The 144,179-nt window shown below is 40.5% G+C and overlaps 4 protein-coding genes across 4 annotated transcripts; 2 read left to right on the top strand and 2 right to left on the bottom strand.

Annotated features, from left to right (window-relative positions):
- Positions 1–19,482: 19,482 nt before the first annotated feature.
- Positions 19,483–22,448, bottom strand: LOC309717686 (uncharacterized protein). The gene is made up of 3 exons (XM_082552430.1): positions 22,259–22,448; positions 22,012–22,134; positions 19,483–20,019 (listed from the first exon to the last, which is right to left on the bottom strand). Exons 1-3 carry the CDS (start codon positions 22,307–22,309, stop codon positions 19,795–19,797), a joined length of 399 nt encoding a protein of 132 aa, XP_082408556.1. The 5' UTR covers positions 22,310–22,448; the 3' UTR covers positions 19,483–19,794.
- Positions 22,449–52,222: 29,774 nt separating this feature from the next.
- On the top strand, positions 52,223–55,736 carry pou3f1 (POU class 3 homeobox 1). Its single transcript, XM_082552823.1, has one exon. It carries the CDS (start codon positions 52,388–52,390, stop codon positions 53,510–53,512), a length of 1,125 nt encoding a protein of 374 aa, XP_082408949.1. The 5' UTR covers positions 52,223–52,387; the 3' UTR covers positions 53,513–55,736.
- A 27,419-nt stretch (positions 55,737–83,155) lies between these two features.
- On the bottom strand, positions 83,156–86,728 carry utp11 (UTP11 small subunit processome component). The gene is made up of 8 exons (XM_082551125.1): positions 86,492–86,728; positions 86,273–86,334; positions 86,078–86,180; positions 85,850–85,969; positions 84,015–84,108; positions 83,745–83,875; positions 83,500–83,610; positions 83,156–83,405 (listed from the first exon to the last, which is right to left on the bottom strand). The coding sequence occupies exons 1-8, from the start codon at positions 86,549–86,551 to the stop codon at positions 83,322–83,324; spliced, it is 765 nt and encodes a 254-aa protein (XP_082407251.1). The 5' UTR covers positions 86,552–86,728; the 3' UTR covers positions 83,156–83,321.
- A 6,481-nt stretch (positions 86,729–93,209) lies between these two features.
- Positions 93,210–128,137, top strand: fhl3a (four and a half LIM domains 3a). The gene is made up of 6 exons (XM_082551379.1): positions 93,210–93,438; positions 120,957–121,121; positions 122,100–122,274; positions 125,271–125,440; positions 125,592–125,778; positions 126,400–128,137. Exons 2-6 carry the CDS (start codon positions 120,966–120,968, stop codon positions 126,549–126,551), a joined length of 840 nt encoding a protein of 279 aa, XP_082407505.1. The 5' UTR covers positions 93,210–93,438; positions 120,957–120,965; the 3' UTR covers positions 126,552–128,137.
- Positions 128,138–144,179: the final 16,042 nt, after the last annotated feature.

Below are 144,179 nucleotides of genomic sequence, written 5' to 3'. Positions count from 1 at the left end.
TTTTATTTAATGTAAAATTATATTTTGTTTTAATTTACTTTCAAATTCTTCAGTTGCTGAATGGGCTGCATAGTTTTCATATTGCATAGTTCAGAATAGCTATAATTGTACCAGATGGTTGCATTCAGTTCAGTTGGACTAGACTGTAATACAAACCGTTCAGTTTGTTAACAATAAAACTGACTGAAATGAGAGAAAGACTGAGTGCGAGACTTTGATATTAGATAAAATGAATATTGATAAAGTTTACCTTTATGTACAGAATCTGAATATCGCAAAATATTTTAAAAAATTGCAATAATATCGTATCGTGAGTTAAATATTGTGATAATATCGTATCGTGGGATGTATGGTGATTCCCACCTCTAGTAGTTATATAAATGTACACTATATTAGCTACATTCAGTGCAGTCTCCATTCATCTTCTATCTTTTTATGTTCCATTTGGTTTTTCACATAAAGTAAATTGTGAAAATCAGGTTCCAGGATTGATCAAGCACTGTCACTTTACTTCTGAACATTATTCTGCACCTCTCTATATCATCCTGTAGTTCTCATTGCAAGACTGTCTGCCAGATAGTATTCAGTCCTATGCAGACACACATATAATCATACACTTTAAACAAAATCATAATTTTCTGAGGTTTCTTTGTGCCTTTATTAGATTACACAGTGAAGACAGTCAGGATGCAAGGAGAGAAAGAATGCAGAAGACACGCGCAGCAAAGGGCATCGAGTCAGAGTCAGGCCACTGCATCCATCCTTGTGTTTTTTTGGCCACCTGCTCAACTTGCGAGCTGAAGTGGTGCGCAGTTTTTAAAGAAAACTAAGTGAGTGTAAAGAGAAAAGCAGTAAACCAGGTGTGGATGATGTTATTATTTCACTTAAGGTCGTTATATTCTGACATTTTCATTTTTTTTCAGTCTGAAGTTGATTGCATTACTTTTGTGACTAGTTCAGGAGAACAGTGACGTTCCCTAAGAGGTGCAGTCTTGATTCAGGTATATTGCAGGAGGGTGTCTTCATTGTAGCTAAGGTAGAGAATATGTGAAACTACTTTTTCTCAGAAGGTAATAACAAGGCGACTTAACCACCTGGTGAAATAACTGGATGTATTATTGTAGGGCAGGGGTAGGCAACTCCAGGCCTCGAGTGCTGGTGTCCTGCAGGTTTTAGATGTGTCCTTGATCAAACACAGCTGATTCAAATGGCTAAATTACCTCCTCAACATGTCTTGAAGTTCTCCAGAGGCCTGGTAATGAACTAATCATTTGATTCAGGTGTGTTGACACAGGGTGAGATCTAAAACCTGCAGGACACCGGCACTCGAGGCCTGGCGTTGCCTACCCTTGTTGTAGGGTCTTTACCTTACAGTATAAAGCACCCGGAGGCAACTGTCGTTGTGATTTGGTGCTGTATAAATACACTTGAATTTAATTGATAAAAGTCATTAACCCAACCTATTTCTGAATGTTTTCAAGTGAGATTTGTGGAAGCGAGCGACGAGCCAGATGAACCATACTACTGACTTGCTACACATTGGTTTACAACATAAGCATTATTATGCTCATTTGGTGCTCATTTTTTAAATAAAAAAAGATGAGCACCAAAACTAGAAAAGGCACGTGCATTAATCTTCTACATTAGCACACAGTCTATGTCAGTGACAAAACTAATATCATTTTATCACTGAAGTGAGAAAATGATTTAAAATGCATGCCAGTGTAGAACTAACAAGGAGAATAATACTGTGCATTGCTCATTCAAACTCTTATTTTTCTTATTTTAACTCCAAATTATTCTGAACTTATAGTTTGTAGCAGTTTAAATAACCTTAGTCTGTAGAGTCTTGAAATGATGAATGACCAGTGGCTTGACCTTTTAAGCAACTTCAAACATAAAAGCTTTTGAACACTGAAAATACATACCCTGAGTAAAAGTGAGTACATTAAGCGTGTCCTTCAGCCTTCAATGGCACACATGTCGATGGAGCAGAGGGGCCACAGGAAAAATCACGCAGCTTTGTGCTCGCAGATAGTAGTGCCTTAACTATCTTTATGAAGGAATTACAGGACCGGTGTGAATATTGTCGTTGGGGGTGCTGTGACACGTTGCTTTTCTCAGTGAACAAACGTTGATATAAGAAAAGAGTTAAGGACTAAAATCTGTTATTGGAATTCATTTCTGGTGTTAGAGGGCAAGTCTAGAGAGTCTAGTTTAGAACCTGTTCTTACATTACAGCCCTAAAACAAACAACCTCTGTGTACCCGTGTAGAATAATTGATTTTTCCATCAAGATCTTCAAAATGTGTTCCTCTTTTTCACCAACATGCTCCAACATCATGACTCGTTCTGAACTAAGCTCTGATGGCAAGTGTTTACAGGAGACAAAAAAAAGAAGATTATTTTTAATCATTGCAGTAGAGTGTAAAAGTCTTGTGAAACAATCTCCAAAATCATGTTGGCTTTTGCACAAAACTACCTAATAACTGTAATGGCTTTAAATGGTCATGTGGAGCTAGAGATTTGTATTCCTTCGGAATAATTTAAAACTTTCCAGCAGGGTATGGGAAAAGGATCAAAACACAAGATCTTAAAAAGTGTTATTTCTTCTTCTTTCCTCTAAATCGCAGTTTTATTGTATACCATCAAAAAAACAGAACAAAACAATAATAGCACAATCACGAATTGGTAGCATATGAAAATTGGTCAGCTGAGCCAGCAGCTACTCCCTTATAGTGGGGACAGAATTATATATGTTTGTGTGCTGCACCTGCAGGGCAAAGAAGAGTAAGCTATTGGGCTATAAGAAATTTAGTTCAGAGTTTTGGAACAAGTTGCATTTTTGAAATTTGATTACAGTGATAGATGGCAAGCTTGGGATCTGACAGTAATGATGCATTTTGAATTATGGCTTTTTCCATTATATTGCTTGCACTTTCAGATAAAAAAAACTATTTTCAAACTAGGTTTGCTTCTATGCAACAGGGAAAATTTGAAGGCCCGGTGGTGGGGCCATTTAAACTCCTATCAATCGGCTCTCTGACCTAAGTTGTGAACCAGATAGAAACAGAGATAACAATAACTCGCAGGAGCACAGTGCGCCTCTAGCAGTTGCACAGAGGAAGAATGCCTGGAAGAGTACATGTTGCTGTTGTCTAAAGCCTTCTGGAAAGAACACTCTTAGGATTGATGCCAGTTTTACACTCCAGACTCTTGAGGACTTGCAATACAACAGGGAAAGTGTTTGACATTCTTTCTGCCAGATGCCAGGCCAGTCAGCTGAAACCTGAGAAGACTGGCTCTCTGGGTATTGCTTCCTGCAACTTCCATAACTGTCTGACAACAAACATTGTGGAACCCCCCCCCCCCCAAAAAAAAAAAAAAGCCAATCACTTTTATGTGAGAGTGTAAAAATATTGTGGCTTCATGAGCAACTATGCTGGTATTGGCCATGCTGTGTAACTGTTGAGTCTTTGCTTATTTCCAAGGCTTCATGCTAAGCTAGTCAGTAAGTAACTACCTTTCTTTAACCCTTTAAACCTGGTCGGAGCGGGCACGCTCCGTTTTGTGTTACGGCCCTAGCAGGGCCTCCTCCTGAAGGTGCCTGTGTGGGCGTGTCCTACCACCTCTTCTGCCTGAGGTGCCACCTTTCCCTGTTACACAGCTGACTCACATCAGTAATTAAAAGTATTTAAGCCCAGGGAAAGGTGAGCTCTGGGCCAGAGTGCCATTAGTGTGTTTACAGCTTGTGAGCTGAGTGTTTGTTCTGTTTGCAGCTAGTGAGCTGTGTTTTTGGTGGTTTTCAGCTAGTGAGCTGCATGTCCGTGTTTGCAGCTAGTGAGCTGCTCTTTTTTTTGGCTTACTTTTTACTTTATTGACCAACGCCTGAGTTTTGTTTGTTTTCTTAAATGGTGATAGTGGCTTGTCCGTCTCTTTTAGTTGAGCTACTTTAATAAAACTATTTAAGTTAACCCTTTTGCCTCCTTGACTCCTTTTTCTGACCCGGACACTTTTTGTTACTTCCCCCTCACCACCTGGACCCTTTTAGGGGAACGTAACATTTGCGTAACTATTTTTAAATCCTTGTAGAACTGCAACCACATAAGCTAGCGCAATAATTTTTTTTTGCATATGAAACCGGAGGAGTTGTACTTACATCTTATCCTATTAGCTTGTCCTAGGTCACGGTATCCTTCCACATATAGCTTTGCAAAGATTGCATTAAAAACCACTTGCAGCAACAAAAACACAATATTCCAGAAACACGGTTTGCCGATCTGATCAGCTGTTCAAAACACTTCCTAGGTTGGAATAGACGGCAGCGCGAACTATTGCATGTCCGCAATTACCTGCCCGAAACCAGAAGTGGTCATTTTCGCGGAAAAAAATGAAATTTTCTTTAGCTTCAGGGCCTTATAAGCCTAGACTGGTGTTTTTAAAAGTTATGTTTGACTTTATGACTTCTGTATAGTTTCTGGGATGCTTAGAGCTCAAGTTGCACTGCTGGAAATAGTTTATTTTGATGCATATGGTGTTTTTTTTTTTTTGCAAATTTGCATTACAATATTTGTTTTCATTTTATAAATATATAAAAAATTATATAGTATATAAAAATTGGTGTATTTCAAAAATAAAACTATGAAGACACTCAAAATAAATTTCCTGCGGTGGGGAAATATTTTGTGCAACTTTTTTGTATTTACAGTTTTGAGCGCTAAACCTCTTAAATTTCTCTAACTAGAAATATAGGTTAAAAAAAATTCAAATAGAAATTCAATTATTTTGTAGTTTATTGCACTTTTTGCAATTTATGTAGTTACTATGCACTTAATACATACATATGATTAAAAATTGTTACAATGTAGTTATCTCCTCAGTCAAAATTGCTCAAGGTCTAAAAAAAAGTGCACTTAAATGGATATTTTATAGAGGTTCATGCTCCACAATACGTACTGTGTCTCCCAAACACAAAAAAGAAAACAGCGGTCTCACCTGTGTGTGTGTGTGTGTGTGTGTGTGTGTGTGTGTGTGTGTGTGTGTGTGTGTGTGTGTGTGTGTGTGAAAGAGAGAGAGTGATATAAACACACTTTACTTGTTTCTTACTTCCAGTATGATGAGAAAAAAAACCATACACTTTGGGTAAGGATAAGTTGTCCTGTCGTAATTAATGATTGTAAGTGAATAGATATTAGATGAACAGCTCATAATCTCTATTTGCCTTTCTTTTCTTTCTTTTAACTTTTTACCCTAATTCTCATTCAGTTAGTGTGGAAATGTCTTTTCATCCACTCTTCAGCAGTGAATCAAAAATTTAAGGAGATAAACTCTAACTGTGACTTAAAAAAAAAACACAAACACAACTTGTTATGTATTTTTTCATGGCACTTCACTTCTCGTACTTGCTGTCAGTGAACGTTTGTAAGTTTTGTATTTGTTTTAGACCTCATTCTTGTTTCTCCAATCCATGAATCATGGCATCGACGTCAACGTTGTATTTTTCCTGGCTTTGTTTGCACTGAAAATGAGATGTGGGTTCATAAACACACTTGTCTGATGTATGTGTTTGTTTTTATCTGTAGTACAGTCAGACAAATCCTGAAGGCATCTAACTGTGTTCTCTATTAGAGCAGCACAGCTCCTAGGATGATCAAATGCCTCAGTGGCTGTATCCTAGTCAAAGCTCACATGCAACATGTGGATAGAGAAAAAAATGAACCAAGGTGCACTCCAGTGCTGTATGTCCTCGGTCAAGTTCTTCATTCTCTTGGCTGAATCACCGTGCTTTTATATTAGTGTGATTGGCAGCCACAAGAGCTTTATGAACACCCGGCTCTGTCAAAGGGATGTACAATTCACAAGCTAGTCTTTGTAAGGCTTTGCCAGGAAACGAGGCTGAGAAAAAATCATATAGAGGGAAAGGTCTCAGTCCTCTCAATCCTTCACCTCTTTGCTGATCCTCGGAGAGAGCGACAGCAGCTATGTGCATATCTAAAGGTATATTTTTGTGTATCATTGTGTCTGGGTTTCTACAGTTTGTAATGGGGAATTGGTGTGTGTTACAATTATGCGTGTCTGTTCTTCAGCATGCGCAGACCTGTAAGAACTATGAAAAGATAGAGGTGTGGATGACAGACACACGTGACGATGAGGAGCGCAACAGTGGAATTGGGAGTTGGTAGGGGTTTATAATGGGGCACTGTAGACGCTGGGCCCTGGCCCTAATTGATCTCTGGGTAGTGCAGAGGGCCCAGCCTCGGGTGCCACTGGAGGGGTCATTAGGATGCAAATATAACAGTTTTTGCAGCACACACCAGACAGACGCACTGACATGACTGTCACCTTGCAGTCTTTTTTGGACGCTTTCTCTGTCTGTTTCCTGCTGTATAATAAAAAACCAGGGATGCTTTTCCATTTGTTTAAATATGTTACATTTTGGCACGATCTAAGTTACCTACAACAACCCAAAAAGATATCCATCCATCTTCAACTACTTATCCTATTCAGGGTTAGAGGAAGGCCTGGAGCCAACCCCATGGTTGATGGTGTTTTTATGCTTGCCGTGTTTAACATTACATCATCTGGTGCATGCTACCGTACGATTTGTATTCACCTGAAAGAAGCGCAACACCTATCTTTCAGTGAGTACTGCAGTGGTTTCTTGTGCGTTAACAGCAGGCATAAAGAGAAGTGACTGCGTGATGACGTTGCGGTGGTGAGGGTATACTGGCGTCTTAAGAGGCACGACACACCCTGGACATGTCACCAGTCCATTGCAGGGCTAGAATATGCATTGTATTAAATTAAAATCAACTTAGAAACTTGGTCAGTGGTGTTTTTCAAAGACTATGAAATGTCGTTTTGGCATTACAAGTGAATTTTCCACTGCATATACTGTGTTGAATTTGAAAAAGTTAATCCATTTATTCTTCCAGACATAGATAAAAATGGTGATGAAGTTGCATATTGTGACCACATTTCTCTGGGGACCAAACCAGCATCACTTTGTCATTTATGTTTATTGTGTTTGCACTGAAAAACCAATCATGTTCTTCCACTGAAACAAACCTGGACCTCTGCCCATGAACACTCCTTTCATTATTCGTCTTTTTCATGTCTCCATTTTTTAAGACAAAAGCAGAGGATATCCGTGGCAGAGGTTGGGGGGCTGGGGCCAGCTAGAATGGGGATCGTTTTTTTTCCATTCTCCCCTAATTGACGTGAACAGTTCTTTTGACCCTAATTAGCGCTCTGTAATCTCTCATTTGCATATCACAAAGGCAACAGCATTTGCATATTTGTAAACGAGATGGGTCCTGCATCTGCATGCGTTCCCTTGTTTCCTTGTCTTTCTTCTTTGCCCCTCTCCTTTCTCTCTGTCTCTTTCTGGCGCTCTTTCTTTCATCGCGTCCCCCTCTCTCGCGCTCTCTCCCTCACATGGGTACAGTGCCAGAAAGTGGCAGCGACAACAGGGTGACACGCAGACAGGGACAAGAGGCAGGCGCTGGTCGCTTGGCACGTGCCCTGGCACAGGCACTGACAAGGATAAAATGAGGCAAAGGGGAAAGGAAAAGAAGTTTAAAAGAGTTTGCAGGTGGAAGGAAGCGGAAGAAGTTAAAGAGAAAACAATGAAATGAGGTCATTAAGGATGAGCTGGTGAGAGACATTACAGAGCTGTAGGCAGACCGATGATGGAGAGTAATAGGATGAGATAAAGGGACAAATTATGGTGATAAAGGGATGAAAAATGGTGGTAAGATGCAGGACAGTGAGAGGGGATCAAGAGAAAGATGGGGACTTGTATACAACATGCAAATCACTGGTTCTATGTCCAGCAGTATCTTTGCCTAAACAATAATGTAGCTAGTCTGCTTGCCCTCTCTCTTGCAACCAACCACTCAAGCAAGTAAAGCATTATGAAGTGTTGACAGGTGTTCACACTGTGTCAGTGTCATCATCTTCAGTTCTCTTCTTTCTTCTCGCTCCTCTGTAATACACAATACCACTCAGAGCTAAAATTTGTATTCCTTATTGACACTGTGGAAAATGGCCACGTAAGACCAGCGAATTTTCTTTAGCTTAATTAATTAATTAATTAATTGGTTTTTCAAATAACTAGATGCTGTAGAAAAATGGATGCAACCCAAGGTGAGGTCAAGGAGTTCAACTAGAGACTACTCATGTTTGAGATACCCGTTTTATCTATCTGTGTGATTTTTATCTTCCATATTCACACATCAGTGGCTACAGAGTCATATTTTAGGTCATAGACACTAACATTCATCTGCCTTCAGTTACACAGGCATCTCTTTTTCTGTGTCCCTGTTAGTCCCTCTGACTCCTCTCCTCCTCCCCTTGTCAGTCCTGACCCCAGTGAATCAGCTCTCTATTACTATGGTAATGGGGGCTAATTGAATGGCCGAGGTGTAATGGAGAAGACAACACAGCCTACATTATGATAAGGAGCCTAGACAACAGCCCTCCGTCAAGGGTCACCCACCAAAAAGGTGGGCTTAAAGCCCCTTTTGCACATCGACCTTCCCATACCAGTTCCATTTTTTATTTCTGACTCCCGAGGATGCGAGCATCCTGTGTGCAAGGCTTTGAATCTCTAAGGAATCTCTGAGTTTTTCCATTCAGAATTGACATGTAGTTACTCTGCATTGGCATACAGTGTTGGGTGTCTGTAAATGTACTGTAAGTTGGAGATGTGTTTCAGCATTCCCTTATGGGAAGGAGAGATGTGGACATCCTCTCATGCAGGTATGATGAAAAATTTAATGGGGATGAATTGTTGTTCTCCGCTGTGATGCCAGAGCGCTGGGGAAGTGAGCGGGCATTCATTTCCTCTCATTCTACGGGTCCTCTAATGTATTCAACAGGGAAAGGTACTCTGTCAAATGTGAAAGCGAGAGGTCTCCTCGTATTGCCTTTTTTGCATATGTGAGATCAACGGCTGATTGCAGAGTTTGGGACAATGCCATTTTGACACTTTCAAAATCTGCATGGAGTAAAAACACCAAACATCTCATCAATGAAAACACTGAAATTAGCCACAACACGTTAGGGAGGAATAAAAGTAAAAGAAATGTTGTCGTAAACTTTTACTTTTTAAATGGATATGATTTAGAAAGCAATTAAATCCCAATCCAAATTGAAACTTTTAGGTTTGGTGCTGTTCTGCTTCCCTTGAAGTGTTTAGAATCCAGTTTAGAAAAGAAGATGGGAAGCGATAATGTGCTGGGGTTTTTTTTTAACTGCTTCCATTATGGCCTTCCCTGGCAAAGGAGAACAATGTAGTCTTTTACAACAAGGAGAGGTGTTTCTGTGAGGTGGACCCAAATTCACTTACTGAATATCATTAAAGAGGGCACACGGAAGGGAGAAAGTGCTGCTCCCTTTGATTTTGTTTATGTTCTGGAAATTGCATCGCCTTTGCAATTAGCCTGGTTGAGTGTGTGAGTCTGTGCTTTAAACAGATAAAAGAAGGAGGTGAGAGATCAGAGAAGATGCTGTTTAGGAGTACTGCTAAACCCAGCTGTTACCCAGCTGGCACTTAATGTTCTCCTTTTTTGTTCCCCTGCGTTTGTCAAATAATAAACCTTCACCCCTGCCCTGCTCTCTTGTTACACTTACTGAACTACCACACACACTTCATTACTGCAGATATTTAAGAGAATGTTGAACTTAGAAAATGATATTATGTTATGTATTGTTAGTCTTCTTAGTTTTTGTGCTCAAGTTATCAGATGTCATCATCCATCCATCCATTTTATATGCTGGAGCCTGTTGTAGCTGTCTTCAGGCAATAGGTGGGGTACATCCTGGACATGTCCCCAGTCTGTCACAGGGGAACATACAAATGAAAAACTCATGATAGATCTACCAATTTTTTTGCTCTCTGTTTAGTTATTCATGATGATTTTCTAGTGTAATTCAGATGGGGATATTTACCAGGTCAATCACTGAAGGGTTTTGAGGTATTTTACCAATGCTGGAACATCACCAGAAATTGAAAGGCACCATCCGCGTTCACTTTCTAGAATCTGTGTTCACAGGCAGTTGTTTTAGCTTTTGTTGCATGTATTTTCTATACAAATCTCCTGAAGTTCATCATTAACAACTGTCAGCATATATTTGATATAAGAACTGAATTGTACATCTTTTCTTTAGCTCTCCACATTCAGTTCCAAATAAATAAAGGGATTCGATTTAAAGTATCAACCCTTTCAGTGATGGTTGGAGAATAAAGTGATCTTAACTGTTACTAATAAATAATAGATTTTTTTTTCTAACATTAATCTCACTGTTGTGAGGTAAACTATGGGAATTTCACAGTAAAGTAATGTAAAATATGAAGTTCAGTGCTGACTCTCTAAGTTTTGTCTATATTTGTGTACTGGCAACAAGTGCTTTCTAACAGTTAAATGCTATTTTTCCTAAAAATAAAAAAATGTGTTCCCCCACACTGACTAAATTATTCCTTGAAACTACAACTGAATCCTCAGCCTACTCATCTCATCTTCTGCCTTCCTCCCTCCTCCCACCCCCTACGCCCTCTGCCAGTATGCCTCTCACCTTTAGCCGCGCTCCGCTCTTTGTTGATGTGTAACTCCCCGACCTGAGAGACCCAGCGGCTATGCATAAAACATGTCATATTGTGCTTGTGCTTCTACTCAGGGCTAACCATGTTTTTCTTCATCATTTATACAAAGTGGTATCTTTTTTGACTTTTCAAACCCACGGAAACAACTTTAAGAAGTTGGACTCTGCTCTAGCTTTTAGACTTCTTGGTGTGCAAGAGAGGTGTGAAGAGTTAGGGTGAAATAATAACAGAGAGGTGGACAGACACATGCGCACACCTTTACAGTCATGGAAACAAACACACACACACTGGTTCCAACCCCTGCTGGGTCGCAGCATCAGGGTCAAGCGGGCTGCACTTTGCAATCTCAGCACTACCCGAATGAGCAGGGCATCAGTGAGGAAAAACAGAGAAAAAAGGGACACAAAGAGTGAAGCCAGAGACAGAGAGACATGAAGAGAGGGTAAGGAATGGAAGAAAGAGAGGGAGCAGGAAAGCCATTTGAAGCCATCTCCTTTTGGAGGTCTGGGCATCAACCACCTCTATCCTTCACTCTCCACCTCCTCCTTGTGTTCATCGTGTTGTTGCTGTGTATTCCACCCCTGCTGAGGGCCCACTCACGCCCCCCTGCCTCAGCCCCATATTGGATCTCAGTAGGTATTTTGTGCTTTTAAATGAATAGGCAAATGAGAAACAGGGTCCAATTGAAGGAGGGTGAGCAGTGGTAGAGGAGGGGGAAATAAGTAGCAGGGGAGCGGAGGCAATCGGGTCTTTGGGCGGAAACACAAGCCCCCACCCTTCACCCTGAACACTACGCACAATCACACACACATACACCCAAAATGTCAGGAGTGGCTAAGAGCCTGGGGGAAGGCATCTCATTTCAATATGGCCTCCTGCCGGGTGCCCCGATGCAGCAAACTGGGAGACCCCCGCTCAGAGACCCACTGATCTGTGATAAAAGCAGCCCTGCATCCTCATCATCCTCTTCCAACTTCAAAATCCAATTCAAACTCCTCCAAATTGCTTATTGGTGTTTTTTTTCTCTTTCGGTACACTGCACTCGTGTGCTAGGATATTTGCTTCATGTCACATTTTACCTGATATTTAGTTTTTAAGTACATCTACTGTGGAAAATTCCAGTTTATTAAAATTCTGATCTTGTGTTTATAGTTTTGGTAATTCTGCTTTTTGTGGGAATATTTTATTATAATCACCAGGTTAGTGCTGGAAATGCTGGAACATTGTTTAAAAGAGATATGATGAGGAAGTAAGGTAGCTTATAAATGCACTACTCCAGAATTATCAGCAAGTCTTATAATATAGATGACTGAGATGCTTGTATGTGTTGCAACACATATGGCTACATATGGACATTAAATATTGGGCCATGAAGGGTTGCAATGCAATCACTATTTTTTCTCCCCTTATGCTTATTTTAAGTCTTGCCCTCCCGAACATGCTGGTTCACAAAGTGTCTTTTTCTTTGCTGTGGGAATACTTTTTTCTTTGGGACATTGAACTCCAGCGTAACAACTTCATGGCACTTGTATCGTTTACTTCAGAGATCAGCTGATTGGCCTGCAGCTTTGTTTGTCAGCTAGAGCAACAGAGATTCCAGTTAAAATCTGGAGAAAATCATGGAGGATGCAGAGCTGGACAGAAGAAGAGGGAAACGAGGGGATGGGGCGAGACAGCGGAGAGTTTTGGAGAAACCGAATTATAAGCCACGTCTCCCCACTCTGATCATGTGGACTGCAGGGTCGCTGGAGAATAAAATAGAAGAGCTGACGGCGCTGGCCCAAAGTCAGAGGGAGTACCGGGAGTGTAGTTCAACATGCTTCATAGAGACATGGCTGCACCAGGATATTCCCGACAGCAACATGTCCATGGAGGGCTTTTATACAATTTGGCCTGACAGACTGCACAACTAGTTGTAAGATGAATGTGGATGAGTCTTGCTATTCTAGTTAATAATTGCTGGTTTTACCCTGCTCATTTTAACATAAAAAGTATATTTGTTGCCCAGATATTGAACTGTGTACTCGTGAACTTCTAACATATCATCATAGTGGCTGTATAAATTTCTCCAGCCCCACTTGTGCATCTACCACCATCACCTCTGCTGTAGCCTGGTTACACTCACAACACCTGAGTGAGTACTTTCTTTGCTGTCTCAGACTACCACATCACCTTTGAAATCAAAGTTTGTGAGCTGTACCATCAGAGAGGAGAGAAGAACAGATCAGCTTTATACAAATGTTAAGGATACGTACAGCTCCTTTTACCTCGCCCCACTTGATAGGTCAGGTTCACCTCACTCCCCTTACAGGTTACTAGAGGTATCCTGTGGCCTGTGAAGGCAGTGACGAGATGGTGAAAGGAGGTTTTTGTGCTCCTGCAGAGCTTTTTTGAAGTGACTATTTGGCAAACACTCTGGGAGTCACAGGGAGAGGACACTGATGTGCTGCTCACATGATTAATCACAGCCTACATACGTTTCTGTGCAGGCATCATTCCAATAGAAACTGTGTAGTGTTATCCAAACAGCAAGCTGTGGGTAACAAAGGACATCAAATTCCACAAAAGGAGGATGAGCTAGAGCTAGGAATAGGGATGAGGTATTGTATGTTATATCTTTGTCCTTCTCCGTGGCTGACTGATGGATCCACAACAGTGCAGAGTAGCAGAACACTACCACATATCTTTGACACTGCACCCATCTGACAACAGGTGCTCTCCGCAGATAGATGGACAGTCCGAAATGTCCCATGGACTCTGTACCCAGGTACCTCCTTTCCTCCTACTCCAGTCACCTTCACTGCTGAACAAATCAGGAGACAGTGATGAGACTCCTCTCAGGCAAGTCTGTGTCCCCCGATGATGTGAGGCCCAGGGTTCTCAAAGACCGTGAGTGTGGAGCATTTCATTACATCTTCAGGATAAGCCCGAATCCGCAAAAGGTCGAGAGGTCATACCTTGTGTCCATTTCAAAGACGTTACATCCCAGTGGCACATCCAATCATACCACAATATTTGCCAAACATGGTGGAGGCAGTGTTATGGCGTGGGATTGTTTGGCTGCCAGTGGAAACGAGTCACTAATGTTTGTCGATATATATATAAGTAAGCATGAATTCTGAAGTGTACATAGCTATAATCTCTACTCAGATTGAGCCAAATGTTGCAAAACTGATTGGACAGCACTTCTGAGTGGGAAAAGGGATAATGACCCAAAGCATACTGCATAAGCAACCCTGTCCTGCTGAATGATGAAACACTGAGCAAGTTTTGAGACATTTGGCTGCATGTAAGTACACAAAATGTTCCTCTATGCAGTATCTTTGCAGTCATCCTCTTGCTTCTGTCAGCAGTGGAATCATCAATTAATACCAGTGTGACAGGTACACATACATGTTTGGCAGATAATGTGGTCTGGGTGAGGAATACATTTTTTTGTTTAGTTCTTTTTTTTTTGTACCATTATTCACAGTCTGTTAAATTTTGCTTCACAACTCAACCGTTTGTTTTAGTTTTCTTTCAACCGTATCCTTGCTATTATCTAGCCAAATATCCAGTTGATTTTGAACCCATGCAAATTTTATGGTTTGCTAGAGGCTCTAAGTTTCACTCTGTTCTTTAGAAATTGATCTAAACTTGTGCAAATTAGCAGAGGCTTGACGCTTTAATTTAGTTTCCATTATTTTATTACAAATAGAAATAGACTTAACTGCAAAGCCTGAAGAATTATAAGTGAGTAACTATCCATCCAGATATTTATATGGATTGTAACTAAAATGAAATCGGGGGAATAAAATAAAATGCAGGAGTAGATGCAAAGGCACAAAGGTTGGATGGAGTAGCTAGGTGAGCTGGTATATTGCCATGCACCCATGCCATGATGTTTTGGTGGAACTGGTACAGGGGTCTCCAGTAAGGTCCGCTGAAATATTAATCCTTTCCCCTCCTGCAGTTGAAATATAACACACACACACACACACACACACACACACACACACACACACACACACACACACACAATTGCATCAAGACACTCAGTAGCTCCCACTGCCTCCTGCACCAAGCCTGCAGAGGGCCCTGAAATATTAATGTACAAAGTAAATTAAAGCTGCAACAAAAAGAGATAGGGTTTTGTCTTTCTCTTCCTGTATATCTGACTGACTGGTCTTTATGACTGAGAGAGGGGGTGGCATTCAGTGTAAGGCAGGGAAAAGAGAGACAGTGGGTGGTTGAATTGGAGAGGAGAGTAGGTGAGGAAGATGAGTGGCAGATAAAGGGACTACACCATGTCTAATGACACAGGGCATAGAGAAGATTGTGCTGTCACAACGTTGGTGGATTTGATTAGCTGGATGGCTTCAGAGCGCAAAGTTAGATGAGACGAGAAAAATCTTGGAAAGGACGAGAGAGAGAAAACTTGAGGAGGAAGTCTGATACAAGTTTGAGCAGGGTTATTTTAAAAGGTTCTGGGGTCATGCTTGCTAGAACTGAGCAAGAGAATGAATTGGCACAGGCTTGTTAGCATGTATATGCATACCCCTGCAGCTTGTTTGTGAATGCTGAGTCTTTTTCGCCCTCCTGCCTGTAATAAAGCTATGTATTGAAGCGAATGAAATGCAGCAAGCGACCTTACACCCTCACTCTGGCCCCTGACCCTTTTGACTGGCAACTCATCAGACAGCTATAATAACTTTGAGGGGAAATGATCACAAATCCTTGCACAGAAGTAAGTCTGCAATGAGTATAATCCACTCTCAAAAAATCTACAAAGCTGATCTTGACATTCTCACTTACTTCATATCTCTCAGAAATACACTGACACTTAGCATGGTCTCATTTCCATATCTGCTTGCTTGTACAGTATCAGCTAATCAGACCTTGCCAAACGTACCCGTCTTTAAACGTGTTCACACAGCACAAAGACTCCTCCTAAAAGCCCCAGATTGCCACCTGATCAAACACTTCCATATGGACATTGATACAATGCATAAATCTTTCTCTGCCTCATTCTCTTTCTTTGCTACACAATCATAGACACACATACACACGCACACGCAGGCACACAGTGAGCAGCAGCAGCACAGACTTTATCTCCACCATCAATTTCCGCTTTCTGCATATGGGTAGAGCTGCTTATGCATGTGCCGCAGAGCTGCACTTTATCAAAGGGCCCGTCCTGGGCTTGGGGCCATGCATTATTAAACACAACCACCACACATGTGCACACGTGCACATGCACTAACTAAGAAAGGACCTGATCGGACAGGTACACGCACACACACTGCAGTATTTGCAGTGGACAGACACTACTCATGCTTTTTTGGAACTTTAGGTAAAAACACAAAATTAAGCACACGTAACTGTACATGCAGCACATTCAAAGGAGGCACATGGTGGTATTTGTGAGTTACACAGATATAATGTTGGTAAAGTAAATTGTCATTAAGCCTACTGTGTAATACTTTTCATTCATAAAAAAGAAGTACATTCACTTCATCAAAGTACTTAAGTACTAAGACAAACCCAGTGAAATTAAAAAAAGCTTTTTCAACCACCGTAGACCCTTTAAAACGGGTCTTTTATTAAGTTAAATTTTGAACATTACCATTGTAATATATTAATTGTTGCATTTTTGTATTGCATTCTCTTTTTTGGAGTTCTTTAGCATTTGTATTTTGTTTTTACTTAAAGAAAAACAGGTAAATACAAGTGAGTTTTCCTAACATCACATGTTGGTGAAAGTATTACTGCAATGCCATACAATTAGGAAACCCACACTTGTTCGTTATGATTCTCAGTGATCAAAGCTTGTGACACAACATGACATAAATATCTGTGTATACAAAGGGAGATAGCTGCTTTCTGCTACAAAACACTGTATAGATCTTTACATACACATACAAAACACCCATAAGTAGACAAACACAAAGAAACTTTCAGCCTCTGTGCTGAGGCCGGCTACTCACTGGGGTAATATGCTGTCACTCTGTAGAAAATGAATTTGACAAATTGAGTCTCAAGTGTCTGCTGCATTGAACTTTAAATCTGAACTACTTAAAAAAAACCCTTCCATTGTCTGCAGTGAGGTAAAACTGGAGAATGCTTTGTTCCACAACCTGGCAAGGATTTATCAGATGGTATGATTTTTGACATGTATGGTACACAAGTGGGTCTTAGTGGATGAAATGCTGCTTGCATTGCAGAAATTCTTATGCCACAGACATGCTCATTTCTTGTCTACCTTTGGATTAAATGGTTGATGAATTTTCCACTAATGGCAGAATAAGTACACGGGAAACCAAGGCTCCGCTGGCCATTGCTGCATGCTTGCATCAGCCATTTATTCAAGCTTGTTAATACTATAATATAGGGTGATATGTGCCTCTTTCCTTAACAGGTGTGAGAGTCAGGCGAGGTAAGCAGCTGCTGGGTCGCCCTCTCTTTCACCTCCCTTACCCTCTCTGTCTGAAAGAAACTGGAACACTTACAGCGTTAGTGGCAGGAAGTACCACAGCTGTATGTGTGTTATGATAACCACCTCACCCAAACACTGACATGCCTAGCAGGTGTGTGAATCGACTCTTCTGATCTTGGAGACCTTTCAAAGTTTCGATAGACTGCGATTGGAATTTGATTTATTGTTAGATTGGTAGGTTTTATATCAGCTGGGAGGCTGACTGCTCTGAACCCATCCTAGCAGAAGAAATAATTCCAATAAAGGAGAGCGCTCGCTTATGAAATAGAAATGAAAGGAAAATTCCCCTGTTTTTTTTTTTTTATCCAACAAGTAGCATGAGCACTTAAGCAAATTTCATATTAAACTAGAAAAAAAAGAAACATTAAAAATTATATCCCAATTTTTCAACTGTATTCATCTTACATTGTATTCTAACAGGCTTATCCAATCATAGCTGAGCGTGAAAACTTTAATTATTTCAATATATTGTGATTGCATTACTGTGATTTTAAATAACTGCCTTACATGACAGTGCTAAAATAAAGCCCAGTGTTGGCGCTACTCTCACATCTTCTGTTTCACTGTGGGATTACGTTCTGTGCTAAACAGTTTCTGACTGCGGGATTAGCTAAATAGAAACATCTAGTGCAGATCTGGGCATTTAAGGCCCGTGGGCCATATCCGACCTCTTGAGCCTTCTGCTCTGGCCCGCGTGTGGTCACTTGCAAACAAGAAAAGTAAACGGAAATTAGTTCATGCGATGTGTCCTGTGCCGCTTTTATTTTGAAAGTGTGACTTTTATTTGTGTAAGGCTGCATGTGCAGGTAAATCCTTACTGACTGTCATGTCAGACATGTCAGCTCATGCAAAAAAAAGAATGACTGATAGCGAATGCCGCATTGCTAACAAGGCATGTTCTGTAACATATTTATGTACATAAGTCAAAGAAAAAGCTGTGAGCTTAGTTTGCGGTGAACAGGTTGCTCTGTTCAAGGACTACAATTTAAATCACTATGTGACCAAACATGCAGAAAAATACAAGTACTTGTCTGATGAATAGCGAGTCAGGAGTCAGATGCTTTGCTAGCTTAACTGCAAAACCAACAAGGAATTTGTTTTTACAAAACTACACACATCCAGGGATGCAGCTCACAAAGCAAGTTATGTCATATCCCACAAAATCTTAAAAGAGGTAGTAAACCATTTTCTGATGGAGAGTTTATTAAACAGTGCCAGGTGGACTCTGCAGGGCTAAGTCCAGATAAATCAGTGCACTTGTTAAAGCCCAAAACAAACTTTAGTTTTCCGCTCCTAATCTGCTGCTTTTTACAGTTGGAGAAAGTTAATATTGAACACGGTTAAATTCAGGTTATTGTTGGTTCGACCGTATAACACAGCTCAGGTTTCTCATGTGGCCCTTTGGAAAAAATAATTGCCCATACCCTGATCTAGTGTTATCCATTAGTTTGTGCCATATGGCTATTAGAGCCCAGTGTTTCTCGTAACTTCTATTCTGATCATGAAAATCTAATTTGCTGTCACAATTTTTGGTAATGTTTACTTTACTAAGATCTAACTTCCACGCATGTGTTCATTAAAGGGGAAATTCCCTGTTGTTGCTCAGTATCAGTTCCCTCAGAGAGCAAAGGCGTTTCCATCAGATGTAACTTTGAAAATATTTGCTATCATTAGTCAGTTCTTTGGCGTGTCTGTGACTGAACTGGGAGTTTGTTTACAACCTTAGTGATTATCTCACTGTTTATGTTCTTGTTTGGCTCTAATGTAGTTATGAAGCTGCATCCCCAGAGCTAAACACTAACACTGCAAAATATATCGACTGTTCCTAAAGTTGAAATGAAAATGTTTATATGGGAATTTCAGACTTTTGTACAGATGCTACAGATGCTACATGCAGGTTTTCCTGGTAAGTTTAACCTGCATCACTTAAAATGAATTTTATAGCCTGTGCGTCAATTCAAGCAAAATGGGAATCTCAAAACTATGCCACTCATATCTCTGTATGTTTCTTATGGAGCAGTAGAGACAGAGCACAAAGAGGACCTTGACACTGTTAGTGCATTTGATTTTTATTGAGACAGGCACATATTGCTCTTTGAAGTATAATGAGTGAAACCTAACAGACTGAAAGACAATGCATTTACAAATATTGGTACTTGTTCATTCTGCAAAGCTCCAGGCTTGCTGGACTTCCACTGACTTACAGGCAATCTGCTGCAGCCAAGGAGCCACTGTTTACCTATATTACATCCCTTAACCTGGAATTATGCATTTACAAGGAGTTAACTGTATGAGTAAAAAAACACATATATAACATTGACTCTATCTTCAGAAACATAACTATGAAATATCCAAACATAAAACTGTATTTTTTTATGTAAGAATGCAAGAAATGCAGTATATTATTGAAATATTCTCATGAATTTTGTGTTGACTTGTGTATCACATTGTGCGTACCACCTAGATAGATGAGAATAACAGAAGAGAAATCTTTTCCATATTTGTGACTGTTTTTGTGGTACTTTTGCTGATATTTCTCTTTGGCCTGCAGAAATGACAGACTCTCAACTTCTGTCACAGACAATCTTCTCTGCAACCAATGTTTTGTTCTATGACATTAAAAAAGTGATGTTTTTATTCATATTTAGGACTTTGCTTGTACCTGTACTAACAGGAAGTGTTAGGTATACTGATGAGCTCATATTGTGAGCATTCAACTCTGGCCCTCACAGCACAGACATGAGACAGGTGGTGCAGAGTAGTTGGGTAGAGAGCTGTACACCGGTGTGTATCGGTCATCGAGGTGAATGGAGCGAAGAGAGGGCAGTGGATGACCGCTGTGTTCTTCACCCTGCATGTCTGTCACGCTTTCGGACCACCGTCGTGACTGTAGCCTTTGCAAATGAGGAGCAAACAGGCGATGTAGAAAATGCATGAGCTGTGATGGGATGGAGTGTGAGAGTTAGAGGAATGCGGAGATGCAGACAACACCCCCCAAACATATCATTTTTATTCAGAAAGTGAAGTGACTGCAAGGGCTTCTAAACCCTGCCATGTTCAAGAATGAGCTTGAGACATTTTGTTGTGTCCCACTGGAGCAAGAACATTTACACGGATATGTTGTAGGTTATGACCCACTCGGAGATCAGTCTCCTCTACTGCAAAGGCAAAGAGAGGCACTATATTGAGGAGTTGACAGGAATCCCATACATTCTTTATCAAGCTGTATTTCCTCTGCAGTGATGAACAACTTCAGATGGTTGGAGTTAAACACATTAAGGAAGGTTAAAAGAGGTGATTAGTTTGGCATTTATTCATTGTTTATAGCTGTTGGGCAAAGGCTGGACTGCTGGGATGCGTCTGACCTGTGGCATCATAGAACATGTTTTATTAGCATTTCCACCCTGCGAGGCACTACGTTGATTGTGATTGCCAGCCCTGGCTAGCTCTATCTCATCCCTATCGGGGCTGATGCTGGCTGTGTTTCCTTTCTGGATATCTAGCCAAAATTTTCCTCAGTAGCTCTCTCTTCTTTGAAGATTACATTTCAATGGGTGGTTGCCCTGACATTTCTGAACATTTTGACTTGAAAACATATGTATCTGTACGTGTGTGTGTGTCTGTGTGTGCAAGGTGTCTTTCAGCAGTCACAGCTCACGAGCAACAAGCTTGAAAAGCAGTCTAGCACATTCTGTCTGCCTCATTGCATCCGCGCCCAGCCGCAACATGCTTGCTTACCCCAACAAAATGAAAAATCAATACATGTCTCCCATCGCCCCCATCTTTTGCAGGACAATTGACCCTGACACCATGATCTCTCAGTGTGAGTGATATTATTTCCACTAGGTTGGGCAAGAGGTAAGAGACACATTTTTCAATAGGCAAGCAGGCACCTCTGAAGGCACCTCTCTGCCAACGGCCAATAAAGTCAAGTGCAGGCCATTGAACAAATAAATAGTTGTGGCAGGTTTAGGGTCTTTAAGGGCTTTGTTCAAAAAAAGGGAGAAATTTCAGGCACTTTTACTGCTGGTTATAAAAATCATGCCAAAGTTGGAATTTTAAAACCACCAGAAGTTTAAAACAAATTTTCTTCCCTTCTGCATATGTGAAAATGAATTCTCTTGTATATTAAAGATTAACCCAAACTGTCAAAAGATGGTCTTCAGTTAATTTCTACTTTCCTATTAAACGATCACATCATATCTCACAAAATGCAGCAACATAATATGAAAGAAAACAAGTTGTTTTTCTTCTGAATTCTTCCTATTACCCCAGTATGCCATAACTCAAAGCCAGAGACAGAGACTTCCTGCTGAGGTGTGGCGCTTTGAGCTTTCTCAAACACAGCCATGTTTTAATGTATCAAAATACACTCTGTCAGCACATTTCAGAAATTATGGGCTAGATTAAACGGCAACTTTGACCCACCTGTCAGAGGATACAAGCTTTTTTGCTGAGAGAGATTAATGCTTTGCTCTAACATTTTCTCCTGAACCCCCCAGAATGTTAATCAGAGCCCAGGAGCAGCAGTAGGGAGATTGGTCATTAGGTGAGGTGGAACACATTGATTTTTAATTTTGACATGCAAATTTGTTTGCCACCTTATTTGTACAGTAAGCTGACCCGCTTGCATTCTTCTCAGCACTTCTCAGCATCATGGGATACTTTGTTTCAAAGTGAGTGATTAGTTTACTTTCCTGGCAAGTTGCGCCAAGGTGGTGTACGTGTACAGATGTTTTCCTTTCCCGTGAAAGATTTCAAACCTGATGTGTCTTGAAACGTGTTTACATTAGGTGTAAATGTAATAACTGCTTAAGGACTTAAAACAACAAGACTTTTGAGTTTTGACAGATATATCTGACAAAAAAAGACAACAGTGGAAGTCATTAGGCCGCAAACCTAGCCTTACACCTAACAAGTCGTTACTTGCCTGGAGTACTTTGTGAAACAGCGATCGATGCGGGCAGAGGACGTGGCGGTGTTCCTGACCTCTAATCCCCACCTCCTTAACGGGGGTGAGAAACAGGCCTGGAGGCGAGAAGGGATCGGGCCCCTGAGGAGAAATGTACCAGTGAGAGGAATAAACAAGAGCACAGAGGGAAGAAAACACATAACATTAGCACAGGGCAGGGAGAGGCAGTATAAAGGGATGTTATATGGATGAGAATGGGTTGTACCTGAGGCTCAGCACCAATTGATCCGTCCGCCTTCCCTCGCACCTCTGGCATTACTCCTACTGTCTCTGCAAAACACCTGCTCTGTGCAAGTTTGGCTCGACTTCCTTCCACACTGACCTCCTCATCTACATCTGTCTGACTGACCTGTGTCACTCCGCCTGCTTGGGCATTATCAGTAAGAACTTGAGGTCACTAATCTGTAAAGGTAAGGAGGTAAAGACACATTACGTTACTTCTGAAACCTTTTCACTTCTTTCCGTGTTCAGTAAGTCTCCGTTTGCTTGCTCCGTTGCACAGCCATATGAGTCGTGGCGGCAGTGCAGAAGCACGTTAGCCATATCAGGGGAGCAGATAACTCACAAAACCTGCACTCTGTCAAGGCGCATCACAAATTTAACTCAGCACGCAAGAGTGCCTGTGGCACTGTCAGGCAGAATTAGAAAAAAATTAAGACATCCATCCCAGCGACATCCAGTAGAAAGATAGAAACAGAGACAGGCACCAGTAGATTGACATATTTGCCACATTCATTTGAGCGTGTTCATGGGAGCACAAGCGGTGTCAGTGACAGCACTTTCTCACCTCAGTGACAGTGAAAAAGGCGCTGTGATCAGTGCAGTGGAAGGCGCAGCATGGCGGAGCTGGATTAGCTATGATAATATGATGACAGTAATTGAGCTTGTCATAATTGCTCAATCACGGAGCCTTTCCCCGGGGTCTGAGAGGCAACTGTTAGCGCTGTACAAGCCTTCATTACAGGGTTGTGATATCGGGATAATTCACTTAGAGTGGGACGACTGGCACTGTGATCATTTTGTGTGCATTACCAGATTAGGCCACTAAAGATTAAATAATCTTAACTGTGCCATCTGATTGTGACATTGAATTAGCTAACAAAGACATATATTCATCTCAGTTCTGACAGATATTGAGGGTAGGTGGTAATCTAAAGGACTCTGATCAGCAGTGAAATCTGCTTACATATTGGAAGCTGTGAAAGTAGTTTTCAGTGTGTTGATTGACTCGGTATAAAGCAGAGGCCATAAACAACCCCATCACAATGCCTTCAGTTCTTACTGTCCCTCAAAGGGCAGAATAGGAGGATGAGATGGAGGGTAGGAGGGGTGGGAAGACAGATAAAGGGGGGAAATATTGGAATAAGGAGGTGGCGACGACAGGACCACCTCACGGCGGAATTTACTGTCAGATTTTCTCCACGAGACTCTGGACCAAAATCCCCCTCGCCACGAACGAGCGGACGAAGAGGGGAAAAAAAGAGAGAAATTGGAAAAAACAGCTGAGGGTGTAAATAATTCATGCAGACAATATGACTTTTTTATGTAAATTCAGTGCATTAACCCTCTATTATAATGATGGACGACAGATACGGGTGATGTTTCCTTGGTAAGAGCTAATGGATGACCATCATAAATTCACTGCACATTTTATTGTGTTGCCAGGAAAATTGTGCCTGCAGGCAACGTTGTTTACTTTTATGTCAGGGAGGAGGAGAAAAATCCCGCCGTCTTCAAAAGGAGAGAGGGGAAAAAGAGAATGGGGAGTAAAAATAATGGGGCCCACACAGTGCGCCTTGTTCCATACCTTCTGCTATGTTTGGAGCAAGCGATCCCCCAACAGCCTCTGTGTGTGTTCTTCTTCCTGCTCATCCCTCTGCCTCTCCTTCTCCTCGTCTTCTTCCTCCCCTCCAGCAGTCTTCCTCGGAGAACAGCAGGGTCTAGTCGCATTAGCTGCACTGCACTCCTCCACATCGCTCCGATTACAGATTACTCACTTTTGCCACCACTGTTACTCTAGAAAATTTGGGGAGGTAAAGGGACATCATTTTTCATTACTGTCTTCTGTGAGCAGCATCATACTTGCTGGGCAGTGTGCGCACACGCATCCTGTATATGACATCCGTTTTAACAACAGACATTTTTTGTCATCAAACGCCGAAAGTTTCAGCCATTTCTAGATCAAAACGCAGAATTGATTAGACTCAAGTCAAGTGACACTTGGTGGTTTTTAAGGCTGACTTTGAAGCAAATAAGTATGCAGCTAACAGGATTTCTCTTGCCACTTTTTTTGTTCACTATTGATGAAAAGAAGAGCGCTACATAGGCCTGATCAACATCTGGTTAGCCAGTCTATCATTCCCTTCTTTACCCTGTAGGCTGCCCCCAGGCCTTGCTCAAATCAACACCCTGCCCTCCCTCTCTCTCTGTTTCTCAATCTCTCTTTTCCCCACTTCCCTTTCCTCCACTTCTGTGCCTCCTCCCTCGTCTCACTCTCCTTCACACCTTCCCTCCATCTCTGATTTATCCTGTAATATTGGCTCCCTAATTAACAGTAGAACCGAATGTCTCTTGTGTCTTGTTTTGGGTGGATTTTAGCATACTAACCCCCCCTAACCTCCCAATCCTTCTCTTTTTTCCCTGAGTCTGTTAGATAGAGTAGACTTGCTTGGAGCAAATGATTAACAACCAAAGGGAAAAGCTAAAATACACTAGATAGTGTAGCTTTTAAAGAAAAGTACATTCACTGTTTTACTTACTCCAATAATCAAAGTCTGGTTTCTCTGTTTGAAAGGAGCCACACTGCATACATGGCATGTTTTTTTGTTTTGTTTTGTTTTGTTTTGATTTGTGTGTACACAGTATAACCTCTCAAAGTTGTTTGATATTACATTTATGCATGATGTTTTTAATTGTTCGAAATGTTGAAGGAATAATACTGAAAAAGAAGGGATCAACACATGGGACGCACACACACACATCCAGTCTATACACATTCTGGAGCTGCTCATGAAGAGGAGTAGCAGATGGTGGGAGCCAGCTGTTTCATACAAAGCTGGCACTGGGCAGACATGTATGCACTAAAAGGCTCACAATCACATGTAAACACACTCTTGCAAACACACACAGACACATCTGGGCCACATGCTCACCAGGCACCCAGCTGGAGCTTCATGGGGTCACTCTTTCACCTTCCCCAAGGACACCAAGTTACCCTCATTCAACGCGAGGCCAAGTTAGCCACAGTGGGTCACACACCTGGATCGGCCCAAGGTGCCAACTATGCCTGAGTTGGCATACTGACACTTAATGCTAAAGTAGCATACTAATGGAAATCCCCTCCTCATCCACTTCTCACACATGCATCCAACACCAAACGGGCCAACTAAGTGATTAAAACAGAATTCCTATATGTTGCCCTGGTTAAGGGCGCTGTGCTAAACACATGATGATAATTACCACACAGCTGCCTAGTGCCATGAGCTCTAATAGGTCTCGCCTCTGTACTGGGCCCTCGGAGACTTTCCCCACTCGCACGTTGTTAATTCCTCAATTTGTCCGCCACGTTTCTTTTCTCATTTTACCACGCTTAACCTTATCGTTTGCCGCTATATGCACTTTCTCAGCTTCTTTGTCAAATCTGGGCCAAAGTGATACTTCCTAATGATTCTCTTACCAGCAGAGTCATTCTGTAGATTCAAAAGAACAAACAGCTTCAATCTCACTGGGGGATTAATAATACCATGTACATAAAGAATTGATAAGTGAATGAATAATACGCTTTGTTCAAACGAACAAGCCTTGCTAGGTATTTAGTTGATTTTGTTTGTGCTTAAAAGTTCCATCCTGTGCCTCTGGCAAAGCAGACACTTTGTGAAATGCAGGGCCACTTTGCAGAGCCCAGCAAGTGTCTGGGGAGCCCATCTCCATTGCAATTGCTGGAGGAAAACCAAAGCTTGGCGTCTTTTCCCCCTTTTGTTTGCGGGCACTTGGAGGGTGTTTATCTAGAAAAGAATAACTTGTTTTATTCATGTTGTAGATGGAAGACAGCATGCCCTCTTGAGAGAGAGGGTTGATGGGTATTAGTAGAAGAGGGAAAGTCCTTTTTTTACCGTGGCATACATGAGTATGTACATTTGCACGCAGGTTTGCTTGGGGTTTGTTTTTGTAGTTCAGTAGGCAAAAAAAGTAATATCTCAAACTTTGATTGTTAAAATTTATGCCACAATTTTCTGCTTTTAAAAAACACTAGAGAACCCACATCCAAAAAATAGTTGCACTGATTTTCATTTTTCATAGTTTGGGATAAAAGCTGATAAAGTAATTTGTATATTTTACAAAAAGCATTTGTGTTAAAGTGTTATTTTTTTTTGTTAATACCTTTAATTAGACACTGTCTTGGATATGATTACACCAGCTGTGATGCTAATTAAATCTCAGATCACATTCATATTCAAAAACTTTAAAACACAGATACAAAATACTTCCTGTGGCGAGTTCCAAATAGATAACAAAATAAAAAGACTGGGACAGGTGTGTGAAGTGGTTATACCAAAGGCCCCCGCTGCCTCGCTATCACAGATGTGCTTTACTTATTGTCCTTGAATGAGACTACAGATATCGTTGGGTTATTTTGATCTTGACTGCGCACCTGTAAACCTTCATAACTGCATCTTACACAGTTGTGACATGGAGTCAGAAGACAGACACATATATAAGCATTATCCAGAGTACAGGACAACAAAGTAAAGGACCACATTTAACAAACATGGTCAGACTTTGAAAAAAACAAAAATAATGTCAGAGACTCACATCATCCTATAAAGGCAAGCTAACAATTTTTTCAAGTATAGGAAAGTGCAAAAATTTAGTCTAAACATCCAAATTGATTTGTGATGATGATATTAATAGTATAGTGTAACCATCAGGAGACACCTTAGATGTGGGCAGCCTTGTACCAACCCCTTTTTTGTGGCATCCCAGTATATAAAATCTCGTGTAACTGGTTTAGGCATTTCAGTTCCTAAAAATTCCAACACATTTTGTGATACTTATTTAAGTTACTTTTACTCCTACCTGCCTCATCTTTTTGTGATTGGCTAGGGCAAGTACGATGTTCAAGCCTGTGTGAAAAAGATGAAAAGCATGACATGTTTTTAAGCGGCGGGCACAGGATGTCAACTTCTGCTCCTGTTAAGCTTCACTCTCGGCACGAGTGGTATTTAATCCCGGGCAATTAAAATATTAATCATCTTACTATTAATTAAGTGGTTAAGTGCTAGTTGTGGTTTTATTACTACCGCCATTTGGTAGTATAAGTGACAACCCTAATGGGGCCACTCTGAGGAAAAGACAGTAATTGGGTTTGGCAATTCCATTTCCACCACCGACCATCCTCTCACCCACCCGCTAGCCCATCAATAATTTATCTAATTACTGATATTGTGGCATGAGTCACTCTCAATTTAGGAGACAAACATGATTATTTAATAATAATAATGCTTCCAAACATATGCAATGTCTCCTTGCCCGCCTCACGTCCCTCAATTTTTAATGAGTTGTTAACACAATGGGCGAAAGAGACCTCAAACAGCACAACAAAAGAAGTCCATCAGTGACCTTTACTGGCTAAATACCAAGAGGAGAATTACAATAATACAAGCTGCAAAATACAAACACACCTCTTTGAATATGTGAATGTCTGTGTGTGTGTGTGTTTGTGTGTGACTGTACGCTTTATTGATTAATAGAAGCTCAAATCGGAAAGCTTTAGTAACCTTTCATGAGAGGTCTCTAAGATTCAGAACTGCAACAAAATGGGTGGGATTGGAGAGGGGAACGGGGGCAGTAGGTGGGGGAATCTGAATCCACATCCCATAATGATCTCAATAATAACCCTGACAACATTCATGGACATAAAAATAGTGTGTGATATGGTGATGTGAGTGCAAGTATATGTGCTTGTGCATGTGTGTGGTTGGCTTGGATTATGAGGAGCAGTAAAACACAGAGAAACTCAGTGAATATGCTGGAGGTAAATGAAGTCCCACGGGGGTAATATTCACCTCGCCATAATAACTCTGCTACTGTCAAAAGCCAGCTAGCTTTGCTGTAAGTGTGTAAATGTGTGTTTGTGTGCCTGCATGAAGTGTCTACCGATCCCTCCAGCCCACACCCCTTCCACACTCAAGCCAAACCCAACTTCCCTTGTTCTTTATTCTCTCTGTTGCGAGCTCGACAACTCGGAACTGCACCTCAGTAGTCGACTGAGGCGAGCAGGAGGACGTAGTCATTCATCCAGTGTGTGTCAACCAGAAGTTGACTAGGAGAATGAGCAGGGAAGCAAAGCGATGTCTATTTCGGTCGCGGATGAGTGAGAATGGTCAGGGAGGAAAGCAAAGGCTTCCCACTCAGGGAGACACTGGGTTTCATTGTGAGCTCCAGGGCTATAGGGAGCAGTGATCGGAAGGATGGATCTGTTGAATATGTGTGTATGAGTGTGCTTGCATGTCTCCGCTCCACCCAGATGCAATGAATGTCCCTCATTAGCCCCATGTTAGCCTTGCTTGCTGCAATGCCCTGCAGCAATGAGGTCTCATACAAGGTCATGACTTGATTACATGGTAACACACTTGGTGACTTTGGTGTATAAGTAACATACATACACCCGACATGAATTTTCCATATACTTTCAATACTCCAACAGAGCAGAAGGCAGCATCGTGATTTTATGAGGGGTTTTTTTTATTATTCATTTGTTATTTTCTAATAAACACAAGTCCTGTTGTATGTATGTATATATATATATATGTATATATATATATATATATATATATATATATATATATATATATATATATATATATATATATATATATATATATATATATATATATTTACTGTGAAATATATAATTATGTCTATCTCATCTTGTGTCCCTTTCAAGGTGTTGGTATGTTTTATTATTCTTATTATAATCTCTAACTTTATCTTCTGTGAACTCTTTATTTATCTAAGTTTGTCAAGTTTTTATTTATCCAGTGTTTACACATCCTACTACATTGAGCCGGTCATCTTATGGTGATTTGTAGGACTAGTAGTGCGAGCATGTATTTGTCTTTTCAGGCTTAAGTATGTTGATGAAATTCAGTCAGTCGATCCGGTCGAGCGAGATATCTGCTGGCAGGGATCCCAATAAATTCACTGCTGATATTTATGACACACAGCAGATTATTTCTAGTGTGTTTGTTGACCTTTGACATTTCTTTGAATGCAACGATCAGGCCACCTATGCATTACATTTGGAATATGTATAATATTGAAAGAGCATATAGATACCCCCTATTGGACAATCTCTTTCCATTCACTCCATGAGCTTTTATCAAACAGCACAAAATCAGGGCTTTATGGACCAGTACTTTTAAGGGTTTTAGCAGATCAACACTGTCAATGTGTTTTTTTAATTCTAAAAACTCAAGAACTGGAAAGTTGATAAATAACTAACAATAAAATCTTATACATTTTTAACTACTATCTTTCTATTTTTATGCTGTAATTTTGCAATATACATGTCAGTGTGTTCATCTTCTAATTTGTGGCACTGCTCATGCAACATTTTTGGCATGAATTTCTTTGTGTGTGTGATTTAATATGTGCATTTGGGCTTGAGGTCCTCTTAGACTGTTGGTGGAGCAGGGGAGAGGCTCTATCTGAAATTAGTCTCTGTGGGAAGACAGGAGGCATTGCTGAGGCCTTCTCTTTTAGCCAGTTGGCCCAGCCCACAGCTGGCCAGCCACTGTCACACTGAGAAGCACATGTCATTGAAAGAAGACATTAATTGCCTTGGTGCTATGGCAGGACACTCACTAGCTGAGCTCAGGTGCACCTTTGCTGCTGCCTTGCAAATGAGATGCAGAGTGTTGGCTACAGTACCTCCTTCGCAGGGATAATTGACCCTGGGGATCCGCCTTGCAGTCCATCCACCCTCATACTTTCCCTGCTTACCTCCTCCTCTTCTTCACCTTCTCCTCCTCTTTCCCCCCTCTGTTTCCTCCAAGACAGCACAGGACACCTCCATATTGGTTGGTAGTCAGCAAGATAGGTTTGGTCCTTTGACCTGTAGCCTCTCTTCCCTCCTTCCGTACCTCTCCCTTTCTCTTCCTGTCTCAACCTCCTTCACAAGGGTATTCACGTGGCGACGTGGCCAGTGGAGACAACAGAAAAAGGAGATGCGTGACTTGGCTATGTCCAAGGGCATTACTGGCACTTCTGTGAGACGTGTATGGACCCCCCCCCTCTTCTCTTTTTCTGTTCTTAAAGTGCACCCACCCTACACAACTGCTTCCTAGTCATGCTGTTTTTGTTGTCGCAGCTCTAGGTTTTAATGAGCTAAGACTCCTTGTATACCACTGTGTTACTAGCTGAGCTACAGCAGGCAGTGCTTTTTATTTACAGTGAAAAGTCTGTGGCGCTAGACTTTAATCGCCTTTTGCGTTGCTCAATCACAGGCTGAAGTATGGAAAACAGCCTACCTGTGCACCTGTGCACAGTGCTGCAGATTACCTTTCCAGCCCCCCTGCACACACACACACACGCACATTTTGTTTTCTTCTTTTTACTTACTTGTTGTTTGTTCTCTCTTTTCACTGCTTTCCTGCTTGTTTCCCTCCTCTAACTGTCCCCCTTGATTGTTTGCCCCGTCCTCCTTTCAGTTTAGTCTCTCTCTTGCGTGTTTGGCTTGTCAGTGCAAAGCAGTTAGTAGACGCCTGGTAAGCCATTTGCAAGAAGCCTGCGGCTGAGATCGCTGCTCCCTGAGCATAATATACAAGGTGTGGCAGAGAATGACACTGTTAATCTTGAAGGATTACTTTCTCATAGAGCAATTTGTCACACAAAAAGTCTATACCGTTTACTTATGTGCTCTGTGAATATCCTCTGTGGTTTTTTTTGCTCCCGCTGATGTGTGTATGTGCACTTGCTGATGTGTGGGTGTTAAAATGTCAAATTACCGATCAAATGTAATTGAATGGTCGGCCATGTGCTAGGATGCATATTTCCTTTTTTACTGTTTAGATCTATTCATGGTTGTATGTCTGCACGTGTCTGATGTTTATCTTAATATGGTCGTATGTGTGTTTTATCTGCAGCCTTTAACTCGCTGTGAGCGCCCGTTTTTTTGGTGGTGAGGCCAGCCATGGCAGAAGAGGGCTGTGCTTAGTGCATTTCATGCTTAATTCTGTGTCAATTAGTTGACTGCTACCTTCCCTCCAGCAAAAAAGCGTGGAGAGAAACACAAGCCCACAGAAATCCTCTGGCTTTGACAGGCGCAGTGTTCAATCATTTATCCCAAGGCCCCGGGCCACGGAGCACTGTCAACAAACATTCCATTGAAATCATATCAAGCCTCTTCTGTTCCCTCATTTTTGTACTCTCCCTGCTCTGCCTCTCACTCTTTCCATCTCCCTCTGCCTCTTTATCTTGCTTGTTCTTTACCCTCTGCTTCCTCTCTCTTTTTCCCACCTTCGCTTTTCTTTCTCTCTTCCTCATCACCCTTCACCCTCTGGGGTTTCTCTGTGTCTGTAGCAGGGGTTTTTAGCTCCCTCTTTAAGCCTCTGTGCCTCTACCTCCCTCCCAGGACTTGGCAGCAGAGTATTAATTTGTTAAGCTGTTCCCTGTTTGCACTAGTTTCACCCCCCGACTTGGCATGCAGTCAAGTTGTGGTCAGATTGCAAGATGAGCACTAGATATACCAAGATCGCAGAAATAATATATTTCAGATTGAATTTGGATCAGAGGAGATATTAACAAGGCAGGAGTGGATAAATCATAAAGCACAAACATCAATAACCACACATCAAGTTTTACTGTTTACGCACTTGTATACACAACACCTTTGACCCATATCTATTGCACGATGAGCACACAGACTAAAACCTATCCATATGTCTTTGCAAATGCTGTGCTTTTCAATATAGGCTGATGTTGAAAGGAGTCTTTGATCACAGCATGCGGCTGGATTGAAGATCTAACAAATATTGAAACTAAGCAAGGGTATCAGGCACTCTTCAGCCTAAGCCTAACTTGCTCGACTCACACTAATGAAATTAGTTTCATGTTTATTTTCTATTTAAAAGAAAATAGAAATTAGGCTATTTAGAATGCATCAGACAAGTAGCTTCATTGCCTCCATCTTTTTTCCTCCCCTCGTTCTTTGCTTTTGGCCCTTTGGAGCTCTGCAGAATATGCTGATGCTGGATATTTCACAGGTAAGGTGGACACAGGCCAAATCTGAGGTTTTTTTCTTCGCTTCCTCTGCTCTGGGCTACAAACACTAATGCAATGCAAGATAGTGAAGAGAAAAAAGAGAGGAATCTTCCACTCCCTCATCACCTCTCCTGAGCATTCATCCCGAGAGAAACTCAACTCACCTGGGTATCTCAGTGGAGAAGAGTAATAAATAAATGTACTAGCTTAATTATTAAAAACAGCCTAAACGAAGATAGATACTATCCTCTGTAGACTTGGTGGTTCCACAAGCTTGATCTTAACTCAGATGTTGTGATTCCTGTTTGTTTGCCCCACTGATGGTCAGGAGACACATGGCCTAGTGTAAGTCTTCGTGTTGTTATTTTTTGTCATTTTCGACAAGTTTCTCTGAATTTCTTTTGGCCTCGTTTTCTTCTTCACTTCCCATAAATTACACTTACTTAGACGCAGACAAATCCCAAACAGCTCTGGATCAAATGTGTATTTGAAATGAACCTTGAATACATGACAACTCTAATAAAAATGGATCAAAGGGCATGACTGAATTGTGTCTTACTCAGTTCAAATTTGAGGGGCTTTAAACTGTATTTGGTGGGTGCAATCTCTTACTCAGCACAAAATGAGCCACCCACAGTAAAAAAAAAAAAACAACAACAAAAAACCACAGAACCTTTCTGTAACAGTAACCATAAATCCAACTTTTGTCCTTTTCTTTGTGAAACTGAGAAATGTCAAGATGAAATGTTGGAGAAGTGATATAGAAAGAATACTTCTTTATTTGCACATGTTAGCCAAACAGCCTAAGACCTCCTCTGGCTCTTCAGGTTTACCTCACACAGTAGAGCGTCTCTGACTTGACAACTAAAAATCCAGAAGACAACAACAAGGCCCTCGCATCAGTCCCTGGACAAAGATAAATTAATATTTAAAGATCATTACTAATGCCCTGAAGGAAAACGCACAGTCTAGGTAATTAATTGATTGAGCTGGGTGGTCCGCAGAGAGATTAGACCGGATGAGTGTTGTTTATCGCTGTTGTTATTGAAGTATGGAATTGCTTTGAGCAAATGATTTCCTATTGAATGTAAAGAAGGGGGACACACTGCTGTATGTCTGACCTGTAAGGCATATGAGTGAGTTCATATTCTTGGATTGATATAATCAGTTGAGGATTAATTGTCCCTCATGGTTTTTCACGGTATGTATGTTGTGTAAATTTGCAGTGCCAGCGATATATTATACAACACCATTTGTTCAGGCAGGACCTGTAGACTTGTTTTCACAAGCTTATACAACAAGTGGATGGATTTCCACTGCTGATAATAGCAGATGCACTTGGCAAGACAATGAGTTGTGTTCGACATCATTTGGCCGACTTCGTGTATTAACTGTTGGATGTGAATAGAGTGTCAACTGAGTGCTAATTGTTGTTTGGCATTTTGATTTATCACAGGCACAAGCCAAGGGAGAACAGAGGATGATTTTGCATTTGGCAGAGTGTCCTCGTTCCCCAGGAACATGTCGAAGATTCTGTTTTCTGGTAAAATGCCGAAATTCAGTGAGTCAGTACTCTGGGTACAGCTGAAAGAACGACTGTGCGTGCTGCAGCTCTGTCCTAAATACATACTGCAAATATGCAATACTCTGTGGCTTTTATATCATATACACTATGTACTGTTAGGTGTTGTGGTATTTTCTTTTTACATCTGCTGCACTATATTTCAGAGGGAGACATATCGTGCATTTTAATTTATTTTTATTTATATGTGAGTTTTAGTTTGAGTGGAAATTTTACATGTTTAGAGCACGTGTTGCCATAATATCAAAAAGTTCATGTATAATAACTTATTAAGTTATTGCTTGAAATTTGATACTTTTCAAGCATATTTTTTCTCTTTAAAAATACCACCACTGACAAACAACAGCATTTTTTTTAAACCAAAAAGATGCAAGCAGGCACTGTCAATAACTTTTACTTAATGGCTTTTCTTGTCAAGGCTGTTTCCACATTAAAAAAAAAAACAAGCTGTGAGCGGCTTTATCAACTCCATTGTTTTTTGTTATTCAGAAGCATGAACATCCATCAACATCGCACTCAATAAATGAACCATTTCATGCTGGCATTTTAAAATATTTCTTAATTTTATCATTTTCTATTTAATACATACAAGAAACTCCAGGTAGGGACACAATTAGCATATACAGTAGCATATGACAGGGACAGTGGGTATGAGGCTTTTTGGTCTTTTTTTTTTCTATGGCAGTGTAAATGTGAGACGCGTCATAGAAAGACACATAAATAATCCTTTGGGCAGCATATTGAATAATCTTTTCTAAGTCACCCCAAATGTCCTTGGCTTAAAAGGCATAAAAGGTGTTCTTCCTGCCTTTCTTTTTTGATTTTCTTTCCTTTTTGCACATTTTGAAAGCATCTTGCAAAAGGAGCATTCAAGAATCACCAGGTTTTTCACAAGTTTTTGGAGATGCCTGTCATGAATGAACATGGCGGTGTGTTTCAGTGCCAGCTGGCAATAGAAGCCTAACACGTCCCAGAGATGAGCAAAGGGCCAGCTGGATGCCCGCCGAGAGCTTTAACACACTCCTCACCATTGCTGTAAACTCCATCATCCCATCCTGTTAACTGACAAAACACAACACTAATTGTGCATTAATCAGTGGGTTTAGTTACCCGATCCCATGAGCCTCTGGTGCATTTTAGTGGTTGTGAAACAGAAGTCTGATATTTGTGTTTCACAGTTTGAAGACTCCCTGGAGTCCTGCTATTGGCATGTTGTTAGTTACTTAGATAAAGTTGTATCTAACATATTTAAGAATAGATTTTATTTGAATTCTCGGTAAGTTAAAACTAAATATATTAATTGAAGTTAGTCTTTACCATACAACTACTTTACTCCCCATTTTATCAAAGTTATCTTTTCCTGCTTTTCAGCATCAGGCTAGAAGCTACGGCGTGCAGGAGTGGATATAATCCCACTGAAAACACTGAGCCTTTATCTGATGACTTATAAAACCTACCTGAAATGCACCAGCAACCCAGTCATCACTGTGTGATATAAAGAAGCTACTGTGAGAAAATGTTCACGACACAAACACTGACTAGTTTTGTGCTTTGCTCATTTTTCTGCTTTAGGCAGTAATCAATCATCAAGTCATTTATCTCACCCTGGTGCTGAGTTTCTTTTATCAACTGCCAGACTCCCTCAGCTGCACAGTATTACTGACTGCAGGTTCGTTGGCCCACTTTGTCAAAATTACCAGTAGATAAAAAGCCGAGTTCCCATGCCTATCTACCCCATGTTGCTATTATGTGAATGTTGAGCCTGCTGAAAGGAACATAGGCTTATGTTGGGGCAGTGGCTTGGGGCAATGGCTAACTTCCTGATCAGGGTCCTTTTGGCTTATTCTAATTGCTAGAAATAAATATACAAGGGAAATAAAACCCAAATTTAACCTTTGCTAGCAGGGGTTTTGCCACAACTTTGCAATTTTGCTCTGTTGGGATGTTAGCTGCAGTATGAATGGCCTCTCACCTCTGTGGGTCAAAGCTAACTGTGTCTAGGATGCGTCTCGGCACTACGAAGTGTGTCTGTCTGTGTGTGTGGGTGTGTGTTGGAGTGGGGGTGCATGCAGATGGTTCACAAGCCAACCTTTCAATTAGGCCCGGAGTATAAATATCCGTGGCTGATTGGAATGTGGCGGCTGCTGGCACAAAAGGCTTCGCTTGGCCAGGCTCCAAGACCCGTCGCTCACTCACTCTCTCAGTCATGCTGGAAGCCGCCCAAGGTTACTCCGTGATTGGACGCAATGATTTCTAACTCACTGTGTTCCTTGTGACCACCCTCCTTTTTCCATCCCTGCTTCTGTCCTTTTTTGTTCCATCTCTTGCCAGCTCCATGGCTAACTTTACATTTGAAAGAGGCCTTCAGTTGAACCCATGTGGAGGTTTGATGTCTCTACGTCCCTCCTTCCTATGTTTTGTGCATCAACTGGATTTTGAAATCCCATTCCAAAATGTATTAACTGTGTTTTCAGCTTCACATTTTCAAACACATTTCCCTTATGTGATTTTGTATATACTCGTATATATTTTTTGGCCCACAGCGAGTGTTTGGGTTCCAGTCCAGCTTCTAATCTTATTTAGCTAATGCTGCAGGTGAACAGTCCCTGTTTTCTGCCTGGGGAGGCCCTGTATATCCTTCACAGATTATAGGGATGAGCTCCCAGACAACTTATCCCTTCGTCCCAAAAGCCTGTCACCCTAAGCTGTCTGAGAAATTATCCACACACCCAGACACATGGTGGTGAGGGTATGAAATGACAAAGCAGAAATGTTTTGGGAGAAGGATATGTTATCACTGTCACATGGCGATTTTGAATGTTGTGTAGTGCACAGATTGCAAATAGAATTGGAATCACTCCTGTTACAAGGAAGCCATAAGCTGCTATCTCTTTACTTTGATTTCACTTCCGATATTTCGAGTTTGGCAACTTTTCTAGCACTTTATTGCATTTTGTGATTTGTGACTTGACAATGACTAAAAAATACCCACTGTTGCTGCATTGAAAGATTTCTGTTTGTTGTTCTCACACTTCCTTAAAGCAATACTACCACATTCCCTTTGTTAAGAAACCTTCCCACTTATCCTCTCAGCCCTCCTTCACCCCCTCCACTCTATAACCCACCTACCCAAGCTGTGTCAGGGAAGCCGCCTAGTCTCTTATGCATCCCTCTGGAATCAAGAGAGATTAAAAATTAGGGGATTAGGTTCCCCTCCTAACCCTGTAATCCAACAAAACAATGCTTTCTAACGTCTAGTGAGAGCTCTCAAGGCGTGGGTCAGTCCTCCACGTCAGTTATTCCTTATGGAAGGATTCCCCTGGAAAAGACGCACGCTCCCTTTCTGTTTCCAACAACTTCCTCCATTCCGACCCCCTTTTTTATGATCCAGGGCTATAATAAGGCAACATGGGAGACGGGCCTAATATCTGCTAATAGGGTCAATGGAATAAACTGTTTTATAGGGGTCACTGATGGCACAAGGATGAAGGGGGCTGCTAAATGTTTGTCTCTTCTGTTGCCAGCTGTAACTATGCTTTTTGTTTTTTTTAACAGTATTGTGTAAAGGAGTAATAATGATTCTGATAACACAGAGGAGCCTTGGTGATGTAAGACACACACAGGCTACTGAATTAGGGCCCTCTTTTAAATATGTCAGTGCCACGCTCAGGCTGGAGCTATAGCTGGCCATGGGATGCACTCCTTTAATTTCATTGCTCTGTCAGCTTTTATTAAAACCCATTTTTCACAAAGAGAAAGGGAGAAAACAAGAAGAAGAGAGAAAAAAGTACCGGGAAGGGGGGTGTGGAGGGGAGAGACACACAGATGGAGAGTGAGAGGGGAATGGACCAAAGGGGGGATATATAGAGACATAAACAGAAAGGAAGAGATCTCGAGACAAAGAAGGGTGTCTTTCCCCAAAATGCTAGATCAGAGAAATTGTTGTTTTAAGGCGGGGCAAGTGTTGTGGGTGGTGCTGTTTTTTCTTCTTCTCTTTTTTTGTTGGGTTTTTTTTTGGTCTGTTTGTTTTGTTTTTGTGTTTTTGTATGTGTCGAGGGCGGGGGTTGCCATCACCTTGGGGACTGGGTCTTGTGGGCGGAAGGCAGGGGTGGCAAGGAGAAGTAGGAGGGTGTGAGGGGCTCAGCAGGAGTGATTAATGATGAATCTGGGATGTAGTGGACCAATGGGACTCCCCATCCACGTCTCCATCCCCATCCTGCTCATCCACCCCCCACCTACCCAATCCCCCAGTCCTCGCCACCCCACCTTCGTGCCCATTTGTAACTGTCGTGGGAGGGGCCCATCAAGGACCCAGTGATGTGCCCCCTCATTTTCTTGAAGACAAGAATGAGAAATATGTCCAGAAATGTGTCACACCACAATCCAGCTCTTTAGATTAATTTTGGATGGATACTGTTTATTAATGTCATTGACTCAAATCTAATTATTCCTCCATGCTTCTTACAAGAAATTCCTTTAGATCTCAACAATGCTTTCGACACATATGCGCGTGGTGACTCACATTATTTTTTTAGTGGTAAAATAATATTTTGATGTTTCCCTCATTGTAATCCAAACAGGATTACATCCGGACTCCTGTCCTTCATTTTGAAGGCTTGAGGAAGCCATGAGCTGTAAGAAACTCACGAACATTTATTTGTTTTTGTCGGGGTTCCAGCCAAAGATATTATGTGCCTGTCTGAAAATGTGTGTGTATTAGTGTGTGGCAGCCACATTTTCCTCACTCTGTCAAATAGCTTTGACTTGGCGCAGAGTTCTGAAATCACATCAAAGTGGCCCGCCGCCACATCTCCACCCCGTCCTGTGGTCCCCTACTCCCTGTCTTCTACCTCTAAACCCACGCGCCCCAGCACCTACAATCAAAAGGAAATTGAATGATTCATTATATCTTCCCGCCTTCTTCAGAAAGTAAAAACATAAAAAATAAAAGACAAGAAAGGTCTTTCAGAAACACTTGTACAATGCTTTTTACGTTTTCTGTTTTCCTCGTTTCTCTCTTTCTGCTGAATAGTACATGATGGCACTTGACGGAGAAGAGGAGTAGGAAGAAGAAGAAAAGGAAAAAAGCTGAAAGAAAAAGAGTGAGAGAGAGTTAGAGGCAGTGAGTGAGTGAGTGAGTGAGTGAGAGAGAGAGTAAGGGGGAATAAAATCAAGTGTGACAACATATGAATTTCAAATTTCTGAGGAGACATCAAAGTGCACCATCCGGGGTGTCTCTTCGACAAGGACACTTTCTGATTTTTAATTCCATCCCCTGATTGTATCGCTGAGGCCCTAACGAAGAACGGAGGAGCAACGCCAGAGAGTAGCATCAGGCAGCAAGAGATAGAGCAGGCAGGGAGGGAACGTGTTAGGAGGCGGGGGGGGGGGGGGGGGGGCATAGAGGAAGGAGAGAGTAAGTGAGATCAGAGGGGGTTAGAAGAAATAGATAGAGAAGGAGGAGGAAGGAGAGAAGAAAGGAGAGTCTCATCCAAACACAAGCGGCTGGCCCCTTTGTTGTCGAAACGATCATAGCTCCTCTTTCATCAGACAGAGAGATGGAAAGAAGAGAAAGGAAAAGAGACACTGAGACTGAGAGTGATCCACTCCTTTTTCCGCTGGGTGACAGGGACATGGATAGAAGGAGGGCAACTTTTTTCACCCTTTGCACATATCACATCAAGGCACTTCTTCCAAGGACTTATTATGTGGCGCACACTTTGAGAACAAAATGCTTACAAGTAGGGCTGGGGGGCTGCATGTTAACAGTATGCTCACTTTAACCAGAAACAATATGTTTGTTTACACTCAGTCGATTGGCTGTGTCAACACAGTGTCAACACAAACTGGTGTACATTGCTAATCGCCGGTCTTCTCTTCCTCTGCTTTACAGTTTAGACGGCAGCTCACTGCTGCAGCAGTCTAATTGCCTGGGAGGTTCTCAGCAGGAGTGTGGCAGGCTTCTGGCATTGCCTTTCCTGGCAAAGCTCTGTGCCAGTACTGCCGCAGTGCCAGCCCGCCCTGCCCAGCACACACGCCAGGGGTCTCATAACCCAGAAGGATCCCATGTTGGGAACTCCCCACAAGGCCTCTTTGGAAGCGGATGGAAAACCCCAGGGAAGAAGGAGAAAGGTTGGAAAGGTCAAAATACTGGCACATATTTGCATGTAGTGAAATCCCATCACCTCTCTCAGGTTTCCTCTCATATATGGAAGCATATACACGCACAAAGGTGCTTCCATCACTTACATTTATTTCCAAAAGCACTACTTGTTCTAATTCGCTCTGTAAATTTTCACACTCAGAATTAATGGTTTAGATTTTGGGGGTTTGGCTTAAGTCAGCATAATAGGACATTATAATAATTTTATCATCATCTATCATTTATTATATACCTATTATAAAAAAGAAAAGAAAAAATCATGTAGAAGAGATGTTGAAAGACATTGTATCAGCAGTCTTAAAACACAATTTTATGTTTTTTAAACGGGAGCAATGCTAATGACAGTGATGATTATACCAAAAACTAGTATTTCGCACATATGGGAAAGCGTTTCCAAAAATGAGAAGAATGCTCTTAGAGAGCTCCTATTGCCAAAGAGATTGCAGCATAGGAGTGCTTCAGGAAAACTCACAGAGCACAGTGGCACACTGATGGAGCTGAAACTGAGGATGTGGAGGTGTGATGAGCTCTTTGCTGCATCTGACACATGAGAAAAATCTAAATTCATTCTTAGTGAGTCTCATCATACAATTTAGTCTCCATTAAAGCTATTTTATTTTAATTTGAATGCTGTTTTATTTTATGCAATGACCTACCTGCACAGTGGTCTATTCACACGCTCGTGCTTGTTATATTTCTTTGCTTATGTTTATTGACCATGCTGGTAATTTTAGCATTTAATCTATTTGATATTAACGACGTGGGAAATGGGGAGGAAAAAGCCTCAGCTTTTACCAATTTCTGTGGTGAAATGAACTATGTCACAGTGTGAAACTGTGAAAGCGCTGTAATTGTTTGTGTGATTACTCTACTGATGGAAGGTTGCGACAGATCCGAGTCATCATTGCTGCATTGTTGCACTTTTTCCAGCTTCCAAATATCTGAGTGTTGAGTGGAAGATGTGTGTGCATTTCAAATGAGATAGACCACAAACATTATCTCTGCACAATTGTGTAACGTCTCATTACCTCACTGTCCTTCAGCAGTTGGAGAATATTTTTCATACCTCTTTTTCTGCTTTGGTTAAGACTGTTGAATTAAAGGTCCCATCAACAATTTTTCAAACTATGACCTATCTTATAAAATGCTTCGCAAATAACTTACCTCTACCAACATCTAATCAGGACTGTGAGGGGAATTTCTTAGAAAGTATGACAATGCAAGCAATTTTTTAAACATTTTGTCACTTGGATCAGCTCTTTGCTCATTGTGGTTTTATGAATACGATCCCTGGGTTCAAGGGTCCTCCAGTATTCACCGGAGCAGAGGCAGAGCTGCAGGCCACTACAGCAACACACTTGGCATTTACTGTATATGTGGCTTACGTCAGCATGGAGACTAGTTGAGAGAAGTTAGGATGTATTTTTAAGTCAGGTTCAAACAATCAGACATGTGGCTTTAATGCAATACTTCCACAAATAAAACAATACAGACAATTCATTCGAATGGTAACATACTGCTGTTTTAACAACTCACACAGCGAGCCCGTGCCATGCAAACCTCATCACCCTAATACCCAGCCTCGCTCACAAGAGCCCCTCCTTAGTTTTGGAGAGGGGTGCATGCTGAAGCAGCTGGGAGACGTGGAGCCACAATGGCCCTTTAGGGCGAGACGGCCCTAATCCATCCCAGCGTCCAACAGCGCCAGTGAAAGGAGACCTGTCAATCATAGAATGGCACCCTCGGGTCTCAGAGATGGGCGTGCTCTGATGTAGGATTTACTGTACCCCCCTCTCTTCTGTCTTATTAAAATCTCTATGCAGACCGAGATATATGTATGCACACAGTTACATGTTGGCATATACAGACACAGTTTGCAGGCTCTTGTCTGTCACCGCTGAATAAGATATATCTTTGTGTATTTATGTGACTAGCGAAAAAAAAGGGGGCAACAATAAAAATAAAAATATACAGCATGATTTTAAAAAAAGTATCTTGTATCTTAAGCTCTCACAACGCCTCTAAAAACTCCACATCAGACAAAATTTCATTCACATTTCTTTTTTATTTAGATTGTTTCACTTAATCAGCAAACAGTTCAGTTGTACTTCGCTGGCATATACATATGATGTAGACATTTTTAATCCAAATGAGCAGTTGAACATGGAATTACATGCCGCGTATGTTAATGACGGAGACAGTTGTGTAGAAGCAGACGATGGATGATGATCATTTTGGATACATTTCATAGGGCTGTTGTCTGGCGTGTGTGCGTGCACACATACACAAACAGTTATGGATGGAGGAACACCCATACGAGCAAACAAAATGCAAATAGACACACACGCTCCAATATACACACACATACACACAAGGAGTAAACACTTATTTAGAGGTGTCAGACACTGCATGTAATATCCTCTGGCACAGTGGCTCTATGTGTACGTGTTTCAATGAGCTGAGCTGTGCACTGTCCGTTGCAGTTGGGTGATGGTGATCAAATCTAACAGACAGTGAGGACCAGAGCACGCTTTCTGCCTCAGAGACACGAAGAGAGAGAGAGAGAGAGGGGGGGGGGGGGGGGGGGCACTCAGACCGCCTCTGGCCACCATTATCTCTTCAGTGCATGACTGTGTCCATGTGAGTGTGACAGTGTGAAAAATAGAGTGTTTGTTTGTTTACTGTGTGCATGTTGGTGTGTGTGTGTGTGTATGTGCGTGTGTGTGCATGCCAGTGTTTGCTTGTTCATGTGTGCGCCTGTCAGTAAATCCGAATAAGTGTGTGTTCACATTTGCTGTTCAATATGCTGAAGCCAATATAACTGACTGGGGGATAACTAGTGAGCCAGATGACATAGCGGGAAGATACTTCTCCTCAGACCTTAATTCAACCCCTCCGGGCAGGGTTAAAGCTTCTTAAACTTCACAGACGACTTTTTCATTCATTGTAATTATTTAAGTGGACAAACTTCTCTGAAGCTACACTTATCTGGTGTAAAATAAATATAATCTCCTGCTAGAAGACAATAGTCACTAAGACCACTAAAATAGCTGACTGCAAGTTGAAGACTAACTTAAAGTAGGCTTCGGGTGAGATCAAAAGGTAAAATCTATTCATACTGCTGATATCAGGTGTTATTGTGTATCTCAAAACACCACAAGAGGATTAAAAAAAAGTTGATGGGTCTCAGATCAGGTTAAGTGCATCTGGACACTCTATTATGTGCATATATGCAGCAGGTCAGGGAATCCTAATAAATCTGCTTAATTGATAATATATTAATCACTCTAATAATAATAATAATGATAATAATAATTGGTAAAATGTTCTCATTAGTATGTAAACACGGGCATATCTGGAAACATGTTTAGTACCTTTAAAATCTTGTTTTCGTGTTCAAATAAATAGAATGGATGGAGTATTAGTGGCAATGTATTTTTTTCTGACAAGAAATGTTGACCTAAAGTAAAGAACAAAAAAACACTAAACCTCTGAACTAACCTCCTTTTCACTGTAGCATAAAACACACTTTCTGCAGACTAGTTTGTGTAAAGCTATGTCATAATTTTGTCGTAATATTTCTGACAAGTCATTTTGCATTTTTTTTACTTTTACATGCCAAATCGAAATTTTTATTTTTGTCTATTGGACAGCAAAGATAAAATTCTTTAAAGCAGTAAAGAGACCACAGTGGGATGTTGCTAACAGAAACTCACCCAGAGCTGGGCTGGCCTAGAGACCTACATCATTTAACATACTGCCAACACCACACTACCTATATAGCCAAAGCACCCCACACACTCTATCCACACATCAGTCACTGCTCGCTGTGTGTGATAGCGAGAGAGAGAGAGAGAGAGAGAGAGTGTGTGTGTGTATGTGTGTGTGTGTGTGTGAGTGCGGGAAACAGAGATGAATGACCGTCTAATCGTGCACACAATGCATCTAAGCTCCATAATGAAAACCACTGATAAGAAAAATTAACATAACAACTAAGTGGTACAGAACAAGACAGTGGACTTAAATAAGGAGGCCTCACGCACCATAAATCTGAACCATAAACACAAATATGTAAGACACACAAACATAACTCAGTGACTTCCTCATTCTAAGCTGGGAAAAAAGACCCTAAGGCATATATACACATATCTGCTTCATCCTCATTTTTGCTTTTTGCCAGTTCCCGCAGAGCTGGGTCCTCCACTCATAGCACGGTGCAGTAAGTTTTAATGGTAAATCAACAAAGGGCCAACATGAAAGAAAGGCTAGCTTTCCAGTTTGCAGGGTGAAGAATTATTCATCAGCACTGTAGTGTTGCACTGCAGGCGAAAATCCTGCAGCAGCGCTCCATTTTAATTGCCAGAAAATGACTGTAAATGATACAGAGAGAAAGGGAGAAGAAGCCAAAAAAGGAGACAGAGGGAGAGAGAAAGGAAAAAGAGAGCTCGAATCAGAGGTATAAAGAAGGGGAGGAAAAAAAGGACACCCCCTCTACCAACAGCTGCCCCCCAAATTGAAGGCCATGGTGATAAAAAGCTATGTGGCAATCAGAGAAGTGAAGTGTCCCCCCAGCAGCCTAAAAGAGAGATAGTGAAGGGAGAAAAGAGGAGAGGAGGGCAAGGGGGAGTGCCATCAAAAAAGGACTGGTGGGATTAGGTCTGAGAGAGAGTTTACTACGCTCTTTTTGTGCGCCGAACCTGCAGGATTAGAGATAACAAATGTTAGCCGAGGACGGGCACCTGCTGTGAGCCGAAAAGAAGAAGAGGAGGAGAAGAGGGGAGGAGAGACGAGAAGAGCTAACCCACTAAAACAGCAGAATGGGCTTTTGTAGCCCTGTGCAGAATTAGAGGAAAGAGGGCTGAAGGGGGGAGACAGAAGAGGATAAAGAGGGAGTGAGTAGAGAGGTAAAGAAGTGGATGGAACGGGTACAAAGTAAATTTGTAATTGTCAAACAGATGAAGGAGCTGAGATTTTGTGGAGGGGTAAACATTGAACTTGCTAATCTTTGGACCTCAAAGCCTGCTTTGCTCGCAGTCACTCTAACGCCTTCACCAATATGCGTTTCTGTTTGCTTGAATTGTGTGGCCCCTGTAAATCCACAGATCAGACTTCATGTAAAAACGAATAAAGCACAACAAATATTCCAAGTTTTTAAAGTCTCTCAGCTCTCACTTGTTCTCCTCGCCTTCTCCTAACTACCTTTACACTTCCTCCTCTCCACCCGTCTGCAGCACTTGGGTGTATGTGACTGAAATTGCTGCTGGGGCCTGGGGACCTCCCCACCTGCTCTCTGCAATGACCCCAGCCCAGGAAGCACTCAGACTGGTCAATCAACAATTAAAAGCCTGTCTGTAGCCACTAACTCAATTCAACCACTCAGCTTAGTGCTCCGTTAGAGCCGAGGCACCCAGACAGAGCCGAGACAGACTCAACAGCCTTGACCTCTCCACTCCAGAGCTCTCTCTCTCTCTCACACACACACACATACGGGGTGGTCCAAGCCAGTGTGGTCACACCTACACACCCTTACCGATGTTTGAACCCCTGGGGGCTGTCTCGAACAAATGCATCCCTAGGTGGGGAGCAGTGTAGTAGATGTGCACGTGACAAGAGGCGGGAGAGATTTACCTTGAGGCCTGGCCTGGACAAAAAGGTCACAACCTCTGTCTTGCAAATGTCTTGGTACCTGTACTTCAACCTGAGGGTTTAACCCTGTTTAGCGTTCAATACTGAGTTTGACCTTTTCTTCAGGCTGACTTAAGGCATTTACTATAGTGGACTCTGGGTCAGTATATGTGTGTGTGTCTGTGTAGTCCAAGTTTTCACACACGCAGACGCACAATCCTTAAACTAAATGATGTAGTGATAGAAGAGGCATGAACACAAACATATTGGCGTCAAGTTTCCACTCTAAAAATACACAGTAGCGCTCTTTAACACACACATACACCCACTAAAACGCTTCAGTCACCCCATATGTTTCCTGTTTTTACTGTTTCATCATTCACTCACTGCTTGGAAAAAAAGACCTGGAAATGTAATATAAAAACAAAAGCCAGAGAATAACTGCAGGGGCTGGTAAACGAAGCATAAAGACCCCGAGTGACCGAGGGGAATTATTTGGCTCCATTAAGCAGGCATTAACATGAATTACTATCTAATTAAAATTAAACAGCTCATTAATAACTTTGCGGTGGGGCCTTAGTGTGGAAGTTCTCTGGAGTGTGTGTCTGGAGTGTGTGTATGTGTATTTGAAGATCTGTGTTTTGTCACAGCCAAGAGAGCAATCAAGTGGGATAAAGCCGAGCAGCTGCCCCAAAGGAAAGTCAAGGCCTGAGAGGGCTTACCTCTGGAACAAGACAACTCTGAAAAAAGATGTTCTTCAGCAAATAAAGTTAACTTTATTCACTGTTTAATCCTGCAGCATCAAAAACTACAGTAAATGAAGCCGGCATCCAGCTGGCTTCGAGGTTAAAAGTGTGAACCACAGATTCAATGGTACAAATCCGTATGCTGCATTTCTTTCCATTTGTTGTCTGTAATCTGTCAATTTAAATAAATAAATAAATAAATAAAATGTCAACAACATATTTCAAATTTTAAAAAATGCACAAAAATCTTGTGTGTAGCTTTACCAGGTGAAAACGCCTCATTCTTAACTTAAAAGTGGTTTTAGGGGCCTAAATGTACACACACTTGTGGGTATTGAAAACGGCTTTTTAATAAGATATTTAGCATTAACAGTAATAATCAATAAAAGAATCGTGTGAGTCAGAAAGTTCCAGCAGTGTCATCGTATCTACACAAGCAAATAACAATCACACATACAGGAAACTAGAAGAGGGGTTTACATAGAATGAAAGATTGAAATGGAGCAAAAGGAGTCACGAACAATGATCGATCATGAACAACAGACTTCCCACAGAACATGTTTGCACACTTCTGCGCGCACACACATGCATTTTGACAATATGTGAGACACGTCGACTCACTCCTGCCGTGTCCTTTTGGGGTCGTGGCCTTCATGTCGGCAAGCCGCTCAGCCTTGCAGGGTCTGTCAGGCGAAAAGCAGACAGAAAGAGAGAGATGGTCTGAGTCTGAGATCAATGTGTTACCAGTCTTGTCATCATTTTAACAAGAGGATATTGAAGAGAAGAGGTGTGGGCTGTGTAGGGTACAGCTGATGCTCAGTAAAGATGGCAACAGTGGTCATTGTTACATTTGTTTTCATGGCAGTGGGACAGAAACAATTCCAATGTTAAATCCTGGCCTGCACTGATCTTAAAAATGCACTATCAGCAAAGTGAACCCAAAAACTTTTGGCTTTTTCAGCCTAAAGTCAGATTTGCAAACATCATTTCCCGTGCATTGATAATGCAACCTAATAATCAAAATCCACAAGATTGTCCAAAGCAAACACTCGACATTCTAACAACAAAATAACTTGAAGAAATAATGATAGATAGTCTTCAGAGATGCGGAGTGAATGACAGAGAGGGGGGGTATGGACTTAGGCCCCAAATGTATGCCAGTGCATGCATCAGCCACCCCCCTGCACTCTCCTCTGGGCCAGGAGCTGTTTACCTCTCTATCAGCGGTCCTCTCTAAAAGCTGGGACCCCATCCATATTCACTGGCCTCAAATTCCTCTGCTTATCTCCCCCCAACCCTTGAAAAACCTCCTCGTGTTCCCCTTTGCACATACATACATACATAAACACGTCTTTATGGAGGCAAGAGGCAAACGCGCTGGGCCAGGAGGGTGTCGGGGATAAGAATCACCTTGAATTCAAAGCAGAGGATTGTGGGTCCTTGGCGGGCGGATGGATGGACAGGAAACCAGGCACATAGGCTAAGGATCACACTGGCATGACACACAAAACTGCTAGACAGGTAGAAAGAGGCTTTAGGCAGGGGGAAGGGGTGTGTGCAGCAAGAATATTAGCAATTCAGAGGATTTGGAACAGTAAGGTGTGATGCTTTCAAAATTGTGTGTGATGTCAGGTGATGGATGCTTGTGCAGGTTGTTTTTCTGTATAAGCACATTTGTGCTCTACTCTAAACATGGGCTTTAAATGTGGAGTTTTACGAGGAGTCTTTTAAAATTGAATTGAAATTTTTGCTTGTATGTCAAAAAGTGAACTCAAAAAGCTCTGCTGGCACAGGAAATAGAATAACTCTTATGGGCACTTAAAAAGTTATTGAGAAATATAATTGGATTAGCTGTTGTTCACAACACTGAGATTTATATGAAGTGGACAAATCACTTGTGATGGTGGCTGCTTTGAAAAGGGGAGCAGGAGACTGGCTGATAAGAGCTGAAAGTACAAGTGAGGGCTCAAAGAGTGCTTGAGCAGAAGCAGAGACACATGGAGTAGGGGGGGACCGGTACCCCGTTCCTGTACAAGCTGCGTTGTTTGGGGATTGAAGTTGGGAACTCTCTCCACTACTAATTGCGCGCCGGTGCTTTCATGAATATTCATTCGTTCAGACCCCGCCTAATTAGCCGGGAGATAGAGGAAGAAATTCGCACCTTTTACCACAAGAGAAGCGTTTTTCCCCCGTCGCATTCTCAGGGGGATGCTGGCAGAATAGCCCAAGTTCATTAGCCAAAAAAGAAAGCGAAAAAAGTTACCTGAAAAGCACGGGACGATTTTGGTCTTCAGAATGGATGGGCAAACAGGATTTTTTTTTTAATTACAATTGCATATTTAGTGCCTATTACGCATGTCTGTCAAAAAAAGAAAAAGGAAAAGGAAACGAATTACAATTATCTGATTGAGTGAGTTGGTGGATATTATTCTACTCGCGGTAGTTGAGGGGTACATCACATGAATTTTAAAATCTAAATATAGCTTGTGGCAGTTCGAAATGTTCCCCCTGGAATTGAGGAAGACTTGTATTAAACATCTAATATGAAGCCGCTGCCGTTTTAGGAACGCGAGTGTCTTATTTCGGATATATTTGTGGAAAACAAAACCCGATTTAACTTTATTTCGGACTTAAATGTCGAAACTACTAAAACCTCGAAATGCAAAAAAAATCTAATGTAAAGCTTTGCTGCTAAAATCAGTTACATTGTGAAATGATATATATTCACTTTGTTTCAATTGTTCTCTAATAAAACATTTAAACTTTGTCTCCAGCAACATTTTATTCGAGATACAGAAACGGCTGTGAGATCATTTTATAATCATCCTATTTGTCGTGTTTAATTTTAATGCATCCCTCCCATCCTAACTGTACTCACAACAAGGCAGCGCGTAAATGAAAGGTGGGGTTTGGTTAATTGAAGGGTCGATGAGGTTTTGTTGGCTGAGTTGCGCCCTGGCAAAAACTGCTGCATTTAAAGAGATTGGGATTGAGGGGGGAGATTAACACGTGACTGCCCCAAAAAGAAAAATGCCTCTGCTCCTAAACAACAACCTTAATTAGAGAAGCACGGATATTCTAAAATTGTGAGCGGTCCGGGAAAACGTTGTTCGGTTAGTTTTCTGTTGTTCAGATTTCGTTACACTGTCTCTCCAAATCTGTCAGTGCATCGCAGGAAAGGGGCTCGCAAGAAAGTACAGAATAAATCAGAGAATTGTCTTCTCAGGGTGACACAAAGGGGACTTATTTCGGGTAAAAGAGGTCACCCAACTTCCTCATCTCTGCGGTTCCACTGTAAGTGTGCCTCGTAATTTCTTTCTTTTTTCTGAATCCATCATATCGCCTTCATTTCCAGCCGCTTTTCCTGTACGGCCTGTCATTCACCACTAAGTTCTGTGTGATCCCTTTCATCGAGCGCACCATGGAAACCTCGCGCATCCTGGCAAAAATGCACCTCAGCGCACACAAGGCCATATTCTTTACAAAAGGGCCAAAGCATCTGGACCTTTCTTTTCCAGCAGCTACTCGCTGGCATGGCAAAGCACAAGACTGGGTCTGTGAGGCAGAAACCACTGCTTTTTATAGACTGGGGACAAGAATGACTGAATGGCTAACGCATCTTCATTAACTGAGAGCTGCATGTAGCTCTGGTCTCTTATAGCAGTGACGCGCAAACCCGGGGTCTCTCAAGACAGAGGAAAGACAGTGATTTTTATTAAAGGAGTCGCGTTAGAGGGGCTTTGTCATCCTCGTCATACATGTTACTTTTAATTTTTTTCTCAGATTTCTGCGTTGTATTGCATAAAATATTAATTAAACTACGTAAAGGTTAGTTGATAAATGTGGTAATACATAGTGTAATTATGCATCAATGTATTTTATGATGTATAAAGACAAATTACTCATGCAAACTATTCATTTTTTTAAGAATTAAAGGGAAACATCAAGTGTAACTTATCAATCACGAGTCGTGTTTCTTAAATTCTTACATTGCATCTTATACCCAAATATCAGACTCTGTTACTAATAAATTGCTCCGAGATGACACGAAGATAACTCGCGAGGACTGTCTCCCACTCATTCCAAATAAATATATAACGGATGGGTGGACAAAAACCACGCCTTTCAAGAGATGATGACGAGCACCTGTGACCCCGACAACATTTTCCGCACACACGTACACACTCACGCCACACACACTCGCTACATTGTTAACGCTGGAGACAAGAGTACAGCAAGGACGCAGTGACAGCAGAAAGGAGACAACTTACCTTTTAGTCTTGTACTCCCGGATTAAAATGAACACTCGAGTTGAGTCGTACTGTAAATAGAAAGAGAATAGTCGCATGGGGAAGATGACAACAAACAAACACGCGGCAGAGATAAAAAGGCAAAACATTGCTTTCAGGTAAATGATTAAAATGGGACTGTTGCGCCTGAAAAACCTTCCAAAAAGCTCCTGTTTTAGAAGGAGCGGAACATGTGCCTGATTGCAGAGTTTTAGGCGAATGGAACGGGAGAGATGTAAGATTTGTTTAAAGCCCCGCATTTCCATTTAAGAACGTGATTGTGTTTGCAAAGATCCCTTTCAATCTTCGCATCCCCCCCTCTCTCTCTACCCCTCAGCGTCTCTGAGGCTGCTTTGCAATTCATAGAATTGGTAATTTGCTATTGGGACAAAACGTGAAGGGAAAAATAATCAGATCAACCGGGAGAGGTAGTGAGGAAGGAGCCAGGAGAAAGAAACACAAGGTTTCTCTCTCCAAGTTGCTGCTTAGTAAAATGCTTCGAGAGGTAAATGATATCAGAATATAGACTTTAAAAAATTAACAATTTAAAAAAAAAAAATCTGGAATCTGTTAAATCTAAATTTCCAGGGCTGGGGAATATCCAGATTAACCAAGACGCAAGCCAAGAGCTTGGCAGCGAAGAGTCCGTGTCATATTAAAAAAATAAAGATTGTTTTATGATTATAAATGGTAATTATCAGATGTAGCAGTCTGGCTTTGAGGATATCAAAACAAGAGGCGTAATGATGGGACTAAATTGCATCGCTATAATATGTCACCTCTGTCACCTGTACTCAACGTATGTGCAGGGAGGAGGGCTAAGGAGGGAAGGAGCACGTTTTGGCCTTTCTGATCTAAGTGGGTGGTGATGATGAGATCACACAACATTGAAAATTACCGAGACAATACAAATAAATGACACACGCGGAGGCTTTGAAACAGAGCAAATGCTTTCGAATTTGTCACACATTTACGACAGCATCCACAGACACGTCGCATATTATTTACACGCCTCTCGTTGTGTGGGTGGCTGCAGAACTGGAGCAGCGCGCCTTATAATCTGTTTAAAACGAGGAGCGCTATAATCATCAGTGACCTATTATAAAGGTGCACGGGTGTGTGTCTGTAAGTGCATCTGTGTGTGTTAGAGGGAGGTGGGGGTGGGGGGTATCCTTCAAAAAGATCTCCGTACTCCCCCACGTGGTTATTTGCAAAACAACCGATCTAAACCAGAGGAAACCTAATCAAACCCCGCTGCTGTAGCCCTGCTCACCTTCCTTGGAGAAAACTGGATGAAATGAGAGAGAGAGGAAAAAAAAGTTTAAAAAAAATTAATTAATTAAAAGACGCGCCTTGTGTGCAGGTTCGCCAAAACGAGCTGCAGAAACTACTGTTAAAAACTCAGAGACATTTATTAAATAGAACATATGTTTTTCTATAACATATGTAAGATCGGAGCTCTGTGCGAAAAATGCGCTGCACCGTGCTCTGAACCCCTGCGTCTATTGAGTGTGTCCCTAGTGGGCTTGAATCGGAGAGGAGCCAATACAAGCGGAGAGGAGGCGTGTCTTCGCTCTTCCACAAGACCTCCCAGAGCAGGTTGTTGCGTTTTGGCTCTAAAGCCTGGAGACCTCCGAAGTGCTCGTCAGTTTTCGAAGTAGGAGCCATGGCGACAACAGCTCAGTATATTCCGAGGAATAACTCCTTACCGTCTAACCCGCTCATGCATCCGGATTCGGACAGGATGCACCAGGGGACGACCTACAGAGAGGTACAGAAAATGATGCACCACGAGTACTTGCAAGGGCTTGCGGCGACCAACACGGGACACCCGATGAGCCTGACGCACCATCAGTGGCTGCCAACCTCCAACACAGACTGGTCCAGCGGCACCCACATCGGACAGGAGCACAAAGCCAGCGTGCAGGCGAGCAGGGAGGACCTGAGCAACGGGTTCCACCACAGGTCTCACCTGGTGCACCAGCAGGCGCAGAGTGGCCACCATGGTTCGTGGGCGCCTGCCACGACGCACCACTTATCCCCGCTGTCCCCAGCATCTAACGGCCACCAGTCACTTGTCTACTCACAGCCTGGATACACAAACCTCAACGCAATGTTGAGTCCCCAGCCCGGCACGCTGCACCATGGCATGCGGGACCCACTCCACGATGATTCGGCCAGCCACGACAACCAGATGGAGTCGCCCCAGCAGGCTTTCAGCCACCACCAGGATCACTCGGACGAGGACGCGCCCAGCTCCGACGATCTGGAGCAGTTTGCCAAGCAGTTCAAGCAGCGGCGGATCAAACTTGGCTTTACGCAGGCGGACGTGGGGTTGGCCTTGGGCACCCTGTATGGAAACGTCTTTTCTCAGACCACTATCTGCAGGTTCGAGGCGCTGCAGCTCAGCTTCAAGAACATGTGCAAACTTAAGCCGCTCCTTAACAAGTGGCTGGAGGAGACAGACTCAAACACGGGCAGTCCCACCAATTTGGACAAGATTGCTGCGCAGGGCAGGAAACGAAAGAAGAGGACCTCCATCGAAGTGGCTGTGAAAGGGGCGCTGGAAAATCATTTCTTAAAATGCCCAAAGCCATCTGCTCATGAAATCAGCTCTTTAGCCGGTACTCTGCAGTTGGATAAAGAGGTTGTCCGTGTTTGGTTTTGCAACAGAAGACAAAAAGAGAAAAGAATGACACCAGTGGGGGTCCCTCACCCGAATATGGAGGACGTATATTCCCAAGCAGAGACCCCTCCTCTACACCGCACACTACAGAGTCCTGTGCAGTGACTGTTTTCATGAACAATCCGAGCATTTCCGCGGGGGGATAGAAAAGGGAAAGGGGCTATGGAGTTTACAGTATTTAAGTTTGGCTTTTGTTTTCCTGAGAGAAAAGAGACGTGGAAAAGTTGAACAGATCAGTTTTGCCTTTAGTATTCGCGATTCGCGTGCTCATCAAATAGATGGCAAGAGGAAAAAAACGTTAAGAAAAAAAGAATCATAAAAAAGAAAAAAAAATTCGCTATTACTGATTCCGTGCGCATTTAAAGTGAAACAAAGATCTTTATTTACCAAAATTTTACAGAGGAGACATGCATATAAAGTAAATTTGATATCCAATGGCTGCTCCAAATAGGGGGTAATTAAATGTGGCAACTGAGTCCATCTCCTCCTGGTGTACCATGAACTGTAGGCGCTGACCCGAATGAGGTTGTAGCCTGAAAATGATCAACACTGGAGATGAAAAGCCTACACTGAATGAACATTTAGCTTTTTTCAGGCTTAAACTGGTTGTCTGAATATTAGTGTATACTTTCTTTGTTATATTAAGTGTGATGTTTTGGTTCGGGAAATTCTTTAACTTCAGTGTCTCTCTTCCTGCAAAGTGTCTATGATTTTGTTCATTATTTGCTATGGGTACTGTATCTCATCAGAGCAACCGCTAATTTCTTATTTTTTCTGTTTACTCAGTGGGAGTTGATGGTTGGAGGAGTGATGGAAATTGTGGCACCCGAAAACACAACACTTACAAATAACGCCAGACACGTTTTAGAAATTGTGCAAGTGCAACAGGACATCCAAGTTCTGACTGCATGCCTTAAAAAATCGAGCTTTTTGCAGCTGACCACGCCGAAATTTGCAAAAAGCACCAAATTAGAAGCAAGCGTTTCTTTTCTTTTCTTTTCTTTTCTTTTCTTTTCTTTTCTTTTCTTTTCTTTTCTTTTCTTTTCTTTTTGGAGGTTTTGATTGTTCTAAAATTATTGTTTTCTTTGCATGGAGCACTTATTCTTTCGTTAATATTAGTAATGCTATATTATGTTTTTAATAAAAGTGTGAGTGTAGCTGATCTCATTAGGCTTAAACACAAAAGCCTAAAAATCCCATGTTTACAGGTTCCTGGTTATCACCACAGAGCGCTGTCAGCCCACACTGCTTACTGCCTGTTATCCTGTTGTATCCCAAACATTTTGAGAGATTGGTCAAATATGAAAAGTTATAATAACTCAGGTAACTTCAGTGCCCCATGTCGGAATATGACGCCTGTACATGATTTGTTTTCCTCCGAGTGTGTATTTTATTTTTATTTTATTTTTTTAATATAATTCAGTTTTTTTGTTTCACATTGTCATTGTATTATAGTTAAACGCTGGAATCGGAGAAAAGAAAATTACAATTCATTCATTGAGGGTAAGCGATGAAGGGATTTACTTTAGATATATTTATTTTTTCCCGATCTATAAGGAAATCTGAAAATCTCATGTGTCGTGTGTCATATCTCAGTGTTGGACCAGTCCAAAAGCCTACAGCAGTGCTATTCAATACAGATGAGGGAAACTTTTTTTCCAGGAAAAAAAATAATGATAATAATAAAGATTTTAGAGAAAATGTTGCCAGGATTATTTCCGATATGTAAATATGTCTAATATGTAAACTTGTATTTGTTCCGAGATATTGTTTTGTTTTTTGTTTTTTCGTTTTTGTTTCTTTCCGGGCAGTTTTGTACACTTACTAATTCCAAGAAGATATTTTAATATGATTTCATTTATGAATCTGACCATTTATATATATATATATTTATTTCTTAAAAGTGTTTGGAGCTTTTTTGTTCAGCTCTGTTAATGGTTACGTTGCAGTGGACTTCAGTATGTTTTTTTCCTTTTTGTTTACTACATTGGTTGTATGTTGATTGCTAAATGTAGACTGCAAAGTCACATTTATATTTATGTTATAGTAATATTTTATTACTTACATAAAACATATATACAAGAAATGGTCTTCTGTCTTCATTAAAATCCAAACTACTCGTCTTTTGTTGATGTCTGCTACAGAATCACCAGGCAAGAAAAAAATAAACCTGATCATCAAGTTGAATGCTTTTCACTGTGCTGAGCATCGGGAAGAAGTGAGCACCCCATGTGTTCATTTTAAATAGCAGTGATTCGTTATGTAACAGGGGATCGTTTAAAATCAGAAGCTGTGTACATGTGCTGTTAAGGGGAATAGACAACAGTATTTTACCTCAGGCATTCCCTGCTAAGTTCACAGTCTGTGACGTTGTTCACATCTTTGTGTAAACGCAGCATTAAATTGTGCAATATAAATACGGAATTACTGTCTTTTCATTGAGTGATTATTACTATTATCATCATCATCATCATCATCATTATTACTATTATTTAACAGAGGCGTTTGTAGCTAAAATATGCTTTCTGGAATTATAATTTGAGCTGTATTCTTTATAAAAAAAAAGCATCGATCATCACTTGACGTGTTTTAGGCATTTAAAAGGCGAATTGTGATGAATCTTTGATCTCAGACAGAAGTGCCTGCAGGCAAACATCAGCCTCTTTTCCAAAGATAGAGAGAGGAAAAGGCACACAGGCCCATAGGATCGACATAAACGACGGGCCCTAAACTTTTATAAGGATAAAGACAAGCCTAATAAACAGGCAGCATATTTATGTGTTTCTAGCATTAAAAAAATCGACATCACTAAATAGTAAATTAAATACAGTCTCACCTCATGGAGCCTTCTGTCAATTACAACGGAACAAAGCGGCAGAAAGCATTATTTTTACATTTGCATGTGTAGATAAAACCAACATATATGTAGTGAAATTTGTGCAGCTGCGGATATTTTAAGAAAATTTACTGTTTATTGATACATGACGAAAACCGAGAAAATTAAAAAGATTTACTGTTGATTTCTCTTATTGAAGTAGCCACTACTAAATGGGATTATAGCTAAAATCTAAAGTTTGCGTTTCTTGATGAATTTATTCTTTTAGTAGAGGATAGTAAATTCATATTATTAATAATTGCACATTTATATTTTCGCATTTCCTCATGGTTTTTGTGGTGATCGTACAGGAACTCGCAATGCAAAGTTTTGTGTCCCGTTCAGTTTAGCCACTTTTTAATTTTTTTAACTTTCTTAATAAATAATGCCTTCGTCTGTTAGTATACATATATATGCACCAACGTTAAAATTTCTCTTCGTGAATTATTTCCTTCAATTTAGGATGTTCCGAATAATTTTAAACATGATTTTGTGAGCATCATTTGTTCATCCATGGCATGCCTTTGGAAAACTGCGATAAAATAACAAGAGAAACAAAAAACAAAACAAAAATTCAGATTGTATTGGGGTTTTTTTAGTCGATCTTTGGTGCTTCTGTGATGGAAGTGTAAAAGTTTATTTTTTTTCATAGGCTGAGGTGGTCAAATTGTGGGAGAAGAGGCCACATTAGGAAGCAAAGCAATTGCCAGACAACAGCGAGTCGCAGGCGCCCCCTGCTGGCTAAACCGGGGTACGTCAAAGTCAAATGAGCCTTAAAACGAGGAACGTAATATTCCAATAATCATCAGGAACGAGATTATTTCTCTTCATTGTTTGTGGCTGTGTCAGAACCTTTAGCTGGCCAATCTTCAAACAGCTTTACAAAAGTTAAACAAAACACTGCGCTCTATTTCCTTTAGTCCGCTATCAAGCTAATACATAAATTCATTTGGGCTAAGGTTTATGACTCTGATAGACATTAAAAGGGTTTTTGCTGCTTGTAGCATTTTTGGCACCCCCCTAGAGAGATTTTATCCAGATACAGTGAAAAAGCTTTAGTGTTTTAATGATAATAGCAATAATAGTAAAAGAAATCACTATTATAATTTTTTTATTTACCCAAGTATAATACAGATTTTTGTTTATGAAATGTTAGTTACATGAAAAATACATAGATTCCAGCTAAATAAGGTTACACAAACTCATTGCCTCTGCTATACCTGGATCAGTCATGCTTACTGTCATGTTACCCGCCCCCCAAAGGCCCATACTGAGCTGAGGAACACCCTGATAAACTGTTGAGAATGACTTTTTATGCACAGCCTTGCATCCAGTTCATCTCTTCATAGTAAACAGCTTCTCAATGAGCCACTTGTTCTCATTATTAAAAGTTTTATAGGTGAGTCAAACAGAGATCAAACAACAGGCCTGCCTGTGTTAGATCAGGCTCACAAACCACCTAAAGTGACCAGCAGAAATTGTGGCAAATGCACAGAGGCCTGCAGAGGGGACATAGAAGGCTAAACAGAAGACATCCACAGTTGACCAGACATGAGAGACTGTGGTGACTCACACCAACTGTTATTTTTTGATGATATGCAATTTTTATTCTGCACCGTATGGAGGGACACAACCTCCATTATGCCATTAAATCAATAATACATGAGGAGAACTCATCACAAAACAGCAAAACCCAGGTATTTGACCTAAGTATCACTGCAGTTCATTCTTTCCTACCTTCCATCTCATTCACTCTCAGCAGTCTGCTTTCCTACTGAGGGGGCCCTCGGCAGCCCTTGCAGTGGAGCTCCAGCCTCAGCACTGCCCGGGCGCCGATGAACACCAATGCCTCCTTCATCAGGGAAGTATCGTCACACACAGGAGATGTGGATTAGTGATGATTAGCAGGGATTATGGCTGGTTAATGGTGGGAAAATACATTAGGAACCATCGGCTCTTGGAGGGGGAGGGGATTTCACTCACACTAGCGGATTTGCATTGATCCACAGCAAATGAATGAGGATTAGTAGCATCAAGCTATCTGCCAACAGATAAATAACATTAAGCGTATTATACGCCAACGCCTGCTATTAATGACATTACAAACACCACTACAATGCTGGCAATTATGGAAATAATAGGAGCAGCTGAATAAGTTAGGCTGGGATTCTTGGGATTCCAGCTCATTCTCATGGAGAGGTTTGGGGTGATGCTGGAAAGTCAGGCTACTTAGTGGCAAAGACGCATGTAGCTTTTGGGTACCACCGTCTACTGGGACATACTTTAAGGGGTTTATAATGTTCTGATTTTTACTAAATAATTTATCACTGCTTTATAGGCTGGTAACAAGCCTTTCGTAATCCCATGTTTTACATTTCCAGGCTATGAAATTTCATTTTGGTTGTCATACAACCTTGTGCAGCAAAACATGTCTTTTTAACTGTTACCTTAATTTATCCAAAAGAACCCTTTCAGAGATGAGCAGCATTTGTAGAAGAGATGAAGAAGACCTGGACCAGAAGGGATTCTGTAAGATCAAATAGTTAAACCTTTGGTAAATATTTACTCATAGTTTAGCGACTCTAACTTGCCAACTCAAAGGCAATATTTGCTTATTACTCATAAAAAACATTAATATATCCATTAAAAAAAGGGAACTAAGACAAAGAAGCAAGATTTAATACACAGTGGTGTGTTAATGATTTTCTTTAATATTAGACGTTCTAAAAAATGTGAAAAGAAATGTGGTGAATAATTTAAACAGTGTTGATAAGTCGCAGTGGCTACCAAAGTATACTTTGTCCTTTGGTATGCCCATGTGTATCCATTTTCATTTTATTGCAGTTAATGGTGAAGTTCTGCTGGATCAATACTGACATCTTTATGCAATCAAAGTGCACGAGGATGGCATCGACAATATTTGTAACAAATTACATCTATCATATTACTCTGTAGGTAGGAGTGCAGAGAAGGCGACAGAGCCTGTAGCTTCCTTATTCTCCATTTCTACCTCTTCCTCTGGCCGAGTTCTCCTCTCCTCTTCTCACCGTTTATGTAATAAATACTCCTCTCCCACAGCGAGCGGTAGAGAAAGTGGGGTTGGAAACTGGAAAAAGAACAGAATAATGCATTTTTTCATCAAAAATTCCTTCTCTTCCCCTACCTCAAGGTTTCCTCCTCTGAGCCACTTGAAAGATGGGCAACAATGTGGCCACACAGTGAACACCTAGTTACCATATGAAACACTCCAGCAGTGAAGTGAAGGAGACGGAGAAGGGAGAGGAGAAGTCTTGTGTTATTTATGATACTGGACCTTGTAGCTATATGGGTTACCTCTTCATGTCTACTCCGAAGTATGGCCCCCATATGCGAAGGGGTATAAGTGCAGGTTTATAAAGTTACTCCCCCTCCTCACTGTATCTCTTTGCTCCTCACTGAGAGGTTTTGAAGAAGAGAAGTAGCCCGTCTCCCTCTGTCATGGCTTTGAGCGACATTTTATATCGCCTCAGGTGTCTGTCAGTGTGACTAACAGTTCTGAGAATGGAGAACTAATATCTCAGGAACTTGCCTTCAGGCAGCTGCACATAGATTTTACTGTTGGTGGCATACAATGAGACGAAAGTCATACTTTAGAAGCATTCAGTAGCAGTAATTACTAGTGATTCAGTGAGCTAGTAGGCATTAAACATTGCCTGTGACAACTTTAGCAGGTGATGAGAAAAGAGTGGGAAAGGCAAGATAAATACAATCATCTGTACTGCAAAAGCTGCCTTCATTTTGTGGGCTGTCAGGCAAAAAGGTTGAAAAGAACCAAAGGAAATGTATTAGGGATTGTTCTCTAACTAAGCAAAAGCAGTAATAATGATGGTTTTATTTTATTTTCAGAACCTCGTGGCACTTCTAAAAGTGCTGCTAAAGAGGCTTTTTAGACTACTGCACAAGGTTGCAAAATTAATTATTTTTGCATAAAAGGACATAGTAGTCATATGTTAAAGGTTGCCCCCTCTTTTCGCCTTTATGCCAGTCCTTTGTCAGCTGTAGTGAAGGCGTTGCAGTATCTCTTGACTTCAATTACAAGGTTTACTGAAGAGAAGAGGAGAGAAAAAGAAAAGACAAGACCTTGCAGTAAAGAGACACATACCAGAGTAGGAAGGTCATCTGAACCTCGAGCACACTGAGATGTTCAGGGCCTTTCTTCAGTCATGTGTATTCAAAAGAAAAAAAATATGGCTAGTCAGTGTTCAAAAACGTATACGAACAGCTGAAAGATCATCTTTCTGCTCACCCTGAGCTGATCTGTTGTTTGCTCTGCACTGTGTACCAGGCTTATAACCCAAACCTAAACAATTTATCTTTGCCGTTGTCCTTTACATACGACTGATCGTTCCTGTTATGCATGATGGAACAGATATCACATTGTGAAGCCCTGCAAATTGGAGCCGGACAATAAATAGATCATCAAAGATGATCCTGCTGCCCCAGACAGTCGGCTTTGCCCTGCTACGCTGAGTTCAAAGGACGAAGATCGGTTGGCAAATGAGTGCGGTTGCTCAGCTCGCAGTCAATCGAAACAACAATAAAGATAAGGCTGATGGAAATAAATAAAAAAGGATGGAGGAATGAGGAGAGGAGAGGGGAAAAATAAGGCAAATGGGGGTGGGTGGGGGTGTGTGTGGGTAGGCAAAGCACAAAGATGAAATGGAGAACTGCCACTGTGCTCAAGGACACCGCATGCCACCATGTAATTAGAAATGTACACAGATGATTTGGATGCAGCGATATGATTAGGCAAAGCAGTCTCCAGTCTTAGGCCTAATCAGCTCACTTCTGAGAGATACTCCACCACTACTTGTGTGTGTGTGTGTGTGTGTGTGTGTGTGTGTGTGTGTGTGTGTGTGTGTGTGTGTGTGTGTGTGTGTGTGTGTGTGTGTGTGTGTGTGTGTGTGTGTGTAGGTGATGTAGAAAGGGGGGTGAATAATACTACTCCTGTCACTACAAGCTTTGGGAGGGTACAATGAGGAAAAGTTTCTGAGAAGATTTGTGAATAAGCAAGCAGATAGAATAAGGAGGTTTGGAGAAGACCTCATGATATTGTTTTTCTTAAAGATAAATATGGGGACAATAATAATAATCATATGCAAGAATATTCTGAACCAAAATATGTTTCTGTCTTCTACTCTGAGTCACTTTCTAGGTTCAACTTTAAACCAGACATTTTCGATGAATGCATTTTGATATCAGCTGAAAAAGTACAAGAAAGAAAAAACACCCAATACATGTGTGACCAAGAGCTAAAGCCCAGGATGTGCACAAAATAATCAAGGATGTACAAAGACCCCACTAATGAGCACAAGCCAATTAAAAGAGCTTCTGCTTCCACCTCCCTTTCTATCCCCTTCTGTCTGTCCTTCTGTCTCTGTGCCTTCAGTGGCTTGTTATTGATCACCTTTAACCTCGTCCCTCAGTGGTGTCAAAACTACCATTTAGGCTCATCCCTAGGGCTAAGCGTGTGTCGATAGCACCCTGCCTCATAAATCATTACTGGATGGAGGCCTTGGGAGGTTTTGCCTGCGCGAAATGCAGAGGGAAGGCTTGACTATCGTTGACACATTTCGGGACAGCCGACCCGTCATGCCCCTAGGGGTCAAGGGTCATCGATGGCACTCAGACACCACCGCCAACCCTGGTTTCTCCAGCCAACCCACCTCTAATCCCCAGCGGGCCTAGCAGTGGCACCCTTTTGATTTTTAAATAAGACAAAAGGTCAGTCGTCACCCTGCCCTGTCTTTACAGTGATCACCTTTGCTGTACGTGACAGTTCTTCTTTATTCATGATGGATCTCAGTGTCTGGATTGCTACAAACTGAATTAATGATTAGCAGAGTTTTAGGTTCACAGAATTAAGTATTTGAAGTTAGTGACAGTGGCATGAGTGAATGGTGCTACAGGGCACTATTGTTATCACTGTCTATCTTTTTGGTTATCTGTGTTAGCCTCACTCAAACTCCTCTTTACCTCCTCCTGGACTGAAGGCGCTTCATCTCCTCAGTACACGCCTGCATATCAGCCACAGCATCTACCCACAGCACTCCTCTTCTTTTTCTCTCCTTTCTGACATCCACTGTGCTCCCTATGATTTTCTCCCCATGTAAAGAGGCAAATAAAGAATTCATCTGATCCTCTCTCGCAGTTAATCTGCCTCTCTCAGTCCGCCTGTCTAGCTGCTGCTCTCCAAGCAGTGGTCAGACAAGCACAGTTACCCTTTGCAGTGGCAGTCATGGGGCCTGGGGATCAGGTAGTGATGGGTAAAGGTGACAGGTCCTTTGTTGGGGATAAAGACTCAGGGCGCATGGGTAAGTATAGAGTAAAGGGTGGGGGAATCAATGCGTGCTTTTCATTATGCTAACTAATGCTCCTTTGCATTCTCTCTATTACTGTGACCCGGAAATCATTCCTCTGCCAAGATGTAGGATCTTTCAATCATTTAATTGCAACTCAAGGAGCAAGGAGGCTTCTGGAGGAACTTAGGAAATACGGGTCTATCCCTCACAGATGTCTTTTCAAGTGGGTGACTTATAATTGCTGCACCTCTACATGTCAGTAAGTAACTGATGTCACTTAAGACTGAGGCAGTGGAATCAATGATTTCTCACTCGGTAGCTTCGGCTCTTCCTTCTGTGGGGGGACCTAACTAAAGAAATCAGGGTGATTTTAGGATGAAAAATACTTTAAATACCAATGGGTCTTATGCAGTTGTATGTCATTTTTTCCTCATTTTGTGATCAGTGGTGCATTGAAGCCATTTACTCAAATATACTTAAGTACAATAGCCAAGCATTTTTACTTAGGATAGCCATTATACATACATTTCTTTTGCATGTGGTATGTTGCTTTCATTTATATAAAGAATCTGAATATTTTTACTTTTGCTGGCATTACGAACACATCTTTACATACTCGCATTAGTTAAATAGTCGTTTTGTGTTGCATGCTTGAATAGATAGATGAAAAGGATCCATTGATGTAGATGCGGGATGTTGGTGTAGCAGAGCATACGGTATAGATTTGGTGCACATTGTTGATTGTTGTTGGTCCCCATGAGCCTCTCCACCACTGCACCCCACCTCTACCCTGCGGGATGGCCCTGCCAGGGGGTGCAGGCATGGGACAGGACACTCTGCCACCAAGGGGATTAATTGGTGTGGCACCTCTTTGGTGCACATGGTCAAAGCAATTAAATGGTGGCCCTAGGCCCTCGGTTTGCTATTACTAAACCAGTGACAAAGCTGCAAATTGGGTCTTTTCTCCTTGTGCCCGTAGTTCAGTGCATATGCGGATGAGTTGAAACGAATTCTGCATGTGTCTGCAGAATTTGCTTTATGATGTGTGAATAAAGGCCAGAAGGATTGCAGGTGTGGCAACATCAAAGCTTCAACTGAGGTAATTTTAAAAATACATTATAATTTGTGCTGTGTGCATGTATTAGTGAATATATATATTATATGTGTCTGGATGGACATTTGGATGTACGATGTGCTTAGTGTAAGCATGGTATGGTGTCTTTCACATCTCTCCCACTCCCTGCAGCCGTCAATTAGTGAGCCCGGGTGTTCGAAGGCCTTGTGCTCTTTCACATGAGCCTTTGTTGCTTCTGTCTCCCGTGCTCTGTCTCCCTTATGTTTGAAGATTGAGAAAGGACACAAGGCAGGTTACTGCTTTTCTCTGGGGTGTTGGTTTCTAGCTGTCATCCCTCTGTTAGCCCGCGTGGGTATGAAGACCACAAAATCCTCAGAGCCTTCAAACACAAGAAGGAAACACATGAACACACAAATGACCATTGCCAACTAGATTAATACACTAACAGATGATAGGACATATTTTTTACAGTAGTTTTTTTCTGGTCAGTTATCAGATTTTGTTTCTTATACAAATATATATAAAAAATATAATATTTAATAAAAATTATTTGTATTGAATAACTGACAGAAGCATTAAGAAATTCAAGAGATTTGGCTAATACTTGTTGTCATTCAGCCTATAAAGAATCAAAGCACTTGAATATGCTTTGTTTAGATTGCAGACATTTGTCTAACAAATCCAGCCATGTTAACCCCCATCCGCCTAGCAGCCCGGCCGTTCCGCCCCAATCTCCAGACACTGGGCTAGAGAAAAGCGTGAAGAAGGGGGCCAGACTGCAAACCATCCATCACATCTATCTGACCTGCCCTGCAGTGTTGAAAAGACCACGGTTATCACTCACCCCTGACACTGTCATCGATGTCTGTCCTTAAGAGTGCACACGTGTACACACACAAAGACACTGAAGCAGCACGCATATAGACAAGCTACAACATCTTGGCACTCAGTCCAAAATGTCCCGTCACCTCCTGTCCTTCGCTCGATTGCACTCTCATGACCATTCATCAGCACCCATCATTCACAAAAATGCCAACATGCTCAACAGATGGCTCCAACCCAATGAGATCACGACGAACGACAGGTAACTCCCAAAAGAGACCGGCCACATTTGTCTGCGCTGGAACCGTTCTGCAAAGTTGGTGTCAGCTTAGACCTCGACTGGTGGAGGCCTTTGTGCTGATCTGAGTTGGAGCTAGGCATTACAATACAATAGCTTGTATTGTCCCACTGCCTCTCAGCTTTATTACATATGTATGTGTTGATTGCTCCAAAACAACAATGCTGGTGGATGGCATTAAGCACCAACAATAACAGTGATGCTTGGCGCTCCTACTCAGCGTTGGATGTTTATCTAACAAACCTCTGTGTTGACGCCCAGCACGCAATAGTGTGAAATACCAACACAAGTGCCAGTTTGGGAATATCATGAATGGGGAGTTTATAGGCTTTTTTCTTTTTCCAGAACCTATTTCAGCAATTTTAACTTTGTGAGCAAGGAACAATGACAGATGAATGATCGTCATACTGGTGTTTCCTCTATTACAGGATACAGACAAAAAGAATAGCAAACAGCTGGCTGTATACAAAATTTAGATTAAGTCTGAGTTCTGTGCTTAGTGTAAGAAATTAGTAAGAGCCACACTGCGTAGATTTGAGAAATTGATAAAGAGACTATGGCAAAATGGACACATGAGAGAGATCCATAGGCTCAAAGGTCATCTAGCCCACCCACGTCACTGTGGTGTAACAAGCCTGCAGGGAATGCTGGATCGTGCTGGTCGAAAACCTTGGGTTTGTCACCCGACCCAACCCTTCAAGCATCACAACACACCCGATCAGGCCAAGCTATGTGCCACCCCTGCTGGTACCCTGTTGTATCAGAGACCTCCCCACCCTTGGGTCCCATTCACACTCAACCACACATGGGCGTTTGCAGACAACAGCCATCTCTGATGCCCTTCTGATTCGCTCTGCTGGCATTTAGCTGGTGAAGTTCAGTGTGTGCGTATGTGTGTGTGTTTGCTTCAGTGGGGCAGCAGGGAAAAGGGACTGAGGTGACAAGAGTTGTGGTGCAGATGTCTGCACAGCTAGCGGAGCCTCATGAATGGCAACTGTTGTGATGGTGACGGGGAAACGCGTTGGAGGCCTGGCCTACGCACTCCAGTCATCTGAATGGCCGGAATTCAACATGGTCGAAAGACAAGCTCATGCGTGCGGACTGGAAACAATGTGCCCTCTTTATTACTTTTTTTTCTATGTCTCTCTGTTACTGTCACTCAATTTTTAATCATTCCTTTTATGTAGCTGCAAGTTTCATTGTGCCAGTACTGTCAGTGGCACAAATAAAATATATACTGATAGATAATATAACCGATGCATTCCTAATAATACTTTAAACATAACTAGTAATTCTTCGGGAAAAAATCAATTGAAACAAAGGAACAAAGATGAATAGGAAGTCAGCATAATTGATTTGAAGTGGAAATGTTGTGATTGATCTATTGAGTAGCTGTCTGGTCTTTACTCAGGGGACCATAAACCCTGGCCTCACATGAACAAATATATGCCATGGGTTATGTTTTTTTTTCTTCTTCTTCTTCTTCTTTTACCATGTTTTTATCAAGACTACAAGACAAAAGAAATTCATGATCTAATAAGGCAATGCTTGCAGCTGATGAGGATTTGACACAACACAAAAGGTGTGCACAACTACGCGTGTGCTGAAAACACGTGTTTCAGAAAAGTCTCCTGCAGTATCTGTTTACTGCACAAAGATGCCGATGGCGCTCATTTACTGTTATTATAAATGAGATTGGTATGTATTACCTCACCTCACACTGACTGCAGACAAAAAAACCATCCTCATAAACAACTAGCCACAGCCAGCAAGAAACACACCCTCAAATATGATTAGATAACATTTACTGATAGATGGATGGTGAGCTATCTAGGCCTAAGACTGCAGTTTAGGCACAGCTTCACTGAGAAACAGCAGTGGCACCTTAGCCGGACAGACGCCCTGGTACTAATGAGAGAAGGTGACAAACTGGGAGGCTGGGGTACAGAAAACACAAGAAAGAGGCACGTAGGGAAATAAGGCATTTAAACATGACTGTTCCTGAAATTTAGATGAGTTATCTACAATGTATGTGTAAAGGCATACATGCATAGTAGTGGAAACCTCGTGTTTATGTCTAAAAATGCGAACCACATTAGAGAAACAGCACATGCATGAGGGAAAAAAATAAAACGCTAGATAATACTTAAAACATGCAAATCACCTGCCTTTGCCAACATTTACAGGAGACTAGAACTTGAACATTTTCAGTCCTGTCTTGCCCTTGTTTTCCCCATCAACTTCTCCCTTATGTGTTTTATTTTTTATTTTTTTAATTGACAGTCAGACTACAGTAAAATCTTTTATCCTGACTTACAACAGATAAATCCCTTACCCACCCACCTCACACAGTGGAGAGATAGACTGTAAAAGTCTAACAAGACTGACTAAGAAAAGGATTCTTGTTTGAAGCAGGAAGGGGTTATTGTTCACTAGATGGCTGGGCGTGGGCATCACGGCAGAGATTAGCTACAGAGAAACATTATCTCTCCGGGCCAGTTTACAAAACCCAATGAGGCCAGGACTGGCATAGTTTGGCTATCTAGGTACTTTATGTTCTAAGAGGCTCTTGTCCCCTATATGAACAAAGTTAGGGCTTGTTGTTGAAACCCAGAGGGGTGAGTCCCTGCTTTCCTCCCACCTCCTCTCCTCCCTGCTTCCCCTCCTCTCCTCCTCCCTGGCCCACGGACCAACTGCAAGGCTGCTGGAGTTCAAGTCTGGCCACGTGTTGGCCATTACACTCCCACAATGACCTTGTTGAGCTCAACATTTAGAGTCCCATAAAAACATTATTGTCCAGTTCCTGGGATCATTTGTCCACTACCACAAAGGCTCAGAGAAAACCAAAATGTTAACCACCCCCAGGGTTTTGCGGAGACACATTTTTCAGATTCTGCCCCTTCTCCTCTCTACCCATCCGCCTTCCTGGTACCACATTGCACCCACATTGACGCACTTCCCAGCAGTGCCCACGGGGTACTCCTACACCAGCACATTCAGATATAATGCAAGCTGCATGGTCAAAATGCTGCCCCATAAAATAGCCATTTTGTGTGTTGTACTACAAAAGAAGAAAGCCAACAATAATGTCCATTCTCCTCTGCATACATCACCATTTCTACTTCCCCCCTCTCATTTAATTGACTCCTGCCCTGAAATTGTTCCTGTTTGTCATCTATCAATCTATGCGCCCATCTTGCCTTCCGTTTTCAGATGCATAACTATGGACCCATAACAGCTAAAAGTCCCTAATGGTCATTCAGTCTCTAAATATGTCCACTTCATAACGGCTCAGTGCATGTACCTGCTGAGTGAATAGGCAAGGTCGTGCCAGTCTATTAGCCATATTAAAAACCAACCCATTATGGTAATTGGCGAGGTCTAATGCATGTACAGGTTGCTTAGCACCCATGTATTAGCTCTGATAGATGACTCAGTGATTAGCATTGAAAGCTACATTGTATTACAAGACTGCTTTTTGCCCCAGTGCTTGGCGTCCTCTGATCCTGTCTCTCAGTGTGGTGACCTCTACTGTGGACAGATACACATGCCCCTGACCAAATGTTTCATGCTGGGAAGCAGAATGTCTGCTATGGATGAGTTACTTACTGTGACAATCACAAAGACCTTTTTTTAAAAAAAATATAATTACTTAATTTCCATTTGGTTGAGAAGATGAGAAAGGTTGGAAGGCACCCTCATTGTTATTTTATCTACCTTACTTTAATTTGCCTAAAATCCACATGTAAATACAGAAACGTAACAGTCTGGACCTAATGCACATGATTTTTTTTATGCCAACAATTCTTAAAAGACAAATATCTTACCTCTGCCATTGTTAAGTATATTGCACAGACCAAAAACATTCAGGTTTTCTTAATTCCCTTTTTATTGGACAATCTCACAAGTCAAAAAGCAGTCAAAGACTTGAATTGAGAATGTGGGAAGGAAGAAAAAACAGCTTTTGACAGCAGCGTTAATGCTTCACTACAAGTTTTTAATTTAGAAAGCCATAAGGGAAATGCTTTGCCTTGAGTATCCAAATCACATTTCATTAAATTTTACCATCTGTCCTAAACCACCGGCACCCACCCCAATCCTTGTCTTATTCCCAATCCAGAGCTGGCATCCCCTGCTCTGTGAGCGGCCCTGACTGGGTCTCTCAGGGAAAGGAGTAGATTCTCCTTTCATCCTCTCTTAGAGGACAAACATCAGTCCCATCTCACTGCTCATCCATATTCATGAGCTGCTTATAAATATCTGATAGCCACCTTGCTACAGCTGTTTAGCTGGGAAAGCAACATAAACTGTGTTGCATTGTATATATATAAATATATGCCGGTATGTGTGTGTGTATTTAAATAAAAAGCACTTTTACCTAATGGTCCAATCATATTTAGCACATAGGTGCTTAAACATGCATTGTATTGCTGTATTGTTCTCTCTTTCAAACATATGTGTCCACCGATTGGAGACGAGATCTCAGCTTCTACCTGCCGGGCCCCCTGATACCATCGCCTCATTGCAGGGCTATCGCTCTCTCTTTTTCGCTCTCTCCTGGTTTTAATTAAAGTTAAGTGTGACTATAGAATAAGAGAGGAGACCTTAAGTGCTGTATTTACCTTCCCTCTGACAGGGCTCATGCTTATCAGTAAGGCTGAAGTACTGGAGCCACAAGACAGGGACTTCTCAAAGGTCTGAGTAATCGCTAGGGTCCCTCTCCCTCCCAACAAATAAACCCATGCATACACTTTTTCAATCTAAGCATACCTACCTTGTAGCACATCTCTCCCTGTTTGATGCAAATGGAATACAAATGCCTCACACTTTCACTCGTGAAAGGGGAAAATCTTATGCTCAGTTATATGGTTGCAGTGATTCATGGTAATTATTCTTTTAATCTCAAACAAACAGGATATTTTTTTTCTGTTGTTGAAACATTTCACTTGCTGTTTAGCCTAACAATTGAAATTTACTCTGGAAAGATGTAGATGACTTCTACATGTTTTAGAAAAGCTCAACTTTCATATTATCACTATTATAATGTGCTACATGAAATGACAAAAAGAATAAAAAACAAAGAAACAGAAAATAAAACAAAACAATGAAAACGTTGTACAGTCTTTCCCAAACTGCTCCTCACTATGAATGCGTTTGGATAACAGGCTCTGAGGGACGACTGGAGGATAAAATCCAAATAAATAAAAAGTAACCTCAACTCTTTCCTGAGATTCAGCTCATTTTTCCAGCTCTTGTGTTTTGATTTTACAACTAAAAAAAACTTAGTTCAAGTGTGTGTCTCTAATTATCTAACATATTTTCATTAAAGATGATGTACGAGGTGCATTCGCAAAGTTTTTAGCAAATTTCCATTTCAAGGTCACCTTCTTGCGTGCTTGTGGGCCCCTTTTTTTCCACATTCACTGGTTTGTACATTGTAAATTTGCGTCCCAGGCTCAGGCTATCAATGCAGTCTCCAAAATGAAAGTGGCATTAAGACCATGCAACAGGTGATGATATAACCCTAATGTACAAAAATATTTGCCATCCAAATGCAAGCAATAACACGATACACAGTCTGACATTTAAAAAAAGAAAAAGATGCACCCCTTTGATGTTACAATACAACGCTAAAAAGGGTTTAAAATAAAAAATTTTTAAAAAGCACTCAACATGGAAGCAGTGCAGCCAAAGGGGAGCTAAAAGAGAGTGTGGAAAAACTGATATCAGGTATGATTATTGTTTTTATAGGCAGTGATTTTTTTTTCCATTCATACAATATGTCATGTTCACTGTACATCTAATGAATTTCTATTAATGTTTGATATTTGGATTTGTTTGTATTTCTTACAGAGAGTTAGTTAATAGGGCTGACACTCTCCTCTCTGCTTTTCTGTTTGGTAGATATGAAGCGAGAGACAAGAGAAATATTGCATAAGAATGAAGAATGACTAGCGTGGCTTTGTGGGGGGTTGGATTCGACCAGCATCAGTGACTTCCTGAAGCCAGTGATGCAGTAGTAAGCAAATACTTCATTGCTGTGGCTGAGGCAGTAGAGTGGGTTGTCTACCAATCTGAAGGTTAGTGGTTTGACCCTTATCTGTCCCAGTCTTTGTGCTGAAGTGTCCTTGGGCAACATACTGAACGTCATATTTCCTTTGATACATTCATCTGACTGTGTGTGAGATTGTTAAAAAGCACTTTGTTGAATAAAGTGCTGAGTGAATGTTGTTTGTAATAAAAAAAAAAAGCTTTGAGCTAGACTAGAAACGCTTAGATATTACTTTAACATTTAGTTTTTACATGGCTTAAATAAACAAAGCACATGTTCTGTTGTACAGACCTTTTACTAGCTGTTTCTACTTGTTTCTAGTGTTAAATTTAAGCTGCTTTTTCTTTTTCAAATTCATACATGAATGTGATATTGTCACACTGATCTGATTCTATGCAAAATAATGCATTTTACCAAGATATCAAAGTGTGTCTTTCAATGTAACATTTTCTTTTCCCTGTCTTTAATATTTTTGAACTTTCATTGTTCATGAATTCTCCTTCTAAGTGCTGTTTTCAAATATGAGCAGGTACCTTACAGAGATTTACATTGCAGAATTTTGGGGGGAGGAATTTTTTCCCTAGTGCTCTAGATTAGACTGGTGATAAGAGCACCTTCCTATCACTCTCTGCTAGTGGCTTCCTAATCACATCTCTGCAACTGATACTGAGGCCGAAACACTGAATGTGAGAGTAAGAGTGAGCAAGAAGAAGAGCGATAGGATGAGGAGCAGAGAGAGTGGGGCAGTTGAAGACACAGTCTTGAAAATCAAACACCACAATCCACCGTGAGCTTAGCACAGCACATATACAGCAGCAGCAGCATTCAGAGGTGACATTGCAATCGATGGTGAATACTGTAACATGTTTACTGGACTGTTAGGAAGGTGGAAGCCACAAACTGCACTTATGAGGAACTCTTACAGTGTTTCTCTTCTTTACTTGTGATTTTATTTTTATTTTTTTTAATTTACCGATACCTAAACCACTTCCACTCGCTCCACTTCTCTGCCAACTCATTAGAAACATTAGAATTGCTGATGCCGGCAAGAAAACACATTTTGCTTCAGTCTGAAGAATATCTTTGTTCTGCTTCCAATACAAATAGAAGGAGATTTAAATATTGCTCCTCTGGAGTGTGCCTGGGTGGCTCTGTGAGAGTGAGGCAGAGAGTCTGTGCATCTGAAGTTGAGCCGCTATTGGTTGTGTATACCAAAGGATGAGCTATTATGTGAGCTTGTATGTGTGCGTGTGACTGTATGTGTGTTCCCACAGGGTATTTCTGTTCCTTGTGGGGAGTACAGTTGAAGTGAACAATAGGCAGTGCTGCACTGCACCCTACGCTGCACGATACTACAGATGATCAACAAAAAGAAGGCTTCGGCTTTGTACGTGAATCTGGAATCCTGCTCGGTCAAATAAATGGTCAAAAATATTGTGAGTTTTTGGCCCCTAAGGTCATGCGTGACTCGTAAAAAAACAACTCAGGAGCTGATAAAAAGGGAAAGAATTGCACTTGCAGATAAGAGAGGTGAAATATAATGACTGAAAACAGCAAAAACAACAACGACAAAAAAATGTAAGTAAACAGAAGGTGGAGACATGAAAACAGAAAAGGGTGGGATGTTTAAAGCTTGCTAGCTTTCCTCATTAGCCATGCAGAGCATCTTGGCTGCTCTCCCACACCTCCCGGCTCATCATCGCCTGAGCCGTGGCTGCCAGCGCACCCCCACTTCCATGAACCATCCCTCTCTGCCTCATCCCTCCATCCCTTTCCCCCTCCCCTCCCGGCCCCTATAATCACACCCGCAATCACAGCCCCTAATTAGGTTAATTAATTTGTATCAGCCCTTGTAGGGACTTGGCTGATGAGGCTGCCATAATAGCGTCATCACCCCCTCCTTTAAAAAAAAAAAAGGAAGAAAAAGATCTGATGCAAGCCTGTCTGTGGTAAGACAGTACTATAAACCATGGGGTCACATTTACATCCCCACCCCCAAACCTTTCTTTCAGCTGCATCTTTTCTCTTCTCCCCTCCAACTCCAACACATCCCTTCCCCCTGCTCTTTTTATTCAATAGGTGTGACGCTGACACCAAAATAGTGATATATAACCTGTCGTGTCACAGTGCATCATTGTGTTTACTAGAATGCAAACATCTCGTGTAATAATAATAATAACTAGAAAAATTTGCATTTCCTGCGAAAATGCAGTGTGGATGCTTAAAGCTGAAGCTGTATGCAAAAAGTAGCTGAAAAAGCTGAAAAGTTGCAGAAATTGTAAAAACTTTGCAGAAGCAAAAGAAGTTTGCTAAAATGGAATAACTTAGCAGAACTGCAATATCTTAGAGGAAACATAATACTTGGCAGAGATACAATAGCATAGCAGAATTTAGCAGAAATATTGTAACTTACCAGAAACATGATAACTTCTCAAAAATACAAGAATTTAGGAGAAATAGTATAAGATAACAGAAAGAATATATTTAGCCAAAAATACTTAAACATTACAGAAACACTATGATTTAGAAAAATAGTACAACAGAGCAGAAATATTGTGATTTACCAGAGACACTGTGATGAACTATGAATATTGTAATTTTAAATTAAGACTATGTTTTAGCACAAATATTATAATTTGGCAGAAATACTATAATTTAGCAGAAATACTATATTAAGCACAAATCCTATAAAAAGCAGAAATGGTATGATTAAGCATAAATACTACATTTAGTAGAAATACTTTGTTTTAGCACAAATCCCATAAAAAGCAGAAATACTGTACTATGATTTAGTAGAAAAACTATAATTAATCAGAAATACTAAATTTAGCAGAAATACTATATTAAGCACAAATCCTATGAAAAGCAGAAATAATATGATTAAGCATAAATACTACATTTAGCAGAAATACTATATTAAGCACAAATCTTATAAAAAGCAGAAATACTATATTAAGCACAAATCCTATAAAAGCAGAAATAGTATATTAAGCACAAATCTTATAAAATAGCAGAAATAGTATGATTTAGCACAATAGTAATAAGTTAAACAGAAAAATTGGAAAAGCAAAATGGACAGCTGAAAAAATGCTGAACATGCTGAGGGTCCCTCAAATATACTTGTTAAATGACAAAAATCTGCAAAAAAAATTTATTACAGCCACACAATCACAAATATGTACACATAAGGAAACACACATGCACAGAGAGACCCACACACAAGATCCAATTCAGTCAACCAGTCTAAATATATTGAATTTAAATCTTAGAATGAGATCATCCCATTAAAAGCCTTTCTCTCTCTCTCTCTCTCTCTCTCTGTCACACACACACACACACACACACACACACACACACACACACACACACACACACACACACACACACAGGGAGAGAGAAGTAAGTTTCTAGGTCAGCCTGGGAGCTGCTGAATTTGAATCCACCAATCAGAGAGGCTGTGCACTTTTCCCCACCAAAACAGGTGCATCTGTTTACACACGCAGCAGCACAGAGAGACACAGGATTTTTGCAGTCTATTTCTCATAGTGACGACTCCCCTCAAACAAATGACCGTAATTTCCTAACCGTAGGGGCTAGAATGGTCATTCTTACACCGTTTTGTTCAGAAGAGATGGGGGAATCTTCAAGTGTTGACAATTTAATATTAAAATATGAATTTTTAGAGATATATGACATGGGTGACTTGTTGACTTAGAAGCCACGAATTCCCCAATATGCAAATTTGAATGCCTGAGACCACATATGTGATTGGCTGGCTGGGAAGCCGTGCAGGCCCTGATTTGTGGATTTGAATTCCTCAGCCCTCAGATATGATTGGCTGGCTTAGAAGCCACGAAGGCCCCAATATGCAAATTTGAATGCCTCAGGACACTTATTTGATTGGCTGGGAAACTGTGCAGGCCCTGATTTGAAAATTTGAATGTCTCAGTCCTCACAGAGGATTGGCTGCCTGGGGACCTGGCAGAAATATATAGAAATACTATTATTAAGCATAAATACTACATTTAGTAGAAATACTATGTTTTAGCACAAATATTATAAAAAGAAGAAAAACTATAATTTAGCAGAAATACTATATTAAGCACAAATCCTATAAAAAGCAGAAATACTATAATTTAGAACAAATAGTATAAAAAGCAGAAATACTATAATTTAGCAGAAATACTATGTTAAGCACAAATCCTATAAAAAGCAGAAATACTATAATTTAGCAGAAATACTATGTTAGGCACAAATCCTATAAAAAGCAGAAATACTATAATTTAGCAGAAATACTATATTAGGCATAAATCCTATGAAAAGCAGAAATAGTATGATTTAGCAGAAATACTGTATTTAGCACAAGTACCGAAAAGTACCAGAAATACTATGATTTAGCAGAATAGTAATAACTTATTGAAACATAAATGCACAGAGGGACACACAAACACAGGCTCTAATCCAGTCAACCAGTCTAACTATATTCAATTTAAATCCTACAATGACATGCTGCCAAATAAGGGCAGGGTCCTCTCTCTCCCACTAAACACACACACACACACACACAGAGGGAGAGAGCTGCCGAATTTAAATCCACCAATCAGAGTGGCTGTTTACGTTTTCCCGCCAAAACAGGTGCATCTTTTTACACACGCAGCAGCACAGAGAGGCACAGGATTATTGCAGCCTATTTCTCATAGTGAGGACTCCCCTCAAACAAATGACCATAATTTCCTAACCGTAGGGGCTAGAGCGGTCATTCTTACACTGTTTTGTTCAGAAGAGATGGGGGAATCTTCCAGTGTTAACAATTTATCATTAAAATGTGAATTTTTAGAGATATATGACATGGATGACTTGTTGACTTAGAAGCCACGAATTCCCCAATATGCAAATATGAATGCCTGAGACCACATATATGATTGGCTGGCTGGGAAGCCGTGCAGGCCCTGATTTGTGGATTTGAATTCCTCAGCCCTCAGATATGATTGGCTGGCTTAGAAGCCATGAAGGCCCCAATATGCAAATTTGAATGCCTCAGGACACATATATGATTGGCTGGGAAGCCGTGCAGGCCCTGATTTGAAAATTTGAATTTCTCAGTCCTCACAGAGGATTGGCTGCCTGGGGACCTGGCAGAAATATATAGAAATACTATGATTAAGCATAAATACTACATTTAGTAGAAATACTATGTTTTAGCACAAATACTATAAAAAGCAGAAATACTATAATTTAGCAGAAATACTATATTAAGCACAAATCCTATAAAAAGCAGAAATAGGATGATTAAGCATAAACACTACATTTAGTAGAAATACTATGTTTGAGCAAAAATCCTATAAAAAGCAGAAATACTATATTAGGCACAAATCCCATAAAAAGCAGAAATAGTATGATTAAGCATAAATACTACATTTAGTAGAAATACTATGTTTTAGCACAAATAGTATAAAAAGCAGAAATATTGTAATTTAGCAGAAATACTATATTAGGCACAAATCTTATAAAATAGCAGAAATAGTATTATTTAGCACAATAGTAATAAGTTAAACAGAAAAATTGGAAAAGCAAAATGGACAGCTGAAAAAATGCTGAACATGCTGAGGGTCCCTCAAATATACTTGTTAAATGAAAAAATCAGCAAAAAAATGCACAGGGAGAGAGAAGTAAGTTTCTAGGTCAGCCTGGGAGCTGCTGAATTTGAATCCACCAATCAGAGAGCCTGTGTACTTTTTCCCGCCAAAACATGTGCCTCTTTTTACACACGCAGCACAGAGAGGCACAGGATTATTGCAGCCTATTTCTCATAGTGAGGACTCCCCTCAAACAAATGACCATAATTTCCAAACCGTAGGGGCTAGAGCGGTCATTCTTACACTGTTTTGTTCAGAAGAGATGGGGGAATCTTCCAGTGTTTACAATTTATCATTAAAATATGAATTATTAAAGATATTTGACTTGTAATGCACCATAACTGAGTAGAGCGAAGCAAAAACTGCCTTGACTTGCCCTCAAACAACGCTTTCTAACTCGAAATCTATTTGGAGTATCGATATCATTCTTTCACCGTAAGAGACAGCAGGCTTTGGTGAACAATCATGGAAATTTTCAGGTCTCTGTGGAAATCCAACAAAAAGTTATGACGAGAGAAAAAAGTGGTTCATTTCCACAGTTTGAAATCTGAAGAAATCTGAGCGAAGGACGAATTTCCTACCCTCAAACAAGTCCAACTCATTTCAGAACGGTAATAGGTGAGAAAGAAATTCTTGAATTGTGAGCGTCAGGGGTGTCTGAAGATATTCGGGGACAAGCCTCATGTCTTAACTTTGCTTCGTTAAGGAGATATGACGATTCGAATATGCCTCTCATTACAGAAATCCAGCGGTGATTTTGAACAAGCTCTCCATTCACTTTATATGGAGAGTTTTCTGACCTTGTGTTAGTCTGAGGAGATTTGCAAAAATTCTATAAATCTCACAACAATGATGGTGACATTTTCTGAAAGCCAGCAAAAATACCTACGTTTTGATGTATAATTTGTGGAAGTTGAGTGAAAATTGAGCAAGTAGCAGGAAGTTGTTCGGACATGAAGTGAAAATTGCAAAACCTTCAGTGGCACACTGGAAGCCAAGAGCATAGCAACCATAACAACACATGTATTTTGTGAAAAATCACAATTTTGCAACTCAAAACTTTAAGAGGCATAAAAGTAAAACAGTAAAAGATTTGAAAAAGCTGAATCATACCTGAATAGCCCAATAATTTGTGAACATTTTAAAGTTTGAATGGTTGTTCTAGGTGAAAATATGAGGAAGTAGTTAAGTTTCAAAAACAAGCAAATTTTAGCAGAATTGCTGAAGTTTCCCATTCATTTCAATGGGACAAATTAAAGGAAAAAAGCTTAATATTTTAAAAAGTATAATAGTTAAAAATAGCAAAAATCGTAGCAGGAATTAGCAAAAATAGCTGAATAGTTTAAAATTTGAACGGTGAAAATCGGCTGAAAATTGTGGAAGTAGTTTAACGGCGAAAAGTGTACGGAAGCAACTAGAATAAAGTATAAAGAATAAAGAGAAACAGGAACTCAATAGTGTGGATGCTTAAAGCATCCACACAATAATAATAACAACAGAGTCTGCATCTTTACAATGACACACTTCCCCACATATTGAAGTGTGCTGTTTTGCTTGTTTGTTTACACTTTGTTTGCTGCAGCGTTCCAAGAGCGGAGGGGGGAAAAACTGTACGCTATGATAATGATTCTCTTGGCGGTTTGTCTCTGTAGACCGATCGAAGCATCACATTATAATCAGCGGCCCTCATCGCCCCTCATCAGGCCACTGACGAACAAACTCTGATTAACACCCCCATCTGATTACTGCAATCACCCGAGATAACCACGCACAAGCACTGTCCCCCACCGGCGCACACACGCTCACACATACTGATTCTCACACCTCACCGTTAGTAGTAGTAGATAGAAGGCAAACGTGTGCACACAAAGTAGCTCTGATCAGGCATTGTCACATAGTTACCATTAAAGGAAAGCATTAGAGAAGCAAAACACTAACAAATTTTGAGAGGCAAAAAAAAAAGTGCACGGAGGAGAGCGTGATTGTGTGGAAGATGGAGGTAGATTAAGATATTGAGATTATAATTAAGTCATAATGAGCATGCTTGTAGGTGTATAAATATAATGAATGGCTTTTAAAAACTCACAAACACGATATCAAACTCAAACGTGGGTCTCTAGAATAGTTCTTAATTTTAAGTAACCAAGTAACCCCCCCAGTACACTTGAATTGGGTGCATTCAATTGTGATGCAAGCAGACACTTGCATAAATATACATACACACAATCTCAAGTCGACAATGACACAGGGAGACTGCGAGACAAGGACAGATCCGGTAGTTAAAGCGTAATGAACACGTCCCCAAGGCACGCGGCTGGCATTCCCCTGAATGATGGACTGACAGTAATGCCGGGGCAGATGGGTGCGCTCCACGCCCCGTTCAACACCACAGATACACACATATACACACACCCACACCCTCCCCCTGGTCTATTCTGGCCTTCTTTCCTGAAGAGAGATACCCCCTGTAGGTCTGATATGGAGGTGGGGGAATAGCAGGGGTGCTGTGTATGTGTGTGCGCAACTAGAGGTGGGGTGCGCAAGTATGAGGCCTCTGTCATGATTTAGGCTCCCATGCAAATTTAATCAATTCGAGTACCTCTCGCCAGCCAGGGCTCATTAGCGGCAATTTAAAAAGGAGGCTCTGTGATCCCACCTCATTGCATGAGCCAGACATTTGGCTCAGGCACACGTTCATAGTATATACACACAATCATGCTAGAATACACACAGATATCCAAATACTCACACATAAATACACAAAAATGAATGCACATCAGGGGGACTGTCATGGTTGTAAAGATTTTCCTTCAGATACCTTCCCCCTGGCATGGAGAGAGACCCTGCCTGAACATCCCCCATGCTCCCCGTTTTTGGTCTCTCCTCTCTTTCGACAACTTCAAAAGGTCCCTGACACCCAGCTTCAAGTTAAAGGATTGAGGGTATCCATAGATAAAGACTAGCTCTCACCCCCACCCCTCGCATTTGGAGATGCCCTCCCAAAAACTCAAACCTCAGGCTACTTCAGTCTTCTCACCACCTCTCACTCTCCACCTCTCAGTAATTGGGGGATCAATAAGTACTGTCCCCAAATCACGCTTTACTGTGGCACTGAACGCTGGCTTTGCAGAGGAAAAGTGGTACTGGTAAATGAAGTGGGTGAAGTGCAGCAGGTTGTAAGGATCAAGCACCTGTTTAAGGGAGGTGACAGCAGCACGTGTCTAATTAGAACCCTGTATAAATAAGAATAAAATTTCACCACTTTCCAGAATAATAAGCCATCACATCAATGCCACTGAAGATTTGTAATGTTTAAATGAAAACTGCTCACAGTGTGGTCTTTAGATCTCTCTCAAGAGGAGTTGTGTATCGTTTTGAATGACAAATATCAATACTGCAAGCAGTAAAAATGAGGTTTTGTTCACTCTGCCTGTACTAGTTGAACTCGTTGTGTGACCACTTTGACAGAATTTCCCAGAAGAATGCAACAATCTGAAGAAAACTGACCAGATATCAGACATCAGTTTAGGTTAAATCTTGAATATATTAGGCCACTAATAATCACACGAGGGGTATGACTGTTCAAAAGATTTTAACAAAAAAATAGATGTTGGTATGATTTTATTCTGCTGTTTTTTATCTCTTGATTTTTTTTTTTAAATTGATTCCACGCTGCCCGTTCTACTAGTTGTTCTTCACCCATTTAGCAATTACTAATATGAGGCATAAATCACTGGTAGTCCAGTCTGATTTGTTAATCCTGTAGTTTGTATACAGTAATTAACAAAATAAGATGGATTACCTGATTCCAGATAGCACACACTGGGACTCCTAATTCAGATCACTCTAACCCAGATTAAGTGTTGTTAACAAATGAACCCTTGAACAATTCAAGTTTATTTAAAATGTGCAGTATTCAGTGGAAATGTACAAAAAAAACCCAAAGTGTGTCATTTTTTAGTTTTGCTCTTTCATATGTTTAATAACTAAAGTTAAAGAACAAAGCTCTGTTGTATTCCATTTTAACCAGGCTACACTTTCACTCTCAGTGAAGTTACTATATATCAGGGTCAATGTCATACCCTGCAGCTGTGTGACTACCCCACAGTACTCCACTTCCACCCCCCCAATTCCAAAAGTGACTATCCGTTAACAAACCTCAAGGGTCATTAACTTTAGAGATGGCTTATGGGGGACAGGATGGCCTGTGAGAGTAGTCAAATGAATTATGAGCCTTTTGACAAAAGAGGAATGCCTGTCTATATCTTTAAAATCAGAAGGTCACCCACTGCCCACCCCTGAGCCCTGCCTCTGCACCCCTGCATAAGAGTCCCGTTACTGGGGAGAATGAAAGGAGAGCTTGAGGAGGAACAGAAGCTGGTCTGTGCTTGGGTCGCATAGTCGGATTGGGGTCCCGGAACTGCGCACACAGTGTTTTGACCCCTGGGCTTTCCTCAATGACCTCCACCCCCTCCGCTTATGGACAGTGAGCCTCAGGGTCCCGGTACACACACGCCCTCATAGGAGTGTGACGCAGTAACAGAGGGCAGAGAGGGTGAGAGAAAGGCGTAAGGAAGGAGGAGGGAGAGCTGGCTGAGGATGCAAATCACTCGTACTGGGTACAACAGAATTCTGACATAAATTGTCAAACATACAAGAGCCTTGTTTATGCTTTGATTAAAGTGAAATACATCAATCTGTGCACTATATACTTGAGATGTTTATTATATAGGTGTACGTGTAGAGGTATTTGAACTTACATTAACAGAACATTTTGTAGTGCTAGATTTGTCAAGCTGTTCTTCTAGACGAGTGCAACTGAAGCAAGCAGGAGTCCTGCTATCACTCTTTGCCTCTTTTGGCCCATTCTGAGCTATTGGCGCACCTTTCCTCTGGTCAGCAGAGTTTGGGCCAAGACCTGTGGTCCCTATCCTGCAGCCTCTATGCCTCTCACTTTTCCTGATGACACATTCACTAGGTTCCCTGCCTGCCCTCTTACCCCCCCAGTGGCTCCCAGGAGAAACTGATGGATGGGCCCCATTTATGAAGCTGCTGCAACCAACAAGGATCAATCAAGACCGGGTCACTGAACTGTTGCTGGGCATCAGGTACTCAATTTGTTTCAAACTACTGGAAGTAAGCAAATATATTTTTACCTGCTTTATGTGCAGACAAGACAACATAAAAGATTAGTGGAGATCGTGAGACAAGGAGCAAGAACGTCCAACCTTTATTTTATTTTTTTGAAAGTGTGCTTGCTTTACCCTAAATCATGATGCTTTCCTACATTTCAGGGAGTAGAGCAACCTCTGTTGCCCACCCAGGAATGGGATATCAACGGCTAACTGGAAAGGATTTGACGGACAAGTTTCATCATCAGTATATTGTACAATTGAATGCGAGTACTCATTTGGTTAATTAAAATTTCATTTTTAGCACCTTGATGTCCAGTAAGATTCTTAGGAAGCCTCAAATCAGTTCGCTGAAAGAGAACTACCTGCTGAAAATGAGCTAGCTGCAACAATTTATCTCTCAAGGGGGCCTTTTAACAGAGATGTTATTGCATAAGCACAGCTGCAGCTAATAAAATTAATAATGGGTAATTTTGATTAAAGTGAGCTAATGAGCAAGCATTGGCAATAGTGTTATTGTTATCGATGCTTGCTAACTGACACCTAAATCATTTTTAATTGTATTAGCTGCAGCTGTGTCTACCCTGCTGCGACATGTGAAAAGGGCCTGTTAGAGGTGTGCTGCATCCCAAGTCGAGGGCTGCAAACAAAGACGTGTCCTTCAGAGGCTCTGAAGGCTAAGCCAAGCCTGTGTCTCCACCACAGAAAGCACTCCAGCACTTCAGCACGCAAACAATGTCCTCAGTTGATGTTAAAAACATATAAATGTGACTTCATTTTTTTTTAGATAATGTATCAGAGCTTCGAAAATATTTAACCTCGGTATACAAGTGTTATTCAGGACTAAATAACACATTAACACATCGTGGGTATCTCAACGTTCAACAAAGCATTACGTGTGTAATATGGAGAACTTCCAAAGTTGTCCTCAAACCTGGATAAAGAGAATGTATTTCTTGATGTTGTTGTGTAAATGGGACAGTTACTGAATTAGAGAGCAACAACACATGAGTGAGAAATGTTATAACCTCAATCTGACACAAAAAGGAAATTGTAGGTCGTACTTGTAACTCAAACTGTGGGGCAAGGATGGCCTGGAATACAGTGCAGAGCCAACTTTTACAAAATATGGCATTTATTTAACTACAGTTCAGCTTGGATCTTAATATTATTACTACTAATAACACTACTTTTACTACTACCTAGAAAAGAGTGAGGTGTGGGATGTAAGTCTTCTTCATCCTCTTAAAAAGAGTATGCGAAAAACAAGTTTAAGAACCACTATAATAACTTCTGGGAACAAATGCACTTATGGCTCTCTTCTAGTTGCCTTAGATTGGAACACTCATGAAGAACACTAATGCCCCCTAGTGGTAAAAAAAAATAAATTATATTTCTTAGCTAACCAGATCATACAGCACCCCCTCGAGTCATAGAGCCTGAGAGCTCTCCACTTCTTCACAAGCAAAGAAATCCTTAAAATATAAGTTGTCTCCAAATCAAGAAATTAAATCCAATTACAAGTTCTTTTGATATTTATTTGAAACAAATTAAGCATAGTTGATAAATATATACAAAACTGAATTTTTATCCTTTGCCTCTGCTGTGCAGACCCATAGGATTCGAGAAGTTCATTATTTTCAAGTATCACCTCCCGACAGTGATTTTCTTTCCCTCCTCTTGTCAACGTTTCCTCTTAGCTTCAAACTTGTAAATTGCTGCAGAACTGGTGGTCTCCTTCTTTACCTTCACTTTCTTGAACTTATCCTGTACAAAGGCAAAACATAAAAAAAAAAAAACTGAAATGAAGACAGTCATAGCACACCAGCACCAAGACTTTCAAGAACCATGTCCTCCTCACCTGCAGGTCCTTACGGGTCTGAATTTTCTGGCTGATGACAAACATTTTCTTTTCTCTGTCAATTCGCTGGGAAAGTATCTTGTATTGATGTTTCCTTTGCTTTGCCAGTTTCTACAGGTACAAATCACATAGACCCATCAGTGGAATGAAATGCCGAATCTTAAACTTTATTACCAATGAACAATTCCGAGGAGCTAAATTTTAAAGAAATATTCAAAAAATGAATAAATATCATCTCCACAAACCCCCAGAGCACGCGGGTCTACAGCTCCCTGTATTCTCTTGGTTTCCAGTGTTCCCAGACTTGGTCTGTTGTACACTCTGTCCACCAGCTCTGGAGCTGTGTTGAGGTGGTCCGCCAGGTTAAATGACTGCACTGAGGGAGAATAAAAACAACTTCTCAGGCAATCTCAAGACTGAAAGCACAAGAGGAAAAGGATAGTTTGTGTGCACAGCACTTACACATTTCCAAGCACTCACTAAATTTATTAAATCTACCAAACGCTTATATTTACCTTCTTTTTTGGAGTCCACAAAAAATGTGTGCTTGTTTTTTGGTTTGCTCTCTGCATCCAGAAGATGGAGCTCTCCTTTCAGCCTCTCAATTTTCTGGAAGTACATCATATACCCAGAAAGATTGACCGAGGCACCACCACAGATATAAATGATGGTGATAATATCTATGCTCATGCTGCTGCCACTGCCCTTAAACTACTAGGCACATGTACCACCACAGAGCCCTCTCATTCGTTACTGCAGATGGCTACTGGAAATTTGCCTTTTCAGGAACAGAAACCCTTCATCCCCCTTTATATTCCAGTACTAGGCCTACTCTGTGGAGCCTTTGGAAACTGAACAGTTTTCAGAGGGGAACAACTTTTACCATTTGGTTTAACGTTTAATTGTGATGTGATGCAATGATTTGTATGTTGAGAAGTTATTTCTTTGTTGTTTTAGGTTTTCTTTATGTTTCCAAATTGCGAACTCATGCTGTTGGAAAGAGTCATGCACAATATGCATTTTAAAAATATTAGTGCAAGGATAATATATAGCCTGGGTACACTGCCCTGCAAAGTAACCACTTCCAAAATGGTATCGTGAGTATTTAAAAATTACACTGCAGTAGCATTGCTTTTAACATTTAAGGGGTATAATGTATATCCATACCATTCTTCACCTTTGCTATTCGTGTGTATTGACTTAATTTTCAGATCTTCACAGGTGCATTTCTGATGTCTAAAACAAACTCTTAACATCTCTCATTAAGAAAGCTTCATACATGCTAAATTCACTTGTTACTGGTCCTGCATCAGCAGTGTGTTTGGGGTCATGATCATGCCAAAGAATGAAGCCGCTGCCAATCAGAAGCTTTCCAGAAGTTGTTACGTGGAGACTCAAAATCTCGCTGTACTTTTTGGGTTCGTAATTTTATCAGTTTTAACAAGATCTTCAACACGACTGGCTGAAATGCTGCCTCACACCATGACAGAGGCTCAGTGTTCTCCAGATGGCCGTAGACACTCACTGTCGTACTTCTCTCTTGACCTGCGCCGTACATATTTATGACAATTTGAAGCAAAAATTTCAATTTGGATTCACCACTCCATAAGACGTGTTTGCCACTGATTGTCAGCTGAGTTGTTATTTAATTTGGGATACCTCAGCCTGTTCCCGTTGCTTAAGAATGGCTTGTGTCAGGCCATATTTATTCCTATTTTTTAAGCACATGACTTTTTTTAGTTATTGTTCATCTGCTGCAGATACTTTTTAAGCCCCGCCACTTCTGTTGTCCTCCCTTTGGTTTTCAGCTAATAGCACTTTGCCAAATTGTCTTCTATGTGTAGACAGACAAGTAGTTAATTGTTGAGGAGCATTTTTAATGCTTGGATGATTCGCAGATCAGTATTAAATACTATTTTAAATAATTACAAGAAAGACTGGCTCGTTTGAAGCAGTATATAAAGAAATGAAGGGTGAGTCAAGACTTTTGCACATTACTTTACCACAGTAGTTACTGGTTCAAAGATGTTATGATGTCACCAACCAACTAATTATCTATCAGTCAGATGCCTGGTGTAATCCAGTAAGATGATTTGTAGTAATGAATCTCATAACTGGTCAACAAGCATTTCCAAAAAACCCAAAACAACAACAACAAAAACAAAACCCAACAACATCACACTAATTGAACAGAACAGAAAAATGCAAATTTGGTTATAAGGCAATGAGATAAGCTGTGGCCACTGAGCCTACTTTAAGTGAAAAGTGAGCCTATTAACAAGTCAGTTTTGCCACAGTGGTGGTATTTTGTTTCTTCTGCATGACTTATTACATGGAAATTAAAGGTTACCTTAACTTCTGCAACCCTTTTCATCTCCACGTAGTTGATATCCTGCGTCCTCATCATTTTCTTCTGTTCCTCGGTCACCTCCTCCTGCTCTTTTGGTTTTTTAATTACGTGAACTCCATCCTGTCAACACACCACAAGATAAAAAAAATTTAAAAAAAAAACGCTGAGGCAAAACTCATATATGACCATATCTATGAAGCAAGGAGGTGCTTCTTGTTGCTTTAATACCTGCAGTGCAGAGCTGATCATCTTGAAGTAAAATTCATCCGGGTTCTTCTCCAGAGCTTTCTTTCGCAGAGCAGCGAGTGTGTTCTGTTTCTTATGATAGTCACTATACCAGCAGACAAGGCAAACTTAAACATCCTATCTTCAAAAGGTAAACACAACTATAAAGTGTGGCAAAAAACTTGCACTTTTCCTTACTCTGCACGGAGTTTGTAGTCCTTCTTCTTCTCCAGCAATCCCAGTTGTTTCCTGAAGCCGGGCTACACACGCACACACAAACAGACAGGACAGATCCAACATTAGTATCTATTACTGTAAGTGTGTGTGTGTCAGAAAAACAACCGAACACACGAGAAGTATGTTGTTTTGCCTTGGCTAATAGGCTAACGAGCTAGCCAACAACATTGCAACGCTCACCTGAGATCTTTCATGGTGGTTTCTCTGTCGAGATTTCAGTGCCTTTCGGAACGAGGACATATTTGTGAAATGACCCCGACCGTATACACGCAAAAATAAGTTAAAACAGATTAATATAAGACTTATTAAGCACACACACACAGAGATATCTAAAGCCTCCTTGCTGCCTCTGGTTTCTAGTGCTTCCCTGTGAGAGGGACACGTGGGTTCCTGCCTGATTCAGAGCGAGCCGTTTTTCATTTCGCTGTCGCAGATTCGCAACTCAAATTCCGCTGAAAATGTCGTCATATTTTTAAAATCTGGAGCTCAGCAACAAGTTGTATAACTATTTAAAATTATATATTATTTTTAATTTACATTTTAAATAAAATTAAACATGTTTTAGACAAATTAGAATAGTCGGTATTTTGGTGTTGCTTATTGTACATTCGGGTAGTAACACTAGGGGGCACTGTTGCATATGAAATGTTGATAAGATAACCTGTACGTGCGCTTCAGTGTATTATACAGAGGAGAGAAGAAAATATTAAGCAAAGCATTTTTAGATATATTTAAATAGTAAACCCAGCTAAAAATTCATTATTATAGTTTTCTGTGCATTTGTAATCTTTATCCAAAAACATACATTAAATATATAGGCTATTTTTTTAATACTTACATGGGCTTTCTGGTGAAAATACTACTGAAAATCTGTTTTATTAAAACCCAGCATTTTTCTGATTCTGACTATAGACGATTGAAAGGTAATTAAGTATTTTGATTATTAAACTTTTTTTATTGATAATTTTAATATTTTTTAAATCAGTAATATTAAATTATGAAGTTATTTTGATATTATTAGTCTACATAGATGGGGAAAAACAGTGACATATTAACCAGTTATTTAATACATTTTCTAATAAATGTTATGTTTAAAAAAATCAACTAATGTAATATCATTGAAATCCGAAGCCCTGTAATTTGGTTGTCTTTTGGTTTTAAATGTTGGGTCTATAATACTACAGTTGTCGTGCTGTAAGGCTTACTGGCAAAGACAAGCTGAATTAATCTTATTTATCTAACAAGTACTCTCAGGCTATATACAAGCCAGACTTGGCACAGGAAAAAAAAAAAAAAAACCAAAACAAGTGAGGGTACTCATACACCAAATTGCTTTGGTTATTATAATAACAGCCAGCATTTGCCAGAGAGCACAGTTAAATGGTAAATGGTAAATGGTAAATGGCCTGTATTTATATAGCGCTTTACTAGTCCCTAAGGACCCCAAAGCGCTTTACATATCCAGTCATCCACCCATTCACACACACATTCGCACACTGGTGATGGCAAGCTACATTGTAACCACAGCCACCCTGGGGCGCACTGACAGAGGCGAGGCTGCCGGACACTGGCGCCACCGGGCCCTCTGACCAGTTAACACTAATTGGTAATACGTTTATGTTTTTCCAACATGAGCATTCACTGCGTGTTTCTGTTGGGATTCCAGACCCCTATTTTGATTAATACCCAGTCCAACAGGCCTAAAAAGGATTACACAGAAATCCTGTAATATGCCTTAAAACAATCACATGCTCTCAAACAGAAAACAAACTCAATTACACTTAAAACATTTATATGTGCTTTTCTTATGGCTATAGAACTAAGACACTGTGACTTTAGCTCACATGCTTGAAATGAAATATATACATGAGGAATTTCTGTGTTTTTCTTTCTTTCCACTCTGAAGATGAGGGTCAACCTTTCTCTCTGTGAGAAAAGATTCTCCACTTCCTGACATTTCGGGGAGACAAAGACAAAGCCGCAACGGCACCAGTCCCTAATCTCACCCAGGTTCTCAACTCTCTGTGGGACAAAGCCAGCGAGACAGAGAGTGATATTCCTCTTAACGGCCATTTTCTCCGATGGAAGCCCACTATCTCCTCACCAACCGCAAGGAATTTGTTTTATATGTGCGAGATTTGCCTGGCATGCAGAATGTCTTGCGGGTGATGAGACCTCTGAATAGGATCAGTTTTTCCACATTATGTCACGGGCTTGTTTATCAGTGTGATGGCTAATCACCCCAATTCCTGTGAAGGTTTCAGCCCAAGGCCCCACTGATCCACTCACCCACTAACATGTATTTAACTAGGCAAACACAGACAGCCAGGATTTACGGGTTAATGTCTGCCTTCTGACTTACTGGGCTCCGTGCTGTTTAATTCATGTGAGTATTTATCATTACAAGTAAAATGCCTGGTGAGCCACGGCAGGGGTAAATGCTACTTTGGAAATCGGGGACTTGTAACGAGCTGACACAAGAACAGGAGCACAACAGCTTGTGGGTTTGTTCATGGTCAGCAATGGAGGAATGCCCTTGCAGGGCAGATGCAGAGCCATTGGGTTTTCAAATATGACCTCGTAAAAATAACACTGCTGACATATTGTGAGGCTGCTGCACTCGAGGTGAGCTCAGGACTTTGGTATGTCTCCCCTGGCCGTGGTTGGTCTTCATCTGCAACGGGCCATTTGACCAACCCAGTCGAAAAATGGACGGGCTACAAATTTCTCCTGTGTGATTATTTAGTTGTATCTCCTAAGAGATTGAATAAGTTGCTGTCAGCGGTGGAAAGTAGTGTTCGGGAAATTCTATTTACATCATTTCTATTTTCTAGTACATTGTATATATAACCTTTATTCTTAGATGGAAATATCAAACTTTTTACAACATCTGGCAGCTACACTTCAAACTGACTTAAGAATTCATTGGAGTGAACCCATTATGCCTACTTCTATATCCACAATGCCTTTTTCTTGGCACACAATTTAATATAATCCCTATTTACTTCATACCAGGACTTCATGCAGTCATCTACTTTCAAGATGCTGTAGCTCTTCCCCCTTTAAGGAAACCTTTAGGCCAACTTTCTCCTGATTGGCTGCCTATTGCAAACAGAAGATGAAGATGTTTTCATGTAGTTAGCAATTCTGTCAAGCATCTTTCCTCTTATGAATTCCTCATATGGTTTAGTTTAGATAACTAAGAAGGTAAAATGACCCAACATTAAGAAAAGAGCATTAATAAACAAAACAAGAAGAAACACTCAGTATTATATTATATACCCCAGAAGGATCCATTGAGCACCCCAGATTTATCTTGTGACTGATATACTAGATAGTTTAAAAGTATTTATATTGATTCAGTCTAATGGTGTAACATATAGTAATGTGATGCATAGCTTTTCCCTTGTAATAGAACAGTGTTACATTCTGCTTCTTTATGCCCAGTTCCCAGTAAATTACAACATAGGGGCACTACTGGGTGGGATTCTCACAAAGTTAACCACAAACTCTTGTAAAACAAAATTGTCTACTATTAAGTGTTGATATGGTGCTTATTTTCTCTGCTTGAGTTTTGAGAGTGTATATTGTGCCATAACTGGTTTTATACTCCAAGCAATCATGGCTGCAAAGTGTAGAAAAAAGGGTCATTGTTTTTAGATCAGACCTGATGTGCTCTGTAAATAAGCTCTAATTGCTGATATCAGCAAAAGCCTTTATTCTTAAATTGATAGTCTTGTGATAGGTTATTTTGAGTTTATCTTTGATAATTGATAGACAGTGTGCTCCACGTGCTTCTCTATCTAAAGCTACAAAGACATTGTAAATTCAATTTAAGTATCCAAACACCATTTGAGTTCATGCTATTTCGTGCCTCTCACCACTAAATATGTCGATATTTTTATTACATTATAGCGGGACGTCACGATGTCCACTTGCCATTATGTATCGTGTGAAAACACACACAAATTGTACAGGACACATTTAGATATCACTCAAGTGGGGCATTTAGCAATTTAATAACACCATTGGTCTTGTGCTCAGGGTTATGTTGTTCATTTGAGCTAATTTGCCTCAGATGTTTCAAAGCCACACGTCCAAGAAAAGAGCGTGTTGTGTGTAGTTTAGCACATAATAATCAAAAACATTCATTGCATAGCATTCACTTTAGACATTATGATCCATTTCTGTTCATGATCAAGTCACATTCAGTTGACTCATATTAAACCTTTAACTTGTTTTGCAAAACTAAAATATAAATGTTTAAGGTAAAGGTCACAGTTAACTTGGTTACAAAGTAAGAAACTCATCGGACTATCTCGACCACGATGAATTGACAGGCCTGTAATCCTGTAATGTTTCACACAGCCTGATGGGACCACGCCTCAGAGTGTAAAATTAGAATTCATAATTAGGGGGTTGCGTGGAAGTGAGGGGTCAAACGAGTGGGGATCACACTCTTTCAGTTTTCAAAGAACCATGAAAAACAACATGCCACATGGTCGGAGGGTTTTGATTTGAACTTTAACTTAATATGGGATATCCTCTGTTGCTCGTCCATAAACAATCAAGAAACAACGATGCCATATTAAGTGAATGAAATTAGCAGGAATTTATATTGTAGTGTTTAGTACTTCTGAGCACTGGCATTTCTTGTGAAAGTCTTATTTGAATGAGAAGTGTATTGACTGATCGCTGTTCTTATTTACTGATGGTGGTGCAGCTGTTACACAAAGTATGTCCACAATGTAATACAAACATCTAGTCAGTTATTTCTCATAGAGTGAAGAGATCTTTTCATCTCTCTGCAATAAATTTACATGAAACTTGCTTTAAATAGTGAGTTGAATCCCAGTGATAACAAATAGCTAACAGATAGCTGAGGATGGACACAGAGAGTTTTAAGTTAGTATGTTAGTGCCTTACAGCCAGAGGGCTTTTCAGATGGCTGAAACAGTGTCTGAAACCTTTTAGCCCTTTACACTGGCACATTTCTGAAACTGTCACTCGGCACACATCACCCAGAGACTAATCCTGTTTTGTTAGGTGGAAGTGAGAAAGGTTTGAAATTCTCTTGCATGGTCTGTTTTTGTTGTTTGCAAAGCTGTTTGTGACACTTTTGATTGAAATGCAGTGTAACGTGAATAATGTCTTCCAGGAGAAAGCGCGCACCACGGTTCACATCTGCGTGGCGTCGTGACGTTTTTTACTTGACCTTTATGTGGCCTTTGATTGAGGCCAGCCTAAAATAAGAGTATCAAATAGCTTGCCTTGCAAGAAGCATATAAACCACAGAGAAGGTTTGAAAATTGAGATCATCAAACTGTGAGAAGATTAATTACTGGTTCAAATCACAGATATGGTCAGATGGTGCGGTGGGTATTATGGTCCTATCTCCGCCTTACTGAAAACTTGCAGAGCACCCTTAAAAGGAAAATCTATGAGAGGGTCTTCAGTATAGCTGCAAACAGCAGCATGTAATAATAACAATACTGACATCCTTGAAATGAAGTCCTGCAATGAGCTTAAACAGTGGTTAAAAACAGCTTTTTTTGGCCACAGGATGATCTTAGGGGCCGCATCAAAGCAGCATAGGTCAGTATGAGGTCGCCAAGGATTGCTTTAAACTGTGAACTGCAATACAAAGCTATACTAGCAGACTAAAAATATGGAGTTGAAAATTAGCACCACAGTTGTTTAATTACACATATTGAACTGTTAAATGTTGAGGTTTTTTTTCACCAATTCACAAACAGTTATTCTTTGAAAACTTTTCCTACAGAGAGAGTGTGGTCTTTGTGGTCTTTGCTATGTTTGAGCTGCTGCTGTGTATATGGTTCAATCCCTAACCACAGAAAGTGTATGGTGACTGCCGACCTGAACGTGCCGTACTGTTTATCATGCATGGAGGCAATTCTGCCAACGATACTGTGTTTAATGGGTTGGGAACATACTGATTCACTGTAATGACTCAAATGGAGATATCAGGATCATTCACTGTATGACAAAACAGCAGCCAGCTGCATCCAGGGGAAAATGTCACTCCCACTTGTTGAGTCATGACAAAAAATGAAACATGGGGTGTGGAGAAATGGCCCACACTTTAAAATAGGGAAGTGTAATTTAGCAACTGGGTTTGCTCTTTACCCTTTTTGGTAATGTAACTGCATGAAAAGGTCAACAAATGTCACTTAAAAAGCAAGAGATTTGTGTGTTTTAGAAAAGCAAGAATGTCTTAATACATATCTAGGCTGCTTGCTGCTGTTCACTTTCACCAGTTAATATTTATACTTACACATTATTTAGACTGTAGGAAATATAAAGTCTCTATTTGAAGCCAAGTCATTAATATCTGGAATTGATCTGAGACCAAAATGTCAGAGCATTTGAACACTATTATATGCATCCATTCATGCTTTATTTATTTATTTATTTTATCGAAATGTATTTTATTTTTTTTACCCGCTTCTCCAGTTGAGGGTGCTGGCCTGGCTGGAGTCTATTCCAGCTCTCATAGAGTGGTCACGTCTCATGTGTATTAACTCTAAACATTGCATGGGAGGTTCACAGATAATTTCACATTCATCTGTCAGACTTTTTACTTCTGCTTGATTTATTTACTAACCGGCTGATTGCTTGTCAGAATTAATTAAGGAAGCTCGTGAGCAGTATCGCCTTCTCCACCATACTTATTGTAAGTCGGTGTTTCCTGTTAAGGATATTAACTCGGCTATAATATGTAATTCTACTAAAACTGACAGCAGCACGGAAAAAATAAGGCCCGGTTGGGATGTACCCTCCACTGCCTAGACTACTCTCAGGTCTCGTTTGAAGTCGCTGCAGGGAGGGAGGAAGGGAGGAATGTTTTTTGGGGGGGCGGGATCTTGTGACTCACCAGCAACTTCCTCAGTAGTAGGACAAAAGTAGCCGGCAAGCTGCATCCCTCTCTGCCGCAGAGGTTTATCAACAGTCAGAGGAAACACAAAAAGTTGCACAGTTGCGGGCGACACGTCGGAGGAGCGATCTGCGAACTGATCCCAGTCCTGATCTGAGCGAGTGCCTGCAGAGGAGGAGGCGGGTTACCACTTTGAAGTTCCAAAGGTGCCTCCAGACTTCAGAGACCCCTGGTAGGATTCAACTTTCTTTTAAAAAAAAATATAGAGAGAGATAGAGACTTTTCCTCTCCTTATTATCACGGTATTCCTTTTTACTAAACAATGAATTTACCTTTCAAGCAGGAAATTACTTCGCAAAAGATGGATCATGGCAAAATAAAGTAACTTATACATACTGATTCTTGGTGAGGTATTCAGCTGAAAATACATTTCACAAAGAATCTCGAGTTTAAAGAACTTAAAGTGTTGTAATTACTAGTTGTGTCATTACTATTTTATATTCAGTAAATGGATAATAAATAACAGCCTATGATTGTGTCTCGTGGCAAAAGTTTACTCTTTGTGAAATGTATTTTCAGCTGAATAGTGATCAGCTTACTGAAATACTGATTATTATTAGTTGTCTTTCATGTGGTTGTACTGGTAGCACTGCACTTAGCTGCACAGTATGAGCTTCATGTATAATTTAACATCTTAAGATCACATTTACTCTGTACTATTCATGTTGGGAATTGCAAGAAAAGAGCAGGCTTGGGCTTGACATTATGACAAGTATTAATCCTTCACACCTTAGTCAAACACAGGGCCCGTGGATAAGCCTGCAAAGTAAAACCCAGAGACATTTCAGGGGGTCTGGATCTTTTCTGTCTGTCTATGTGTTTTTCTCCTTTCTTTTCTCCTTTGCTTTTCCTTATTATTGTAAAACAGTATATGCAAACATGCAAATGAGGCATAAAACAAACAATGGAGAAACAGAGTGTGTTAGTTTGTGTGACCCACTGAACTGTGTCGAGGAAGGATTAAGGAGGAACTTTTGTGCCACTGAAGCTCCTGGCTGAGCAACGTGTGAAGGCCTCACGGAGCAAAGTCCCTCGGGCTTAACTTGTCATTTCTCCAGCAGAACAAAGTGGGGTATGGCAGTGTGCGTCTGGGATGGGTGTGTCTGTACTGCAGCTTTGAGGTTTGTGTTGGGCGTGTATCGTGACATCATAATGCATAGTAGCAGTGTCATCCTTGTGGTGATTGTTTGGTGTTTCATCTGTTGTGTCATGCGGGTGCAGTGGGCATGCGGTGATAGTAACGTGTTCACAATGGGATAAAGTTTAATCCAAGGATTGAAGATGGAAATGGTGTTTATTTTTATTTCTACAGCGTAAGCAGATTACAGACACAAAGTATTGTGTTTTTTCTCGGGTATAGTTGGAAGGGCTTTCAGGGACATAACGACTGCTGTTGTGCTGACACTACATGTGATGCCAAGTTACAGACTGAAGATGCAAATTCAGTTTTTCCATTGTGTTAGGAGGGTTTTTATTACATTGCAGTGCCTGTAACAGATCATTAACATACAAAGATTTGGTCAAGTTAAATTCTAACCATGCTTTGAATCACTAGGGATCTCAGAAACACAGAAACTGTTATGCAGCACTGACATACGATATTGTCACCATATAAAGTTGATATGGCACTTACAGTTGCATATTTGCATATCCAGCAGATAAGGAACAACACAGGCTTTTGTTTAGAGCTCTGAAGCTGGCCAAACAGTGAGCATAGCTGTGATATTGACTTTCCTTTCTTAGTTTTGTTCTCTCAACTAGTTCCTGTTTGTTAGCTTTGTCTGTCTGGAACTCAGCATGTAGTTTACAGTCACACTTTCCAGCTTTAGCTGGGAATAGGGTTTAATGAGAGCAGAGATACGCAGTGAGCACAATAAAGTTAGGATGAGGACACGAGAAATGAGAAAATAATGAGGCAAAAATGCTGATACTCTTTGCAAATGAAGGAACCTGTGGATCTGGGTGATGTCTTTGTGATGAGCGAATGCTTATGCATAGTCTCTTGATCCATTGTTAAAATTAAATTATTATTAGATTTAAAGTAAGGGCTTGACTCCTGAAACCCAGTGGTTCCTTAAAAACATATGTCTTTGTGGAGCAGCTGAGGCCTAGGAGCCAGAGGCAGTCCTCTACTAATTAGAAGGTCACTGGTTCAATCCCTGACTACTGTAATCTGTATGCTGAAGTATCCTTGGGCAAGTTTTTGAGCCCTGAGTTTACCTCAGTGCATTCATTGGTGTGTGAGTGTTGCTCATGATGGTTAGGCAAGGTGCTTATACATAAAGTAACGTGATGAAGGCTTGTAGTAGAAAGTGCTTTGAGTCCCCATTTAATGCAGAAAAATGCTAAATGAATTATTAAATAAGGTGTGTTTTAATGCAAAGACAACAACTGGTTAAATCAACATTAGATCCAGCACCCTTGTTTTCTTTGTGTCACTACAGAATTGAAGGGATGTGCTCTTTTTGAACTCTCGTTGTGCTTTCACCATTGACAGGTTATGTTTATTATTTTTACACAAATGTTTTGCCACAGTGACAAGCAGAAGTAATACCCTAGCAACCAAAAGACAGTCATTCTGTCCCATTTAGCATCTGGGGAGCTTGCCTTGACAGAGCCCACGGGCTGTATAATGTATTTGTTTGCTTTTTTCCCTCTTCCTCTCTCCCTCTCTGTTTCATTGACCATGGTCACATTCTTCAGAGGTCTCAGTGTTTTCTAAAGGTTTCTCCCTGCATGGTGGTTGGACCATGGCCAGCTCTAAACTGTAGTGGGACTGCAGCTAAATGACTTGAATTGGCTGTAGCTAGTTTTATGTGTTGGCACCATTTGAAATAAGGCCAAGGATAATGATGGAGGAACTGGTGGTCAAGTGCTTGCAGGTGGTTTGAGAGCAGAATATAGATTTGTAAAGAAGTGGTTCTCCCCTGACATTTCGCATTGTATTTTTCCTGTCCCTCGGTGGTATGTGTCAGAGTTTTATTTTGATTACTGCTTCAGCTTCTTTCAAAGTTAAGGCGTGTGTGTCTTTTAAAAAGATAGCGGTGTCTTCCTAACCCTCACTTGCATGCCCCCACGCTTTGGTCCTTGTTGTGTCTTGTTTTTCTTTTCAGTTAAAAATCTGAAAATTTGATTATCCCAGTACAGATATGAGACTGCATAACTTGTTTCCAGAATTTTAATGTCTGTGTTACATGTGAGACCATATAAGGCAAAATGTAGTCCTTTCTGCTTCATATACATACATATATATATATATTTTTTTCTTTTTTTTCTTGAATGTGTCTCCTCCACCGTTACTCACTTCCCTCTTCATTAGGATATGGGGGCGCGTGGCTGGCAGCATGAGTGTGTCTGCATTCCGTGAAAGGGGGGAAATGACCTCAGGTTTCCTGTGTGGGGAAGGCCCAGGTGCTGTGCTGTTATTGTGAGGGTCGCAAGACTTCCTCCATGGACGCTTTGTTGGTAAACGTCTGAAACATGATCCCTTGAGCCAGGGCCCCTGTGGGAGGTAGTGCCCCCCTCGCCCCACCACCACCTCACAATTCATTCATTTTGCCTAACACGTGTAACTGCTCTTATTTCTCACTGCCACAGTGTTCAGTCCATATGAGATTTTATGTAAGGAGAACTCAAACTTCATATAGACTGCAAAGGCGTGTTAAAGGTAACTGACTCTGCGCTAATGGGGTAATTATGCTCCTTTAGGAGTGTAATTACGGGTCTGTACCTAGCACTTACAATACAGTACCTGCTATCCTTAAAGGAAATACTGTTTTCAGAAGAAATACCAAATTGTGAGGATGGAATAATAGGTAACTTATAACTACACACCTGCGAGTTTAATACAAGCTAATTATATGGCATGAAAGAGTACATCACTCCGCCTTTCACCTTATCCATTCAAGTTTTCCACACGTGTCCTATAAATTTATTACACATTGAATTTATGGAAATCATTCATAGCTTATCAGTGTTTCCTTTGCAGCCTCTCACATGAAACAGATGTTGTTTGGGTGCAGAAATCCTGTCGATTCAATGCTTCGTCATCACATTCAGTTGTGCGCTGAAGAAATGTGTTAGTCACTCATGACTCTTTCTCTGCGCCCTCACCTAAAGGGAAGAGAGTAGGGTCATGTGCCAACAGATGTACGGGACCTGATAAAAGGAATGTCATGTAAAACCTACGGCCGTTACAAAGCCTTCCATCATCTGTGTAACCTGACTTGTTCCTGAGAGCAGGATCCCAGAAAAAAACTTTCGTTAGTTTCTTGGAACTCATTCAAGTCCGCTATGTGTTGACTGAAACTTTGCCAAAAGGTGTGAAGATCTTTGAATTGCATAATGTAATTGGTTGCTTAAAAAGTTGGCACCCATAAATGATGCTGTCCTGGGAAAGTAGTAGATTTTGACAAAGAGGAAGAATAGTTGCAAGTCCCATCAAGAAAAGGGAGAAGGGAGGACTCAGAAGAAAGCTCAAATTCAAAGTCTGTGGACAAATTGCGGGGCTTTTATATAACTGGTAATAAGATGTGTGTTATAAATTCATATAACTAATGGTTATGTTGGGCTGTGGCTAAATCATAGGATAACCTATGGTTAATGGAAGTACTTGAGGAGAGGAATGTTGAGTGAGGAGAATTTCTTCAAGATCCAAGGTAATAAGATGTTATTCCATCCTCATATGTCTGCTAGGGAAGATGAAAAAATAAAGAACCAGTGCTTACACTTCAGATTGTAACACCACACTTTTTGCATGTGGAATAACAGAGAGAGATTCTTCTGGATAATATAATGAGGGACTCACTGAGTTGAAATGATCATGACTTCTGTCACAAGTAGATGACTCTCAAGTTGGTGTGTCTGTTACTTATAGATCCCTGATCCTGATCCTACCTGCTAAAATGCTTTGTAGGTTACTACATGTACATTAATCTAACAGCAATCATCAACTGTATCATCCTTTCCATTGGATGGTCTTGTACATTGGCTTAATTAGGTAATAATTTGAGAGCATGTGGCAAACAGTCCTTAACCACGCAGTGATGCACAGCAGGCAACAAACACAGCAACAGTGCCTGCAGCTTAAAATGCCACCTTTCAAAACACTGCAACCCCCAGAAAGAATGGGCTGTTAGCAAAGAATTTCTTCTAAACAACATACTAGCAGACCTCTGTTCTCATAACAGATGTCTTGGAAAGGTAATTAAAGCTTGGCTCTGTATACCTGCACTGTTTGTTCCACCACAGCACTACTGTATCTCACCTTTACCCCATGCTGCAGTAGTTGTGTCTTTATTTGGCTGTAACTTCAGTTTGCCGCAATGCCAACTGCGCTGGTGTTGATTGCTTCCCAAATACTTTATAGGGTCGGCTCTCACATCTGCACAGAATGAGCCCAGACTGTGACATCACAACAGAGGAAGTGCCGTCAATCGAGTTTGGGTGTGAAGCAAGCTGTTTAGCATGTGCACATTTTTATTTGACTGCTCACAAATGTTTGCTGTGTTGCACAACTGTCTCCAAGGAATGAACCCCAGGGAGTTTACACGATGTCCTGTGTGAAAAGCTGGTACATGTTCAGAAGTGAATTATCTTGTCTCTGATAAATACAACTCTGTTTATTTGGAGTGAAGCTGTAAGAGAGCACGTTCCCCCTTGCTTAACATAAACACTGTAAAAATGCCTGCTCTGCATGATGAAACTAGCAAATGATGAAGAATGTGATTCTTTAGCCAGAATATCTTCGTAGTTCTTTTTTGCCTTTTGCGCGCACGTATCGCAGGCACACTTTAATCTTTACGGGTCTGTGGCAGAGACAATAGTCTCTACAGAGAAAGCAAGCTGAGACAAGCCAGACTCGCTGCATACACAGAGGTGTGGATTTATGTCAGTCAATAAATTGTGCTGTATATGACAGTTGTGCCCTTTTCAAAATACACAGAGGAGAACGCGTTCACTACTGCTTGGGTAGCATTTGGCACTAATTGTAAACCTGTCAAAGTTACATAGAATAGGTGTTCGAAGAGGGCAGGATATTTTTTGGCCTCCCTTGCTTCCCTGTCTTCTCTCACCTTTACTGGATACTGACTGGCCCTCATTCAGTGCCTTGGAGGAGCCATAAATGGCAGAAAGTGGCCGTTGTCTGGCTATAAAAGGACGTTAGCTTCTCTGTGAGAAGACGACGGTGATGTACGACTAAAACGACTAACAGAGAACTGGGAAGGGATTTTGTGGCTTCTTTGGTTGAAGTGAAAAGCGAGAATGAAAGGGTGAGATGGCTAGGAGAGGTGAGCGCACGCATTTATCAAAGGACTGTTACAGAAAGGTGTAATCAAAGGCAAATGTACATCCCTACTGTTTATAGTACACTCTGTGCACCACCTCTCTGTCTTAGAGAAATTTCTATTAATTTGCAATAATTTCAACAACTATTTACTTTTATTTCAAAAATGCAAACAAGCAAAAGAACACATTGTGCATCCAGCGATGCGTCTGGCATCATCTCTCCACTATGAAACTCCTTAAAAGTGATGCAGTGTAATCTTAACAATGAAATACTGCCGTGTTTGAAAGTGTGTTCACAACCAGCCAATCACATTCAGCTCAGGATGTTTTTAGTACTTTCAGCACAGCTCCTAATGATTCAAACTTTTCCAGCACCCCAGAATTATGTAGGCGTTGTTTTACTTTTGTTTTAGCGTAATCACCTGGCATTGAAAACCATCATTGGCTCTGTAGCAATTCCAAACCTTTTTACCAAGGACAGAAAGTCCACGCATGCAACACTGAGCATGGAGCCTTTCACTGTTTTTGAATATGAAGGGTAACTATATATTTGCTGAAAATTTACAGACAATTTCAGACACTTAAACTTAAATATTGCGTAAGTTTACATGCATTTCATATATAATTTTTGATTATTTGTTTATTATTACTTATCGGATATATGTTGGGCTGTGATGCAATTATTCTTGGATATAGTTGTCTGCACAGTTCAAAAAATTATATTAAAAAAAAATCTAAAGCCAAGATGTCGTCATATGATGACTATGTCTCTGCCACAGCTGGAAAAACATAAAAGGGCACACAAAATAGGCCTTTTTGCAGAACATGTGGTACATCAATACACATATGGCTAAATGAATTTGAAAAATAGTACCTTGGAGTGCTTTTGCAGCAATTCAGTTTCATTTGATGGGGAAAAATTATAAATGTCTGGACCTCATTGTTGCAGCCTCAATGAAGTGTATTTTTGTGTCTTTGGAAATGTCTTCTTTTTGTTCCCTTCTTGCAGCTAACCGTATAGTGTCTATGTTGTCTTATCCGAGCATTATAAGAGTCACTGTGTAGTTTTCTGCCCTTATGCGTAGAAATAAAGCTGTCTTTGTGATGTTGTAGAAATTATGTGACAGATACAGACCCCCCATTACAACTAGCAGCTTGATGTATTGTGTATGGCCTGGGCAGCGAGTCAAACCACCTACAGAGATGGTTTTTGACCGCATTAGTGGCAGCACAGTACAAATATAACATTTCTCCAACACAATGCAACATCTGGGTTTTAAAAAAAGTTTTTTAAAAGTTAGGATGCTGATGTGCAATAATTTGCAAATCATTTAAACCCCATATTTAACTGAAAATAGAATATAGGCAAGTCAGATTTTGAAGGTGAGATATTCTACTGTGTGTTTAAAATTATATTTGATAATAACTACCAGCAACACATTTGAACATAAAGATTCTACATAAATGGATATAAGCTTTTCTGACGCTTTGCTCACATATGATGCACAAGAAATAATTTGGTTTTATTTATATAAAGCCATTACACCACAACAATTGTCTCAAGGCATCTTTATAAAGTAAAGTAAAGATGCTAGAAGGTAACGTTAAGGTCTCGCCTTCTTCCATCCTGCTAAACGCCCCTCAGAACGAGACAGTCTTCCATATTCATACTATATTCTCCAGTCTTTTCAGAAGCCTGGCAAAAAACACTAAGTTGTTTTCCTACTTGTCCTAAGGTCCACCATACGTTTGCAATTCTGTCAGTACTTTAATGGACCTAAACATTCAGCTTCAAACAGAACCACATCCAGTGTTGGCAATGGAAATTAGATCAATGGGTAAAATGCAGGCCAGACGGTGAGCAAAGCAAAGCAGAGGGCCAATGACACAAGCGCCATGACTTCACTGTGGAAGTATTCAACCCCCCTTAAAAAACCCCATCCCTCATCGCATCGCACACTTTCTCAACACTGGTGAGTGGAAACTGTTTAAGGTTTAATGATTGCTGAAGAAAAAAGAAGGAAAAAGTGTCCTATAGTATGAGAAGACTTGCATGATCAAGCTCATTTGAGACACTGCGTGTTTCTTGAGAAGGTCAGGCATTGGATTATCTCAGTGTCTCTGCACAGCACTTTGTGCCATGTAGCTTTTAACCTTTATCTACTGCTAGTCTAATAGTGAAGGTGGATCCATGTATCCTGATAATTTACACTTAGCATGACTTACATTTACACTTTACTTGATCGATGAAGAGGCTGTGAAACCAGGATGCTATCCTTGTGGCTTTAGCTAAGTCCTCAACTTGTGTCTGTTTTGTGTTCAGCACAGTTCCCAAATCATTCTTCTATATAGGAAAGAGAAGCAGGACAAACGCTGAATAAGGTCAGACAAGAGTCGGGTAGGAGCTCTGGTTAATAGATTGAAAGAGATAGACAGGTCTTCTTTGGAAGCAACATAATTCAGCAATGCTATCAGTGTTTACCAAAGCACCTGTTTTCACATCTCGCCTCTCCATTTAACAACTGCAGCTGGGTCTTTGCATTTTATCACCGATAATGAATTAGGTGGGGAAGATGAATGGTGTTTTGCATGGCTGCATGATAAAGAGATCCCAGCGTGTGACACTCTAAGATAAGGACCTGACGGATTGCAGCTCTCTTTCGGCAAAGTCAAGAAACAAGCTTGGATTTCTGAACTTGCGGCTCATCTCGGGGACTTAAAACAATCTCAGATAAATCTACTGGGATGTATTGTGTATCACAGGGACTGCTGTTTTTTGATACTAGTGCTAATCACTTTTAGGTGACTATACGCTTACATCTACTACTATCACTCCACCTCTCCCTGGTTTTTCTGCAATGTTTTTTTTTTTTACTCCTACGGCTTTGCCTAGGTCACTACACAAATAAATGAATGCACTTGTGCGATTGTGGCCTTGTGAGTGGATGCAAGAGCTCAAAACATAAATGATCAGAACTAGTAAGGGACAAAAGACATATAGTCTGAAGCTTTGTTCGATGGCGGCAGAGAAAAGGGGAAATCGGTAGGTGTAAGAGCAACTGAGGGACGTGGGGAGGTAAGGGTGGATGCATGTCAGTGTGATTTATGGACACCTTTTGAAGTGAGCTCATTGCAGCCACAGAGCCTACCTGCTGCATTTCAGAACCGAGACATTCTCCTAGCAGTCAGGCGAGGGGGATGTCTGACCTCTAGGTCACTAACCTCCACTAGTGCACCGCTCACATATACACATCCTGGTTTTGTAGCCAATCATCATGTGTTTTGTTGGGGTTTTTTTTCCAGAAAGCATACATGCACTGCCAAGACATCAGGTAGTCACATGACTTGGCCCAGAGTAACCTATTTAAAGGTTAAAGCAAACAGGGAGACTGACAAAGAGGAAAAAGAGGCGGCTGATCTCCGGATCCTAAAAAGTGGGTCACAGGAGATATGTTCCTACACAGTCCTTTCTTCTTTTTTTTGCATCAGTATGCAGAAATATAAATGGAAATTTATACAATCTCAAGTTGAGTCTGAATGGAAACTGATTTTTATCGTCCCTTGCACTTTAAATCTCACTCTACGGTAGTCTCACCAACAATGACATCATTGTTTGACTAAGTAAGGCTTCCATCTTCCGAACTGCTGGTGAGGGTTCGAGTGTAAGGGGGCGCCTGATCATCAGCCTGGTGTGAATTCATCAACTACTCATCATGTTTAGATTGTTGTTACCAAGATCTTCCCACTGTGTTTGAAACTCATTTCCTTAATGCATCAGACTGCTTGACCCTATCAGCTTCATTTATGTGAGCAGAAAAGCTGGAGATCATAAATATGAGAGATAATTACACCCAACAGGAAGTCCCCACAAAGAAAGTTAAACAAACGGTGTGTGTGTATGCAGCTGCTCATTGCACTCTTCGTGCCACTTATTGCCCCCTGTTTTGGTTGCAGTGTTTATTTTTTGTTTGATCTCTCTACACTCTACCCTCAGCTTTGTGTGCACTTGCATTAGGTGTGTGTAAAAACGTCCACAATTTGCTGCAGGTGTATCTGTGACTTTGCCCTTCCGCGGGACTGTTTCACTGTGTTTAGACATAATACATCTGTTTTTCATTGTGACTGTGTGTTTACAAAATGTATGTGAACATCTCTCTGAGAAGTCCCAGAGATGTCTGTGTTTGGGGTAACAGGAAGAAGCAGTGTGTGTGTGCATACTGTCTTGGACTTCTCATTGTTATCCACCGCATACGGGTGAAAGCGGTCATCGGCCAGTAGGAAATGAACCTGGGTATGTTTCTCAGACTGATTAGCAGAGTAAAGGAAGTGGACATCACATCTTTTTTTTTTCTTTTTTTATGACCGGGGAACATGACGCTTGCGTTACAGGCTTCGCTCTTGAAATAGTGAGGAAGTCCAGAGTCGCCTTTTCAGGATGGCATAACACATCAGTTTTCACATTGCACCAGCATTCCTAATAAAACGTTGGGTAGTGCCCTCAGGCAGAAGTGAGCAGGATGAAATGAGAGCTAAACGTCACTGCCAAGAGGTTTATGGTGCTAGGGAATGAGGGCACTGTTTACTTGTTGCCATGGAAATGTGTCTGAGAAGGGAAAGAATGGCAACATGTACTGGAAATGACTTCTAAGCTAATCATCCCAGCCAGTTCACAATTGGCATGTTACCCTTATTTTCTTATCCAGTGAATTGCTTTTTTGTTGTTGTTGTTGTTTAAATAAACCTGTCTTTTCAGGGTAACAGTGTCAAAGGGGGAGAGAGGTGAGTGTTCTGGTCTGCTGCGGTTATGAAGGACAATTTGTGCAGCTGTTGTCAGGAACGTAGATTTCTCTCACCCCTTATAATGCATAAAACTCATAAAATCCCTGGCGCTCAGTGAATGAAAACATCCACCTGCTTATTACAAAATGCTGAATATTCATGTCTGGGGATATTTGGATGAATGTCTAAACAGAGAAATAATAAAAAGCTCCCTTGCCTTGATATTAACCTCAGGGTCAGGTGCCATCACTGCAGCCACGAGCCGCAAGTCTAAATGAGTTAAAAATAATTGCTTGCACTTGTGAGTGTATACTCAACAGTTGTGTGTGGCATGCTCAGATTGCTGAGTGTGCGGGCTGTGAAACTCTAGCCTGGTTCCTTGATGTCCTGGCTAGTTATGCTGACTAAGCAGCATTAGGAGACCACCTGGGAATGACCAAGAGTCTGAAGGAGCCATTTTGTGTCTTTTGGTTCTTTAGTTAGCCTCAGGGCTGGTTTCCCAGCCATGAAGTAAGTATAGTCCTAGACTACAAACTTTTATCAATGGAGATGTTCATGGATTTATTTGCTTTTTGCTCTGTTTTGCGTTGTTTTTTTTTAGTCTGGGACTAGGCTTAATCCTCGTCTGGGAAACTGCCTATAAATTTCAGTGCCCCCCTGTGACTAATAGCCACAAAATCAGTGTCTAAGGAGCAGAGGTCTGAACATGTTTAAGTTTCCCACCTCTGTGGCCATGCTTATCCAGTATACTTTAAGTTTAGACATAAAATACAAGTGCATAGTTAATTAATTGTGTTAGCAGGTATGTGAAACATTGGTGACTCACATTATAGGCAGGATTAAGTGGATTTGTGCATGTGTGTGAGTTACCCCCAAACATTACAGTTGTTTTTACAAACTTTGTTACTACAAAGTGTCAGTTGCCTGAACCCACTTATTGAATCAATCACTCTTTTGGCAAAACCATAAGCATTTTTTACCTGTTTAGACACATCTTGTCAACACATTGTCATTGTGATGCACCTGTGTTGCATAATGGTGAGCACAGGTGACAAAAGTCAAACACAAGTAAAGCTCAAGTGTCACTGGTTGAACACAACAATTCAAAATTTATCACACTTGTGGCTAATGATGTGAGGGTACATATAAGCCAGAGCACTGGTTTGTGAGGCACTACAATGGATAGACATCCAAAAAAAGGAGTTTGTGTGAGAGGAGGTTGAGCAGGTCAAGGTGGTCGAGGTGGTCAGCGAGGACAAAGAACAGTACGGTAATTTCAGATGAAATCAGAGCTACTGTGATTGATCATGTCCTTGTCCATGGTATGACAATGAAGGAGGTCGGACTAAGGGTACAACCAAAAATCAGTAGATTCCACCATACTCCCCTTTCCTGAACCCCATTGAAGAATTCTTCTCCTCATGGCGGTGGAGGGTATATGAACGCCAACCTTACACCAGGATAAATCTCCTGCAAGCCATGGAACTGGCCTGTGGTGACATGGGTGTGGAGGCATGTCAAGCCTGGATACGGCATGCCAGGGGTTTTCCCCCCCATTGCCTGGCCAGAGTAAATGTGGCCTGTGATGTAGATGAAGTCCTGTGGCCTGACCCAGTACGGAGAAATGATGCTGTGGCGGAGTAATGCACTTCTTTTCTTTGTACTTCATTTTTAATATTTGTGTGCTTTATTTCTACGTACAAGTGCTACATGTAAATGCACAGGATTTCTAGAAATGCCCAGGTATTTTGGTTTGCAACATGCATTTAGCCTAAATAAACATTTATTTCTACCACTTCATGTCCTGAGCATTGTGTTTTCCTTTTTTCTATGTAGTGTTTAGTGACTACTCAGTAGAGTATTTAATTTAGATTGACTTGAGGCATGATTTGATGGCATAGTTCAGTTTTGAGCACAGATTGAACTGTTTTGGGGTGAAAGTTTGGTTTTGAAGAAGAGTCAGAGGTTTTGTGAATGTAGCTTGAAAATTGGGTTTTGTGTTCACAGTTTGGGGAAAAGGAGAGTAGCTTCCCAGGAATGAGTCTTAACAATCGAGAAAAACTGTAAGACTTGATTTTAGGTTTGATGTTAGAATGACATAACAGTTTGACTGGGCAGTGTCCTCTCAGAGACGCAAGTACAAATGCATGTGTGTTTGTATGTTAACTAATGACAGATTCAGTCACTGTGCTACATTACAATGCATCAATCTGTGGCCCTTTCAGACAGGTCTCTAAAGGAACTCTAAAAATGACTGCTCCTCTTGTTTTCACTCAGAGTGAAAACAGCCATTCCTAACAAGGTCAAAAGTTGTATAACACAGATTTAAGTACAACAATAAAGACATAGCCATAGCAAATAGAAAAGAAAAGGAGAAATGTCCATGACTCCATCACAAGTTATTTTTATTATATCACAAAGCATGGAAAACAAAGTCAAAGCATTTCCAAACCACTGTGTAATTAGATTTAATTTCCCAAAATGCCTTAAACAGGTTATTCTGCCCTCACTGATACACTGGATACAGTTATGCAGATAGATAAACTCCTCGACAACTGACAGGTGTATCGTCCCTTTTATTGACGCTGCCTTCAATTATCAACGGAGTGAAACTACAAACAGAAGAAATAAGCAATATTCAGCCTATATATTCACACGATAATGCAAATCAGTTGGCTAAACTAGCTAACATTGGAAAGAAAGTAAATCTGAATACAGTACACCTTTAACCATAAAAGTGCATAAATAATAGCAAATATAGTTGCATTAACTCTTGTTCAACTTAAATACTCACAAGCGATGCTTTCTGTAAAACAACGAAGAGGATGGATGCAGATGTTTATCTGAACAACATGCTGAGTCAGTCTTTTCTCAAAGTGTGCTGCATTACTAACTCTACAGCTAATAACAAACAAATCTTGGCATGAAAGAACTGTAGCGACTCTTGCTGGTGGGAAGAAGAACTACACCAGCACACTCCCCGTCTGACATCTATTGGATGTCATCACCATCTTTAAGGATCAATGTCTCTATTAGTATTTCGCAGCAGGAGTACAGTCTCTGTCACTGGTCTTAAGAAGGTTTTAGATATTCATCCAGAAGTGACCTTTACCTCAATCTTTCTGACATGTCCGTCTTGGCTAGGAAAGGTCTCAACAACCACCCCCATGGGCCAGTGGTTTCTTTTAGCTCGACTGTCCTTTAGAAGAACTAGATCTCCCTTTTGAAGGTTTTGACTCACAGATTGCCATTTTCTTCGCTCTTGGAGTGTCAGCAGGTACTGTGTTTTCCAACGGTGCCAGAAGACATTTGAAAGATGTTGCACTTGTCTCCATTGGCGTCCGAACATATCTTTATTGTCAAAGTGTCCGGGTGGTGTAGGTGGTAATCCAGTTTTCTGCGTAAGGAGGGTAGCAGGCGTAAGAAGAAGGGGGCAATCTGGATCTGATGAGACTGGTAGTAGCGGTCGAGAGTTTACAATAGCGGTTACCTCTGCTAGAAGGGTAACGAGAACCTCATGGGTCAACAGGCGAACTGAGTTGACAGTTAGCATAGAGTCCAGTATGCGCTTCACGATGCCGATCATGCGCTCCCAACTTCCTCCCATATGAGAACTATGAGGAGGGTTGAAGATCCATGTGCATTCATTCTTGGATAAAAAGTCTTGAATTTCCTGGTTGCCGCAGTGTTTTGAAGTTATTCCGAGCTCCTTGCATGCTCCCAGAAAGTTGGTCCCACAGTCGGACCTCAGCTGCTTTACTGGTCCTCGGATAGAGATGAATCGTCTCAGAGCATTGATAAAACTAGACGACTCCATCGTCTCGATGACCTCAACATGAATGGCCCTGATGCCCAAGCAGGTGAAGATGACGGCCCAGCGTTTGCTGCTAGCAAGGCCTCCTCTTGTTCTCCGAGAGCTTATTGTCCACGGTCCAAAGACGTCAACTCCGACGTAAGTGAACGGGGGGCAGACTGTCACACGATCGATGGGTAAGTCTGACATTTTTTGCGTTTCTGTGTTCCACCTGAGCTTGCGGCAAATTACACAGTGGTGGATGACTGAACTGATGCTCCGTTTCCCACCAACAATCCAGAAGCCAGCGGATCTCATGGCTCCCTCTGTGAAATGGCGCCCCTGGTGCTGCACCTGTTGGTGGTAGTGTCGGATTAGTAAAGTAGTTAAATGGTGGTTGCCTGGGATGATAATGGGGTGTGCTTCGTCGCTTTCCATGCTGGCTTGTGAAAGGCGACCACCAACCCTGAGACAGTCTGCATTGTCTTTGAAAGGAGAGAGTTTTCTGAGAAGGCTCTGTTTTGGAATGTCTTTTTGGGCTTGAAGACATGTGAAGATGTCAGGGTAAACCTCGTGTTGAAGACCACTCAGAACAACGCTCTTTGCCTTACTGTAATCTTCTGGACTAAGACTTTTGCAGATATGCCAGCCATGACACCCTTTTGGGGGAGTGCTATTCCTGTAAAACCTTGCAATATGAATGAGCCTTGCTATTGCTCTCAACAGTGACCCCCAAGTAGAGAAAGACGCAAATCGTCTCGTTTCGAGGAAAGAAGCCACGACATTGGTTGAAAGTGATGTCACTGTTGGACGGATCTCAGGATCTGATTCAGGATTGACTAGTTCAAAGGTATGTTTAGTCACTTCAGGAGTTGCTCTCAGTAGGTAATCTGGTCCTTTGAGCCATGTGCTTGATGAGAGTGCACTAGCTGGGATTGATCTTGAAGCTATGTCGGCTGGGTTAAGCTCTGTTGGAACGTAGTTCCACTGCTCTGGGTTGGACAATTTTCGAATCCTCTGTACGCGATTGCATACATAGACGTAGAATCGTCTGGATTCATTCTGTATGTATCCAAGTACCACTCTGCTGTCTGTGAAAAATCTTGTAGAATGGAAGGGAACATCAATTTCCTCTGTGATAATGTCAGCAATCTCGACAGCAAGAACAGCTGCACATAGCTCGAGCCTGGGGATTGTTATTTCTTGCTGCGGTGCGAGTTTTGCTTTGCCAAACATGAATCCCAGTTCATTGTTGCCTTCTGAGTCTGTTAGCTTGACATAGGCTACTGCAGCGATAGCTTTTGTAGACGCGTCACAGAATATACAGAGCTCCCTTTTTTCTGCACCATTGAAGGATATAGAGGTGTACATTCTCGGTATTCTGACTTCTTCGAGAAGTTTCAGGGACTCTTTCCATGCACTCCACTCTTGGAGCAACTTTTCTGGGAGTGGATCATCCCATTGACATATGTCTGTGGAAAGTTCTCTAAGGAGAGCTCTGCCTTTGATGCTGACCGGAGCTGCAAACCCGAGAGGGTCAAACAGACTGTTGACAACTGAAAGTACCCCTCTGCGGGTATAGGGCTTCTCAGCAGTGGACGCTTGAAACGTGAATTTGTCTGTTGCAATGTCCCAGCTTATTCCAAGGCTTCTTTGCATAGGTGGAATGTCAGCTCCTAAGTCGAGGTCTTTTAGACCTTTGGCTAGATCGTTTTTGTGGAATGCCTTCATTACGTCCACGTCATTGGATGCAATCTTGTGTAGCCTCAGATTAGATGAAGCCATAGTGTCTTGAGCGTCTTGCATAACAACAATGGCATCAGTACTTGATTGGAAGGAGGCAAGACAATCATCTACGTAAAAATGTCGTTCCACCAGATGTTGTGTAGTGATGTCTTGCTTGTCTCGGTCCTCTGATGCCCTTCTGAGTCCGTAAGTTGCAACCGCGGGCGACAGGCTGTTGCCAAAGACATGTACAGTCATTCTGTATTCCACGATCGGTTGATCCATGTCATTGTTTTGGTGCCAGAGGAATCTCAAAAAGTTCCGGTGGTCCTCCCTGACCACGAAGCAATGGAACATTTGTTTGATATCGGCTGTGACTGCCACCTTTTCTTCACGGAGTCGCATCAACACACCCAACAAGCTATTGTTGAGGTTGGGCCCAGTAAGAAGAACATCGTTGAGGGATACTCCATTGTGTTGTGCGCTTGAGTCGAAGACAATGCGTATTTGTTCCGGTTTGCGCGGGTGGTACACGCCGAAGAAGGGGAGGTACCAGCACTCTTCTTCTTTAGTGAGTGGTGGCGCTATCTCAGCGTGGCCATTGTCAAACAAAGTTTGCATAAAGTCTGTAAACTGACCTTTTACCTGAGGGCGTTTGTTCAGCATGTGGCGTACTGATGTAAGGCGTTGCATAGCCTGCCGCTTATTGTTCGGCAGCCGTGGCCTGGGTGAACGAAAAGGTAGTGGCGCGACCCAGCTGTTAGCACTGTCCTGGTAGACTTCCTTATCCATTATCTGTAAAAAGGCCCTTTCCTCCTGTGAGTAGCCGAGGCTCTCGTCCAAACTTGTTTGTTTGAAAACTGTTTCTCCAATCGAAGAGTGCTTTCTTCGCATTGGGGTGTTGACCTTGTTGTAGCCTTGCGAGTTGAAACTTTCCTTTACCTGAATGGCATTTTTGCATGGAAGGAAGTGACTTGGACGACCATTGTCTAAGATGTTCGTTTTGAAAATGTTAGCACGCACGGGTTTGTGAGCTCCACCCAGGCAAACGTTGCCAATGATCACCCATCCAAGAGCTAGCTTCTGTGCAAATGGCGCATTTGGAGGTCCATTGCGCTGGTCGAGAACTTTGTGTGCTTGAATAACGTCCGTTCCAATGAGCAGCAGGATCTGAGCACTCTGGTCGAGAGCCGGGATTTCGGTTGCGATTTCCTGAAGGTGGGTGTGGTTTCGAGCAGCTTCAGCTGTGGGAATCTCACTGCGATTGTCGGGTAGCATATCACACTCGATAAGTGTCTGGAGCTCAAGACGTGACGTGCAATCTGCCGATTCCACAATGAAGTTAAAAGCTCTCCTCCCTGTCACTTCCTCCAATCCAGCACAGGTTCTCAATTTATATGGAAATGAGTTTCTTGTGATGCCAAATGTGTCAAAAACCGATGATTTTGCGAGTGACCTGTTGCTTTGGTCGTCTAGGATGGCATAGGCCTTAAGTTTCTTTTCAGGTGAGTTCTTTGGGTAAATGAACACAAGGCAGATCTTGGCACATGAGTGACTTTCAAATTCACTTCCACATACTTGTGTGCATGTCGAGATAGCTGTGGGCCGTGCTGCATTGCGCTCCCCGCCGTCAACTGTTACCGGCTCTGCAATAGTAGCTGTCGCAGTAGTCGTTGATGCCAGTCCCGGATGAAGAGCTGTAATGTGTAATTTTGAATCACATTCTGTACAATGTATTTCTGACTTACATGTCTTTGCCTGGTGGTTTGTAGAAGCACAGCATCTGAAGCATATCATGTTTTTCTTGAGATAGGCCTTTCGCTCCTCCAGTGGCATTTCCCTGAATGCTCTGCATTTTTTGAGAGCATGAGGTCTTTTGTGGATAGGACATTCCTTATTTGGGTCCTCAATGTTTGTAGGAGTTGATTTCGGCTCCGTACTGACAACTTCGGTTCTGATAACTGAGATAGGTTCTCTTTTAGCGTGTTTTTCGTAAAGTTTATTCGTCTTTGAAAGGGCAGGAGGAGGCGGCACAGACTGCCTAAAGCTGGGGTCGTTGCACATTTTTGCTTCTCTACTGATGAAGGCCACAAATGCAGAGAATGGTGGAAATGACACGCAATGGTCCTCTTTGTATTTAGAACCATAGTTCATCCATTTTTCTTGCATAGCATAGGGGAGTTTTTCCACCACTGGATTAATGCCTCTCGCTGTATCGAGGTAGAGTAGACCTGGAATGTAACCTTCACTCTTTGCGGCATCTATTTCTAGGAGCAGGTCCTGTAGTTCTCTCAACAGTAGTGGATCTTTGTATGAGATTTTTGGGAAACGGTCCAATCTGTCGAGCAGTGCGTTCTCTATAGCTTCGGGGGAGCCGTAGCACTCATTTAATCTTTCCCACACCTTAGCAAGTCCTTCAGAGGGATTGTTAATATGCACAGCTCTTAAACGATATGCATATTGCATTGATTCTGTGCCAAGCCATTTAATCAGCAAATCCAGTTCCTCACTGGCCGTTAGGTTTAAGTCACAAATTGCATTCTCAAACGAAGATTTCCATCCCCAGTAATCTCCTGCCTTGTCACTGAACCTTCGGAGGCCACCGGTGAGTAAGTCGCGTCTTGCAAGAAACCTGGCTATGTCAGAAATGTTTCCTTGTTGCATGCTCACCTTATGTTCAAATCTCGGTGAAGTACCTGGTGACATTTTCTGCATTAATTTCGGAGACTGGGAAACGTTTTCTCCTTTGTCAGTACTCAGAGGTTGAAGGACATATTCCTTTAAGGTGTCCGACCTGGTTGGCTCTTGTTTTGGCGTGAGGAATGTGACATTTGGTGCAGGCATTGAATTATACTCGGTATGGCCAATTGGGCTTGTGCTGTCTTTGATGATGAGCTGGTCTTTCACATAGTTAAAGGTGCGTTCCAAAGTGTCAACCCTTTGAGGTACACTCACGTGTTCTTCTTCAAGATCATTGACTGCTGTTTCAAAAACTATTGCTTCGGCGTGTGCCGCTTCCGCGTCACGTTCTTGTTGGAGGGCTTGTAATGTGGCCTCTAGACGTGTTTCCTCTACTTTAAGCTCTGCTTTCTTAACTTGCATTTCGATTTCTTTTTTAGCGTATTCAGCTCTTTTGCGTGCTGCTTCAGCTTTGGCTCGAGCGTTTAGGGCGGCCATACTGGCAGATGACCTACTTGTACCTTTTGACCCATATGATTTCTCTGAACGGACAGATGATGCTTTATCTTGTCTTGCTTCAGAAATGGTTGATGTAGCTGAGTTGACGTAACATCCAAAGGTTGTCTTGTAGAAGGACGCTTTTTCACTATTCTGCCCTCACTGATACACTGGATACAGTTATGCAGATAGATAAACTCCTCGACAACTGACAGGTGTATCGTCCCTTTTATTGACGCTGCCTTCAATTATCAACGGAGTGAAACTACAAACAGAAGAAATAAGCAATATTCAGCCTATATATTCACACGATAATGCAAATCAGTTGGTTAAACTAGCTAACATTGGAAAGAAAGTAAATCTGAATACAGTACACCTTTAACCATAAAAGTGCATAAATAATAGCCAATATAGTTGGCTGCAGATGTTTATCTGAACAACATGCTGAGTCAGTCTTTTCTCAAAGTGTGCTGCATTACTAACTCTACAGCTAATAACAAACAAATCTTGGCATGAAAGAACTGTAGCGACTCTTGCTGGTGGGAAGAAGAACTACACCAGCACACAGGTCAAAAGTGCCTGCCTCAAATACAAAGTAGGACCTGTGTAAAACAAGGGGGGGAAAGGACTTTGTGCAATTTATTAAGGTTAAAACTCACAAAAACCCATGCATGGAGTATGATACTCTTAACTTTATGAAGGGATTAATGGGGAAAAGTTCAGAAATGTTGTGCAATTGGTTTAGTTAGCAGGTCATTACTGAATCTGACTGTTCATGAAACAAAGGCACAAAGAGACAGACAAAAATATATATCGTTTGTTTTGCCATTGAAGATATTGTATCAAAAGGGCTCCCCCCTCCCCCTCTGGAGCATGGTCTCGTGAAAACATCCTCTCCTGGGGCTTGCAAACCAGTAAATGAATCACCCAGCTTGGAAGTGGAAGTACCCTGACCTCACTAAGCATACTTCTGTCCTTAGATCTGAATGGAGACTAGGGTGGCCACACTGAATACATGAGTAAAGAAGGGCTGTTAAAAATGGGAATACATTTATTCAAATGTTATGCACAGCATTACAAAGCAGGTGACTGAAAAGGTTCTCCATTAAACTGTGAAGGATTCAGATTTCAAACGGATTCCCTATCCTGTGGATCATAGGGTTGGGGATGACGGGGAGGATGTGAAGATAGCAGTACAGTGACTTTCCATGCTTGTGCACAAATCTGCCATGGGAAACTTTGGAGAAACAGGTTCTTGGTTTTAAACTCTGTGTTTCTTTAAAGAGAGACACGGTCGTGGTAAATCCTCTCTGAAAGCTATATAGAAGGCTTAGAACAACTCTGTTCATTTTAACTATTCAAAGCAGGAGTAAGACTTTGAGAAAACTGAATTTTTGTCTTGAGATCTTTCAGCACCTTTATTGGCTTCCCTTTGTTGTTTGCCTTTGTTTTCTGCAGGAATCAACTTTTTGAATCGTTTGTTGTGAATTGGCTGTTTATCACACATTCTTTTCAGCGCCATTGTTTCTGAATTCCTTACTTTCCTCTCCTCACTCCACACTGTTTTCCACCTTTAAATATATTCAAAGATTAACTACAGAGCAGACTGTCAAGTTTTAGTTTTTTTTTTACCTTTCTTGCCAGCTTTTACATTTTTTTTGTCTTTGTCCTCGCTCCCATTCTAGTTTTCCCCATGCCATCTAAATACCAGCACAGAGAAATAAAAAAAAGTAAAAACGCCGCTTTTCCTGCATTCTCAAGGCATTGATTCTCCAAAACCTCCACTGGCACACAGGAGTTAACTGCATAGTTCCTCCAATGCAAACCAGATGTGAGGCACTAATGTATGGCAGCATTTTTTTTTTCTTCAAAGGAAGACAAATGTAGGCCAAAAATGTAGCCTTTTGACCATCTGCACACAGTGGTACAAAAATACATTCAGATTCAGTTCACTTCCAAGCTTTCCCTCATGGTGGTTGGGACAGCACTGTATGATTTAAAGTAATTGTAATGTTATTGTTTGGTGTTGGTGGAGTATTGTGGAACACTCGGATTGAGATTGGCTTCTGGAAACGGAGCGGTGACGTGTGACAATTGCATTTTCAGCTGGGTTCTTCTTCACGGAGTTTTGTGATCCATGCACACATGGAGGCCCTCTAGCTAACACGTCCTCAACTCTCAGTTGGGCCAAGTGACTGTCAGACTGTGAAAAATTTATGTTTTAAGTATAGCTAAATTAAGTGCAGTATGTGCTGGGCTTTTGTTTATCTTTTGTACACACATAAATCATTGTGTCAGATCCTTTTAATGAAGGACTCCAGAAGGTTTGAGATACAGTTCTTTCAAGCCAGCTGATATTCACTTGTAGCTTTTCCCTAATACTGCTGTGTGCACAACACAACAGACTGAAGGCTAATATTAAAAGACATTAAGTCATTTCCCACACTGGTCATTAAAAGCTGCCAAGAATGGACAAATTACAAAGGCCATGGTGACATTTGCTGTTGCAGGTACTCATTTTCTTCCTTTATGTTTATGATGTTGGCTTTAACTTGAGCCTTCTGTCGCCTCCCACTCCACACCAGGCGGTGTTTAAATGCTCAGAGGCAATAACAGGTTAGCCTTCCAGTGTCTGGTCCTGCACCCTGTACTCTGTTGTCAAGTCTGACCCATGCTTCCACAGAAGAGCAGTCTCAGGTGACCTCACACCAGACCATATCTACGTCTCTCTGCCCTGCCACATCTTTCTCAACCATGTTGTTGAAAGAAACTCAGCAGAAGAAAGTGTCTCTGTGTACCTTTATATTCAGATGCTCCTCTAATGTACTGAGAATGTGGGTGGCCCAAGATTTCCTCTAATGAAAGACGGAGAGTGCAAAAATGACAACAGATCTAGTGGAGCCACTGGTTATCTACCAATAGCATCTTAACAGTGGCTTGGTGCCGACCCCATCAAATAAACTCTGATGACTGCAGAGTTTATTGCAGAGATTGCAGTTTGGATTTCTTGCTAAGAGTCTGCATAACAGCTACACTAAACAGCGGCATATTTGACTAAACTGTCAGTTCATTGTGGTGGATTTTTTTGCTACTTTTAAGTAAGCAAAGTTGTTGCTTAACACTAGAATTAAAGTGGTTTTTTGTATTTCCAAAACCAGCACTTATATGCTTGTTTAAATAAGCACATCTGTCTTTGAATAGAGCTGCAGCATTATCTCTCATTCATGAGCAATTTCCTTCTCTTCCTGTGATAAGACTCAGTGTGTCCTTTTGATTGCTGGACTTTATTTATCTGATCTAGTGAAAGCCAACAGGAACAGCGCACCAAACAACTGACTAATTTAGCAAATACATAGCAAAGTCCAACCCTGTTTTTGTTTTATTACAACCTAAATATTTCTGACCACTTTCAATGATCCTCACAAAAACAGCCATACTGATGGGATTTCGTTTGTTGAGTGACTTGTGGATTTGGAACATTTTCCCAGAAGGTCTAGTTGCGAGTCACTTGAAAAGAAAACAGAATGCAGTTCTTGTGACATTGTGTCATAAACCTAAGCTCTGAACCATTAAAAGAAATCTTCATTGTGCAATTCATACTTTGACTGCATTAGTCACCATAATGAAATTCTTCCTTGGTTTTGAGGAACTGGAATGAATGAACTCATCTCCATCAGGCTCTTTTCATATAGCCACTGGATGGAGACACAATTGTTTTCACAAGTGTTTTTCTTGCTAATGTGCTTTATTTTTCATATGCTCAAGTAGGCTCTAAAACGATATACTGAAATTTCTCCTATCTCAAAGCCAGAAAAGGCTTACTGTGTTTGGAAGATGTCCAGGCAGCAGACAGGACACAATGTGATCATATGTGTTTATCCAAATGCAGCTGTTTCACTTTTTCTCTAATTTATTGTAAGACTTTTGTAAGACAACATGCATTTTGCTTTTTATCTCACACTCTTTGCTCATTATCTGTTTTTGGGCTTCATTTCTACTTCATCACTGTCTCTGGAACCTTTATAGATGGTGTACTACTTGAAGGTGACCCGCACAAAACACACTCCAACTAGTTTGTGAGTCTTTTTACTGCCGAAAGATTCAGTCAGTTAAAGTGATTGAGTGGCTTTTGTTGCTACTACTTTTTCAAAGTAAATCAGGCTTTACTCTCCACAGTAAAATCCACACATTACAAGTATCCACTTGGATTTAAAAGCACACATGTCACAAAGGACGTATAAACACAGACCTACAATAACAAACAGCAGTTGCTCTTATGCTTAAATGGCTTCTTCTTAACTACTTTATTGCATGCATGCCTCATATTACAATGTAACCACAACTTTTCTGTAATTTCCACCTTAAAATTAAACAGAACAATTTTAAAATATGCTCCTAAAGTGTCACTGCTGTGCCACGGCCGTGATGCTATTTCCTCCAGTTGTCATGCTGGCTTATCTTGGTCCAACCAGTCACACTGCTTCTGCACTGGCACTATTATTAATCTTTGATATGTGACATTTCCCCATTAACTGTTTAATAAAATAGTCATAAAATGTGTTTTTCTCATTCTTGTTGCTGAAAATTGATTCAGTAGTTTCTCTGTTAATGTGGAGTATATGTATATATCTTTACATATATAAATAACTATAGGAGTGTTTATTACAGATCATACACAGCCATCTGCTTTCTGTGGTCAAGATGATCTCTGTCCCCAGTTGGTGTAGCATGATGTCAGGAGATATTTTACAAACATGTTCTCCAGATAAGCTGCAGAAGACAAGGGACAGATTTCGCACATTTGTTCCCAGCAGGCTGTGTGACTGTTCATTTGGAATTAACCAGAGCATATGCAAAGTTTGGGCTGGGGATTAACAGGCCTGCCTGTGGGACTGGACAGGGTGTTTGCTAGCTCTTCAGTGACCAACCATGACTATGTTGCTCAGCAACAGGATACAGTCTGCATGCTCTGGTTGGTCTGTTGCTTTGTGGTGTCTCACAACTGACCCTGAACTTGACCTCCTGATGCCAATCATGGATGGCTGTAATGACTATTAGAATGTGGCCTTGGCATTCTTCTGCTATCTTATAGCCTGATATACGAAAACAAGTCTGAAGGTCTGTTTGTAGCAAGTTTAAACCCAACTATAATTCTATAGTTGCGTTTTGATATGTGGTTGGAGCAAGAGCAATTATTGCAAGTTCATCCTTGGCATAGTATGAATTTGCAATTCATTTTACAGAAATTTATTAGATTTTATCTTTTGGGATGACTGAGAGTTTGGTTGATAATGGTACTAGAAACTAAGGGCAAAACATTAGAGACCCCTGTGTCTCAAATGTTTTTGAGAGAGTTTTAAGATGACAGTTGACTGTCAGCTCTCAAACAATACCATTTTTAAACTTAACTCGTACAAGTTTATTCTAAATATGACTGTGACATTCCTGCAGAATCAACTTCACCGACCCCGCTGCTGAAACGAATGTTGCTTTGAAAATCTAGAGAATGGTATGCATCGTTGTCTGCGTAAAGTCTCTTTCTGAAGAAGCACTATATTTGAACTTTCGGCAATAATTTTGGGCCTATGTCGATTCAGTGGCGATTTTCCTGAAAAGCCCACACTTTTCCCAGGGGAATGAGTTCAGTCACACTTCTGGTATTTTTGAACATTATTAACCCAGAGTGGGGCTTTTAGTCACTTGGTACTGTACACAAAGGCAATGGAACTCTGCCAGAAAGCTAGTATATACAGTAGTAGATACACAGCCCTCTCCCTGTGAGAACTGACTTTCAGAGTAGAGTTCACTGCGGCTGTCTCACCATCTTCTCTTCTCTTCTCTTCTCTTCTCTTCTCTTCTCTTTTGATTAGTGGCCAACAATTTCTGCATGCAGTCACGTCTTAAGCCATCACTGCAGGGTCAGTGCACTGACGTCATGCCCCTCTCTGTGAGAGTCTGTTTTGTTAGAACTTCATTTTAGGCTTTGGATTGGTATTTGAAGTAAATCACTTCACTGTAACACTACAAGTCCTGGGAGTAAAAAAAAACAGCCTTTGTTCTGATTCTTGAAGTATTACATGCAATATATTTGTACTTGGTTCTGGAAAATTTTGCAATTACTTCTAATGTTCATCTGTGCTCCACTGAGTTCTTTGGATACTTAACCCTAAACTAGTTTTTAGACAGGGAAACTAGACAAACCTAAAAAAAAAAAAAAGGCAGACTGTTTAGTACTCTTTAAGGAATCGAAGTGTAAACATCTCACTTCTCTACTTTAACAACTTCTATATACTTTATTATCATAATGGACAGATCATGTATGAATATGAAACAGGCAATAAATACGTGTGTGATTTGCTGTGGAAATTTAATCTGATATCAGACGTCATAGCACTGACTCTCTGGCTTTGTGAGTCATGCCTCATCCCGTACCTTTGCCTGGAAAGCAGTGCCAGGTATGTTAACGTGACGTGCAGATAATATTAAGGTCGCAGTGCTGCTTTTGAGCTTTATACTTTGCTGATCTAATCCTGACGTTGTAGTTATGTGGGCCAATGGCAGCCGTTTCTTAGATGGATGGTGTATCAAATGTACATAAATATAGTGTTAAAACACAACAGAACCACAGCTGCTTATTCTGATCTTTTCGCATAAGCCCCAGAATTTAAGACATTCAGTCATTAAATTAGAGTGACATGGCAGTGTAGTGATGTGCGCCCGTTCATACACATGTCCAAAGCGGCAGAGACGGTTGAAACTTGAGAGGCTGAGACTATTTTTTTCTTTGATGGTGGATCCTGTGTGACTTGGCTTTGTTCTTTTTTTCCCCCTTTGGTACAAAAAATGTCAGTATGTGTACTTACACGCCTCCTTTGGGATTTGTGTGTAATATGCTTGTGTGCATGCAGCCGTGGGTGTTTTTCTAAGGGTGTGGGTGTAAGACAGGCAGCAATGGAGCAGTTTAAAGTTTGATTGATTGTCTTATCAACGATGATTGTTGTTACTGGGTGGTGGGAATGAATAGCCAGCACTAGAGCCTGCCAGAGGGCGGTATAGCTTATCACTGGGCTTTTCTCCAGCCATGTTGTAATGTTTTGGCAACCTGATACTGTTACCATAATGCTCACACAATGTTGTTCTGTCACTTTGTTGTTCACTCAGTCATGATCAAGGGTGCTTTCGTACAACGGAAACCATATTCATAGACAGTTACTGCCTATTATCTATAAGGCACACACTGTAGCTGCATCTTGTCCTGCAAGGAAGCCACTTGCTGAGCAGTTGTGTTCAGACATACACACACAAACACACTTTCAAACGCTTCACCAGATTTCTGTATCTGTTGGTGGTCCATGCTATATACAAAAAAAAAACCTTGCATCATAAATATTTACACGCACGTGGATTTCATGTGATGTGCGCAGATATACTACGTCTTTCTGTCATAATCGCAGCAGAGGTTGTTCAGTTTGGCGTTTTACTCGTTAGCTTGCGCTTCATAGAAACAGGAAGGTGTTTTACTCAAAGACAGCAAGTGACAGCTCCCTCTTTTGCCCCCTTCCCTCTGCACCTACCACACACTTTCATCACACAGTAATAAAACGTTAAAAGGCATTTTGAACTGCTCTAACTCCCTCCCTCACTCCTTTCCCTGCGTCTCTTTCCACTTGCTCCCACTTGCGCTGTGTATTTTGTTTGAGCTCAGCTCCATTGCTGGTACAAGCTGAAGTATTTACAGCATAAATATTGGCAGTGAAAGTCTACACTGATGTTCGGCTGCTGTGATGGAAAAGGTGATTGAATCATTCTTGAGCACGCTCCCTCCTTGTTCCCTTCTCTTGTGATTTTATTGTTTGTTCTCACTTTTGCTTTTTAGCATTTTACTTTAGAATCATTGATGACCTGAATGCATCTTTTCTCTATTTTAGGAAATTACGATGACTGACCGATTTGACTGTGACAATTGCAAAGAATCGCTGTATGGCCGCAAGTACATCCAGTCTAATGACAGCCCCTACTGCATCCCCTGCTATGACACCTTGTTCTCGAACACATGTGACGAGTGCAAAGAACTGATTGGCCATGACGCAAGGGTAAGGCATCCATTTCAACGTGACCCAACATGCAATCAGCTATGTGCTCGACAACAAGAGTAACAAGTGAAATATTTTTTTAGATTTGCAGTTGAAAAGCATTCGATAGTTGTTATAAAAAGATAAAAACATGATTGTATATATAGGATTTCCTTATGTAATAAACTACTAATAATGATCTACCTCTTTCCACAGTGTGGACTTTGTATTAACTGTTTAAACAAAGATAAATCACACAAAAGAACTACTCCAATGAGCTTTATGCCATTTTTACAGTGTTTGGACATGGCTTTGAATGGCTAAAACAGAAGTTATGTCATGTTAATGATGCATAATTCATAGTAAACGAGGCGTGAGCTATATATTTTGCGTAGCAAGACATTGTAGAGGCTAATTTAACAAGCAATTATGCAGGTAATTTCCACAGAAGTCCATAAATGCCAACTAACTAATTTTGAGATAGTAAAAATGCAGCATTAGGCAATGTCTATTTCTTCCCCACAATCAAGTTAAAATGTAATCCTCCCTCAGTGGAAAACACTAATATGAAGTGGATCAGCTAAAGCCAATATGGTCCATAATGGAGTCAAATAAGTGGAGTTATGACACAGTGCTTGATAGTTTACTTAGCTAAAACATTCCATTCAGTTATCAACACCCTTAAGAGGGGTAAATGAAAAATAAAGCCAGCATTTTCCTGGCTTAAAGCCCTGTATACAATGAATTCACTCCACATGCCTGACCAATAAAATCACAGTCATGCACATGTGCAACCTACTTGTCACTGCATATACAGACATTTGACCTAGCCCAGGACTAAACTCCTCAATGCTCATGCTATAAACACAAATTATTTTTTAGTATTTTTGTTATCCCCTTAGTTTATATGCCTGGAAATGTCACTTCATTTCTTGGACACATTTGTAAGTGTATGAAATGACTTTCAGTGTCCTTGCCTTTTCTTTGCTCTGCTGCCAGGAACTCTTTTATGAAGACCGGCATTACCATGAGCACTGCTTCCGTTGCTTCCGCTGCGATCGCTCTCTGGCAGATGAACCCTTCACTAGCCAGGATGATGCACTGCTCTGCAATGACTGCTACTGTAATGAATTCTCCTCCAAGTGTGTAGCCTGTGACAAGATTGTCATGCCAGGTATGTGTGGATGCTGCAATGTTTCTGTGCAAAGGGACTTTGAAGATGAAATGTGCATTATAGTCTTTTTTCTAAATTTTGTTTGTAACAGTTTACAGTTTTTATTTTTTGTGTCTGTATGAAGTATGCTTCCAGTGGCATTTAGAAAAGTAAAGTTGTGGGGCATTTTGAAACATGAGCCGAGCCATAAGATGAAATTCAATAAAATAGAAAAACATTGTCATAAAATATGATACCTTACTAACCCCCTCCTCCTTGTCCCTCCTTTTATTTTTATGTATTCCACTTGTTTCAAATTGAAAAGTTAAAATATAGGCACATCATTTTAAAAGAACTGTAAGATGGTAAACTCCAGAAAGCAGGGTCAAATGAAAAGTGTAAAGTCAAAATTATAGAAAAAGGCGAAACAGGATGGATTTAGAAAAAAGGATGACCAATGATAAAGAGGCAAAGACGAGGCTTGAATAGTCTGCTTGTATTGACATGTTTAAACTAGATCCCAATGGCTGACAGACTGGAAGTAAACTGATCATATCAGTAGAGAAAGCTGCAAATTCCAGTCCCCGGTACTATCTTTATCAGCCCTCATAATCTACAAATAATTCAAGGAAGACTTTGGCTTCCCCCAATTACTCCTCTTTTTTATTCAGTATTATGTAAGACAAATTTACAGGGACACTTACTTCATCCTGTTTCATTTTTGTGCGTCCAGTTGCCATCATTTGTCATCAAATAACATAAACACCTGTAAAAAACAGAAGCATACTTATCATTGTGTAATAGCTGAATGATAGCCTTAGTGCTAGCGACTTGAGGAGAAAAGCACAGTTTACACTGAATCAGTATAAAGATTCCACAGAAACTGTTTTGGTTATCAAGATTGTTCTGATAAAAGTACTGAAATTATTCCATTGCCAAAGATCATCAACCAGATGTTGTTGTGCAGTCGCAGACAATGGTCCTCTTCTTCACTTCTGAAAATCATTTAGCGTTTCTGTTGTTGTGGCGACTGAAGTCTTGCATAAGTTCTTTTCTATTTTTCAGACAGACAAAACATACAAGATATGTTCTGCTTCACCTAAAAAAACACCAAAAAGTTTAAGTGATTTAACTTTTACCTAAGCTAACTGATATCATTTTGAGTTTTTGGTCTCTGGCTATAAACTCAGACACCAAATAGTATTTCCAGTAGACGAGCTTGGAGTTTTCAAGCCTGAAGAGCAGTGCATCAGGTCAGGCACACTGGGAAATTTTCCCATAAGATCAGACTGAGAGTGCCCAGTTCTACTGTCTTAAAATGGGATTCATGGTACTGTATTTGTGCTCATTTGCGTGAGTATTCGTTTATCTCTACAGAGATGCGCTGATGTGCAGTCCTCAAAACGACAACAGTGCATGGCTCAGCAAAGATGATGCTGTGTGTAGATCGAATGCTGATTGGTTGAAAAGTGGAGCTGGGCAGGAAAGGGAGCATTCACTGCAAAGGGGAGACAGAAGCATGAAAAAAGAACAAAATAATACCAAAGATCAAAACAGTAGCGTGAAAAAGCCCAGACACTGGCTGCAGTTGTTTTGTTTTGAATGCTTGGTTTCACTTTAACTCTTTGCATGTTATAACATCAATCTTCTCCATGGCTGGCTGAAGGATCAACAGCATCACAAGAACAGCCCACAGACTGGTTCTTCCACACATTTTTGACTCTGCCACCTGGTGACAGTAATCAGTTACAGCATATAGATGACAGTCTGCAAAATTGTGCAAAGGCTCTGCACAGCCATGCCAGTCCTTTGAGACGTCTGAGCAAGGACGTTATGTGCAAATGAACTACAGCACACACAACTGTCCTACAAGGGCACAATCTTCACTCACCTCTCACCCTACTCACCACTTTTAGTTACTTGCAACTTGAAGGGTCGCTGTTTTGACAGGCTGGAGGAAATCCAGTGTGTATCACAAATCTACGCCTGCGACTAGTCAAAACAGAGCTTCAAGCGAGTGATCAAAACGTAGCAGTGTATGGCTCAAGGACACGACCTTGAATGAAACGTTAACCAAATTGAAATCCTTTTATCCCTGTGCTGTAAGTGAAAGTTTTTGATTGCATCTCACATATATGGGAAATCCATTTATGGAAGTGTACTGTAAACGTGTACTGTAATAAGCAGAGTACACAGTAGTTTTGTGGTGTAAGATCAAGAGGGCCTGTAGAGTCAAGAGACTATTTAAAGAATACTGACTTTAGACTACATGCAGAAAGCATTCTTTAGAAATTCGGCTTTCTGTGCAGAGATTTCGTGCTTTGTTATAAACTTACTGCCTGTTTATAACGTTTTTAAAGCTTATTGCTATTCTTTTGAAATGCTTTCTCTTCTAAAAAAAAAGAAAGAAAAACAGAATTCTATTTTAGCATGTTCACTTTTATTGTTTTTGTCAAATAGGCATGTCTATCAGTTAATATTATGCTTCTTGAGCCACAGTTATTAATGTCAGTTTCTAATCTGGAAAGATTTTGCTGGGGATTTCAGTGTTTTTGATTAGAGATCACAACAGCACATATACCCTAAGGCGAGGAAACGTTAGCAGTAATGCAAGATGTCAGCCCAACACAAACCACTGCGTCACTGTAGAATAAACCAACCAGTATAATAAAAATCTCAACAGCTGTGGAATACAAGATGGATTGGTTGAGGACACAGAGGGGGAAATGGCATTATCCCTTTTCTTTTAAGGCCTGCCACCAGTTTCCAGTTGTAGGAGAGAAGTATGGGGGCTGTGGTATTATGATGAAAAATAAATCTTAGTGAAACAAAATGGATTTATATGTCTTCATGCAATTCAACTGTTTTATTTCCTATTTTAATAAAACCACAAAAAATACCAAAATGATCGTAACTATCCTATAAAGACGTGTAGATGATGCAAGCTTAGCACTTTTATAATCATTCTTTCCATCATTCATTTTCTGTCTCTTGTTTCCATTCTTCTGTTACTGTAGGCACAAGAAAACTCGAGTATGCAGGTTCGACTTGGCATGAGGGCTGTTTCATCTGTCACAGCTGTTCACAGCCGATTGGCTCAAAGTCCTTCATTCCTGACAAGGATGAGCACTACTGTGTGGCCTGCTACGAGGACAAGTTTGCTCCACGTTGCACACGCTGTAAAAAGGTCAGCAAAGCTGCCACATTGTTATAAAGACTTATTACAGTTTGAGAAACTGGTAAACTGCCACACTTCAAAAAATGAGTTAAAAATGAGTTGTATTAAATCTCTGCAGTAGTGTGACAGATTTCCACATGACCCTTGATCTTTTTTTAAGACTCTGACCAAAGGTGGAGTGACCTATCGTGATGAGCCGTGGCATAAGGAGTGTTTTGTGTGCACCAGCTGTAAGACCCAGCTGGCAGGTCAGCACTTCACCTCCCGGGATGACAGCCCTTACTGCCTCAAGTGCTTTGGAAACCTGTACGCCAAGAAGTGTGAGGCCTGCAGCAAACCCATCACAGGCAAGAATGCATCACGGTGTATACATCACTATCTTGATTTGTGAATATACTTGTAGTGCTACCTTTATACACTACATACATTGAATTTCAGTATGGTATGGAAGACTGCTTGGACCACAGAGGGTAGATACAGAGAATTTATGGCAAAAAATAGTGTTGAATGCATTGAAGACCTGAAACTAATCACTAACTTATGAAGACGTTTAACATTTATTCCCTCAGATATACAAAAAAATACAATTTCAAATATTAAAAAATATATATTTATATAAATTTATATAGTAAATAATAGCGAAAAACATGAACTTTTCTATCATGTAATTTTTTTATCTATTACCTAACTACCCTGCTGTAGTATAAATGACCATTGGTCTGGTGATGAAACTTTTGAAAACAGTAAAAAATTCAAAATGTATCCACTCGTCGTTAACATTTCTGAAAGCCTTCCTAACCCTGGGCCATATTGGAGTCTTTGCCTGGCCGATGCTGTCCACCGGGCCTTATGTTTGACACCCCTGTTATAGACAAAAAAAATGTCAGGATAATTTAGTGTCAAAAAACTGATATTTTATTTTCAAGTATCAACTTTCAGCAGTCAATTTGTTTTTCTTTGCTCTTCAGGCTTTGGAGGAGGAAAGTACATCTCATTTGAAGATCGTCAGTGGCATCAGCCGTGTTTCACCTGCTCGCAGTGCTCTGTTTCGCTTGTTGGTGCTGGGTTTTTCCCTGATGGCGACAGAATCTTATGCCGTGACTGCCACACCAGCCTATAGAGCATTCATTTCCTAAAATCCCACCTTTCCCTCAACTTACTCTTTATTATGGCAAGAACCCTGAGTAATTACCAAGACAGGAAACACAGGCTAACACATACTGCCTCAGGTCAATTTCTTTATATAAGACATCAGTTACTCAATGTCCCGTCTATGTCAGATTCTAATCTAAAAGCTGGTGTCCAAAATCCTGTTTTGATGCTGCATTGTTTGCATGAACCCTCACAAAGTTAAAAAAAAATTTTTAAATAGATTTTGTTCATGGAGTGCCTTATTATTATAAGTGCGAATTGCTTGTAACTGTGTAAAACATTTTTTTCCATCAATAATGTAACTTCAGGTAGAAATCATACTCTGAAGAAAAGACACCAAACACTGATACAGTATAGTAGATGAAACTTGCAGTCAATATTTTAAAAGTGTAATGGAGTTACTGTTTTAATGCTCTTATAACTGCAGTTTTATGCATTTTGAATGTTTCCTTTCCTCACGTGTCAGTTGCCTTTCTCTATTGTATGTCTTTCTTTGTTCAACTTAACAATTTACTGTATATAATGATCCAGAAAGAGGTGGGACATTTTAAAGAATTAGACATTTTTTTGTAAATGGTAAAATACGAATGAGAGAACATGAAAAGCTGAGCATATGTTTATTATTGTAGTCGGTTCTTATTATTCACTCCAAATTATTTGCACTTTGGGTAAGATATGTACGTGCACATAAAAACATTCACTTTGCCTCCCTGTAGCTGTTACTTGCTGTTATGAGGACAAGGCACAAGAAATACAGAGCATTTTTTGTCTTGTATCTGCTTATATTGAGCTTTGCAATGACACTTTTTACATAACATTTTATCTTATTTCCTTTTTTAGTTGTTTTAATAATTCTTTATACATATATATCTATATATATCTATATATAGATATATATCTATATATAGATATATAATCATTCTACAAAGAGCCAGCATTAATAACCTAAAAGAAGCTGAAACATCAACATTACTGTTGTGTGTGGCAGGCTGTGGCAGCCTGCCGTGATTGGCCACACTAATTATTTTGTTTCTGTTGAAGCTGTTATTGTTTGTTTTTTTCATTGTAAGTTTGTTTGATACACTTGTGAAAATTCTATTAAAAAATACCTTAATAATTTCATTATTTCAGCTTTGATGCTGGTGAGTCAGAGTTGGCAAATATACATTTTAAGATGGAGAATAGGCCATCAGGATTAAAACTATGAACATACCTGTAACTCAGATGAAAATTGATATGGCTGAATGCTTAGTTTTATTTTGAAGACTTGTTAAATAAATTCACACAGATTTTGATGTTTCTTAGCAGTTTTTATATTTTCTATGTTTATATTCTGTGCATCATTGTGGTCATTATGTATGAAGATTTCTGTGAACTTGTGTTTACTCTGTAAACCAGAAACCTCCCCACTTTGGCAAATGTCTTTCTAGGAAGAAAATATCTCTGTGTATGTGTGTGTGTAAAGTCAGGGGAATGAGTAGTCGAGCATGAAAGTGTGAGTGCGAGAAAATGGTAGAGACAAACCAGACGTAGGTAATAAAAGAGTGAAAAGTGTATGCCTTTAATTTTCTGATATTTTCAAAATATTTGTGTGTATGTGTGTGCGTGTAGGTGTGTGAATGTGTGTGTGCTCGCATGTGCGTGTGAAAAATGGAGCACGGGTGCAAATTTGTGTGTATGTCCCTGAATGGATATACATGCACCCGTGTTTATGCTGAGTCGACTGTTTCATTGCCTTGATGAAGCACAAATACACAGACCTCCAGATACACTCTCCTATCGGCGTTGGCGAAATGTCCTCCTCCCTGCCTCTGTTCCAGATTTTTTCACCAAAAAAGGAAATGGAAAACTCGTAGCTGCCTGGGGGAGGGCGGGTGCACTGGTGGTGGAAGTGGGAGAGTGTGGGAGACAGAGAGGAGGAGAGAAAGAGAGGGAAGATGTTCACATCTGGAGTTGCTCTATGGCACTTTCACTAGGGGGGTCAGCTCCGCTCAAAGCCCCCTTTGAATTTATTAGAAGAAGGAGGCAGGCGGGGAGGTGATGGCTAACAGGAAGGGTCAGAGGCAGACAGTTAACTGTATCATATGGCACACGATCCCAACAAGCAGTTTAATCATTCACAGTTATTGCTTGCAACAGAAGAAAAATGTGCTTATTCATATGAAAACCTGACTATAACTGCCCTTTACTGGGGGTCATTCTCTTTGTGGTTTTCAACAACAGAATGTTTTTTCCTTTCCTTTGACTCTGCCAGACGTGTTTGTGGCCACTGTCATTCAAAATGAAGTTTACCTCACAAACAAGTTCCTCAAAATCAGGACAGCTCAAAGAAGGCATGTCCTTGTTTGCCTTGAAGTGTGTAGACAGCAGCATTATTTGGGTTCCTACGTGATCAGTCACATAAAAATGATTATAATCACCATTTTGCTGTTAAACGTGTTTCAGTAAAACATCAACCCTTAAATAAACAGTTTGGCTTGTAGGACCAGAATGCAGAAACAGGCAACAGTGATTACAGAGAGATGCCATGTTACAGGATTTGTGGATTTAAGGTCATATGTAATATAAACAGTTATCTATTTTAGCGCTTCATGCTTAAAGACTAAAATAACATTCAAGTTCCCAGTGCAGAAACGTAATTTTTTACAGTAGGAATTAGAAAACATGACTATAAATGCTTAATGCTATACAAACTCTTTATCCATTATCAAGACATTCAAACAGACAGTGTTTAAAAAGTCCAGCATAGCATTCACAAGTTCTGCTGAAGGTTGCATGTAAAGGCTGCTTGTATGGCCTATAAAACACCAGTAAAAGGAGTGAGACTGGTAGAATCATATGGGCTAAGAACCCAAAGGTTTACAGAAAGTGAATGAAAAAGTCAAATAGGACTATCAACATTTTTAAATTACTGTTTTTAACCTCTTTTAAGGCCAAGGCACTTGTTTAAGATGCATTTTCTTAAATTCTCTTAGCTATTTGGTGTTGGCTGAGCCTGATACAAAACAGAAAACAGAAAAAACTGAACATCATCTCTGAACAGAAAGCATGTCTTCATGGGAACAGTGAGTTTATTTTACAGCACAATAAAGTCCCTTTAATTTAACCAAAGTTTAAAAAACTTTAATGAGCAGAACAAAGCAGAAAAGCCCAAATGTAATGTCCCCATATGAGGACTCATGGTCTCCTGAGGATACACGGACATCCTGCCTTTAAAACCAAATACGATTTGTGCAACTCTCAAAGGCTTTAATGTTTAAATGTTTGGATTAAATTAAACTGAGTTTAGAGTATTACATTATGATCAGTTTATAATTTATAAAGTTTTCTGTGAAACTTTTCTGTGAAAAATAGTTTAATGAATTCATGTCACATTTTCCTGATTACATGATTTAATTCATTTGACTGAGTCAGTGTGTATGTGGTCTCTTCCTACAGAGCATTTTCAAAGCTGTGGTTACCATGAACAGCCTTTCTTAGTCTGGTAAATGTGTATAGGTATAGAAAATAGAAAATGACACTTTAAGCAGCAAAAAAATTGATAGGGTTAACTGAGTAATAGTAAAAAGTATTAAGATGTTATGGTTTGCTTTCCTGTGTTTGAAAGTTGTTTTCTTTTTTCTTCACTTGCCTGAAAGTTTTATTTCTTCTGATTAGAATTTGCAGCTTCCTGTACACCATCTATACAGCTTTACAACCATATTAAATCTGAGCAGTTCTAAACCTGTGGACCCTGGTCCCTCACCCAAGACCAGTTTGCCTTGGATGACCCTACGAGAAGCAAATGCCCCCAACAACTTAGCTCCTGGGATCACTGGGCCACACAAACTTGTACATCATGATAAGATAGCAATTCAAAGAGGGGACCAGACAAAGAGTAATTCATACCCCAAGACCAACAGCTGTAGGTCTTGGACACATGAATATAAAAAGGGGCGATGGTGGTGAGCAGAGATGGGCGGTAACGCGTTACTGTAATCCGATTACTTTTTTCAAGTAACGAGTAAAGTAAGGGATTACTATTGCAAAAACGGTAATTAGATTACCGTTACTTTCCCGTAGGAATGCTGCGTTACTGCGTTACTAAAACCGTGATTTTTTTGCGAGAATGTCTCATGACAGTGACGTAAGCAAGTGCAACGTTCGTGACAATAGCTGTGTGCAGATCAACAATGGATCGCCTGCGGGAGAGAGTATGAGCATGCAGCATTTAAAGCGTGGAAGTACTGACCTTACTTTAAGTTTGATTCCAAAAGTGACAAAAACATTAGCGTCCATTAGCATTGTGCGTGGGAAGAAAACTTCTTTTTACAGCAAAAAAACCCCCTAAACTTCCAAGCAAGCACCGAGTGCGCCGTAATGGGAAATTCACAGAGAAACTCGCGGATTCTTTTACTGACCGCTGCGGCACACCTGCACCAGGGTAAACCTCCACCTACGCCACTCCTGCTTTACAGGTGAAAATAGAGCAACAGGACCGCTTGTCTTTGACTTTATTTATTTTCTGCTGTGTTTTACTTGCATCTATTTGAAAGACTGAGTGTAAACACAAAAAAATATATATTTTATGTGCTGGAATGTGCAGAAAATAGGTTTAAATAGGTTTAAAACAAATTTCTTCCAGTCAGAGAATGTTGCATATAATTAAATTTTTGCTTGATGCATAAAGTTAAAAGATTAAAACTAATAAAACAAGTTTTAAAAAAGGACTTTTCCATTTGATTACATTTTGTATGATGGATTATGCAGAAAAAGTAGAATTGGGCTGAAAGATCTATCGCTTTATCACCTATTCAGGTTGTAAATCGTGTTTTTAAAAAGTAACTAAGTAACTAAGTAATTAATTTTGTAAATAAGTAATCAGTAAAGTAACGGGATTACTTTTGGGGGGAAGTAATTAGTTACTGATTACTTTTTTCAAGTAACTTGACCAACACTGGTGGTGAGTTGGATCAGGTGATGAGGATGGATGTTAGACAGGGCTGGAGTATCCAAATGTATAGGGAGGGTTCACTTTGAATATCTAGCAGAGGCCCTGTTCTGCAAGATCTCAAATTCCCACCTTTGTAGGAACTTCAATACATATCCTGAGGGACGCTGGGGACACTGAGTCTGAATGGCCCATATCCCATACCTCCATTGCCAGAGTAGCTGTACAGATCTGTCATTGCAAGGTAATTGGTGCTTGTCATGGCAGTAATTCTCAAATCAAATGAATGAATGAAATGAATGAATGAAAATGGTGGACACTGGAGCTGAGGAGAGTCACCAAGTTGGAAGAGTACTACCAGGTTTGGTTAGCTTTTGGGACTCCTAAGGTCTGTGCCAGCATACTGGAGAAGAGAGTCCACCTACTGGTCGAATCTCCAATTCATGAGGAGAAACTGTTTTTGTCTTCATCGTGGAACACTAAACCAGCTTTTTTACCTCTCAAGGATATTTGAGATTTTATGGGAGTTTGCCCAACCACTCAACACATGTTTGGTGAAATTGGGGAAGTTAATCAACCACATCCCATGGGGAATTCTGTTACACGTGCTACTGGTGTATGGGGTACTTGACCAGTTGCTATTGGCCAGTCAGTCCCTGTTCAGCTACAGTGAGAGCTTGGTCCATATTGCTGGCAGTCAGAGCCAGGTCAGGTCCATTCCAGGACTACACCAAGCCTGCCTTTGTCACTGATTCTGTTCATAACTTTTATCATGAGAACTTTGGTGGCTGCAGGATTTCTTCTCTGCTTTTTGCAGATGATGTGGTTTTGTTTGCTTTATCAGTTGGAGACCTCCAGCTCACTCTGGGTGTGATTGCAGCCACATGTTAAGCAATGGAAATGAGATTAGCTGTAAAAGGGTGTAGTGCCTACTCAGTTTCAGGGATGGGTTGTTGCCCCAAGTGGGGGAGTTCAGATATCTCTATGTATTGTTCACAAGTGAGAGGAAAGGGGAGCGGGAGATTGACAGACAGATTGGTGCTACTTCTGCAGTAATGTACCAGTCCATTGTGGTAAAGCGAGCTAAGCATGAAAGCGAAGCTGTCCATTTACTGGTCGATTTATGTCCTCACTCTCAACTTTGGTCTTCAGCTCTAGGCAGTGACCAAAAGAATCACACTGCAGATGCAAGCAGCAGAAATTTCTTCCAAAGGGTGGCTGGGATCTCACTTACAGATAGGGTGAGAAGTTCAGTCATTCACCAGCATCTCAGAGTAGAGCCACTACTATTCCACATTGAAAGGGGCCAGTTGAGGTGGTTTGGACTGGATAACTACGGGTTGTTTCTGACTTAAATGCCTCCTGGTTGCATCATCCATCCATCCATGGGACAAACCGCAAGTGAGAGATATAATCTCTCTCCTGGGTTTGCCTATGGGCCTCTTCCCAGTGGGACACTCAACTGGTAAAATAAGTATTGAACACGTCACCAGTTTTTCTAAGTAAATATATTTCTAAAGGTGCTATTGACATGGAATTTTCACCAGATGTCGATGACAACCCATCCAATTCATACTTTACAAGAAATCAAACCATAGATGTCCATAAATTAACACTGGGAAAAGTACTGAAAAAGCTTACTGAAATGTATTTAATACATCTTACAAAATGCCTTTGTTTGTGATGACAGCTTCAAGATTTTCCTCTATGAAGAAACTAGTCACAAGGGTTACTCAGTTGTGATTTTGGCCCATTCTTCCACACAAACAGTCTTCAAAACCCGAAGTTTCTGTGGGACCCTTCAATGAACTTCGAGCTTCAGTTCTTTCCACTGATTTTCAGTTGGATCCTCCCGCTTTTCATTTGCCATAAGATCAAGACAGTCACAATGACAAAAAAAGAAAAGAAAAAAACTTGAGCAAACTTTAACAAGCCGGATGTTGCAGCAACTTCAGGTCATGTTTTTTTTTAGTGTCTAGACATCCGCACCATGAGTCAGTTGTACAGTACTATTTTTCACACCGCAGAAGTATGCAAAAAAGAAAACACAGAGCTGTTCTATTTTTTAGAAATGGGCATAGACAAAAAAATGATAAGCCTTGCAGTTCTTACATAATGAAACTTTAAATCTTTGTTAATTTTCAAGTAATTCATTCACAGTATCGATTTTAGGTGTAGCCACAAATGACACATCTATGAGAAACAATTACTATATGAAGGTTGTCTCGCCTGTTAATGACATATTGGGAGGCCCACCTGTGGTGAGTAATAAAGGTCTTTCGTTTGCTAAAATGTGTGATTTGGTTTCGCTTGTAGAGGTTTGGTGGCATTGAAACAGACTGACTATGAAGTTTGAGCAGTTTTCAAAATTTCCTTCATTGGACTCATTGAACTCCTTCAAAACCTGCTGTGATAATGTTGAACGTAAAAAATGTTACCAATACATACTTTATACAGCTTAAATTTAAAAACGTTTAAATAACATGGCTACTAATATCAGGTGGTTACACCACAGTGGGTCCTATTAGAATTCAAACCTTAAGTAAAGCTAATATTGAGTAAAATATTCCCGCAAAAACATGTGTAAGGGCAAGTCTGCAACTAAAGATGACTCCAAGAAGAAACTTGCATGACCTTTTAACTGCTTTAAATTAGGTTATTCTGTAAACCCATCTGCCAGAGTTTCATGTAACCCTTTTATCATGCTCCCACACAGTGTGAGAGGAAGTGTGTGAGTCTAAAGCCCACTTTTCAGCTGTGACACAACAAAAGCTGAAAAAGAGCCTTTGGGGGAGGAAAGGTCTCTTCTTTCACACCACAGTCAACAGTGGGCTTCTGACGTTTGTGTATGTGAGTGAGGATCACTACGTGCACAACATATGTAATGCACACTCACTCACACTTTATTATGTACACTTGTTCAACTGCTCGTTAACGCGAATATCTAATTAGCCGATCACATGCTCGCGTCAGCAAAAACAGCAAACTGTTCACATGGAAAAACATTACCTGGTCTCGATTTCTGAAACATTCAGACAATAGAGACAGACTGTAGCATAAACAGCATGAAAGCATGGATCCATCCTTCCTTGTATCAATGGTTCAGGGTGCTGGTGGTATATTGGTTTCTTGGCACACTTTGAGCCCCTTTGGTACAAAGTGAGCATTGTTTAAACACCACAGTCTGCCCAAGTATTGTTGCTGAGCATGTCCATTGTTGTATGACCACAGTGTACCCATCTTTTGATGGCTGTATACGGTGCCTTGCCCAAAAGCTCAAATCATCTCAAATTGGTTTCTTGAACATGACAATGACTTCACTGTATTCAAATGGCCTCCACATTTACCAAATCTAAATCCATCAGAGCACCTTCAGAATGTGATAAAATGGAAAATTAACATCATGGATGTGCAGCCAGAAAATCTGCAGCAACTGTGTGATGCTATCATGTCAATATGGACCAAAATCTCTGAGGAATCTTTCTATTACCTTGTTGAATCTCTAGGAATTGCAGACTAAAGACATCAGTGTACGTTAAACAAATCAATAACATGCAATATGTCTTTTGATTACTGCATATAATCCGAAAGAGCAATGAGTTTTGACAGAAAACAGACTTTATGAATATTTTCCACAGTAGATCACAGAAGCAGCCACAGCTGTCAAAAACAGAACTTAAAACGTGAGCCATACATCTCTATGGTTTCATCCTGGCCTCCAATGGCCTGAGGATTTTTCAGTTCAGTGTTTGGTGTCCACTTGACGAAGTGCACTGGTCCACCGCAGCCACGCCTTCAGTATGTAACCTCAGCAGACGTGGGTTAACCCCAAATGTCTGAGAAATTATTCTGTCATTGGTAATAAAGGATACCTCAGTGACTACTTAACTGCATGTTTGCTGCTTTGATGATGCACTGTCAGGATGAAATGGAGTTACAAATCATGACAGTTTACAGTTTAACTTGTATACTGAAATATTCCCAATCCAGTAGCTAAAATGGTAAATGGACTGCCTCTTACAGAGCTCCTTTCTGCTTTGCTTTAAAACTCAAAGCACTTTATACTACAAGCTTCATTCACACAAACACTTGCTTCACTTGTATATAAGTACTTTCTTAACATTCGCACTCTCATGAACTACTCAGGCAATTTCAGGGTTCAGTATCTTGCCCAAGGATACTTTGGCTTGCAAATTTGAGGAGCCTGATTGGGACTGAATCATTAAGCTTCTGATTAGTAAATGACCTGCTCTACCTCCCAAGCCACAGCCACTTCAAAAACACTCATAAGGAACAGAGGAGAACTTCTCCCTCCATAGTGAGCTGTCTGGGAATTGATCCCAGGTCATGATATTGGGAATCACGCATGAGACAACTACTCTAGCAGCACAGCATTCAAAGTAAGGCTGATTTCAAATAATTTTGTGAGCGCAGGTGTAGGTACCAGGAGACACCACCATACCAAGTTTGGCCGCTATCAGACCAACTTCAATTTTGACTCAGAAATTTCCATTACAGGCTAATATTTGTTGCGTTTTTATATTACCATCAATTTATAGAAGGAAATAGTTATCTGTACAAATTAGGTTAACTCTTTTTGATCAGGTGCTTTAGACTATGTTGAACACCAATGATCTTATAAAGAGATAAAATATAAATAACGAACAGATGGGAGTTCGGCTCATTGGTGCAGCCTTCCACAACAATCTTAGTTTCCCATGCGACTCCTTGGGAAACTACCTCTGGGAGGGTAATTAAGCTGATACCATATGTGATAGCAGAAAAAGGTTTTATGAACCCATCTAATTTTCTTAATTGTGTGATTGGATTAATTTAACTAAATACTGCGTACATGCCCCGACCCTGCACTCCAGATAGCCACTTTCAAACTGAAAATTTCTGGCAGCAACTGGGATCACAATAACTTTTATTTATTTATTTTCATTCCGTCGCTGAAACGTGGACTTTTTCCTTCTCAGCTGACTAATCGTTAATGAGTTCTAATTGTGTGTATGTGCATGTCTGTGTCTTAGACATCTTAGCAAACAACAGTGCCTAACGAGCTAATAGCATTAAAGCATTGATGTAATTGAGAGGTTAACTGAGTTGCAGAGTGAGTAAACGTGGTCTCTTTTATAAAGACCACAAGGTTAAATGTAGGTCTTATGATCTTAACAGGGAACATTTTGAACAAAAAGAGAATTCTAGATAATTGATTTTACAAATAGTGTGGGACACTCACTATGTGTCTTGGTTTTTGTAATTTATTAATTATAATTTTATTTTATTTTATTACTTTTCCCAGTAAAACGCAAACTGAGTTAGATATTGCAGTTTTGTAATGAGATAAGACAAACAGCACATTCTCTAACTAGAATGATAATCCTTGCTGTTTTCTCTGTATAAGCAAGGCCTTTTTAGTAGTGGTTTATGCTTAGCTGACCTAAATGTTTAATGCAAGTTAAAACAATAGGTGACTGTGAGCACCTGTGGCTACAGACCCATAACAGAATGAAGGCCTCCAATACATACCCATTAAATCCAATGTCTGCAGGTTTGCATTTAATCCATTTGAGAAAATCAGGTCCAGAAATTTAAAGTTATAGCAGCAAAAATGTAAATTTCTGAGATGTGTAATGAAATGCTTCTGGGGATCTGGGGACAAAAGCACATTCTGCTGTCCGATCTGTGAGTTAGCTATTAAATGATGACCTTGGTAACCCTTCCGGCCAGGATTGTTCAAATACAAAGGTTAAAATTTAATAAAAAGAGAGACTTAAGACTTATTCTTAGGAAGTTAGCACATTTATACATTGCTTGTATCAGTATTTTGCATCTGTATTTTTGTATCTGTGTACAAGGTTTTGTAGTAATGGAATGAGTGTGGAATTTGTAGTTTTAATTGAAAATGGTTTTTTTAAACACAATGCTGACCTCATATTTTCAGTATTTTCATGGTTGTCATAATTTTTTTCAGCAAATCTTTTCTTTCTTTTCTTTTCTTGTCGATGGTGAACTGATCAAATATATTGCTTATATAAAGTGATGTGATGATGAGTGATGTGACAAAGATAAAATAACTAGAAAAATACATTCCTACTATGCAAGAGTCCATTAGAGTCATTAGAGCCGTGTTTATCCTGTGGACTCTGTGAATAGCTCCCTGTCCTTTTATTGACAATAAGAATGTTTCCACTATGAGGACTTCTTGCAAATATTATACAGATTGTCTGACGAATAACCAAATTCTAACATGTTCATATGTTAAATGATAAACAAAGAAACGTATGAGCGAAATGTATTGATATTTTAATAGTGAGTGTGTTAACAAAGAACAAGTAACCATGACATTTCTCATCGGAGATCTCCCACAACTGATATGAATAAAAGAGATGCTTTCTCATCCTCAAACTTCTTCTGAAACCTACTCTCTTTAGCCAAAGTATCACAGGAGATTGTGAGGCTCCACACAGCTGTAGTTACTCAAAGTGTTGTGAAGGTCTGTTTGCTGTGCATGGAGGGAAAAAAAACGATATACATCTGTGTCCCAAACTGACACTCCTGGGGCTGGTGCTTGTTGGTGAGGTTTGGAGTCTGCCTCTGCGGTTTGGCTCGACTTTCGTCCTCTCCATTCACTCCCATCTGAGGTCAAGGAGTTGTGCTTGTTTGTGGGAAGCTCCTTATACTGTCTCGTAATGAATGCTCTAAGCAAAAAAAGTTTTTCCAGACTTCAGAGTTGGATGTGTCCACCTCTCTGATTTGTCCTCCGTTGACAATCTTAATGTCCTGAGAATGACTAAACACAGCTCCAGTAATGGATGCATTACAGAAATGTTGTGCAGTCACTGTTGCATTTCACACCCACACTGTATTTCACACATTTGCCTCAAAATGTGTTAGTGCAAGTTGTTTGTTCTGCTGCCATTTACTCCCCCCTCATACATTTTACACTTTTAAGGGTTTAATGTGGTTTCAGACCTAAAACAGTGTATTGATGTGGGAAAGCAGGAATGTGATAAATTCCTACAAAGCCGTTCAGACTTGAACATCCCTGGGACAGAAGGACATTAAGGACACTAAGATCTATTGTCTGAATGTGGTTTTGAACTTTGTCCTCTTTTGTATTTGGTCTGGTGAAACCACAAACAATACAATGCATAAAATGTTCTGTATGTAGTAAAAGTATCTTCTTTTTTCCTGCAGAGAGGAAAGATTTGTGTCAACAGATTATTAGCTTTGCTTACATCTCTTTCTTTGTTCTTGACTTAGACTGAGAGAAAAAGTATATCTTTTCACTTATAATGCTCACAAATTCTGAGGTGAAACCAGTGGTACCGATGAAAGCTTGGAATCTCAAAGCTTGACCTTTTAAAGCAGCTAAAGTGGAAATTAAGAAAACAAAGAAATGGGCTGTTAATAAATACAGTTTTAATACCTTTTTGGGCTTTATTTTTACTCTTCACTTGACTTTCAGTGTGAAAGATTGGAGTACAAAACAAAACTCAAGAGGTAACAGGAATCAAGACAGCAATGGAGAGAAGGTCACGGTTCAGTGATTCTCCAGCAATTGTTTGGAAATACAACAGCAGTTGAAAGCAGGTCAGATCACTGGGGAAGACAATGAAAGATGGCTCAAATCACCCAAATGTGCTGAGAGGAAAAGAGGAACCTCTTGATTACTTTTCTGCTTCAGTGGGATTGAACAGTGTCTACAAAAACATTTCTACAGGAGGATGTGTTTGAACTTCGTGGCTTATTGAGACATGAGAAAAGTAAGTGCAAAGGGTAAGGTGGAAAGTTGCTGATCACGCATGCTTTTCTTTACCCAGTGTCAGATCAGTGGTCACACAGTTGCGCTGCTTTCCATTTTGGAGCAGTGCAGCATAACTCCAGTCATTTAGTGCTGCCAGCTGGGCAGCTCAGATGGAACAGTTGTTTGGGATTAGATTTTTGGAATGCAAAAGGTTTGAGGAGTGGATTGACCGTGATTGACTGTAATTTAAAATGTCAGAAAGATTTAGCAATGGACAAAACCAGGAAACCTCTCCAATTCTTTTTTTTTTATCAGTCCTCTAATTCATGTCTTTTGTTCAGGTTAAAATAGTTAATAATAAAGTAAATTGATGGAATAAAAGAGACCAACAAAGCCATGGACGAGGGTAATCTTGTAAAGTTCATGTGATTTAAGAGGATTTATTCAAACCTACTTTAAGTGTTGAGTAAGATTTCAAGAGGTCAGTTTTCTTTTAGTATTGTAATGTGGGAAAATAGTGCTAACTGAATAGGTTTTAAACACATTCTGAATTCATCTTTATAACCTGTAAATGCTTGGCAATGCCCCCACAAAATGTAAATAAAATTAAATGAAAAAAAAAAAGTTCTACAGGAAAGTGCTATGAAAATTTGAGGACATGAAATTAAAGTCACATAACTGTGATAAAAGCAAGGTCACCAGAAAAGCACATTTTTCTGGAGCTACTTGAAAATTGAATTAGAAATTAGATTTCCATCAAAATAAAATAAAGCAGAACATGATGTAGGGGTCGCATGATTTAAGTTATTCTTCTAGATATGGTACATCTTTCCATTTGACCTGTAACAGCAAAGATCTTTTCTTTTTACTCTTTTTTTTCCATTTTTCTGACTCACTAACTTTCTGAAATCTAACAAAATGTATTTCAGAACGGACATTTTTCTTGCTTATTTGGAATGTCACAGTGAATACTTTGTTTATGATGAAAACCATTGTAAAAATCTCTTTCTGTTTGTTTTGTTTGTTGTTGCCTATTTTGTATGTGTTCATACCTCCCTCTTGTGTCCAATTCAGTTATTGCAATCTTGAACCAAAAGGTCTTAAATTGCAATATGATATAGAATAGGGCAGCAGGTTGGCGTGGTAGTTAGCCGAAGAAACATCTTGAATTTGGCATCGACCATCTGGCTGGTATCTTTATATGTGGAGTTTGCTGTTCTCTGGGTACTCCACCTTCCTCCCACAGCCCAAAAACATGCAGTTAGAGGGGTTAGGTTAACTTGTGAATCTAAATTACTCATAGGTGTGAATATGAATGCAAAGTGTTGACTGTCTCTCTGTGTTAGCCCTGCATCACATTGGTGACCTACCAGGGCTGCAGGGATAGACTCCAGGCCTCCTTTCAACTAGATAACTTGGAGAATGGATGAATGGATGCAGTAGAAGTCTTGACCAGAGATGGGCAGTAACGCGTTATCAGATTACTTTTTTCGAGTAAAGTAAGGGATTACTATTGCAAAAACGGTAATTAGATTACCCTTACTTTCCCGTAGGAACGCTGCGTTACTAAAACCGTGATTTTTTGCGAGAATGTCTCATGACAGTGACATAAGCAAGTGGCAACAGCTGTGTGCAGATCAACAATGGATAATATATCGAGTGCGGGAGAGAGTATGAGCGTGCAGCGTTTAAAGCGTGGAAGTACTGACCTTACTTTGAGTTTGATTCCATAAAAAGTGACAAAAACATTAGCGTCCGTTGTCCGTGGGAAGAAAACTTCTTTTTACAGCAAAAAAAACCCTAAATTTCCAAGCAAGCACCGAGTGCGCTATGACGTAATGGGAAATTCACAGAGAAACTCGCGGATTCTTCCACTGACCGCTGCGGCACACCTGCACCAGGGTAAACCTCCACCTACGCCACTCCTGCTTTACAGGTGAAAATAGAGCAAAAGGACCGCTAGTCTTTGACTTTATTTATTTTCTGCTGTGTTTTACTTGCATCTATTTGAAAGAGTGAGTGTAAACACACACAAAAAAATTTATTTTATGTGCTGGAATGTGCAGAAAATAAGTTTAAATGTTAAACTAATTTCTTCCAGTCAGAGAATGTTGCATATAATAAAATTTTTGCTTGATGCATAAAGTTAAAAGATTAAAACTAATAAAACAAGTTTTACAAAGAGACTTTTCCATTTGATTACATTTTTGTATGATGGATTATGCAGAAAAAGTAGAATTGGGCTGAAAGATCTATCGCTTTATCACCTATTCAGGTTGAAAATCGTTTTGAAAAGTAACTAAGTAACTAAGTAATTAATTACTTTTGAAAATAAGTAATCAGTAAAGTAACTGGATTACTTTTTGGGGGAAGTAATCAGTAATTAGTTACTGATTACTTTTTTCAAGTAACTTGACCAACACTGGTCTTGACCTATCACATATCTTGATAGGAACTTTGAAAGTGGGTGCACTGTTTTACTAAAATATGTGCATGGAAATTTAAACGTATGAAGTAGTGTATAAAGTGTATGGTGTATAGTGTATAGAGAGTTTGTAAGATTCTAATATGCCTGAAAGTAAATATTTGGTTTGACCACCTTTATTCTCCAACACAGCCTAAACTCTCTTAGGCAACTTTCAGTTATTATTCATCTATGTTAGATAGCTGTTAGGCCTGTCAGCAACTTCTTGTTGTGTCGTCCACCTGTCCAACTAACTGTTTTGAAGTTAGGTGTAAAAAGGTGTCCACTTGAAAAGCTGTGAAATGTTCAGATATATGGACTCAAAATAAACAACAAAGGAGCCAGTGTCTAAAGGAAAACTTTGAAAAACCTTCAGACAACCTGAAGAACGATTGCTCAACACCGCTTTAGAAATGACCAAAAAGAGAAAGCCTAGCTCTTTGGAAGGATAATAAAAACAAGGTAAAAGACTGTTACAGCATTACAGTCTTCAGCAAGGCATTTTCAAAGATCTTATAAGCTCATGAAATTTTTTTGTAGTGATACAAAACATTTTTTAAAATAAAAATCATTTTTACAAATGATTGCTTGACAAATTTGGCACCACTGTATATAAAATATAATAGAGTATTATAAATAATAATTAATGATTACTAATAAAAAGGTATGTGATCACTGTAAGTGTATTTATTTTAAACGACACACCTTACAGACCTTTACCATTTAAACATATAAACAGACGCAAACGTCAAATCAAAATTACAGTTTTTCTCAGTCGCTTTGGTGCGTTTCTCAGAACACCATTAACATTTGCACAGCAGTTAGTGCATTTCCCAAAACAATTAGTGCAAACTGCAAAACCTAGTGGATAGCCTGCAAAAGCACGTCACATGCACAGAATTGATTATCCATACCTCAAAAGCAAGTATCCATGTCAATGAAACTGTCAGTGCCATCAAAATGAAAAGTCTTGACACCATCTTTATGAACAAGATAGTCAAATGGCATTGTCATGTTTCCACTATGACAGTTTATAATTTCAGTGTTTCCCATTGCAAAAACAATTGGTGACACCTGAAAATGCTGACAACAGCACTATGGCCTACCTGTACAGCCATCTGAAATGTGCAGTAAAGTCACTGTAGATGTTATGGGAGTCTTGGGAGTAACTAAGACACTGAATACGTACGTTTCACATTTCCATTGTGTAGAAGTGTTTGTAATCCTACAGAATTGTGCAAAAGAAAAATATGCTACAGTCACTTGTTCACTGTAGAATACATGTAAACATAAAATCACCCATTTGGTAGAGCCTCCTCATGAGTGACAGCTGTAATTCACCTGAGATCAATTGTTCAATTTCGGAGACATTTCCAAGAACAATGATACAGAAAGGTATAGGATTTGCTTGACAGATGGCCAATATTTGGCATGTGATAACTAGTTCAACAATTTTGTGTGTGATGACTTAAGCAATGGATGTATGACTATTAGTTTTATTGGGAATGACTATTCAGCATCCATAGGTATGATTACTTTTGACTGACATGACATAAGCAAATGGAAATGTCAGAAAGCAGCAGGGAAATGTATGGAAGCAACTGATTCATGTCCAAAATCATTTGCAGTTTGTTCAGAGAGAGGAGAAATTGCTACTATGATGTGCACAAATGACTGAGTGTTGTGGAGGTTGAACTAATAGTTATGAGAATTTCAATTCTGATCTGAGAAACGCGCCAAAGCGACTGAGAAAAACTGTAAAAACTGTCCCTTCTTTTAACATGTAGTACCATTTTATAACCAAAAGAGGGCAGTGCACTTCAAGTATCATACCTTCCATCCTACAAGCATCTCTCAACCTTTCCTCTTAAGTATCAGGAACTACTGACGACCTTTTTCAGCCAGTCCCTTCCAGTTAAATCAAGCTATATTTTAAACTTTCTTAAAAATAACTTGACAGCTGACACAAGTTAAATCATTTTCCCAGCCTCTTTCTTGAGTGAAGACTACCAGAGTTGAGAAATCCACTGACACCCTAAAATACCCCTATGTTTGGGTCTGGCACTAAACAATGAACCTAAGTTTCCATACTAAAGAAAAGGTCCTTCCTCACTAAGTCTTTTGGTTCTGATTTCCATTACACGTGTGTGTTTAACTGTTGTCAGATGCACATTTGTGATTTGTCTTTTCTCACAAAGCATCCTGGCTTGCCCTAAAACACAAAATACTTCTGTTATTTTGATTTAGAAGCCCTGCTTTTATTGATATCTGCTGCTGGTCAAACATGCCAAACTGTCAGTACTGATGTACTCTGGAATATTTTTGAATCAAATAGGACATTTTCTTTTTGTAGATTTCCAGAAACGGCCTCTCAGATCTTGAGCCACAGAGAGGGTATGTTCGGCTTTAGAAATGATCAAATCGGATTGCTGATGGGACATCTGCAGAG

The sequence above is a fragment of the Aulonocara stuartgranti genome (assembly GCF_965226115.1).
Source record: "Aulonocara stuartgranti genome assembly, chromosome: 11".
Taxonomy (NCBI): Eukaryota; Metazoa; Chordata; class Actinopteri; order Cichliformes; family Cichlidae; genus Aulonocara; species Aulonocara stuartgranti.
This window is presented reverse-complemented; position numbering and strand designations above follow the sequence as displayed.

Bases quoted from the DNA above. Each gene is read 5' to 3' on its own strand.
- LOC309717686 (XM_082552430.1), bottom strand. From the start codon at position 22,309: ATGCCAGAGGTGCGAGGGAAGGCGGACGGATCAATTGGTGCTGAGCCT. The intron at 22,135-22,258 runs GTACAACCCATT...ATTTCTCCTCAG, and splicing joins CAATTGGTGCTGAGCCTCAG to GGGCCCGATCCCTTCTCGCC. The intron at 20,020-22,011 runs GCAAGTAACGAC...ATCCCATCACAG, and splicing joins TGTTTCACAAAGTACTCCAG to CTCATGCATTTTCTACATCG.
- pou3f1 (XM_082552823.1), top strand. From the start codon at position 52,388: ATGGCGACAACAGCTCAGTATATTCCGAGGAATAACTCCTTACCGTCT.
- utp11 (XM_082551125.1), bottom strand. From the start codon at position 86,551: ATGTCCTCGTTCCGAAAGGCACTGAAATCTCGACAGAGAAACCACCAT. The intron at 84,109-85,849 runs GTAACCTTTAAT...ATGTACTTCCAG, and splicing joins AAAGGGTTGCAGAAGTTAAG to AAAATTGAGAGGCTGAAAGG. The intron at 83,406-83,499 runs GTGAGGAGGACA...GCCTTTGTACAG, and splicing joins AGACCCGTAAGGACCTGCAG to GATAAGTTCAAGAAAGTGAA.
- fhl3a (XM_082551379.1), top strand. From the start codon at position 120,966: ATGACTGACCGATTTGACTGTGACAATTGCAAAGAATCGCTGTATGGC. The intron at 122,275-125,270 runs GTATGTGTGGAT...CTGTTACTGTAG, and splicing joins TGACAAGATTGTCATGCCAG to GCACAAGAAAACTCGAGTAT. The intron at 125,779-126,399 runs GCAAGAATGCAT...TTTGCTCTTCAG, and splicing joins CTGCAGCAAACCCATCACAG to GCTTTGGAGGAGGAAAGTAC.